Source organism: Rhinoraja longicauda, chromosome 5, assembly GCF_053455715.1.
Source record: "Rhinoraja longicauda isolate Sanriku21f chromosome 5, sRhiLon1.1, whole genome shotgun sequence".
Classification (NCBI taxonomy): Eukaryota; Metazoa; Chordata; class Chondrichthyes; order Rajiformes; family Arhynchobatidae; genus Rhinoraja; species Rhinoraja longicauda.
This window is the reverse complement of record NC_135957.1, coordinates 60,201,508-60,338,832: the sequence shown is the minus strand read 5'-3', so window position 1 is coordinate 60,338,832 and position 137,325 is coordinate 60,201,508. Positions and strand designations below refer to the sequence as shown.

Genomic DNA, 137,325 nt, shown 5'->3' with positions numbered 1-137,325 from the left:
ACTTACATTAGTCAAAAAGTAGACTTTGGCTTCCATCACCCACAACTAAAGAACAGCATGTCATATCATCAGATCATCTCAGGGCAGCACAGTGGCGCAACGGTAGAGTTGCTGCCTTACAGCACCAGAGATGTGGTTTTGAACCTGACTATAGGATATGTCTGCACGGAGTTTGTACATTCTCCCCATGACCCATGTGGGTTTTGGCCGGGATCTCCGGTTTCCTCCCACACTCCAAGGACGTACAGGTTTGTAGGCTAATTGGCCTGATATAATTGTAAAATGTCCCTAATTCCACCAGGTGGCACCGTAATGGCAGCCTCGCCTACAGTCTGTCTGTCTTTTTCGTCTTTTTTTTGTTATTTTTGGTGTGCTTAGAAAGTATAAGTTCTCTGGTTTGCTTTATGTGGGGGTGGGCGGGAGGTTTGGGGGAAACTTTTTTCAATCTCTTATCTTGCCGAAGCTGCGATTGTTTTCCGGATCATATCTCCGATCGCTCTGCGGCCTAACATCGTGGAGCTGGAGGCCTTGCTCGGGACTGACTTTGAGCCCCACCGTGGGCCGTTGACTTACCATCGGAGCCGATTCCTTGCTTGGGATCGACGCTCTAACCGTGGCCTGCAGACTTTAACATCAAGGAGCTCGCAGTCTCGGGTAGAGACCGATGTAGGGAAGCTTCAAAGCCGCATGAGGTTTGACAAGCCCCGACCCGGGGTAGATCGCCCGACGTGGGGGAGCAGAGTTTCCCCCCCCCCCCCCTCACAGATGCAGGAGCTTGATCGCCCTGATGAGGAAGGCCCGCCGCCGGCCACGGGTGTCAAGATCGGCCCGTTAATGGAAGGTTAGAGGCCCCCAACTGCAAGAGGACAAAGAAGGGAGAGATTGAACTTTTTTTCACCTTCCATCACAGAGGAATGCGGAGGAGTCACTGTGGTGGACGTTCATATTAAAATGTATTTTGTGTGTTCTGTTGCTGTTTGTTGGTATGACTGTAAGGCAAATGAAATTCCTCGTATGTTGCAAAACAGACTTGGCTAATAAAGTATGATTATGATTATTGGTGTGTGTAGGATAGTGTTAATGTGGTCAGCGTGGATTCGGTGGGCTGAAGGGCCTGTTTCCACATTGTTTCTCTTAACTAAGCTAAACCAAAAAAAATCTCACATATAGATGCTTCCATGACCTGATAAGTAAGCAAGTTGTTTTCTTGATCCATGCTGTTCTGCAGCTTTCCTTTGGAGATGTTTGCAGCAGTTTAATGTGAATCAGCTGTTGATTTTCCATCTCTATTTATCTGCCACATGTATATCTTGCAGAGCTATGAAAAGATCATCAAACTTTTGCAGCAGATTATTCCACAACTTCTTTCTTGGTGATTATGGTTCAGTGAGAGAAAAGTCCTAGTATAATGTTTAAAATGCTCTGTTCATTATTGTTACACAATAGCCACGATAAGTACACATAATGATGGACATGCAATTTATTTTAGCTATTTAAATATCTATCAAAACTACTTTAAGTTAATACATAGATGAATTGTTTATGGTAATTCTACATGTAAACAGTGAGAATTCTGTGTAAGATATTTTAAATATCCATATAAATATGAATCTCTTTACACTATGTAAATTGCAGTCTTGTGTATTATTATACAATATTTCTATATAAATATAATAATTGATCATAATGGGTGAACTAAAGCAAATGTGTAATTTGCTTTTCCTTCTGAATCTTATAGCAACTCAGAACTGATATCCAAACATGGATAGCTCAATTGTTTCATATCACATTTGTGAGTTTTATTAATTATTTTTGAGTTCAATCCTTTATGATAACAAAAAAAATATTTAAATATCCCATGAATATCCCACTGAAACATTGAAATTGTAAATTATTTTAAATGTATTGCACATTATGGTCTCAATAAAGCCTAATTCGAATTTAATCGGAACAAGTGTGAGATGTTTCACTTTGAGAGATCGAATGTATGGGGAAAGTATAAAGTGAAAGGCAAGATCCTTAACAGCATTAATGTACAGAGGATCCGAGTCCATAACTCCTTGAAAATGGCAAAGAAAGTAAATACAGTGCTAAAAAGGAAACCTGGAATGCTTGCATTTATTGGTCCAGGCATTGTATAAGAGACAGGAAGTCATGATGCAGCCTTTTAAGACTTTGGTTAGGCTGTACTTGGAATATTCCATGCAATTTCGGTCATCCCCATTACAGGAAGGATGGGGAGGCTTGGAGGTGGTGCAGAAGAGGTTTGCAAGAATCCTGCCTGGATTAGTGGGTATTAGCTATAAGGAGAGTGTAGGGGGGAGGGGGGACTGCTGATGTTGGTTTAAACCAAAGGTAGACACAAAATGCTGGAGTAACTCAGCAGGTCAGGCAGCATCTCTCGAGAGAAGGAATGGGTGACGTTTCAGATTTGAAGAAGGTTCTCAACCCGAAACGTCACGCATACCTTCTCTCCAGAGATGCTGCCTGTCCCGCTGAGTTATTCCAGCATTTTGTGCCTATCTTAGCTATAAGGATAGGTTGGGCAAACTTGGCTTGTTTTCTCAGGAGCCTCGAAGGTTGAGGGAAAATCTGAGAGAAGTATGAGAGACATAGATAGGGTAGATAGTCAGAATCTTTTTCCCAGACAAGGATGGATATGCAGGGAATGGAGGGGTATGGATCATGTGCAGGCGGGTCAGGTGAGAGTAGCTTGGTATCATATAACCATATAACCATATAACAATTACAGCACGGAAACAGGCCCGTTCAGCCCTACCAGTCCACGCCGACCACTTTCTCTGACCTAGTCTCATCTACCTGCTCTCAGACCATAACCCTCCAATCCCCTCCCATCCATATACCTATCCAATTTACTCTTAAATAATAAAATCGAGCCTGCCTCCACCACTTCCACCGGAAGCTCATTCCATACAGCCACCACCCTCTGAGTAAAGAAGTTACCCCTCATGTTACCCCTAAACTTTTGTCCCTTAATTCTGAAGTTATGTCCCCTTGTTGGAATCTTCCCCACTCTCACAGGGAAAAGCCTACCCACGTCAACTCTGTCCGTCCCTCTCAAAAATTTTAAAACCTCTATCAAGTCCCCCCTCAACCTTCTACGCTCCAAAGAATAAAGACCCAACCTGTTCAACCTCTCTCTGTAGCTTAAGTGCTGAAACCCAGGCAACATTCTAGTAAATCTCCTCTGTACCCTCTCCATTTTGTCGACATCCTTCCTATAATTTGGCGACCAGAACTGCACACCATACTCCAGATTCGGCCTCACCAATGCCCTGTACAATTTTAACATTACATCCCAACTTCTATATTTGATGCTCTGATTTATAAAGGCAAGCATACCAAACGCCTTCTTCACCACCCTATCCACATGAGATTCCACCTTCAGGGAACAATGCACAGTTATTCCCAGATCCCTCTGTTCCACTGCATTCCTCAATTCCCTACCATTTACCCTGTTCGTCCTATTTGGGATGTGGGCTGAAGGACCTGTTCTTGTGTTGTAATTTTCTATCTATTTTTTGCATGACTTAGGGACTTCCTTGTATGTGGCATCCTTGCGCTGGAATTGTCCAATTAAAAGAATATGCCAAAGAATCATCCTGAATTGCATTTACAGAGACACTTTGATCAATTTCTGTATTGATTTCATTTAAACGTCCATTTACTGCATAATATCTTGTGACAGAACAATGTATTATCCCAGTTCTTCATTGTCCGACTACATATTCAATTGTCATTTGAATTACTACTGAAACTGCTTGTATTATTCGTGGATCTCAATGCTGTTAAAATGTAAGCATTCTTTTAGCAGGCACAACTTCTGGCTGTTCTATAGTGGTAAGTGAGTGGTGAGTGAAGGCCATTGAAGCAATTGGCAGTGGCTGGATTTGTCTTACCAGAACTCCTTAGAGTTGATGTTACACTCTTCGACTTTGCCATGGATCTCTGATCGTGAACTGTAGTCTGAGGTTTAGGTGAGTGGTCAAGATGGGATAAAATGATTATGTAATGGGAAAATGTAAAATTGTCCTTTTCGACAAGAATCTTTAAAAAAAATGAAGCGCATTATCCAAATGGTGAGAGATTGTGTAGGTCTGAAGTGCAGAGGGAACCAGATGCTGGATTGCATAATTCACAAAAGGCTCAATATACAATAGACAATAGACAATAGGTGCAGGAGGAGGCCATTCGGCCCTTCGAGCCAGCACCGCCATTCAATGTGATCATGGCTGATCATTCTCAATCAGTACCCCGTTCCTGCCTTCTCCCCATACCCCCTGACTCCGCTATCCTTAAGAGCTCTATCCAGCTCTCTCTTGAATGCATTCAGAGAATTGGCCTCCACTGCCTTCTGAGGCAGAGAATTCCACAGATTCACAACTCTCTGACTGAAAAAGTTTTTCCTCATCTCAGTTCTAAATGGCCTACCCCTTATTCTTAAACTGTGGCCCCTTGTTCTGGACTCCCCCAACATTGGGAACATGTTTCCTGCCTCTAACGTGTCCAACCCCTTAATAATCTTATACGTTTCGATAAGATCTCCTCTCATCCTTCTAAATTCCAGTGTATACAAGCCTAGTCGCTCCAGTCTTTCAACATATGATAGTCCCGCCATTCCGGGAATTAACCTAGTAAACCTACGCTGCACACCCTCAATAGCAAGAATATCCTTCCTCAAATTTGGAGACCAAAACTGCACACAGTACTCCAGGTGCGGTCTCACTAGGGCCCTGTACAACTGCAGAAGGACCTCTTTGCTCCTATATTCAACTCCTCTTGTTATGAAGGCCAACATTCCATTGGCTTTCTTCACTGCCTGCTGTACCTGCATGCTTCCTTTCAGTGACTGATGCACTAGGACACCCAGATCTCGTTGTACGTCCCCTGTTCCTAACTTGACATCATTCAGATAATACTCTGCCTTCCTATTCTTACCACCAAAGTGGATAACCTCACACTTATCCACATTAAACTGCATCTGCCATGCATCCGCCCACTCACACAACCTGTCCAAGTCACCCTGCAACCTCATAGCATCTTCCTCACAGTTCACACTACCACCCAGCTTTGTATCTGCAAATTTGCTAATGTGCAGTGGAGCAAATACAGATGCTTCCCAAGTTATGTATGAGTTACATTCCACGGACCCTTTCTATGACTCAATGACCCTTGCTTAAGTCAGATGTTATGCAAGTCGGAAATGGACGTGCTATCACACGCACGTAAATTTACTATTCGCACTGTGTAGTACCAGTGGGAGACCACATGGGAGCTCTGACAGGGAGCCCACGATGCAGCTCCATCACAGAGACCATGTGGGAGGTCTGACTCAGAGACCACGTGGGAGCTCTAACATGGAGACCACGTGGGAGCTCCAGCATGGAGACCATGTGGGAGCTCTGACGCAAAGACCATGTTAGAGCTCTGACATGGAGACCATGTAAGAGCATCCACATGAACAGCTCACTCACTGGCTTGCAGAAAGAACCGCATGCACAGTAGAGCACTGCGACCGAAACTACTGAGATACGCAGTGGGCTTAAAGGATTGTTTACAGAAATAAAGCAGTGGCCTTAAAGGATTGCTTAAATAAATGCAAGCTAATGTAAGTCGCCCCTTACATAAATTGGGGAGTGTGTGAATAGGGCAAAGAAAGCTAAAGTTATATTATTGTTTATTGCTAGCAGAAATAAATACTTTTGTATGGACATTATGCTTGTTATATAGGACATTGGAGAGCTCACATCAGGGCTAACATATAGTGAATTATATCCTTACATATAGAATATTATGGTTACCTCTGGTTTCTTTATAGTATCTTCATCAGGGCATCTTTTACACTAACTATTCCCTTTTAAGAAAAGATTTACCCATATGCCAAGTGCATCCAGTCCAGTCTTGAAGTACATTGATCTTTTATGGTCCAATATTTGATCATATTGTGCGCTCACGATATAAATTCTCCATCAATGTCCAGTATTTTGTCTTCTTTAACAATAGGTACACATTCAGTTAATATACAATACTGCTCACTCTAGACATTAAACTTTAGAGATAACTCGTGAAAGCAGGCCTTTCGGCCCACCATATCTGTGCCGACCAGCAATGTGGGAGGACACCATAGCATGCGGAGAAAACACACGCGGTCACAGGGAGAACGTACAAACTCCTTACATACAGCACCCATAGAGGATCAAACCTGGATCTCTGGCGCTGTCGAAATACTGATTGAGGACCTTGCCCATTTGGCGCTGTAAGGTGGCAACTCTACCGCTGCACCATTGTGCTGCCTCAACCTCTTACCTTTAACATATGTGCTCTCAATATCACCAGTCAGTGCAGCCATGTGCCTCTATCAACATCTGATACTAACATGGCTAAACACTGTTTATACAATTGATACAGTGATGTCAATACAGCTGTTCTTTCCTCGATGGCTTGGTATGGTACACATTTGCAGCAATATATAAAGAGACCTTAGCCAAATAAGATTCAGTGCAAGTGGTCACTGGAAAGCCTTGTGAAAATATTAGACTTTATGCTCTGAACTCCCTTAAAATTTGCCAAGCAAAAGTCATCAATGTCCTTCAGTCAATCTGAAAGACAAACCACAATACACACTACCAACGTGTAATTCCTTCTCAAATGTGTAACGGCATATGCACATTGATGAGGGAGGGACCTGCTGTGGCCAGCAATACTTCATGGCCTGGCTTTTGTAGCCTGTTATAGCATGCGACCCTTGCCACAATCTATGGGTATTCAAGTCAATGCCAAGAGACTCCAGCTTAGTCCAGATTTACCTCTCGGCATCTTCACTGGCTTTGCGAAGGTCATAGGTAGATTTCTTGTACCGCCCGGGATCGTTTGATTTGAATGCTGCAAACTTGGACTTCACCTGGCAGGCAAACGTAAGGAAGCTTGGCTGACGAGAGAAATTAAAGCAATGGTCAAGAATAAGAAGGACGCATGGCACAGGTCTCGGCAGCTGGGATCACGTATATCCCTGGAAGAGTTTCGAAAACTAAGGAGCAAAATAAAAAAGGAAATCAGAAGGCAAATAGGGACAAGGAGATCGCTCTGGCAGATAGCATTAAGGGCAGATATGTGTAGTTGTGAAAAATTGCAGCAGGATCTTGATCGATTGGCCAAATGGGCTAAGGAACGGTTGATGGTATTTAATACAGAGAAATGTGGGATGTTGCATTTTGGGAAGTCTAACATGGGCAGGACCTACACAGTGAATGGTGGGCCTCTGGGGAGTGTTGTAGAGTAGAGGGATCTAGGAGTGCAGGTGCATGGTTCCTTGAAGGTGGAGTCGCAGGTAGATAGGGTGGTCAAAAAGACATTTGGCACATTGGCTGTCATTAGTCAGAGTATTGAGTATAGAAGTTGGGAGGTCATGCTGCACTTGTAAAACACATTGGTGAGGCCGCATTTAAGTATTGTGTTTAGTTCTGGGCACGATGTTATAGGAAAGATGTTGTCAAGCTGGAAAGTGTTCAGGGAAGATTTACAAGGATGTTGCAGGACCAGAGGGTCTGAGCTATAGGCAGAGGTTGAGTGGGCTGGGACTCTATTCCTTGGAGTGCAGGAGGATGAGGGGTGATCTTATTGGGGTATATAAAATCATGAAAGGGATAGATAGGGTAGATGCACAGAGTCTCTTGCCCAGTGTAGATGAATTGAGGACCAGAGGACAAAGGTTTAAGGTATTGGGGAAAAGATTTAATAGGAATCTGAGGGTATCTTTTTCACACAAAGGATGGTAGGTTATATAGAACAAGTTGCCAGAGGAGGTAGTTGAGGCAGGAATTATCCCCACATTTAAGAAACAGTTAGACAGGTACATGGATAGGACAGGTTTGGAGGGATATGGACTAAACGCAGGCAGGTGGGACTAATGTAGCTGGGACATGTTGGCCGGTGTAGGCATGTTGGGCCAAAGTTTTCACACTGTATCACTCTATGACTCCATGACCTGAAGTTGTTTTCATGCTTCACCTATTGTTTCTTGTTGGGGAACGTTGGGGAAACAAGTGGTTGGCATTCCTCTACACACTTGCTAATAGACAATAGACAATAGACAATAGGTGCAGGAGTAGGCCATTCAGCCCTTCGAGCCAGCACCGCCATTCAATGCGATCATGGCTGATCACTATCAATCAGTACCCCGTTCCTGCCTTCTCCACATACCCCCTCACTCCGCTATCCTTAAGAGCTCTATCCAGCTCTCTCTTGAAAGCATCCAACGAACTGGCCTCCACTGCCTTCTGAGGCAGAGAATTCCACACCTTCACCACCCTCTGACTGAAAAAGTTCTTCCTCATCTCCGTTCTAAATGGCCTACCCCTTATTCTCAAACTGTGGCCCCTTGTTCTGGACTCCCCCAACATTGGGAACATGTTATCTGCCTCTAATGTGTCCAATCCCCTAATTATCTTATATGTTTCAATAAGATCCCCCCTCATCCTGCTAATGGGGTCTGTGACAGCAGTGGCATTCTCATTTAGGTAGCCATAGACTCCACTGATTCAAAGCAGTCACAAAGAATTTCATATGTTTGGCTTTAACGTGTATTTTGTCTAGTGCCATGATTGATTTCCAGTTTATTAATTAAACGTGTCAAATATGCTGACTGATTTATTGCATAGCATCTACAATAACTTGTTAATAATATACATTGCAAGGCACTCCTTGTTCTGCTCTAATTACCAATTGGCTCCAACCCAAGCTTTGAGGTAGGGTGGGGACTTCCTTCAGAAGAATAATATTTGAGCAGTTCCTCCACATTTCCAGTACAAGAACTCGGGAACTCACTGATTATCGAGAAACAAACCTTAAGGTCCTTAGTTTACTGACAAAGATATGGCGCCCACATAAGTGGGGAAAACACAGTCCAAAATGGGGGGGTTATCCACTGCAGTAGATAAACTACACATTGCTTAAGGTGCACCGTGCAGGGAAACCAAAGTTCTTTAAGTGGATCTAAATCTAACTCTAACTGGGTCTAAAACCAAATAATAGGGGGGAGGGGGGGTTTCAACAACGCGGAAGTGTATGTGTGCAGTTCATGGGAAAGAGAGTGCAGGAAAGGTCACGTGTAAACTAATATGGCAGGGTGATGGCAACCAATGCAGGGAGACAGAGCAACGTAAAATGAGGGCAGAAGCAAAAGGTAGAAGGGAGAAAAGAAAAACAAACCAGAAAGCTTTGTGCCTTAATGTGAGGAGCATCTGTAATAAAGTGGATGAATTGAATGTGCAGTTAGTTGTTAATGGATATGATATATTTGGGATTATGAAGACATGGCTCCAGGGTGACCAAGGCTGAGAACTCAATGTGCAGGGGTATTCAATATTCAGGAAAGATAGACAGAAAGGAAGAGGAGGTGGGGTGGCATTGCTGGTTAAAGAAGGAGATTCGTGCAATAGTAAGGAGAGACATTAGCTTGGATGCTGTAGAATCTGTAAGGGTAGAACTGCAAAATAGCCAAGGGCAGAAAACACTTGCTGGAGTAGTGTACAGACCACCAACAGCAGTAGTAAAATCGGGGAAAGCATCAACAGGAAATTAGAGAAGCATGTGGCAGGGGTACAGCAGTTATCATGGGTAACTTTAATCTGCATTTAGAATGGGCTAACCAAATTGGTAACACTGATAAGGAGGATTTCCTGGAGTGTATCCGGGATGGTTTTCAAAGCCAATATGTTGAAGAACCAACTAGAGGGCACGCCATCTTAGACTGAGTATTGTGGAATAGGAAGGATGAGTTAGCAATCTTGTAGCGCAAAGCCTCTTGGGCAACTGTGACCATAATATGTGGAGATGGAAAGTGACACAGGCAATTCAGAGAACAGGGTCCTGAACTTAAAGAAAGGTAACTTTGATGGTATGAGACGGAATTGGCTAGGATAGACTGCGAATGATACTTAAAGGGATGACGGTGGATATTCAATGGCAAAGATTTAATGATCGCATGGATGAATTACAATAATTGTTCATCCCTGTCTGGCGTATAAAATAAAACAGGGAAGGAGGCTCAACCGTGGCTAATGAGGGAAATTAGGGATAGTGTTAAATCCAAGGAAGAGGCATATAAATTGGCCAGACAAAGCAGCAAGCTGGAGGGCTGGAAGAAATTTAGAATTCAACAAAGGAGGACAAAGGAGTTAATTAAAAGGGGGAAAATAGAGCATGAAAGAAAGCTGGCAGGGAATATAAAAAGTGACTGCCAAAGCTTCTTTAGATATGTAAAGAGGAAAAGATTAGTGAAGACAAATGTAGGCCCCTTATAATCTGAGACAGTGAATTTATAATGGGAAACAAGGAAATCACAGAACAGTTAAACGAGTACTTTGGTTCTGTCTTCATTATGGAACACACAATTTCCCGGAAATACTATAGGACCAAGGATCTAGTGGGAGGGAGGAACAGAAGGGAATCCACATTAGTCAGGAAATGGTGTTAGGTAAACTGTTGGGACTGAAGGCAGATAAATTACCAAGGCCTGATGGTCAGCATCCAGAGTACTCAAGGAGGTGGTCCTAGAAATTGTGGATGCTTTGGTGATCATTTTCCAATGTTCTATAGACTCTGGATCAGTTCCTGTGGACTGGAGGGTAGCTAATGCAACCCCATGTTTTAAGACGGAAAGAGAGAGAAAACAGCGAATTAGAGACCAGTTAGCTTTATATCGGTAGTGGGGAAGTTGCTTGAATCAAATATTAAAGGTGTAATAGCAGCGCATTTGGAAAGCAGTGACAGGATCGGTCAAAGTCAGCATGGATTTATAAAAAGAAAATCATGCTTGACTAATCTTCTGGAATTTTTTGAGGATGTAACAAGTAGAATGGATAACGGAGAGCCAGTGGATGTGGTGTATCTGAACTTTCAAAAAACCTTTGACAGGGTCCCACACAAGAGATAAGTGTGCAAAATTAGAGCACATGGCATTGGGGGTAGGGTATTGACGGATAGAGAACTGATTGGCAGACAGGAAGCAAAGAGCAGGAATTAACGGGTCCTTTTCAGAACGGAAAAGAGAGGAAAGGAGGGGAGGGGCAAACAGAGGAGGGGGAGGATAGGGGGTGTAGAAGTGTGGAAAGTACAAATTGTGGAATGGCCTGAGGAGTTAAGGGGGAAGTGGTGCGGGGTCAGAAAGAAGGGTGTCAAAGGGACAAAGAGAACACATGGAGAAAGGGAGAGGGATCAAGGGAAGATAGGGAAGGAAAAAAAGGAATGGAAATGGTAGATCTAGGAAGGGGAACAGGTAGAGTGAGATGGTACAGGGGGTGGTAATGAGTGAGGTTAAGGGAGTGGGGGCCAAAAGTAGGAAAGGCAGCGTGGAGTGGGAAAAGGAGGGATGAAGGAAAGGGCAAAGTGGGGAATGGGAAGGTATAAAAGAGAAAAGCTTGGACAGTGGGAGGTGTAGATGGGAGTGGAGTGGGATCAAGAAGAGGACAGCAGGGAGGATTTAGAGAAGGGGGGCGAATGGGGAAAGGGAGTAATGGGAAGGAGGAATGGAGTTGAGGATGGAGCAAAATAGATAGTAGATAAATGGGAAGGAGTAGGAAATATATTTTTGGTGGAGTAAGGAGGTAAAAGGAGAGTGTGAGTGGTGGCCATGTTTACAGATTTACGGAGTTTCTTTTTTAAAGTCAGTCTTTTACCCAGAGTAGGGGAATTAAGACCCAGGGGGCATAGGCTCAAGGTGAGAGGGAAATGATTTAATAATAATCTGAGGGACAACGTTTTCACACAGATTGTAGTGGGTATATGGAATGAGCTGCCAAGGGAGGTAGTTGAGGCAGAAACTATAAACAGCATTTAAAAGACATTTTACAGGTATATGGATTGGAAAGGTTTAGAGGAATATGTGCCAAATGCGGGCAGGTGTGACTAGTGTGTAGAAAGGAAATGCAGATGCTGGTTTAAACCGAAGAGAGCCACAAAATGCTGGAGTAACTCAACGGGACAGGCAGCATCTCTGGAGAGAAGGAATCGAGAGTCTTCTGGGTCGAGATCCTTCTTCAGACAGGTGTAACTAGTGTAGATTAGATACCTTGGTCGGCATGGGCAAGGTGTGTCGAAGGGTCTGTTTCCTTGCTGTATGACTCTATGACTCGATGATTGTTTTTCTTCAGGGTGAGTGCTGAGCTAATTTCTGCTTTAAATGGAGAAACATTTTATCCTATTTGTCTTTTCCAACGTGATGCACCAAACACTTCCAGTTGAAAGCAAGCATGTTGACAGGCATCCCATCCATCTTTTAATGTCTAAGGAGGCCAAGTAGTGCTAGAGAAATAGACTCTCATTAGGCATGTGACGAGGTGGTGCAGCGGTAGAGTTGGTGCCATTCAGCGCCAGAGACCCAGGTTCAATTCTGACTACGGGTGCTGTCTGTACGGAGTTTGTCCGTTCTCCCCGTGGCCGCGTGGGTTTTTTCCTGGTGCAGAGGTTTCTTCCCACACTCCAAGACGTACAGGTTTGTAAGTTAATTGTAAATTGTCCCTAGTGTGTTGGATAGTGTTAATGTACGGGGTGATCGCTGGGTAATCTGATGAAGGGTCTCCAACCTGAACCATTAACTCTGTGGCTCTTTCCACAGATGTGGCTTGACATGCTGAGTATTTCCAGCATGTAGATGCAAGGAACTGCAGATGCTGGTTTACAAAGAAAAACACAAAGTGCTGGAGTAACTCAGTGCATCAGGCAGCACCTCTGGATGTAATGGATAGGTGATGTTTCAGGTCAGGAAAGGCCCCAACTCATAACATCACTCATCCATCTCCTCCAGAGATGCTGCCTGACCCGTTGAGTTAGTCCAGAATTTGGTGTATTTTCAGCATTTTCTCTTTTTGTTTTAGATTTCCAGCATTTGCAGTTTTTAAAAATAATCTGGAATGTATTCTTCCTGTAAATGAGAAAAATGAGACAATTGTCAGAACACATTCATTATATACTTGAGTGAAGGGGAAATGTTTCCACCATTATAAACCTTGGGAGTCAAGGAGAGTGAGGAGTCTTTGAAGTTTGCTCCAGCTCACATTGTTTGCATTGTATGTTGCCGGCTGTGCCAGTCATGATTTCCCCGTCCAGAAAGATCTGAAAATGGAATCACATCAGAGGATCCAACTGCTGTGAAGGGCGTGGCAGGCTATAGGTGAAGTAAATGGGCCTGGCACACTCAAGGAATAGCTGGACAAACATAGTGGGAAGAAGCACACAGAGGAACATGCAGGTAAAAACAGATGAAGAAAGATGGGAGCGGGCTCAAAAGGATTATAATGGTGAAATGGTCTGATAAAACCAATGATCTGTTTCTACGCCATATATCCTATGTAATCCTTCATAAGGAGGTTTGCATGCAGTTTCGTTGTCAAACAACTTTGATATTCCCCAATTTTCTATTTCTTGGCAAATGACAACAATTGCATGCTCTAGCATAAAATTGCTTCAAACCAGGGATTCTGCACGACAGAGAAAAATCCTTATAGCAATTAAAGGTTGTGGTTTATCTCTAAGACATCAGTAATGCTTTTATCACTAAATGTTATGCCATCACAAATGTTAATCAGCATTTAATTTAACATAATTAATGGGGGGGGGGTTGAAGTTAATTTACTTTGCTGCTAATTGAAGTTCCAGTTAAGGATTGGAAAAAATGGTTCTTGGTAGGAAATCAATATATTTGTTACAAGCATGCTAACGATATTCATTGTTTAATCATTATGTTGAATATGCAACACCAAATACTATTATCGTTCCAAAAATCAAGTAACTAAATTCATTATTTTTGTTAAATGCATGCTCTTTGTCATTATCCAAATCTGGACTGAACTGTCTCATTTTTTGAGGTAACTCTGTTTAGACAAAGGATGAATCTGATCATAGGTCTAAATTAATAACGATTCAGTGAGTTAAAATATTACCAATTATTGTAATAAAGGAATTACTAAACAAGGTGTTGAAAATAAATTAGCATTAAAGAGCTGTCCATTAACTGGGGATTTCGCATTGATTTAGATTGATGTTGATTTGATACCATGAATCAACTGTAATTCATTTCTATATTAATATCCCAATGGTGGTACGTTTGGGTGCTCTCCCCCACCCAACCACCACTCCACCCCACCACCACTCCACCCCACCATCATCCATTCCACAGAGCTATTCTCACGCTTGATTATGTAGAATATAAATGAATATAAATGATAGAGAATGAGGCCATTCAACCCATCCCAATTATACACCTCCTTGGACCTTTGCCTTTCCTTATCTAAGGTGGCACAGCAGTAGAGTTGTGCCTTAAAGCACCAGAGACCCGGGTTCGATCATGACTATGGGTGTTGTCTGTACAGAGTTTGTACGTTCTCCCAGTGACAAAGTGGGTTTTCCCCAGTTGCTCCGGTTTCCTCGCACACTCTAAAGAGATATAGATTTGTTGGTCAATTGGCTGTGGTAAAAATTGTAAATTGGTCCCTTGTGTGTGGGATAGTGCTGGTGTATGGGGCAAGTGTCACTGTTCGACATGAACTTGGTGGACTGAGGAGCTTGTTTCCTGGCTGTGTCTCTAAACTAAATTAAACTACATCTGTCTGCTGCCTTCATTTTCACAGCCCCTTAAGTGTTTCTGCATATATATTTCAATCACTTGCTAAGGTAGCAAATTCCACATTCTCATTATTTCTTGGGTAAAGATAGATTATTGTTACTCAGCTCCTAGTGTAGTGGTTCCCTGTCCCTTATGAATAAAAGTACTCTTAGTTCTCACTTCACAAAACATGCGTATTACCTCATAAATGCCTGATGATTTAAATGGGTGAGGACCTCTATCAGCTCGATGGCAAGGGCAATTAGTGTGCCGAATATATTGCTAACTAACTTTCGAAGTCATCCCGTCCCATATTCTGCCTGCCTCACACTATTTAATTACTGTTCAGTTAACTAGCTATATGTTTTTACTGCACTATCAGAATGAAAAAATGTATCAAAAAAATGTAACCTGCAATTGTAGACAAAACTGTTAAAAATTGATATATACTTTGATAAAGTTGTAGTTGTATAGATACTTGGATCTCACTAAACAACATATAATAGTGTCCTATTTATCGGTGAGACCAAGCGCAGGCTCGGGGATCAGTTCACTGAACACCTCTGCTCAGGCTACCTAAGCCTAGCTGATCTCCCGGTTGCTCAACACTTTAACTTCCCCTCCCATTCCCACACTGACCTTTCTGTCCTGGGCCTTCTCCATTGTCAGAGTGATACCCAGCGCAAATCGGAGGAACAGCACCTCATATTTCGTTTGGGCAGCTTACGCCCCAGTGGAATGAACATTGACCTCAAGTAACCCTTGCTTTCCCCCTCTCTCTATCCCTCCCCTTCCCAGTTCTCTGACCAGTCTTACTGCCTCCGACTACATTTTATCTCTGTTTGCTTTGTTGTTACCTTCTCCCAGCTAACAATGATCTATTCTCCAATTTCCTTGATCTCCATTCCTTTTGTCCCATTTTCACATCTTACACTTGCGTATCTATGTATCTCCCTCTCCCCTGACATCAGTCTAAAGAAGGGTCTTGACCCGAAACATCACCCATTCCTTCTCTCCAGAGATGCTGCCTGTCCCGCTGAGTTACTCCAGCATTTTGAATCTGTCTTCAATATATAATAGTCTTCAGACAGCCAAATAATAATACAAAAATGACTTCAGTATCAAAGCAAAGCAGATGTCTGTTAAAAATCCAATGCTCAGCTTGTTTTTTTAAAATTTTCACTGCAGATTTACATAAAGTATTTGTGGTCAATGATCTTAATTTTTAAAAAACCATTCTCAGTCTGGAACTTTAGCCATGTTCTATTTTTTTTAAAAATATTTTACTTTTATCAACTTATGTCTCAGATAACAATATTTTATCTCAAATAACAGAATCCAAAAGATTTCAGATACTTATTTATTCAAATATGTAACCATATTGGCACCCAATTTAATAAATCTGTGGAGGAAGTTTTAATCAAAAAGTTTTAATGCCACTGTGGATTCTTACATTCCATGCCATACAAAGCAAACATTGTTATTCAGAGGTCATATGATATTGGTGGGGATGGATACGATGTGGCATAATAATTTGACTAAGTCTTTGAAACGACTGAATCTCATGACTTTGTACCTAATTAACATAATAAAACATGAAAAGAAAAGGTAAGGATTATCTTAAAACATGCCAGCACTCCAACGTAAATAAGACTATTTGCGATTAGTATTTGGGAGTTATGTAATTTGATATCAGGATCTGATAACACTATGTGGAAATACCCAATCTCCCAACAATAATTTATTATAATAAACCTCTGTTTATTTGCTTCAAAACAAGACGATTCATATTATAATGAACAATGTACACCAACTTTATTTGTGATCTGTGCGTGGCGAAAACATCACAGATTTCTATAGAGGAATTATCAGACAAAAACAAAAACTCAGCTTGAGAAGATAAATTGGTAGTTGGCTAAACAGGGGCTTGGGAGACAAAGTTTTCAGAGAGAGCAAAATTCAAAGGCAAGGTGGATGAAGGCAGGTGCTCAATCGAGGGCTGAAGGAAGCGGTTTGCGCAAGAAACTGGAGACGTTAGGAGAGTATTTAGAAATATTATTGCCGGAGGATGTTACAGAATTTGGGAGTGGCAAGTCCAGGAAGGGAGTTAATCAAAAACAAGAGAAGTTTAAGTTAAAATTATCACGATGCCAGAAATCTACATATGGCAGGATTGGAAATTGAAGTTGGGATCAGATAAAAGAGGATAAAATGTTGGTTGGTCAGCGTTTGAATTGTTGGGAAGGGATGTTTCAGACCCCCTGCAGCTGATAAGCTGTCAGATGATTGAGCATGATGCAGCGGAGGAGAACCAGGGCAGAATTTGGGCTGTAGAGGATAGATTGGAAGTTTTTAGTTTAGTTTAGTTTATTGTCACGTGTACCGAGGCACAGTTTTTGTTGCGTGCTAACCAGTCAGCAGAAAGAATATACATGTTTACAATTGACCGATCCACAGTATAAGGATACATGATAAAAGGAATAATAGCATTTAGTGCAAGGTAAAGTCCAATTAAAGATAGTCCGAGGGTCTCCAGTGAGGTAGAAGGTAGCCCAGGACTGCGCTCTAGCTGTTGATAGGATAGTTCAGGTGCCTGTTAACAGCTTGGAAGAAACTGTCTCTGAATCAGGATGCGTGCGTTTTCACACTTCTACACCTCTCTTGGTGGGTCAAGTGGATCCTGAGGCAGTAATCTTGCCTGAACTGTGACATTAGCTGAAGCTGGTGCAACGAGGGAGGTAAGAATAAACTCACCAATAAAGACATGAAGTGTATGACAAGGGGAAAAGTAAATAATTACAGTCCTATCAGGTATTAACTTGAGCGAAATGCAGCTGAGTCAAGTTTGTTGGGCAAGTAGTCTGACCTCAGAGGCTTCGATGATAGGCCTAATTTTTCATACTCATTTTTTAAAAGGAAAATCCTATGGTTGGAGTCATCCTAGTTCTGATTAGATAGGTGGTTACCAACAAACGCATGGGCTATAGACAATAGACAATGGACAATAGACAATAGGTGCAGGAGTAGGCCATTCAGCCCTTCGAGCCAGCACCGCCATTCAATGCGATCATGGCTGATCACTCTCAATCAGTACCCCGTTCCTGCCTTCTCCCCATACCCCCTCACTCCGCTATCCTTAAGAGCTCTATCCAGCTCTCTCTTGAACGCCTCCAATGAACTGGCCTCCACTGCCTTCTGAGGCAGAGAATTCCACACCTTCACCACTCTCTGACTGAAAAAGTTCTTCCTCATCTCCGTTCTAAATGGCCTACCCCTTATTCTTAAACTGTGGCCCCTTGTTCTGGACTCCCCCAACATTGGGAACATGTTTCCTGCCTCTAATGTGTCCAATCCCCTAATTATCTTATATGTTTCAATAAGATCCCCCCTCATCCTTCTAAATTCCAGTGTATACAAGCCTAATTGCTCCAGCCTTTCAACATACGACAGTCCCACCATTCCGGGAATTAACCTAGTGAACCTACGCTGCATGCCCTCAATAGCAAGAATATCCTTCCTCAAATTTGGAGACCAAAACTGCACACAGTACTCCAGGTGCGGTCTCACCAGTGCCCGGTACAACTGTAGAAGGACCTCTTTGCTCCTATACTCAACTCCTCTTGTTATGAAGGCCAACATTCCATTGGCTACTTAAGTTGTGTACTGCTTAAAAATGTTATACGGAGTTTTGGACATCGAGGGCATTATGACATTTTGGCTTTGTGTCACCTGTAGATGGGCAAGAATCAGATCCCAGAATCCAATGGATCTGTTCTTGGTCCTCCAAAATATTCCAAATGGAATTTAAACTGGAGGTGGCAGACTTAAGCAAGAAGTGCTTCTTGGAGAAGAGCTGCCTTAAATTTAGTTGCGTCTGGTTGAATAACTACTTCAGGGTGAAGACTATTCCATGCTTTAATTGTGCGAGGGAAGAATGAATTGCTATACACATCTGTCTTGATAGCTGGTATCTCAAATTGAATCGAATGCCCTCATCTACTGATAGGTTTGGGTTTGGTGTAGATGTGGTAATCTATGTCGAGCTGTTCAACATGAAATTGGTCTCCAACATTGTGTACATTTCCAACATTGCGTGGAACTAACTGATTTGTGCTGCAACCTCAATATCTGGAATTCCAGCAACTTTAAAGATACAAACCATTGAATATCATTGCCAACAATGACTGCAACCAATCCATCACTGCCTGATGATTTCTTGCAATTTTGTGAGGGGTCCTCCTTCCTGCTGAATGTGATCATTTGCATTGAGTTAGGAGATGACATAAATGCTGACATGAATGCACACTGATTGGTGCCATTAATATGTGATGTGGTTCAGAGCTGACGTTTGCAGTGAATAGATTTTAAAAAATGAATCACCAACATTTAATCCAATATTAACCACAGTGACAGATGGAATTATAGATGGAAACAGACAATCAATGAATAGAATTGGATTCATAATCTTCATGGCATCCCAAATAGAATAGTACAATTATAAATTAAACCGTGGGTGCCAGGTGAGGCTCGGACAAAGTCAAGCTTTCTGCTCCCAAAGGCAGCACTAACAGGAAATGCTGGAGGGATATCACTGGTCAGGCAGTATTTGCAGAAAGATCCCCAAGAGAAAGGAGATGAAAGTAACGTTAACTAGATTTCTCTTACGCTTGTTTATGCCTGACATGTTGAGTGTCTCCAGCAGTTTCTGTTTCAGATTTCCAGCAATGTCAGATATTTTTGATTCCCAGTTGCATTTTTGAGTTTGGTTTACTGCTTCTTTGATGGTGACCCACAGGTGCGTGCAGAATGGTGCAGGAGAGGACTAACAGAAGAGCTGTGATCACAGGTTAGAAGCAGCCCTCAGGCAGAATATAAAGCCATGACTAGCACACCTCTACGTTCCACAAGAAGATGTTAAAGAACAGGTTAAGCTCAAAATGTCTCAGTAAAACCTGGGGAGAAAATACCCAACACTGATAAATAGACCTTAGACAATAGACAATAGGTGCAGGAGGAGGCCATTCGGCCCTTCGAGCCAGCACTACCATTCAATGTGATCATGGCTGATCATTCTCAATCATTACCCCGTTCCTGCCTTCTCCCCATACCCCCTGACTCCGCTATCCTTAAGAGCTCTATCCAGCTCTCTCTTGAATGCATTCAGAGAATTGGCCCTCCACTGCCTTCTGAGGCAGAGAATTCCACAGATTTACAACTCTCTGACTGAAAAAGTTTTTCCTCATCTCTGTTCTAAATGGCCTACCCCTTATTCTTAAACTGTGGCCCCTGGTTCTGGACTCCCCCGACATTGGGAACATGTTTCCTGCCTCAAACGTGTCAAACCCCTTAATAATCTTATATGTTTCAATAAGATCCCCTCTCATCCTTCTAAATTGCAATGTATACAAGCCTAGTCGCTCCAGTCTTTCAACATACGACAGTCCCGCCATTCCGAGAATTAACCTAGTAAACCTATGCTGCACTCCCTCAATAGCAAGAATATCCTTCCTCAAATTTGGAGACCAAAACTGCACACAGTACTCCAGGAGCGGTCTCACTAGGGCCCTGTACAACTGCAGAAGGACCTCTTTGCTCCTATCCTCTTTGCTCCATTACTTTTGATCTCCTTTCCCTCTCCCCTGATTCTCAGGCTGAAGAAAGGTCTCAACCCGAACCGTCACCTATTCCTTTTCTCCAGAGAGGCTGCCTGACCCCCTGAATTACTCCAACCTTTTGTGCCTTTCCAAGGTTTGGAGAGATATGGGCCAAACATGGGCAGTGTAGATGGGGCAGCTTGATCGGCATGGGAAAGTTGGGCCAAAGGTCCTGTTTTTGTGCTATATGACTCTGACTGAAAAAGCTGCAGATTGCAGGAATATGAAAATAAACAAGAAAATGATGGAAATACTCTGCAGCCTCTGTGAAAAAAATTGAGTGTTTCTCTTTGCACAAATGTTGCCTCAACTGTTGATCATTTTCTGGGTTTTTTCAACAAATGATGTGAGAATAATTTTATTCACATAAAGAAACAGGTAGAGAGCACATTTAATCTTTTGATTTAAAGAAGGAATACTTGATAGTCCCATATTCATTCAATTTAATTCTCCGTTCACAAGGCCATGAACACAAATCTATTGAGTGAGACTTGAATTTGTGACCTGACTCACTAGTAAAGACTACCCCTGGGCTAAGACTGGAGTCCATGAATCTTTGAAAGTGTACTTTTGTACATGAAGAAGATTATTGGCTAAAAAAGCCCAGTAATATCAAGAAAAAAGACAAGATAAGCAAACACGAGGTTGGAGATTTAAAAAAAAAATGTTAATAATTTGCCGTAGAGAAACTAAGCAAAATTTTCTTAGAAACTAAGAAACTTCCTTTGAGAAGGCACAACATATATGACAAATAGCAAAGGCGTCTGTTTCAGGGAAACACATGAACAAAGTCAGAATAAACATCAAGGCCGGGAAATGTAAGGACAATGTGTCCACGAAGGAATGTAAAATGATTGGCAAGTTCTTAGATAATTGACAATGTAAGTGCAAATATTTGGAAACCATTCCACGCAGGGCCTATAAAGAAATCAAATAAGTGATTGTGTGACTGCAGAATTTTACACATCATTTGTTAGCTGTCTTTTCAAAAATGTGCTTTCTGTTCATTTTTTGAAGTCTTCAATTTAAAGGACAATGCATTGGGAAATGAAACACATCTGATCTCATATACGTTAGTTCCCTGTAGAGAACTCCTCCCTCCAACCGCTCTTAAACATTCATGCTGACTTAGAAAGGAATGTTGTCTCTGCTTGTGGTTGAGGCACATTATTGGGATTGTGTACATGAAACCTTACTCTTCATTAAACAAGTCTCTACATGAGCTTATAACCCAGAATGTTCACCTTTGACAAGCGTAAAATACATTTACAACATACATCTCCTCCGAGTTTACTGGGACCCATGCTGATTGTGCAGTCTTGATCCTCCTAGCTCAAATGAGTTTAAAAATTGTTTCTTACAACAATCTGTCTGAGCCTGAAATCTTCCACAATCCTCTTAATGTTTGCCCAAACTCCACTTTTGCATCTCTGTTTTAAACTAGGGAAACAGCATTTATAATCCTTCCCTAATGCAAACAATATTAAATAATCCCATTTTTTAGTTTCCACTAGCACGTCTTTCTAGTCAGCTTCCTGTCGGACACCCGCTAAGAAGTGATAAGAAAACTACATTTGCTGCATTCCTTTCCTCCAGCTATCAGAACTTCTATTTCTTTAAAAGTTCTATTAACATCGTCAAATGTAACGTGGCATTCTCAGTTTACTGCTCCTCAAGCCAATCTTTGCCATCCCGGGGTCCGAAGAAAGTTCCTGACCCGAAACGGTACCTATCCTTTTTCTCCGGAGATGCTGCCTGACCCGCTGAGTTACACTGGCACTTTGTGTCTATCTTTGCTAACCCTTACTTTGCTAATTTGACATCAGATTCTGCATGCCAAGTGGACAGTTTTGAACCCAAAGAACAAGTGAGCTGGTACACAAACAATTAAGAGTCTCTGATTGGAATTAAGGTAGGTTGATAGGGGTTTTTCGGGTGAGGGAAATGCAGGGAAGTAAGTCCCCTAAAGTTTTTAAAGAGGCTCGACATCTCCATTTTTCTCTTTCTTTTTCATTTTTGAGTAATGTTAGCTAAGGGGATCAGGAATCTCAAAAGTCAAAGGAGATGAGGAGGAACATATTCTGGTGCAGACGAGAGGTATGAAAAGGTACAGAACAAATCAGAAACAACACAGATGGCCAAGGAGCCTACAATGGTCCATTGTTGGCTGTGAAGGAGGTGATAACGAGAGGATACGAACAGGGAAACTAGCAGAATAACTAGGGTGGGGGAGGGACAGAGAGAGAGAGAATACAAGGGTTACTTGAAATTAGAGAAATATTTATGTTCAGGCCGCCTTGGCCTATGCGATCTCCCGGTTGCAAAACATTTTAATTTCCCTTCCCATACGAACCACCTGAGCCTCCTCCACTGTCAGAATGAGACCACACGCAAATTGGATATTTTGCATATTTTGCTTGGGCAGCTTACAACCCAGCAGTATGAATATTGATTTCTCCAATTTCAAGTAGCCCTTGCATTCCCTCTCTCCCCGTCACTTCCCCACCCTAGTCGGCCTGCTAGTTTCACTGTGGGTGTTAGAGGAATAGATGGGGTAATGCACAGAGTCTTTTACCCAAAGTAGGGGAATCAAGAACCAAGGGACATAGATTTAAAGTGAAGGAGGGACATTCTTCATAGGAAATTGAGGGGCAACCTTTTTTTATACAAAGGGTGGTAGGTATATGAAATGACCTGCCAGAGGAGGTAGTTGAAGCAAGTGCTATCACAACATTTAAAAAGCATTTGGATGGGTACCTGGATAGGATAGGTTTAGAGGGGTATGGGCCAAATGCAGTATGGGCCAAATGCAGGCAGGTAGGACGGGTATAGATGGAGCATGTCGGTGTGAGGACGTTGGGCAGAAGGGCCTGATCCACACTGTATGACTCTATGACCCTACATGCTTTTGAGGCATGGACTACCCACTGCAGGCATGTCAGCACACTCTAAAGATACCATCAATGCTGGCTCTGCAAAATTATCCAAATCTATTGTCAACAAATGTGCCAAGATAGGTAACACCACCCTTTCCAGACTAATATACTCAGCAGTGAGGCCCTCGTTGCACACATTTAGTTGCATTTGACAGGCCATGTGCTCTATTTCACACTCTGTCACAGTAAGAGATTACTAGGTGGGCGGAGGAAAAGATTAAAAAATATGCTAAAATCCTCCAACAGCTCTGCCCAAGACCACAAGAAATTGCAGAGTTGTAGATGAGGCCCAGTCCATTACACAGCCCAGACTTCCCACCACTGACTCCATCTACATTTCATGCCGCCTCGGAAAAGCAGCCAACATAATCAAAAACATCACACTCTGGCCATTCCTTCATTTCCTTGATCCCATGTAGAAGAAGGTAGGGAGGGGGAGGGGAGGGGAGAAGGGAGGGGAAGGAGGGGGGGGGAGGGGGAGGAGGGAGGGGGAAGGGGGAGGGGGAAGGGGAGGGGGGAGGGGAGGGGGAGGGGGGAGGGGGGAGGGGGAGGGGGGGGAGGGGGGAGGGGGAGGGGGAGGGGGAGGGGGAGGGGGGAGGAGAGGGTGCTGCACCAATGCAGGAGTGTTGGGCTCAATGGGTCCACTTGGTCTAGTGTATATATATATATTTATATACATACTTGATTAAAAGTAAAATAGAACAGATTCCTTTAAAACACATTGCACTGTTGTAATTTAATTCAACATACAAAGAAATAAAGAAAAGTAAATTAAAAAATCTTGAAAACGTGCACCACCAGACTCGGGAACAGATTCTCTTTGTGTGTTATCAGGCTTCTGAATGGTACTTCCATAAGATTGGGTAATGTCCAATTCACCTCTACCCCATCGCTGATATTGGATTTTGCCTATGGAACTGATGAGCTACAATGTTGAGAACTATATTCTGCAATCTGTATCTTCCCCTTTGCTCTAACTGCTGTATTGTTTCAACTCAAATAAACCGAGTTTGATTTGACTGCTTTTATGAATAGTATTATCTAATCTGATTGGATAGTATGCACACCAAAGCTTTTCACAGTACCTCGGTACGCTTGATAATAATAAACCTAAACCTAGATCTAAATTGACTTAAATTATTAAAGATGCTAACAAAATGCCTGTTCTTGGTGTTTTTGATCAGAGAAAAGCCACTGCGTTGCTGAAAACAAAAATAAATTGCAGTCAAAAAATATATGGAAGGGGTGACTAAAGTGTTGGGAGAATACATGACTGATCTATTAGTGAAAGATTACAACTGACCGCAGATGTGCTCCTGTGGTAAACCAACATTTCAGGGTGAAACATCGCGGTCAGAAGCTGTAACCACCTATCTACACTTTGAAGCAAGACAAAGACTTAACAGCACCACCATGTGATGAAATTCATTTTTTCAAGTCTATGCTGCAGTTTTAATATCATCTACAGTCGGGAACCTTTAATATTGCTGTCAAGATAAATAATTAATTGCAGGGATTTTAAAGCACATAAGAAAATTTAAACAAAAGGTCTTCAAACAGAAACATTAAATGTGCTTCCCTTTCTACAATTGCCACCTGATTTGCTGCATTTCCAGCATTTTTTGGTTTAAATAACCCTGATAAGATTTTGCCATATTTTTTTCCATTTTGCCCCGACAACCATCAGGCTGTAGCGACCATAGAGAGTGGTCCTAGGCGTCGAACCCTCAGATTGGCCAGCAGGGTCACGTGTGGGTGCGACCGTAGGGATTGGTCCAGGGAGTGAGACCGCTGATTGGACAGCGTCGTCACGTGTGGTTTTGGCGCCCAAAGCAGTCAGTTGAGAGACTCCATCGAAGTGAACAGTTAGTTTTAATGGTTGTCTGCAATCTCGTTATGTAAACTTTGTGATCGAATATTGCTGTCGCAATAAACTTCTTCAACAAAGAACGAGCCTCCAGACTCGCCATATTGGTGACCCCGACGTGATCCAGCCGATCACCTACCATGAGTGAACACGACGCCTCGTTTTTGGCTTCTATGCCCGGCGCACCGGAGCTAAGCGCGGTCAGCGTTCACCTTCCGTCGTTTTGGGCACATCAACCACAATCTTGGTTTGTCCATACCGAAGCCCAGTTTCACTTAAGAAACATCTCGGCAGACGCGACAAAATACTACTACCTCGTCAGCGCTCTACCGCCGGAGACGTCAACCCTCCCACAGAAGACAAGTACGAGGCCATGAAGGCACTGTTATTACGAACCTTCGGGTTCAGCAGGCATGACCGAGCTAATAGGCTTATGCACCTACCGGATCTCGGGGATCAGCTGCCGTCCGTTCTCATGGCTGAAATGTTAGCGCTAGCAGGTGAACACACGGAGTGCCTCATGTTCGAGCAGGCATTCCGAGAGAAGCTTCCCGAAGATGTCAAACTCATGCTCACGGATTGTTCTTTTAAGGACCCTGTGGCATATGCAGAAAAAGCTGATGCGCTCATGGCGTCCAAATCAAAAAGAAGCAGTTCGATCAACAAGGTCTCGACATCAGCGGCCGCGCCACAGCGGCATCAAGATTGCGCCGCGTCTCTCGCCAATTCTCCAAAAGCCCACCAAAAGGATCCGCACAAGCGCGGCTGGTGCTATTACCATCTACGATGGGGTGGAGAATCCCGCAACTGCCGCTCACCTTGTACCTTCTCGGGAAATACCTCGGCCGATCGTACATAGAGGCGGTTGGTATTGGCCACAACCGACGTCTCTACTTCCGAGATCGATTCACGGACACAGAATTTTTGGTTGACACGGGAGCCATAGTCAGTATCGTACCGCCGACCGGCCTCGAGACCAGATCGGGTAAGACAGGTCCTACCCTCATTGCGGTTAACGGCAGCCCCATCCGCACGTATGGTACGCGGACAATGTCCCTGACTTTAGGCATGGCCTAAATGGCCATTCATTATCGCGGATGTCAGCCAAGCGATCCTAGGCGCAGATTTCCTCTGGGCCTTTTCACTAGTCCCCGATGTCCGCGGTAACGACCTTCGACCATCCGCCAGCAGTGATGAGCCCGCCGCTCCGCCGGCCGCCATCCCTCCCTGCCCGACTGTCCAGGCCGTCGTCGCGGCCCCCGACCCATATGCTGAGGTCCTGGCGGAGTTTCCAGAGCTGCTCGTCCAACGCTTCGACGCCCCTTCGGCCAGGCACGGCGTGGTCCACCACATCCACACCGAGGGCCCCCCTGTTTTCGCTCGGGCCAGGAGGTTACCGCCTGACAAGCTGGTGGTGGCGTGGGCAGAATTCAGAAAGATGGAAGAAATGGGCATTGTCCGTCAGTCCGACAGCCCGTGGGCCTCGCCGTTGCATATGGTCTCCAAAGCATCTGGGGGGTGGAGACCATGCAGCGATTACCAGCGACTCAATGCCGATCGCTACTGATCGCCGACGGCTGATCGCTACCCCATACCGCACCTGCAGGACTTCTCGTCTGGGCTGGCAGGTGCGGTGGTGTTCTCCAAGATCGATTTGGTGTGGGGCTACCACCAGATCCCTGTGCGTCCGGAAGACATACCAAAAACTGCCACGATCACTCCGTTCGGGTTGTTCGAATGGTTGCGCATGCCTTTCGGTTTAAAGAACGCGGCACAGGCTTTCCAGCGACTCATGGACCGTATTGGTCGGGATTTGCCTTTTGTGTTCATTTATTTAGATGATATCCTGGTCGCCAGCCCCTCAGTGCAGGAACACCGGGCCCACTTGCGGACGGTATTCCAGCGGCTCCAAGACCATGGGCTCATCATCCAACCCTCCAAGTGTCAATTTGGCCTCCCTTCTCTCGATTTCTTAGGGCACAGAATCACCCCTGCCGGCGCCACTCCTTTGCCCGAGAAGGTGGAGGCTATCCGGGCATTCCCGCGGCCCACCACAGTGACGGGTCTGCAAGTTCGTGAGCATGGTGAACTTCTACCATAGGTTCGTCCCGGCAGCAGCATGGGTCATGCGCCCGCTCTTCCAGTGCCTCGCGGGTAAACCTGTAGAGTTGGTATGGTCCTCGGACGCGGAGTCGGCCTTTACAGCTGCTAAGGCGGCTTTGGCAGACGCCACCATGCTGGTCCACCCGAGCCCCTCTGCCCCCACGGCCCTGACGGTTGATGCGTCTGACGTGGCGGTGGGAGGGGTTTTGGAACAACAGGTCGGTGGCCTTTGGCAGCCCTTGGCGTTTTTCAGCCGGCAACTGAGTTCGGCTGAGCTGAAATATAGCGCCTTTGACCGAGAGCTTCTGGCTCTCTATTTAGCTGTCCGTCACTTCAGGTATTTCCTTGAGGGCCGCCCGTTTGTGGCCTTTACGGACCATAAACCGGTGACTTTTGCTTTTTCCAAATTGTCCGACCCATGGTCGGCCCACCAGCAGCGGCACCTGACTGCCATCTCTGAGTTTACCACCGATGTCCGTCATGTCGCTGGTAAGCTTAATGCCGTTGCTGACGCCCTGTCTCGGCCTGCTGTTTCCCCCATTTCAGCGGTGGCCTGCGAGGTGGATCCCCAGGAGCTTGCGGAGGCACAGCTCCTGGCGGACACCGTCTCGGCATACCAGTCCGCCACTTCAGGGTTGAAGTTGGCTCAGGTGGCCTGCGGGCCGGCGGGTACAAAAGTCTGGTGTGATGTTTCCCTCCCCTGTCTTAGGCCGGTGGTGCCGCCCTCCCTTCAGCGCCGGGTATTTGATGCTATTCACGGGTTGGCGCACCCGTCCATCCGCTCCACCTCTGCCTTAGTAGCCGCTCGGTTTGTGTTGCATGGCCTGCGAAAGCACATAGCTGCTTGGGCCCGTTCCTGCATTCCCTGCCAGACCGCAAAAGTCCAACGCCATGTCCAGCCCCCAGTACAAGAGTTTGCGGTCCCGGCGGTCCGCTTTTTCCATATTCACGTGGATTTGGTTGGACCTTTACCTTCCTCCCAGGGCTACACCCATCTGCTCACGGTAGTGGACCGGTTCACCCGGTGGCCGGAGGCTTTCCCATTGTCCGATACCTCCGCTGCCTCTTGTGCCAGGACCCTGGCCCTCCATTGGGTGGCCCGTTTCGGAGTTCCGTCTGTTATCACCACCGACAGGGGGCCACAGTTCACCTCTACCCTCTGGGCCATGCTAGCGGAGCTGTACGGCTCCCGGTTGCAACACACCACGGCTTACCACCCTCAGGCTAATGGGCTCGTGGAGAGGTTCCACCGACAGCTCAAAGCGGCACTCAGTGCGAGGCTGGAGGGCCCAGACTGGGTAGACCAACTTCCCTGGGTCCTTTTGGGCATCCGAACCGCTCCTAAGCAGGATCTCGGTGCGTCGTCCGCGGAACTAGTATATGGCTCGCCACTTCGAGTACCCGGAGATTTGCTGCCGGAGTCCTCTGGTCAGCTGCCTTCAGTTCCGTCGGTGTTAGCATCACTCCGGGCACGCGTGGGTTCCCTGGCTCCGGTTCCGACTTCGCGTCATGGGTGTCTCATGGTGCATGAACCACCTGCCTTGAAGGACTGTGAGTTTGTATTTCTGCGTAGAGATGCCCATCGTTCCCCGTTGCAGAGGGTCTATGAAGGGCCATTCCAGGTTTTGCGTAAAGGGACGGTTACCTTCACCTTAGACGTGGGCGGCAGGAGTGAGCTCGTCTCGGTGTCCAGGCTTAAACCTGCGCATTTGGATCCGGACAGCCCTGTCCTGGTCGGTCAACTGCCTCGTCGAGGCCGTCCTCCTGCTGTTCCACCCGGTCCAGGACCCCCCGCTCCTGCAGTTCCACCCGGTCCAGGACCCCCCGCTCCTGTGGTTCCGGCTGCCCCTCTCCTTACTCGTTCTGGGCGCCAAATCCGGCTCCCTGCTAGGTTCCGTACCTCGGGTTCTGGGGGGGGTCATGTAGCGACCACAGAGAGTGGTCCTAGGCGTCGAACCCTCAGATTGGCCAGCAGGGTCACATGTGGGTGCGACCGTAGGGATTGGTCCAGGGAGTGAGACCGCTGATTGGACAGCGTCGTCACGTGTGGTTTTGGCGCCTAAAGCAGTCAGTTGAGAGACTCCATCGAAGTGAACAGTTAGTTTTAATGGTTGTCTGCAATCTCGTTATGTAAACTTTGTGATCGAATATTGCTGTCGCAATAAACTTCTTCAACAAAGAACGAGCCTCCAGACTCGCCATAAGGCTATTAAATACTACAAACTCCGAATAAGCTCCAAACTACATAGACTTGGAAACGTTGTTTTTCTCTTCACACTATTATAGTTTTTATATATATCTATCTATATACTAAAACTCTAATTTGTTTGTTTGTTCCTGAACTCAAGCCAAAACGGTACACGATAGTGCGACAATTTTAGGCCCACCTTATTCACCTTCGTTGACGTTCACGTTTCATTGAAATTAATGTTATATTTTTAAAGTCATTCACATTTTAAAGTTTAAATCTATTTCCTAGGGAGGGATGGGGGAGGGAGGGAGGGGGTGGAGGAAGGGGAAGGAGGAGGGGGAGGAGGGAGGAAAAGGGGGGTTGAGGGGGTTGGAGTAGGGGGGAGGTGGAGGGGAGGGGGTGGGAAGGGGGGTGTGGAGGGAGGGGAGGGGAGAAGGGAGGGGAGAAGGGAGGGGAAGGAGGGGAGGGAGGGGGAGGGGGGAGGGGGAGGTATGGGGGAGGGGGAGGAGGGAGGTGGGGGAGGTGGAGGGGAGGGGGAGGGGGGAGGAGAGGGTGCTGCACCAATGCAGGAGTGTTGGGCTCAATGGGTCCACTTGGTCTAGTATATATATATATATATATATATATATATATATATATATATATATATATATATACATACTTGATTAAAAGTAAAATAGAACAGATTCCTTTAAAACACATTGCACTGTTGTAATTTAATTCAACATACAAAGAAATAAAGAAAAGTAAATTAAAAAATAGCTTTATTCATGTTAGTTATCATTTAAAAAAATGTCAGCAACTCCATTCCAAGGAAAGGGTTCATTATCTGTGTGACAGTCTTGGCTGGCATAGACCTAAGGTGCATTTTGATTCAGACTTGTACATGGATAGGAAAGGTTTCAAGAAGCATGGGCAGGTGGGACTAGTGTAGATGGGCACCTTGGTGGGCATGAGCAAGCTGGGCCAAAGGGTCTCTTTCCATTCTCTCTGACTCTATGGTTATGACTCTACACTCACCCAGCTCAGTCCAACTAGACCAGTTACAAGTTCACAAGTTATAGTAGGTAGAATTAGGCAATTCGGCCCATCGAGTCCACTCCGCCATTCAATCATGGCTGATCTCTGCCTCCTAATCCCATTTTCCTGCCTTCTCCCCATAACCATTGACACCCGTTCTAAACAAAAATATGTCTATCTCTGCCTTAAAAATATCCACTGACTTGGCCTCCACAGCCCTCTGTTGCAATGAGTTCCACAGAATAACTACCCTCTGACTAAAGAAGTTCCCCCTCACCTCCTTTCTGAAAGAGTCACCTGACCCAGCAATATATCTGACCTCCAGGGCACAGAATCAAATGTCAAAGACACACTGACCAGGGGAACAGACACGTCCACCCCATTTGCTAAATTCTGGGCCAGGTTTCAAACATTAAAATGGATATGTTCTAATTCAGATTACTACCAATTCCCCTGGATATTAGTATTTGAAATTCCATCATAGCATCTGATAAATATTAGGTTAATTGGTTACTTTCATTTCAAGAGTGTTTAATTGTCACATAACATGGAACAATGAAATTCTTGCAGCAGCATAACAGGTCTGTAAACTTATTCTCATGCAGTAGATAGCATATAATAAACAATTTAAAAAATCAAAAAATCCATTTAAAAAAGCCTGAAGTCAGTGCAACTAAAATCTACGTTTATGACTGATAATAGAATGCAGCAATTACCTCCATATAAATGGTTAAAGCAAATGTATGATTATTGTATTTATTAGGCTTTAGTAAATGAGACTTTGTGTTTTTTCTCTGGTTTTACATTACTTCCAAGTTTCCAGAGCAAGAAGCATGAACACATAAAGTTAAAAGCAATGATTTCTGCATTCTATTTGGACCGTGAAATGACACTGGAGATACTGTATGAATGCTTAATGCTTTTGAATAACGACTCATTACTTATTTTCAAAAAAAGATCATAAGATTTTATTTGAAATGAGTTAAAACCTTGATTAAATCAGCAGCAACATAATATCTTACTATGTTGCAATGATGTGTTGGTTTCAATTTTGCAGAATTCTCCAGATTCAGGAAAGGTTTCATTGGATAAAAGAGAAGCAAATCTAATTCCTCTATTGAAAAGGTAAGGCAGACAGAAAGCAGGAAACTATGGGGCCAGTTAACTTAACACCGTAACATATGCTGTGGATAAAGTGGAGCTGATGGATGTACTGTGTATAGGTTTAGGAACCAGAGGTATTTGATAGGGTGAAACATCAAAGGCTATTGTAGAAAATAATAGCTCATGATGTAGGAAATAAAATATTGATGTGGATAAGTAATTGGAAGACTAACAGGAAACAGAGGACAAGCATAACTAGGTATTTTGCTGGATGGCAAGATATATAATGTGTGGTGTGCCAAATGGATTAATGATGAAGCCGCAGTTTTTTTTAATGTACATTAGTGGCTAGGGTGAAGGCACTGGAGGTATAGTTGCTAAATTTGCTGATGACGCAAAGATAGATAGGAAAGTCAGTTGTGAGAAGAACAAAAGGCAGTGACAACGGATAGAGATAGGTTTAGTGCATGGGTAAAGATCCATAAAATGCAGTATAATATGAAATTATATAATGTGAAATTGTCAATTCTGGCAGGGAAGATAAAATAAAACGTCCATCTAAATAGTTGGAGACTGCGCAGCCGTGAGATGAAGAGTACAGTTCTGAGATATAGTTTGCATAATCTGCAACACTTGAGAATTCATTCAAGAATTTATTCACTCAAGTACTGTTGTGTACCATTTATCAAATGCCATCTGGGGAACCTTCACTGCAGTCCCTTTATTACAATGAGTACCCTTTATTCAAGAGTGAAACCAGATCTACGCACATTATTCTGGATATAGTCTCACCAGAGCCTTTCATAATTGTAGCAGGGCATCTTGACTCAAATCCTCTTGCAATAATGGCCAACATAGCATTTCCCTTGTTCATTTCTTGCTATATCTGCATGTTATTTTACAAACAAGGACAGCCAGGTTCCTCTGAATATCTTTCATCCTCTCTATTCACCCTAATCTTTCCTCAAAAGTGAATGATTTCACATTATATTCCATCAGATATGCCCTTGCCCATCCAATAATCCAACTGCAGCCTCTTTGCAACCTCCTCACTTTCCATGCTGACTCCCAGTTTTGTAGCATCAACAATTGTCAATTGAATTGAATTGAATTGAAACTTTATTTTCACATATGACAAGTCACAGTGAAATTCTTTGCTTGCATATCCATGGTATGCAATAGTCGCCACATGTAGGGCGCTGACAAGGTTACAAAGTATCTCGTGCCAGGTCCACCCTTGTTCTCGTCCCCTCCCCCTTCCTCACAATGGTTCCCCCCACGTCAGGTCCTCCTGTGTTCTCCTCCCCCCATAATGGGCCCTCCTTTGCTCCCACAAGGCTCCGCCGCCCAGCTTCTCAGCGGCATCCTGGGACGCACGGCCTACTGGAGAGGCATTACATTCCCTCATGCAAATCATCGATACAGATTGAGGACATTTGGGCCCCAGTAACAATCCCTCCTGTACCTCCCTGTCATGGCCTCCCAACCTGAAAATTACGCCGTTTAGTTTAGATTAGTTTAGTTTTAGAGATACAGGGCAGAAACGGGCACTTCAGCCCACCGAGTCTGCCCCAACCGGCGATCCCTGCACATTCACACTATCCTGCACACACTAGGGACAATTTACACATACACCAAGCTAATTAACCTACATACCTGTACGTCTTTGGAGTGTGGGAGGAAACCGAAGATCTTGGAGAAAACCCATGCGGTCATGTACAATCGCCATATCAACAGCACCCGTAGTCGGGATCGAACCCTGGTCTCCGATGCTGCCTGCGCCACCGTGCCACTGCTAATTCTTCCTATTCTGCCTATTAACCAATCCTCACACTACACCCAAATGTTAATCCCAGTCTCATTTACTCTAATTTATAATGTAATAAAAAGGAACTGTAAATGCTGGTTTATCCTAAAGACAGACACAAAATGCTGGACTAACTCAGCGTGTCAGGCAGCATCTCTGGAGGAAATGGATGTGACTTTTCGGGTTGGCACCCTTCTTCGGATTGATTGTAGGGAGGGGGAAATGGAAGCAAGAAAAGACCGGGACAAATAAGGGCTGGAAACAGATGGCATCAGCCAGGGTTTTTTTTTGATAGGATGCCTACTGGCTAGAAATGGTGTAATCCCAAGACAGAACTGTGGAACTAGCTAACCTACTATTAGTGGAGGGAAGGAGACAGGGGGAGGGTAGAGGGGGGAGGGGGGAGGGAGGGGAGGGGGAGGGGGGGGGGAGGGGAGGGGGAGGGGGGGGGAGGGGAGGGGGATGGGGGGGGAGGGGAGGGGGGAGGGGAGTGTTTGTAGAAGTTATCTAAAATGAGAGAATTCAACAGTCATACCACTGGTTATAAGCTATCCAAGCAAAATATGAGCTGTTGTCCCTCCAATTTGCATGTGCCCTCACTCTGACAATAGAGGAGGCTCAGGACAGAAAGGCCAGTATCCGAATGGGAAGGGGAGTTAAAATGGTTGGAAACCGAGAGATCCTGTAGGCCTTGGCAGACCGAGAGCAAGTGTTCAGCAAGACGGTCGCCTAGTCTACACTTGGGCTTGCCAATATACGGAAGGCCACCTCAGGAACACCGAATGCAGTAGATGAGGTTAGAGGCAGTGCATCCCGTCAGCGTCTGCATTCAACACATAATCCTCCAACATTTCCGTCACCTCCAACATAATCCCCGCCACTAATTGCATCTTCCCATCTCCACCCCTTTTCGCCTTCCACAGAGACCGTTCCCTCTACAACTCCTTGGTTCACTCATCCCTTCCCAACCAAACCACCCCCTCCCCAGGTACATTCCCCTGCAACCGAAGGAGGTGCAACACCTATCTGTATACCTCCTCCCTCGACTCCATCCAGGGACCCCGACAGTCCTTCCAGGTGAGACAGGGGTTCACATGCACCTCCTCCAACTTTATTTGGGTTTTCGGGATTTATCTTCATTCAATCTAAGCATTTTCTTTTTAACTACTGCAAACATCTTGGGTTCCTCATTCACTCTGGACCCACAAAATATACCCCAGGTAGTCATTGTGTTTCTGTTAAATCAGATACAACATATTAGTTTAACTCCCTGCCATTTTCTTGCTCCCCAATACAATTTCTCCTGACTCAGTTGGTAAAATACCCACTTTAACATTATCTTATCTTTTCCTCTTTATATATCTACAATGGTTACAGATTGCCTTTTATCATGTTTCCTGCGAGACATTTCTCATATTCTTCTTTTCCGTACATTGTCGAAGGATAGGGGCAACAGGTACATGGCAAAAAATACCCACAGCTTCCTCCCCATTGTCCACACCATTCGATCTTGGATATATACCATTCTTTCATCGTCACTGGATTTAAACCACAGAATGCTTTACCTAGCAACACACAAGGCAGTTCAAGCAGGCAAAGACACTATTACCTTCTCAGGGGGATTTAAGGATGGGCAACACTTGCTTCCACACCCATAGGCAGCATGGTGGCGCAGCGGTAGAGTTGCTGCCTGACAGCGCCAGCGACCTGGCTCTATCCTGACTATGGGTGCTGTCTAAACAGAGTTTGTATGTTTTTCCCCATGACCTGGGTGAGTTTTACCATGGATGCTCCAGTTTCCTCCCACGCTCTAAAGACGGACAGGTTTGTAGGATGATTGGCATGGTAAAATTGTAAATTGTCCCTTAGATACTGTTAGTGTGTGGGGATCGCTGGTCGGCATTGACTTGGTAGTCCGAAATTTCCACGCTGTATCTCTGTAACTCCAAACTAAACTGCCCAAAAATAAATGAACCTGATCTGATAAGGGGACTTGAGGTAAAGGAGCCATTAGGAGGCAGTGACCACAATGTGATAAGTTTTACTCTACAAATTGAGAAGGAGAAGGGAAAATCGGAAGTGTCAGTATTACAGTATAGCAAAGAGGATTACAGAGGTATGAGGCAGGAGCTGGCCAGAATTGACTGGAAGGAGGTCCTAGCAGGGAGGACGGTGGAACAGTAATGGCAGGTATTCCTGGGAATAATGCAGAAGTTGCAGGATCAATTTATCCCAAAGAGGAGGAAAGATTCTAAGGGGAGTAAGAGGCACCCGTGGCTGACAAGGGAAGTCAAGGACAGTATAAAAATAAAAGAAGTATAACATAGCAAAGAAGAGTGGGAAGCGTGAGGATTAGGACTCTTTTAAAGAGCAACAGAAGATAACTAAAAAGGCAATACGGGGAGAAAAGATGAGGTGCGAGGGTAAACTAACCAATAATATAAAGGAGGATAGTAACAGCTTTTTTAGGTATGTGAAGAGGAAAAAAATAGTCAAGACAAATGTGGGTCCCTTGAAGAAAGAAGCAGGGGAATTTATTACGAGGAACAAGGAAATGGCTGACGAGTTGAACCGGTACTTTGGATCTGTCTTCACTAAGGAAGATACAAACAATCTCCCAGATGTTCTAGTGGCCAGAGATCCTAGGGTGACAGAGGAACTGGAGGAAATCCACATTAGGCAGGAAAAAGTTTTGGGTAGACTGATGGGACTGAAGGCTGATAAATCCCCAGGGCCGGATGGTCTGCATCCCAGGGTACTTAAGGAGGTGGCGCTAGAAATTGTGGATGCATTGGTAATCATTTTCTAATGTTCTATAGATTCAGGGTCAGTTCCTGTGGATTGGAGGGTAGCTAATGTATCCCACTTTTTAAGAAAGGAGGTAGAGAGAAAACGGGAAATTAAAGACCAGTTAGTCTGACATCAGTGGTGAGGAAGATGCTGGAGTCAATTATAAAAGACAAAATTGCAGAGCATTTGGATAGCAGTAACAGGATCGTTCCAAAATTAGAGCGCATTTTCGAATCGTTCCAAAATTAGAGCGCATGGTATTGGAGGTAGGGTACTGACATGGATAGAAAATTGGTTGACAGACAGAAAGCAAAGAGTGGGGATAAATGGGTCCCTTTCAGAATGGCAGGCAGTAACTAGTGGGGTACCGCAAGGTTCGGTGCTGCTACCGCAGCTATTTACAATATACATCAATGACTTGGATGAAGGGATTAAAAGTACCATTAGCAAATTTGCAGATGATACAAAGCTGGGTGGCAGTGTGAACTGTGAGGAAGATGCTATGAGGTTGCAGGGTGACTTGGACAGGTTGTGTGAGTGGGCGGAGGCATGGCAGATGCAGTCTAATGTGGGTAAGTGTGAGGTTATCCACTTTGGTGGTAAGAATAGGAAGGCAGAGTATTATCTGAATGGTGTCAAGTTAGGAAAAGGGGATGTACAACGAGATCTGCGTGTCCTAGTGCATCAGTCACTGAAAGGAAGCATGCAGGTACAGCAGGAAAGCCAATGGAATGTTGGCCTTCATAACAAGAGGAGTTGAGTATAGGAGCAAAGAGGTCCTTCTGCAGTTGTACAGGGCCCTAGTGAGACCGCACCTTGAGTACTGTGTGCAGTTTTGGTCTCCAAATTTGAAGAAGGATATTCTTGCTATTGAGGGTGTGCAGCGTAGGTTTACTAGGTTAATTCCCGGAATGGCGGGTTTGTCATATGTTGAAAGACTGGAGCGACTAGGCTTGTATTCGCTGGAATTTAGATGAGAGGGGATCTTATCGAAACGTATAAGATTATTAAGGGGTTGGACACATTAGAGGCAAGAAACATGTTCTCATTGTTGGGGGAGTCCAGAACCAGGGGCCACAGTTTACGAATAAAGGGTAGGACACTTAGAACGGAGATGAGGAAAAACTTTTTCAGTCAGAGTTGTGAATCTGTGGAATTCTCTGCCTCAGAAGGCAGTGGAGGCCAATTCTCTGAATGCATTCAAGAGAGAGCTAGATAGAGCTCTTAAGGATAGCAGAGTCAGGGGGTATGGGGAGAAGGCAGGAACAGGGTACTGATTGAGATTGATCAGCCATGATCACATTGAATGATGGTGCTGGCTCGAAGGGCTAAATGGCTTCCTCCTGCACCTATTGTCTATTGTCTGTAAATTCACAGAAGATTAAACCAACTTCATAAAAAGTAACAAAATGTTAAAACCTGCCACAATGAGTTGACTTCTCATTTAAAACAATATTGAGTTATCACTCATTACTGACTGACTTACTAAACTTAAAATTTGGATCAACACCAAGAGTTGGTACATGAATAAAGTAATTTTAGGTAACATGTTTAGGTCACTTGTTTATAAGTGAGCATCTTGAGATCAAATTTCCACCACATTGTTTCAAAGGAAGCAGGCATTTTAAATAAACAAGATATATTTTGTTCTACATTTGACTTGTTCAAACTTTTATGTTCATTTTCCAAGAGTGTTGCATATAACTCCCCCTGCTGTTCTAAGCTTTCTACTTCAGTGACATACTGAGAACGCAGACTTTCCACTTAATATATTCTGAATGCACATATCAGAATTTCTGGAGTAGTTAGAGTTTTCCAGAGTAGCCTACAGATTTCAATTGCATGCAGTGTCTAGTTGGGAGTAGAGGACAGGGCAGTGCAGATCCCGTGGGAGATGGCAGAAATTTTGGAGGATTATGTGTTGCATGCGATGGCTGATGGGGTGGAAGGTAAAGACTGATGGGAGAGGGTTTCTCTAAAGAATGAGGACATCGCAGATATAATCCTTTACAACTTGGCAGGATTATCAACAAACTTCACAAAAACTGTTTTTCTGGCTGTACCCATATAATTTCTAAAATTGGCTGTTCTGTTCCTGCATCACAGTTGTGCTGTCACTTTAGTGCATACTTCATTGGCTTTCGAGCAACCTGATAACTTGGGCAGTAGCCCTCAGATTGAATGGATAGCCAGGCACCTTGGTTCTGCAGTTAGGTAAAAGACATTTTGGTCGCTGCCTCCAGGGCACCCTTCAGGTTCATTTGCTTCATTTGTGCACTAAGGAAACTGACTGCAGTATTCATAGTGGACTGAAGGTACCCGCTTCTGTGCTGTTTGACTCAGTGACTCAATATCTACAATGTAAGCACAGTTGAGAAGTAGCATCACCAAATAGAATTTGTTGATCAAATTACCTGTCAAATTTATAAACTTACTCTGAGGTATATTTGACATATTTTTTACTTTCATGTGCCACCTGGAACCTTAGTTCAATGAAAAATATAAGTGCGCTATTTTTTAATAAAAGAGTTTGTGTTTGAGTCTTTGCCAGCAGATGGCACCATTGCAAAGAAGGAAGGAAGAATAACTGATCCTGTTTACATGATGCTCAGATTTTTATAGTCTGATTTTGTGCTTGTTTGCGGGCAAAAATGTGCCGGTATGCATATAACAGTTCATGCAACACTATTAGCTGCTGTATATTAATCTAGTTTTTGTTTAGAGGTACTGTCGCAAAATAAGCACTGATAAGGAAAAACTTTTTCATTCAAGAGAGTTGTGAATCTGTAGAATTCTCTGCCTCAGTATGCAGTGGAGGCCGAATTTCTGGATGCTTTCAAGAGAGTTAGATAAAGCTCTTAATGATATGGGGGTATGGGGAGAGGGCAGGAACGGGGTACTGATTGTGAATGATCAGCCGTGATCACATTGAATGGCGGTGCTGGCTCGAAGGGCCGAATGGCCTACACATGCACCTATTGTCTATTCCATCTAATGTAATCCTTAGAGTTCAAGAGCATTCAATTTTAATTCACATTGAAGTTGTGAAGCAAAGGGGCCACAGTTTAAGAATAAGGGGTAGGCCATTTAAAACTGAGATGAGGAAAAACTTTTTCAGTCAGAGAGTTGTGAATCTGTGGAATTCTCTGCCTCAGAAGGCAGTGGAGGCCAATTCTCTGAATGCATTCAAGAGAGAGCTAGATAGAGCTCTTAAGGATAGCGGAGTCAGGGGGTATGGGGAAAAGGCAGGAACGGGGTACTGATTGAGAATGATCAGCCATGAGCACATTGAATGGCGATGCTGGCTCGAAGGGCCGAATGGCCTCCTCCTGCACCTATTGTCTATTGTCTAACACCATTCAATGATTTTCTAACACGCAGTGGAGTAAATCTCCCAATTAGTTGTACTGGTATCACCAATGGGATTTCGAGCACAAGTAAAGTCATACAGCACAGAATCAGGCCTTTCTGCCCAACTCATCCATCGTCAATAAAATGCCCGTCTAAGCTAGACCCATACCCCTCTAAACCTTTATTGTACCTATGTGTCATGTACAAATTCATAGCCTTTCTATCCAAATCACTTGACATGGACTTTAGGGCCTGAGCTGTAGGGAGAGGTTGGACAGGTTCAGGAGTTATTCATTTGAGCATAGCGGGCTGAGGAGTGATATATAAAATCATGAAGGGAATAAAAAAGGTATATGGACATCTTTTTCTCAGGATAGGTGAATCAAGAATGAGAAGGCATAGTGAGAGGGAACAAATTTAATAGGAACCTATGGGCAAATCCTTTCACACAGGTGGTGGGTATATGGAACGAGCTGCCAGATGAAGTAGTTGAGGGAGATAAATATGAGGCATATTTAAAATACATTTGTTCGGGTACATATTTAGGAATGGTTGAGAGCAATATGAACCAGGTGCGGGCAAAAGGGAAAAATGGGAAAGTTGGATTGAAAGGCCTGTTTCTGTGCTGTGTAAAACCTTTCCCTGTACATTTCCTTTAAACTTTGCCCCTCTCGTCTTAAAGCTGTGCCCTTTAGTCTTTAACATTTTCATCCTGGGCAAAGAGTTCTGACTGTCTACCCCAACCATGCCTTTCATAATTTCATATACTTCCCCTCAACCTCCAGCATTCTAGAGAAACCAATCCAGGTTTGTCCAACTTCACCTTGTAGCTAATACTACCTAATCAAGGCAGCATGTTAGCAACTTTGTCACCCAAGGTATTTATTCACAAAATGCTGGAGTAACTCAGCAGGTCAGGCAGCATCTCGGGAGAGAAGGAATGGGTGACGTTTCGGGTCGAGACCCTTCTTCAGACTGAAGAAGAGGAATCAGAGCTGCCAAGGAAAGGTACTCTGAGAAGTTGAGGAGCAAGCTCTCAGCTAATGACTCTTCTTCTGTTTGGAAGGGCTTGCAAGAAATCATAAGCTTCAAGAGGAAAACCTCAGCTTCTCAGAGTACCTTTCCTTGGCAGCTCTGATTCCACTTCTTCAGTCTGAAGAAGGGTCTCGACCCGAAACGTCACCCATTCCTTTTCTCCCGAGATACTGCCTGACCTGCTGAGTTACTCCAGCATTTTGTGAATAAATACCTTCGATTTGTACCAGCATCTGCAGTTATTTTCCTATACAACTTTGTCACCCAAATCATTGTTATAGATGACAAACAATGGAGAACCCAGCATCGATCCCAATGGCACACCACTGGACACTGGCCTCCAATCTGAATAATAACCCTTCACTTTCACTCTCTGACTCTTTCTGCCAGAGAATGTTGTATCTAGCAAGCTCACCCTGGATCCCATGCAATCTAATCTTCCAGACTAACCTGCCATACAGGACTTAATCAAAGGTCTTGCTAAAGTCCTCTGTGAACAACATCAACTGCTCTGCCCTCATCCATAATGAAGATTGTAATGATTAGAGCCAGGATTTTGCCATGTGCCATAAGTGGCTTTTCATGCCTTTTTTGATGATTTCAGCAAGATAATGCCTTTTTCACGATCAAGTGCCAAAATCAGCCTTTTTTTGCCGTGTTAACGTAATTACTAAGAACATTTCACAACCGGGGCGAAACTGGGGGCGCCACCGTCGGTCGGTCATTCGTGGGAAGTGGACAAGGCCCCAGTCTTTTGCACTCAAGATGCAAGTGGATGTTAAGTGGTGATTGGGGAGGGGTGGGTGGGGAAGGGTCCAGTCTTTTCAAACTGGAGTCAGGCTGTGAGAAGTTGTGAAGTGTTGGTTGGGGAGGGGAGGAGGGGGTACCAGGGTTAAGTTTCTGTTTATCGAACCTGCAGCAGAACTCATTCAGGTCGTTGGTCAGCTGACGATTGTCCAAGGTTTTCCTCTTGAAGCTTATGATTTCTTGCAAGCCCTTCCAAACTGAAGAAGAGTCATTAGCTGAGAGCTTGCTCCTCAACCTCTCAGAGTACCTTTTCTTGGCAGCTCTGATTCCTCTTCTCAGCTTGTACTTGGCCTGCCTGTAGAGGTCTGCATCCCCGCTCCTGTAGGATCTGCAATCGTCAAAATGCCTAAAGTCAAGTCAACGCCTTGTAAAAAAACTGAACGATTTGGTGAGAATGTACGGGAGTGATATATTTTTCTACAGACAACTGTATGCTGTTTTGCAAAGCATGTGAGAAGCAGTGAATCATGAGAAGAAATATTTCGTCTCCCAGCATGTACAGACAGCTAAACACAAATCGGCGGCAGAGAAACTGAAGGCGGGAAATATGCAAGCTTGTCTCCTCATTACATTTACTGCTGGCTCCAGTCGCAAATCTGAGTTTTCGAGCGATCTATGCAAGGCATTCATTGATGCTGGAATTCCACTGTGGAAATTGGAAAACAAATCTCTCAGAGGTTTTTTAGAGAAATACACAGAGGAACACATACCGAGCGAGTCATCATTACGGAAAAATTATGTTGACAGCAACTTCAACAATGTTGTGCTGAAAATTAGAGATGAAATTGCATGCAACAAACTATGGATCTCAATAGAAGAGTTCACCGATGCTGTGGGGAGATGTGTTGCCAATGTGGTCATCGGTACACTGGAGGCAGGTCAACCATCAAAGGAGTATTTGCTGACATCGGAAGTTGGAGAAGTCAAACAGCTCAACTATTGCTCAGTTGTTTAAATCTTCACTTGCTGCACTTTGGCCAGAAGATATAAAACACGAGAATGTTCTTCTGTTTGTGACTGATGCAGCTCCGTACATGAAAAAAGCTGCTCATGCTCTTAAAGTTTTATTCCCCAAAATGTTGCATTTGACATGCTTTTCTAACTCTGCCGATGCATCCTTCCAAGCTTTTGTATCCTATGCCTCACAGGAAAGGGGAGAAGGGGGAATGGACGTGGTGTATGTGATCTTTGATTATGTTGGCTGCTTTCCCGAGGCAGCGTGAAGCATAGATGGAGTTGGTGGTGGGGTGGCTGGTTTGTGTGATGGACCCATAACTTTTTGCAATTTCTTGTGATCTTGGCCACACCTTTTACCAAACCGAGTTGTGATGTATTCTGAAGTATACTTTCTACAGTGCATACATGGAAACTGGTAAGTGTCATTGGAGTCATGCCAAATGTCCTTAATAATCTGAGGAAGTAGAGGCATTGGTGTGCTTTCTTAGCTATAGTGGCAATATGATCAACAGGACAAATTACACTCAGGAACTTGAAGATCTCAACCCTCTCCACTTCAGCACCATTGATGCTGGGGCATGTACACCACCTTGTTTTCTTAAGTCAACGACTCACTCCTTTGCCTTGCTGACATTGATGGAGGGATCTTGGTCTGGGTTAAGATGAGAGGATGTATGTTTAAAGGACAAGTGCAAGACATTTTGTTTTACACAAAGATTCACAAGCTGCATTGTCATAGCAGACTTGCATGGAACTTGGCTGCAGTTGAAATGTTTGCACTGTCTGTGCCTGCGTTGCAGTGCCTGTCATTCAAGACTAAAGTTTTTTATTCTGCTCAAATGAAAGCCTCCTCAAAAATGCAACTTTTCGTACAGAAGAAGCCATTTTTTTATCAATTTGATGCCCCTAAGACTATCCTTGATCAGACTTTCCTGGCTTTATCTTGCACTAAACGTTATTCCCTTATGTATCTATACACAATAAATGGCTTGATTGTAATCAGGTATTGTCTTTCTGTTGACTGGTTAGCACACAACAAAAGCTTTTCACTGTACCTCGGTACACGTGACAATAAACTAAACTGACCTGTACTGTTCAGTACATCTACCGCTTCATAACATTACTGATTGAGTGTCATTCTGCATACTGTACTAGGAAACGATCTTAGGAAAAAATATTTATCATTGCACTGGTTCTAAATTAGATTTGCACTGATGAAGAACAGTGATTGATTACTCACTATCACTGCACGTTTTCCAATCAGCAGCGGGGACATCTTGCAGATCTATTCTGGAGAGTGATAGCTTGAGAGCGGGCTGCGTGATTGGCAGTTTAAGATCTGTTTACATAAATGGGTCCAATTGATCGGCGCAGGGAACATTGTCCGAGCTGAGGAACAGTGAGGATGATTCGCGCCGTGTTAGGTCAGATGAAAACAAGTTGTGCACCGCGCAGGCTGTACGGGACTAAACCGAGAGATAGGCGGTCTCCCATCGCCAAAACGGCAGGCGGTCCACTCAAGGCTTTCGCATTTGATTTTCGGATCATGACCGAGAGAGGAGTTCGCACAGGTAAATATAGTTTAATTTCTACCCTGCTGAGGGTCTGCACATGATCCAATCTGCTTCACTCACTTGAACCATTTCTTAAGGTTCATTTGATTTGTTGCATAAATTCCCACTTCGTTTCAAATGGTGCAACACTCCCACCCCCCACCACCCCCCCCCCCCCCCCCCCCCCCACACCCCACCACCACCACCACCAAATTTCAAACGTTTCAGGATATTTCACTTGATATCTCCGAAGTTCTCTTGTTTGTCAACTAATACAATCTGTTTTTATATACATTCATTCCTCCAGTTTTACCCCGATTTGAAATTGGGTAAAACTTCAATTTCTGCAGAGCTTTTATGCAGAGCAGTGGAGTTGGGAGTATCTGAGATATAGCTTGAATAAAGTACCCAGAGAGTCATTTATACTCACCCGACACTTTTATAGACCGATCTGCGGTTAATTCAAAGATGTGGTTTACTTGGACGGTCCTATTTGAGGGTTTTTTATAAACATTAAATATTCACTGACATATGAGATTTTTTTCGTCCACCAACCACAAATAAACACAGTACAATACTTTTTTTAGATTTTCTAATCTTGCTTCGCTTCGTAGTCACACAGTATGAAATAACTAACTAATTTAAGGCATTTTATAACATAAATTGGAGCTTTAACTTTAAAATAGATAACAATAGACAATGCTGCATTTGGCAAATTACAACATCTGCTCCCGAGATGATGCTTTCCACTCTCGGACATCCAATATATCCTCTTTCTTCAGTGAACGTGGTCCTCCTCCTCCCCTCCTCCTCTCCTGCAGTTGTGGTGGAGCCCTCATCAGTGTCTCTGTGTCCCGCAGTTCTGTACTTGCTCACCCCTCCCCCTCCACCCCACCTCCCCCTCCACTTCCCCCACCTCCCCCCTCCCCCCCCCCCCCCCCACAAACAGAACAAAGATGGTTTCCCTGGCCCTCCCCTGTCACCCCACCAGCCTCCATATCCAACACCTCATTCTCCACCATTTCCTCCACCTTCAACGTGATTCCACCACCAGTCACATCTTCCTGTTCCCACCACTTTCTGGAGAGACCGCTCCCTCCGCAGCAAAACTAAAGCAATTGGTACAAACATATGAACGTTTCAACTGCAAGTAATAACCCCACCAACCTCTTTTTTTTTTCTGGGCCCTCCGCCCTGGTGCGTTACCATTTCTCCCACCATCTCCCAAACTCCCCATCCACCCACGGTCGTACTGCTCCTTTTCTCTCCTTCATATAGCCATCTCCCATCCCCATTTCAATTTTATTCCCCTCTTTCTCCTCTCTGTCCCCTTCCACCCACATCCTCCTTTCATTCCTTCTCCAATACCCTGTTGTCTCCTTTTCACTTCACATCTTTATTGCTTATTCCACTCATTTGTCAATCAAATACCCCTTCCTCTCTATCCACCTCTATCCTTGCCTGGCTTTGTCCTGCACCCATCTCTTTGCCAACATCTCCCCTTACTCCAATCAGTCTGAAGAACGGACCCAACCTGAAACGTTGTTTGTCCATTCCCTCTCCAGATGCTGGCTGACCCCTGAAGCTCCTCCAGCACTTTGATCTGCTCAAGATTCCAGCCATTTGACAATAGACAATAGGTGCAGGAGGAGGCCATTCGGCCCTTTGAGCCAGCACCGCCATTCAATGTGATCATGGCTGATCATTCTCAATCAGTACCCCGTTCCTGCCTTCTCCCCATACCCCCTGCAGTTTCTTATGTCACCAAAATTATTACGTTCTCTTAGAGAGTGCTGTCAACACAGTGAAATATCCCAAAGTGCATCACATGACTTTATCAGAGTTTCTGGTGCTGGGTCTAACAAGAATACATTAGCACAGTGAGTAAAACCATGGACAAAAGATGGGCATAAGAAATGGCAAATGGTAGAAAAGATGGAGAGATGGGGAAGCTCAAGGAGAGAATTCCAGAGCTTCATTCCAGAGCTTTTGTGGGTGGCACAGTGGCGCAGCAGTAGAGTTGCTGCCTTATAACGACAGAGACCTGGGTTCGATCCTGACTACGGGCGCTGTCTGTATGGAGCTTGTATGTGCTCCCTGTGACCACATGTGTTTTCTCCGGGTGCTCTGGTTTCCTCCCACACTCCAAAGATGTACAGGTTTATAGGTTAATTGACTTTGGTAAACATTGTAAATTGTCCCAAGTGTAAAGGGTAGTGCAAGTGTATGGGTGATCGCTGGGCAGTGCAGATTCGGTGGGCCGAAGGGCCTGTTTCTGGCACTGTATCTCTAAAGTCTAAAGCTTAAGGAATAAAAACTATTAAGAATGATTTGCAATGCTTAGAAAACAAACAAAGAATTAAAAAAAAATTTAAATACAAAGAACGGGACAGTGCAGAAACAGGTCCTTCAGCCCACCATGTCAGAGTCGACCATGATGCCAATTTAAACTACTCCCATCTGCCTGCATGCCTCTATTCCCTTTCAGTTCAACTGCCTGTTTAAATGCCTTCTAAACATTGCTGTCACATCTGCTTCTACCATGTTCCCTGCGCGCTCCGTACCTAACACTCGCATATCTTTGTTTAACCTTTTCCCTCTGACTTCACACCTACATCACCCAGCATTTGACATTACCACCTTTGAAAAAAGATTCTGAGCATCAACCCTACCTATAATTTTATAAACTTCTATCAGGTCTTTGCCTTGAAGTGGGGGGCATTGGCAGACTCGGGCTTATCCTGACGGCTCAGTCTTTACCATGAAGAAAGGGCACTGGCTGTCACAGCCTTGTCCTGGCAGCTCAGCCTTGACTTTGAAGAGGAGCCACAGGTGATCTTGGGTTTGTCCCGAAGGCTCAGTCTTTGCCTCTGTGTGTGGGCACAGTCCCTTGTTGTCTGTGGGCAGGTTAGGAGGCCTCGGGCATGCCCTGGCCTTGGCCTCGAGGGAGGAGCTGGCTGATTAGGTCTTGTCCCAGCAGCTTAGTCTTCCTCCAAGACTGCTAGGGGGGGACACAGCTAGTAGGTAGGCATCCCAATCTCTTGCCTGCCCTTCTTTTTATTTTTTCTTCCTTTCTTCCCTTCTTTCTCTCCTGCTTTCTTGCCCCTTTGTTTTTTCCCTTCTCCTCTGGCTGGAATTGCCTTGGTTTTAAGCAGGGGACTGTTGAGGTGCTGCTGGGCCAATCTAATGACAGCTAATTGGAGGCAGCTGTGCCTCCTTTCCCTGTGGCCTCTGCTCACTTCAGGACGCAGGGTGCCGATGCTTTCCGCCAGACAAAGTCCTACAAAGTGGCTTCCTGACCCTTGTATTCAATGCCCCGACCAATGAAGGCAAGTATACCATATGCCTTCTTTATCACTCAATCTACTTGTATTGTCACTTTCAGGGAAGTCACATCGACTGCATGGCTTCAAATCCTTCCATTGCATGTTAGAATTTTACATTTACCATTTTAAAAAACTCAGATGCTTGGGTGGTGCCCAGAAGCTTACATTTCACGGCATTAAATAGATGGTTCCATATTTTTCCTTTAAGTTAGATCTTGCCTCAGATTATGAGTCTGCTGCCACAGATATGACTGTTGATGTTGTGGCCTGTAAATACTGTGACCATAAACATGCTGCGAGAACTCCAGACCAGAGGGTCAATAACTTTTCCAGTCGAGTCAAGTTGAGTTTATTTTTATGTGCACAAGTATAGTGAGGTACAGATACAATGAAAACGTGCAACAGCAACACAGGAATGTTGACTCAGCTAATTCACAGAACATAAAATATACAACAGTGAATATAAAAACTATGCAAAGCAAGACATACTTGTAACAATTGCATTCGAAACAAGCCCAAGCAGTGCAAGAGTGATCCTTTGCTGAGGCAGGATTAGGATTTTCAAGTATCTGATGGCTGTAGGAAAGTATCTTTTCCTGAACTTGGCAGTGTGGCAGGTTTCTATACCTGCTGCCCGGCAATAGCAGCAATAAGAGGGCATCGGTGGGATGGTGAGGATCCTTGATGAAAAATGTCACCTCCTTGAAGTAGTGTCTCGTGTAGATACCTTCGATGGTGGGGAGTACTGTCTCAATGATGGGCTGGGTCCACCAAACTCTGCAGTCTTTAGCATTCTTGTGCGTTGGAATTGCCACGCGAGCCCATGATGCAACTAATCAGGATGCTTTCTACAGTGCATTGTGAAAAGGCAGGAAGAAAAGACACTGCTGTCCACAATGGAGGAGTAGTAAGGACCACAAGCCTACTCTAACAAACTTTTACAGATGCATTGTAGTGACATAACTCTATACAATACATTTTGATTATACCACGCAGAGGAGATATAATGCAATTGTATTTATTACTTGAGTCATTTTATTTTCACAATGCAAAATATCACATTTATCTTTTTTTGTTGTTGTTCTAATCCAGAAGTTCGTGGAACCCAGAAAGTTCCAGGATACAAACCCACAAAATTTGACAGAACGATTCTTCTGTGGTCTGGGCGTTTCAAGAATGAGAAAGACATTCCTGCAATAGTTTCGTATGTTCTATTTCAATGGTTATAGTTTTGAATGTTGAAACTGAATTTCTACCAATATTTTTTTCACAATTAACAATGCCACGAAAGAAACAAAACTGAAATATGATAGACACAAAATGCTGGAGTAACTCAGCAGGACAGGCAGCATCTCTGGAGAGAAGGAATGGGTGCTGTTTCGGGTCGAGACCCTTCTTCAGACTAGTCAGGGGAAAGGGAAACTAGATATATAGACAGTGATGGAGAGATATAGAACAAATGAATGAAAGATGTGCAAAAAATTAATGATGATAAAGGAAACAGGACATTGTTAGCTATGGGGTAGGTCACAGGGGGTGCAGCAAGAGGATGTTGCATAACTCTCATCGGAGAGAGAACTTCTTCAAAGTAAGCATACCTTGAGGAGATTTCACAGTGGAACAGGCAAAATGTGTAGGAAGGAACTTCAGATGCCTACTTTGAAGAAGTTCTCCTCTCCCTCCGATGAGAGTCTGGAAAACCTCATGGTATGCCTAATTTGAAGAAGTTCTCCTCTCGCCGACGAGAAAGCAGCACAGTGGCGTAGTGATAGAACTACTGCTTTACAACATCAGAGCCCCAGGTTCGATCTTGACTATGGGTGCTTGTCGGTACAGAGTTTGTACGTTCTCCTTGTGACCTGCATGTGTTTTCTGAGTTCTTCAGGTTCCTCCCGCACTTCAAAGACGTACAGGTTTGTAGATTAAATGGCTTGGTATAAATGTAAATTGCCCGCAGTGTGTAATATAGTGTAAGTGTGCGCAGATTGCTGGTTGGTATGGTCTCTGTAGGCCGAAGGGCCTGTTTCCACACTGTATAAACTAAACTTTATCTGGTAACATAAGTGACCATTTAAGGTTCATGGGTTGTTGGGGGATGGAGAGGGCAGTAATTGGCTCTCAGTACATCCATCTTCTCTTTATATAAAATGTTCTTAATTAATTTATTGTTAAAATGTGCATGCAACTGACCAATGTAATAGCAATCTTCTGGGCTGACTGAGCAGGAACGATATGTTACCAATTACAGTCCAAAGTGTGACACTTCTGCCATTTGGTGAAGTGTTGCAGCAAAATCATTTTTCCCCCATCTATTAGAGTTCTACTTGGTTATTAAGTCGCACACCTCTGTACCCAAGGAGCCACAACCAGTCTAAACCCAGCCTGAGCCTGGGGCTTATTATTTTTTTTAATCCTTTGAGACCCAACCGATTTGGTATCTGAAGCCCATCCCAGTTTGGGTAACCAAGGCATAGTGCACACCCACTTAGTGTTGTATGGGAGGCCCTGACAGATAAATTCAACTATAATATAGTAGTGCATTTACTTTTTAAGTGGTGCATTTAAAAAAATGTTTAGAGCGTCAGCACATTTATTTATAAAGACCCTGAACAAAACACAAAGTGCTGGAGGAAGTCGGTGGGAAAGTCTGAATGGGCAGTCTGATGCTGCCTGACCCACTGACCCTCCAGCACTTTGTGTTTTGCTCAAGATCCCAGCATCTTAAATTTTATGTGTATGCTCTTTATAAAGACTGTCTGGCTTGATCTGACCCAATGATAAGCTAATTTTTTTCAAAGATCATCTGTCCTGAACCCATTTGACTCCAGTCAGGCACTCAGCTCCTCACTGCATCCACCTGAGGTCAATAGTCTATAAATAAGAAGGATTCTCCTCTGGAGTATGGTGATACTACTGATCTAAGAATACACAAATTATGAAGGTGTATCTGTCAGGAAGGCAGAAGTGGTACTCGAACCTGGTACGTTCCATCCAAATTCTGAGCCAATAACATTTTGAATTGTGAGATCACTATTCAAATAGACCAGACAACTTTATTATTTCACATCTTGCAACAAAATCAATTTTTATTTATGTCTTTAGTAAATAAGTAAAATGAATGGAACATTGAACTTTGTGGCTGGCAAGTAAACTAAATGTATTAGTTGGAAGGTATCACAAAATGGTGGAGTAACTCAGCAGGTCAGGCAGCATCTTGGAGAGAAGGAATGGGTGATGTTTCGGGTTGAGACCCTTCAGACTGAAGGAGTCTGAAGAAAGGTCTCGACCCGAAACGTCACCCATTCCTTCTCTCCAAGATGCTGCCTGACCTGCTGAGTTACTCCACCATTTTGTGATGCCTTCGATTTGTACCAGCATCTGCAGTTATTTTCCTATACAGATTAGAATGGAAGTAGATATATTAGTTACACTGGGTTAAAAGTTTACTCGAATCACAGTAGTGCATAGTTGTGGTCTTGATTTGTTGGCTGCATGACCCTGTACAGAAATGTTATTTATGTGACAGATGTTGCAATGGAATCGTGCTGTACTTTCTATCAGTGTACTACTGTTGATATTTTCCACTGGACATGAGCAGTTACTGCCAAAACTAAGAACTTTTAATTGTATAATGCATGTTTCCATTTCCCAGGGCAATGATGAGAGTGAGCAGATCAGTGGGATTAGTTTTGGGTTGCTTTATCGAAGATCCGGCAGAGACACAAGGAATCCCATGTCCTCTTTCTGCGGTGTAGAAGTCCATGACTCTAGATTTCAAACCATTAGCTTGGGTATTACCAATGTCTTTTAAAAATACTTCAAAGCTTTTCTCACCCTTTAGTTTGGCTACCACAACGAGCATGGATGTCATTAACTAGCCTCTCGTTTCTTTCAGTGGTATTTGTTGAGAAAAAAATGAGTCGGAATAGATTTTCTTCAATCCATATATTCAGGAAGAATTGGAAATAAGTTTTAATGTTAATATTTATGTTTACTTCACAAGTCCTTCAGTCTGAAGAAGGGTCGCAACCCGAAACATGATAAACCTACTCTAACATTTAAAAATTGTAATGTGAAATCCAATGCAACACAAAATGCTCTAAAAAGGCAATTTTATTTTTATGTACTGCACCTCCCATGATAAAATCTTTTATTTTAAGAAATTTTAGTGTGGATATTCAAAACTTGTTATTTAGATGTGGATTTGATTCATATTTGTAAAGATTTATGAGTGGATTCAGATGAACTGTCTAACCTGTAAATTAGTAATGGCATTCAATTCTAAATATCTAAAGTCTAAAGTTTAAAGTAAAGTCTAAAGTAAAATTGAAGTTTCACAGGTAGACACAAAATGCTGGAGTAACTCAGCGGGTTAGACAGCATCTCAGGAGAGAAGGAATGGGTGACGTTTTGGGTCGAGACCCTTCTTCAGACTGAAGTTTCACACATTGAGATGGGTTGATTTCAGTACAAAGTGAGGATAGATTCCTGAAATTTTCAGAGATTTAAAACTTGGAATCAGAATTAACAAATGGAGAAAATACATTTAAAATTCTGTAGTGCCCAACAAAGATAATGGGAAGATAGACACAAAATGCTGGGGTACAGTGCCCTCCATAATGTTTAGGACAAAGATCCATCATTTATTTATTTGTCTCTGTACTCCACAATTTGAGATTTATAATAGAAAAAAAATCACATGTGGTTAAAGTGCACATTGTCAGTTTTTTATAAAGGCCATTTTTATACATTTTGGTTTCACCACGTAGAAATTACAGCAGTGTTTATACATAGTCCCCCAATTTCAGGGCACCATAATGTTTGGGACACAGCAATGTCATGTAAATGAAAATAGTCATGTTTAGTATTTTGTTGCATATCCTTTGCAGGCAATGACTGCTTGAAGTCTGCGATTCATGGACATCAGTTGCTGGGTGTCTTCTCTGGTGATGCTCTGCCAGGCTTGTATTGTGGCGATCTTTAGCTTATACTTGTTTTGGGGGTTAGTCCCCTTCAGTTTTCTCTTCAGCATATAAAAGGCATGCTCAATTGGGTTCAGACTGGGTGATTGACTTGACCGCTCAAGAATTCACCATTTTTTAGCTTTGAAAACTCCTTTAGCAGTATGTTTGGGATCATTGTCTTGTTGTAGAATGAACCGACAGCCAATGAGTTTTGAGGCATTTGTTTGAACTGGAGCAGATGGGATGTGTCTATACACTTCAGAATTACCTATGCTACTACCATCAGCAGTTGTCTCATCAATGAAGATAAGTGAGCCAGTCCTTCAGCAGCCATACATGCCCAGGCCATAACACCCCCACCACTGTGTTTCACAGATGAGGTGGTATGCTTTGGATCTTGAGCAGTTCCTTCTCTCCCCAATATTTTGCTCTTGCCATCACTCTGATATAATTTAATCTTCGTCTCATCTGTCCACAAGACCTTTATCCAGAACTGTGGGTGCTCTTTTAAGTATTTCTTGGCAAACTGTAACCTGGCCATCCTATTTTTGCGGCTACACTGCATCTTGCAGTGTAGCCTCTGTATTTCTGTTCATTAAGTCTTCTGTGGGCAGTGGTCATTGACAAATCAACATCTGACTCCTGAAGAGTGTCTCTGATCTGTCGGACAGGTGTTTGGGGATTTTTCTATTATAGAGAGAATTCTTCTGTCATCAGCTGTAGAGGTCTTCCTTGGCCTGCCAGTCCCTTTGTGAGTAGTAAGCTCACCAGTGCTCTTTCTTCTTAATGATGTTCCAAACAGTTGATTTTGGTAAGCCCGTTTGGCTAATGTCTCTAGAAGTTTTATTCTTGTTTCACAGTCTGATAATGGCTTCTTTGATTTTCATTGGCACAACTTTGGTCCTCATGTTGATAAACAGCACTAAAAGTTTCCAAAGGTGATGGAAAGACTAGGTGCTGAGAGCTCTCTTGTACCTGCATTAAGAAGGCAATTAAACACACCTGAGCAATTACAAAGACCTGTGAAGCCATGTCTCCCAAACATTATGGTGCCCTGAAATGGAGGGACCATGTATAAACACAGCTGTAATTTCTACATCGTGAAACCAAAATGTATAAAAATGGCCTTTCATAAAATCTATTAATGTGCACTTTAACCACATGTGATTTTTTTTCTATTACAAATCTCAAATTGTGGAGCACAGAGGTAAATAAATAAATGATGGGTCTTTGTCCCAAACATTATGGAGGGCACTGTAACTCAGCGGGACAGGCAGCATCTCTGGAGAGAAGGAATGGGTGACGTTTCAGACTCCACTTCAGACTCTGAAGAAAGATCTTGATCCGAAACATCACCCAGAAGCTGGCTTCTCCTGACCTGTCTGCCAATGATGGGTATCAGTGCAGCACATGACGGATGGAGAGTTGTCACAAGGGATACACCTTGAATATTTGGCCAGGTGGGTCAAGGGATCAAGAGAGAGCAATATAGGTTGTTAGTAGAATGGTGCCTTGGTGATCAGTACATTCGCAGAAGAGCAATGGCTGTTGATGCACTGGGGGGGGAGGGGGGGGGGGTTGGAGAAGAAATGGTGAGCTGAACAAACAGAATGGAAAACAGCTTGGAGACCCTATTCCCAAGTGATCGGCTGGGTGGGAGGATGGAAAGCTGTCTTGATGGCTCCTCTGGAGCCTACTGGAGATGGGCAGTTCATTGCGAGATACGCTAAAAGGATTGATTTAGTACCCTCATAGATGTATTGTTCTTGTCCAGGTGTATTGTGGAGTCTCTCTTTAGGATCTTCATGAATCTTGTGCCTACTCTCCTCTGGACGCAAAATAAGAAGAGCTTTTAGAGTAACTTGGGTGATTTCTAAGTCTTATTTCCAAGACATAGGAGAGGAATGTGTCTCTTCTGGTTCATCGGAAAATGTGGAACAAATGGCATAGGATCCTGACAGGCCTAGGTCTTCCTATTTTCTACTTTCCGTACCACAAATCTTCTGGTTTCCCATGTTGCTTTCAATTGATATTTCAGTTTTCCTGTGTATTTTGGTAGCTGATATGGTTGTTGGAATAAAAAGGAAGATAAACCAGCATCTTTCAAGATAGGAAGCCTGGCATCATTTATGATCCCCACCCCCTAGTGTTGTTGTATTCAATACAATGGGAGCACTTCTGTAATAACGGCATTATGGCATGAGTGGGGTATATTTAAGGCGCAGATTGACAGATTCTTGATTAGTAAGGGTGTCTGGGGTTATGGGAAGAAGGCAGGAGAATGGGTTGAAAGGGAAAGATAAACGAGCTATGATTGAATGGTGGAGTAGACTTGATGGTCCAAATTGCCCAATTCTGCTCCTACAACATAAAAATTGGACTCCCTATAATCAGGACAGAGAGAAGAGGAAAATGTGTGTCCCCCTTCTACAGCTCCTCCCCTTCTGTAGCTCTACTGGAAAGAACTTGTAAGTATATGCTGTGAGGTCTGAGAACAACACAGCAAATACCTATTGGTGCTTTGTACAATTGTACACTAGCATCAAGATACTTGCAGTGATAATTCTCCTTCCTTGCTTTCACCTCTTTAATATATTGATTCTAAAACAAATCATATGGAAAGTATATTTTAAAGATGGATATATAACTTTTTTGTTAAAAATCTCGGCTAAACCTCTTCAAACTCTTCTTGGAACAATCTATTATTGATTATCCTGGCTTATCCTTTCATACTTATAAATATATTGAACAAATCTATCTGTATTCTTGTCAGTTTAAGAAAAGCTGACACAAATGTCACGGCTCTGCAGGAATTATCTGAAGAGGATAAATTGTCCAAAATTAGAATGACTCCATAGTTTACTAATGTCAAATATTTCTTTCCCACACAGTCTCTGTGATCAGAGATATCAAGGGGCCAATGACAAAAACTGCTGACTACCAATTATTTGAGTCATGGAAATATTTTCTTGGTGCTGTCTTTTGTGCCCATGGGAAACTAAGTTCTTACTTCCCTTGTTCTCTTCAGACAAACAAACACTGGGAAATAAGTAAAAGCAGAAAATGCTGGAAATACTTAGAGAATACTGGAGAGAGAAACAGAGTTAAACATTTCAAGTTTAAGGATTTCTCATTAGAAACTGATACTGATCCAATACTGAGTGGTTCTATTTTGGATTTTTGTACTTCCAGTGTTTTAATTAGCCAAATATTGGGAATAATTCGGTTTTTCCATTAAAGATTAATCCAGATCTCGTGTAGCAAAATCCAGACTATTGGGAATGCTGGGATACAGCTTCCGTGCTGCAGGTGCGAGCCTGAACAATTGGGAAGTTTGGGTTTCATTTACATTTTTATTAGCAAGTTGCCAGTGTAGTTGGAGTACTAAATGGCAGTTCAATATTGGGATTCAGAATACCTCAATGCTCACACTCTGTGCAATTGCTGTTGAAATGATCCTACCATTTTCAGTTCTTCATATTTTTCAAGAGTGGGTACTAAAGGGACAACATTTTTTTGCTGTAATGTCCAGGAGACTCGGCTGCAACAGTGCTTGCTTTCCTTCCAATTGATTAAGAGCTGAACCTGTTGCAAGGATGCAATCAATGCAGCACCTTATCCAAAGGTATTTTCCTCCTGACAATGGATGCTTCATGAAGAAAGTGCATTCTTGTTTCTGCCAGGTGTTTCCAGCCAGAAACTTTATTAAAGTAATATAACTGTAAACCTGGTTAAAAATAATTCACAACGACTGAAATATAATGATTAAGGCTGAAATAGCTCTATTTACAAATAGAATGATTGGACATTCAAAGCACAGAAAAAAGAAACTCGTAATACAATTTACTTTTTGAACCAGTCCACAAAGTAGGGGGAGTTCAAAATTAATTTCTCTCTTTAATAACCTGAAATAATTTTGAACAATTATTTACAGACTTTCCTACAAGCTATGTTAAAGTCAAATTGATATTCATGTGAAGAAACATAGAAAATAGGTGCAGGAGGCGGCCATTCAGCCCGTCGAGCCAGCACCGCCATTCATTGTGATCATGGTTCATCGTCTCCAATCAATAACCCGTGCCTGTCTTCTCCCCATATCCCTCGATTCCACTAGCCCCTAGAGCTCTATCTAACTCTCCCTTAAATCCATCCAGTGACTTGGCTTCCACTGCCCTCTGTGGCAGAGAATTCCACAAATTCACAGCTCTCTGGGTGAAAAAGTTTTTTCTCACCTTAGTTTTAAATGGCCTCCCCTTTATTCTAAGACTGTCTCCTGGTTCTGGACTCGCCCAACATTGGGAACCTTTTTCCTGCATCTAGCTTGTCCAGTCCTTTTATAATTTTATATGTTTCTATAAGATCCCCTCTCATCCTTCTAAACTCCAGTGAATACAAGCCTAGTCTTTTCAATCTTTCCTCGTATGACAGTCCCGCCATCCCAGGGATCAATCTCGTGAACCCACGCTGCACTACCTCAATTACAAGGATGTCCTTCCTCAAATTAGGAGACCAAAACTGTACACAATACTCCAGATGTAGTCTTACCAGGGCCCTATACAACTACAGAAGAACCTCTTTACTCCTGTAGTGAAATCCTCTTGTTATGAAGGCCAACATTCCATTCGCTTTCTTCACTGCCTGCTGTATCTGCACGCCAACTTTCAGTGACTGGTGTACAAGGACACCCAGGTCTCACTGTACCTCCTCCTTACCTAACCTAACTCCATTGAGAAAATAATCTGCCTCCTTGTTTTTGCCGCCAAAGTGGATAACCTCACATTTATGCGAGGTTATGAGAACTGTAATGTTTATGAGAAATTTTCAGTTTTAAAGGGGGACTTTATTTTTTTACTGCTGTTGTTTGTTTGAAGTGCTTAGAAAATTATCATTGGCAATATTAATGAAAAAATGTTCAATGCATATACTTGACATTTCTTTATAATATAGTTTAGGTACTAAAATTAACCGATTAGAGTTAAATGGGTGAGTCCCATTAAATGGCGATGAAGAATATAATGTGTTAGTATGTTGTTTCGTCACTAATCATGTACAGTAATTTCCCAGCACAAAGTATATAGGAAGAAGTAACATGTATAGAAAAGAAAAAAAAAAATCCAATAATCTTGTCGTTTCTGTCCATAGTTATGAAATAGATTCTATCAGATTAAGTAGTCTTTACATTACAAAATACGTAGTGAAAAACTTATTTCTTAATGGTGATGATACTTTAGTGGGAGTGATGGTTCAGACCCACCAATAAAATCACAGATAAACCAAATTCTAGAATTGCTATTATGCCTCCCAAATCCTTGACCTGTACCACATGAAGGACAAGGACAGAAGGTGCATAGGAACACCACTACTTGTGGATTCCCCTCAAAGTCATGTACCATGCTGATTTGAAATTGGGTCACTTGTCCTTCATTGTCAATGGGTCTACATCTTGAAACCCCCTCTCCAACAGAATTGTCGGAACATATTTTCTGCAAGAATTGAAGTTTCGTTCAAAAAGATTCTCAATGGCAATTATGTATGGGTGATAGATGCAGGCTTTGCCAGTGATATCCAGATTTAGGAGAAATTGTCACATTGGTACTGAATAAGAACAAAAACTAACTTGGCCTTCCTGTTGATGGCTTATGCGTCAGCTGGTTCTCAGAAAACAAGCGTTGCTGTTATGGCCTCAAGACATGAATGATCAAATTGCAAGGAAGACTGCTGGATGCCTGGAATCACTTATGGAACTTTATGAACAAACATTTGGTGTCGAACAGCTTAAAAAAAAAACCGTAAAAGCATAAACAAACAGAAAAGGTCCTGGGAAAGCTAAAATAAACTGAAGGGGGTGGGTGAACACTACTTAAATGTTATATAGCTGGACTGTTCTTAAAATGTGAATGACATTTTAAACTCAATTGTTAAGGTTACTTCTGTATATCAGGTCAGTTAAAGATCAGTATGTTCAAAGCATATTGTCTACAATGTTCCTCACAATATAAATTAATAATATTGGCTCCAGCTCATTGAAATGATTGATATGAGGAAGTTTCTAAGCCCATGATCTATGTGACATGTAATCCCTGCCATAGGCAAGCAGTTGTCTTCTGGACTCTGTTCTACAGTTACCATGCATTATAACTACAATTTTTTTTTCAACTAATGAGAGCCTGTGAATTGACAGAATTACCTTTATTAAACAAAGCCTACCCTCTTTAAAAAGCACTAATATCCCTTCAGTAAATCAACTTTTCTAAAATAAATCCTTCCTGCCAAAGCTATCTACTACAAAATGCAATTTCAAAGGTTTATCGCTTTGATGTAATTTTTCTTAAAAGCATTTTGAGGTGATAATTGGTGGATCCTGCATTACGCCAGAATTGCTGGCTGGTTAATAGAAATTTTTTATTCATTTAAATTGAATTGAAAAGAGAAAAATTGAATTAGTTATACAAAAAGATAGAAATTGCTGTCTGGTACTTTCCTCGCAATAAGTAACACAAAGCCACCTGTCAAAACAAATTGTGTACAGATGAAACATATAAGGTATTCTCAATAGTGTAATGTTTATTCTCAAGTAGTTGACCACCATTTAATGTTCTGATCTGTATACATTGTTCTGTTTTGAATGCATTGCTCCAAAAATTAATTTGATCCAAGGGTAATTGCAAGTGTCCATTTGAAACCTTTGCCACTAACTGTGGGAGGTTCACTCTTTAGTAGTTTACTGCTGAGAGTAAGCACTATTCTGTCTACCAGAGATGTATGCAGACAAAAGAGACGTAGTGTGTAGGAAGGAACTGCAGATGCTGGTTTAAACTGAAGATAGATACAAAATGCCTGGAGTAAATCAACGGGACAGGCATCATCTCTGGAGAGAAGGAATGGGTGATGTTTCTGGTTGAGACCCTTCTTCAGATTTAAGTTTGTTTGGTAATTCTAATTAGATATGTTCCTGAAGGTTTGATTTTCTATTTATTAATATTTTTTTATTAACCTCTATTACTATCAAGGTTTGATATTAATCATACAAGATTAGATCAGGAGGTATTACATCATGTGCCACATGTCCATATGTGAGTGTAATTTCCTTATAAAGATTAGCTCCTTAATCCATTTGGGGTTAGGTTTGCATGGAGGCAAAGGAAATATGCAGCACAAAATCCTCACGAGCAAGTTAGGAGCTCTGCTATAGAGATTTATCTTCCATGTTGGAAGACGAGCTATGCCAGGAATATAAAGGGTACGAGAGATGTTGTACAAGGCCAACTATTCAAATTGACTAAGGCATTGTATGAATAGGCTGGATAGTTGGGAAAGTACTTTTGGTGCCCAGGTCTTAGTCACAAACTCTTACATTCTGCCACAATCCCTGTTTATAAATGGCATTTGTGTGCTATGATACCTACCCATGGTTGCTGAGGTGGCTGCTGTGATAAGTGAAATGACTCTCTTTGAATAGGATTTGGGCCATATGTAAACCAATCTGATGTCTTTGCTTAGATTTGCTGAAAGATTACAAGGGAACCAGGTCTTCACATGTGGAGAGATTGGGAAAGTTGGGATTGTTCTTGCAGCAAAATTGATATTTTAATTCGGCCTTTAATTGAAGTGTTTAAAATCATGATTGCCTTTGATAGTGTAATTAAACAGAAACTTTCCGGTAGGGAGTAGGGCAATGTACTCGGAGAAGAAGGAATTACAGAATCTGGTCAAAGAATCAGAAACAAGATGAGGAGATATATTTTGCCTGGTAAGTTGTGTGCATTGCCAGAAATCAAAGTGGAAATAGGTGGTTTGATGCAGCTGGGGGTTTTCCAGGAATACCTCCTGATTATCAGGAAATTGTTGATATTTCAATGCATTAGGACAACAAATCTGGTATTTCCATGCGAGCCATTGAGTTATAGTCATACAGCATGGAAACAAGCCCTTGGCCCAACTTGCCTCCACCGACTAACATATAAACCTGCTTGCGTTTGGCCCATGTCCCTCCAACTGAGTGATTTAGACTTGCAGTTTTTCTCCATTAAAATAAATGGCTGCAAGAAACTGAACAAGTGTTATACTTTTTTGCAAATGATCCGGTTAATCGTACCCTGCTTTTAACCTTTTTAATATTCTTTATTTTTAATAGTTCACTAATATTAATAGCCCATGAATATTTATCATAAATATTCAAACCTTTCAACCAGTGGCCAGGCTAGGAAGCCCATCAGGTTTTATGCTACTTGTCTCAGAAGGTGCTGTGTTCTACCCAATTCCCCTTTTCCTTGCCATCACTTCCCACATAATAAAGTTTATATTGCACAAGACTTTACTGTCACGCAAGGTCTTCCTATCAGCATGTTCCATGTTCATTTATTTCAATGGAGGAAAAACTCTGCAAGTCTAAATCACTTGCATGGAAATCCCAGACGTTGACCTAATATATTGAAATATCAACAATTTCATTATGTGCCTTTGATTATACATTTTGGTACAGGGAACCAGTGAGTACAGAAGGTACAACAGATTGCAAATTTATTTCAAAAACAAATTAGATAAAAGCTTGCAATACTATTGGGAAAAGAACAAATTAGATATATCTTTCAAACAGCCAGATTAAACTAAACTGTTTCCTTCAGTGCTGCATTTTATGATTCCAAAAATATGAATATGTTCTGAAGAACATTTTAAAATAAGATTTCATATTTTTCCATCACTGTAAAACTCGAGTTCAGAGATTTCTATAAACTAAATAGAACCTCATGTAGCCTTATCACTGTCATTTTTCTGTGTCATAACATTCTGTACTTTATTCAAACCAGTCAAGATCATCCCATTTCAACTTGGGTCCATGCTCTGTGTTTTTGTTTCCATTAGATCACTATATCTGTTGAACTAAGATCGAAGTAAGGGAATTGGAAGCTCTGGGTCAAGACTTTGGGTTCACATCTGTGTTTATAATTAAAATTTCCTTTGAGAGCTTTTGCAAGATTCACATGTTGTTTATTAAAACTTTACATGTGCAGTAACTGTTGGAGGCCACTACGGTTATTAGAATTGATGTCAATTTCCAAACTGCCCTATGATTTTCAAATAGGCTCCCTTGTTCATTCAGACTTATTTCAGATACACCAGGTCTTAATGGAACCATTGAGCAATAGAGATTAACAAGACTGGCAGTGATGATGGTACAGAGAATCTGAATTCATGCACCAATGACATGCATATATTTCAACTCAGCAAGTCTCGTCGTACAACACTTTGGAGAATCTTAACTGAGAGGTGCAGAAATCAAAGAAGGCACTAATAATAACAAAGTATATAAACTGGAACAGTTTCTTCCCAGCTGTTATCAGGCAATTGAATCATCCAACCAAAACTAGAGAGCAGTCCTGAACTACTATCTACCTCATTGGTGACCCTCCATTCTATCTTTGATCAGACTTTACTGGCTTTACCTTGCACTAAATATTATTCACTTATGTACCTATACAATGTAAATGGCTCGATTGCAATCATGTATTGCTTTTCACTGTACCTCAGCACACATGACAATAAACTAACCTGAACTGAATTGCATTTAAATGAAGTATAGAAAGCAAAATTAAGATTGCAAAACATGGAATTAAGGGAGAACATTTAAAAAATCAGGGAGTTATTTTTAAAACAGAAAAATAGATGCAGGAGTAGACCATTTGGCCCTTTGAGCCATCTGATCATGGCTGACCATCTAAAATCAAACATTACAAACTTTTTTTGGACAGCAATTTGGTTTGTGGGAATTATGACATTGTACATTTAAATGTATAAATCCCAATTTCTTCAGCCATTCTAAGTTAGAACTAATGGGCATGCAGCAAATTTATTCACTGAAATAACAAAACCATTATTCTCAGCAAAAAGTGCGATATCATGCCCTGTTTAGGAATGCATCTCTAAAAGCAAGTTGATTTCATTCAAACAGTCCAGGAACTCAGTGGGCAGACAGCTTCTCTAGAGAACATGGATAGGTGATGTTTCGAGTCGGGACATGTCTTCAGTGATCAGAGATAGAAACATAGAAAATAGGTGTAGGAGTAGGCCATTCGGCCCTTCGAGCCTGCACGCCATTCAATATGATCATGGCTGATCATCCAACTCAGTATCCCGTACCTGCCTTCTCTCCATACCCCCTGATCCCTTTAGCCACAAGGGCCACATCTAACTCCCTCTTAAATATAGCCAATGAACTGGCCTCAACTACCTTCTGTGGCAGAGAATTCCACAGATTCACCACTCTGTGTGAAAAAAAACTTTCTCATCTCGGTCCTAAAAGACTTCCCCCTTATCCTTAAACTCTGACCCCTTGTTATGGACTTCCCAAACATCGGGAACAATCTTCCTGCATCTAGCCTGTCCAACCCCTTAAGAATTTTGTAAGTTTCTATAAGATCCCCCCTCAATCTTCTAAATTCCAGCGAGTACAAACCGAGTCTATCCAGTCTTTCTTCATATGAAAGTCCTGCCATCCCAGGAATCAATCTGGTGAACCTTCTCTGTACTCCCTCTATGGCAAGAATGTCTTTCCTCAGATTAGGAGACCAAAACTGTACGCAATACTCCAGGTGTGGTCTCACCAATGCCCTGTACAACTGCAGCAGAACCTCCCTGCTCCTATACTCAAATCCCCTCGCTATGAATGCCAACATACCATTCGCTTTCTGACCCATTGAGCGACGCCAGCACTTTGTGTCCTATTTTTGTAAGCCACTTCGTTTCTTTAAAAACACTGCTGTCAGGTTTTTTATTGCAGACACGATGCTAATGACTCAGTGCTATAACCTTCATTGCCTTTTCACAGATTGCCAAATTGCTTAGAGCATGGAAGGAGACCGTTCAGTCCATCAAGTTTATACTGGTTTCATGCAAGGACACTTCTACTAGACCAACTCCCTATGCTCTCCTCCCCACTGTTCTGAAAATATATTTCCTTTTAGATGGTTTAAGCTCTTTTGTTAACACTAAACTGACCCTATCTGCACTATTACCAAGAAGTTAATTACCATTTAACATGCCAAATTATAACTGCTCATTGTGTAAACAGTATTCCTCCTCGCACTTTTGTTTCTTCATCTTAATTACTTTCTTATTCAGATGCAAAAAGCCATCTTCATTCTGTCGCCTGGCTCTTATTCTACAAGGGTTATATTTAAATTCCTGTCATTTTCCCCATACATTTATGTCAGTTCCACCAAGACAAGCCCAGCTTCCTCAATCTAACTGCAAGTATGATTTCCCATTTCTACAATTATTTTAAAGAATATCTTCCGTGCCATCTCAAGCTTCCTCAAGTGTGGTGCTCAGGGGTGGATGCATTCCTCGAGTTGTGAATGCACCGATATTTTACAAAGGTAGTGCAAATAGCCACTCAAACAACCTGGAATAAGAAGAGGTTAACTTAGGACTTTTTAATAAATTAAAGCATATACACTGCTCCATTATCAACTCTGGGCAGACTTTGAATCATGTTTTGAATCCATTTGGGCTTAATAGCTCAGCTGTATGGTATACTGTATGCTATCTGTTGTCCCCACAGGAAACTACATATGCCACCCTTGCATGACAATGGGTGACAGATCCCTCGTTTCGCAATTGCAACACGAGCAAGTTTACATGTTGTCACACTTTGACAGGACCTGCAGTTTCTCATTGAATTATTGAGCGTTTGTGACTATTATGCTTCCGGTTTAATTGAGGAGGGGTTCAGGCTTCTGGTCTAACAGTGAAGGAAGGATAATGCAGATGATCCTCAGGAAGGTATTGCCAAAGGAAGGAAAGCCATTAAAATAATTGCAAGTTGATGCAGTGTGATTCAATTGAGTGTACTGTAACATTCACATTTATGGTTTCTTTAAAGATTTGAAATGCTGAATGCATCAAGAAATAGGGCTCGAGTAAAGACTTGCTACATCATGATTGGTTTGACCATTTTGGCCTCTTTTGCTATGATTGCATCTGGAAAACAGGTATGAGAATCTTTGCACACAAAATTATGCATGATATTGTTGAAAACTTTGCCATGAAAATGTAGTGCTATGCCAAATTTCCCCATATTATCCTCCCACCATTTGAACTAACTTTTGCTTTTACTTTTTTTTTTTTTAAATTCACTATGCATCCTTCAACTAAGTTGGGTCACATTCCTGGATTTTAATAGTATATTAGGCACATCCTTAATCAGAATCATCCTTGGATCTACTCTCTCCTGTTCATTGAATATTATTTTTAGTTCTTGTTCAAGGTGCAAAATGCTTTCATTTTTCACATACGCTAAACACCTACAGAAGTTCCTTCCTCCGCACTACTTCATGTAAGGAAGCTTTTAATCTCCATTGCATTCATTCTGGCATTGGCAGCTCTTTAACAGTGATAACGCAATATCCTGTGAGGGGAAATTGCACTGTAACTCCCAACATTCTTCCAATTCCTCCTGCTCTATTTGAGGAACTGCCTCCCCTCAGAAAGAATTCCCCACTAACCTCTTGAGCTTCTAGAGCATTTCAACTATAAGTGTCAAAACTATAAGATGATAGAAGGTAGCAGCCCCCAATAAGGATGTCATCAGGTGGTGGCCAAGACAGGGTAGTTTCAATTTACATATACACTATATTATGCAAAGATGAAAAGGACACAAAGTTATGGAATAATTCAGCAGGTCAGGCAGCATCTCAGGCAAACGTGGCTAGGTGACATTTCTGCTCGAGACCCTTCTTCTGACTCTCCTGCTGTGTTACTCTAGCAGTGTCTTTTTGGGTATTAACCAGCATCTGTAATTTTTTGCTCCTATGAACAAAATTGTTGGTTTGCTCATCTGATATTCTTTGCACCTCTCAGGCTGCTGAACAGCATGAATCACTGGCCAGCTGGAATAGAGCCAAAAAGGCAAGATGGAAAGAAGAGGCTATGCGTGAGGAGGAAGCTGCAGTGGCCATCTCTGCTGTTAAATCCCGATAACCTTGTCAAAAGAAACTACAACCAAATACAGGTTGAAGTTCTCTCTCAATTGCACATAAGGTAGCAAAAATGATTAACATGTCTTTTAACTTTATAACCCAGATCTACATCTCCACTCAAATTACATGTTCCTCATGCACAATTCCTAATCCACAGGGGCCCATTATTTTTAATTTGGTATTTTGTCATTTTTTCCTTCCACACATGGCATTAAATGTTTTCATTATCTACACTCAACATTTGTAAAGCTTTAAGAACTCCATAAATGTAACTGTTTGTAAACACGGCAATAGAACAGCAATTTCTACTAGTTGAAATTACATTAATCATGTTTTACTTTAGAATTAAAATGCCTTATAATAGTAATATCAAATGCAAAAAAAGTTTTCATTGTATGAGAATGAATTGATTCAAACTTTATTTTACAACTAGAGCACAACCAATGATGAAAACAAATCGCCATTTGTATTAATGAGCCATCAGCTCATCAGTAGGAGACTGCTATACAATGAGTCTTTGAGATGTTACATTTGATGCTTCATCTGATGGAATAAAAGATCCCCTGGTTCCACTTAGAGCAAGGATTTCCCAGTGTTCTAATTAACATTCCTTCCCAAACCATCTAAACAGATTAGTCATTTTTTTGTTCGGGAGACAAGGAAAAAATAATTTAATATTATATCTATTGAGACACTATAGGCATACTGCACAAATGCAAATTCTTATAGAATCAGAACCAATTTAATTTTGTCTATAAAAAAAAATGGAATAGGAGAATTATTGCTTCCATTACAAGTCAGAAAATAAGTAACCTTTCTTGTGCAAGAAAGCTTTAGGTTTTTCCGAGCCAAAAAAAAAAAAAAGACTTCAGTTCCTTCTTTTGGTGCTTTGGTCACAAATTGTTTAAAAGCAGACCGCCCAACATTTGATTTTACCAATTCATAATTTAGATGTCCAAAATTCATTTTACATACAAATTCATAATTTGGCATGTAATGCAACTTTTCAGCAAAAAAAATATGCACACTAAATGCGCATATGTGTTGCACTACATTCATGTGTGAAAAACTATTATTTCCAACAGTCTGTAGTTTTTGGACTACATGTACAATGTCAGGCCCATCATGGGTATATTCTGCTATTTATAGAAAGGTCATTGAACAGAGATACTTTTTGCAACACAAAAAATTGGTTTGTTTTTTCTACTTTGTTTTTTCCTTACACAACCCAATTCTCGGTATTGAATAAAAGAACAATGGTCATAAAATGTATGACGAAGTTATGAAGAAAGAGTTGGTATATGCGACTCAACTAAGCATATGGAAGGATTTCATAGCGCGAGTCTGGGACCGTGCTCACAAGAATCGCAATACAACGCATCGATATTGACCATCCAAAAACAGACGGTAATTTCAATCACTCCTATACCATCTGGCACAACGTTTCTCAACCTTTTTACCCTTGCGGAACCTTTGAAATAATTTTCATGTCTCAGGGACTCCATACATAAAAATTCATCACACGGCTCCTGTCCACTAAAGGCCGTTTCACACTGGCGCCATATAGATGTCGCTAAATATATTCCCTATGATTATTATACTTCTCAGGCATGCGAGTGAGGTCGAAAGAGGAAGAGCCGAGCGCTTGTGCGAGGCGTACAGCGGGGGTCAAAAAATTGGAACATTTACACACAAAATTACCAGTTTCAAGCCACGTTTAGTGCATTTCAAAGTAAAAACAGAGAGTACAAAATATTGTGAATATGTCACTGTATACTAGTAACATTTATTATTTTAATTAATTTAGTTATATAATCTTGCAATTATATTTAACATTTACTCATTGCAGTTCCACCACTGATTATCTGGCACTCTTGGTTCCAGAGCTTTGCTGGTTTATCCAGTTGGCCAAGGGAATCAGCTATGGGGATAGATGTGCTGGCTCCAGCTGGGCTGGAGTTCCAGAGCCCCGGCCGCAGGTTGCAAATTTAACCCACCGATCGGCCGTGGAAGTCCCAATGAGGTCGAGATTGGCTGCCTTGCCAAGGTGGCGCATTTTCGGGGAGACTTCCAGGGCGGGGGTATTTCTCGCGGAACCCCTAGCGACCGAATTGGCAAATTACAATTACTGACTGTTTTGCAGAAAAATACGAGGTGAAACCGGAATGACGGAAATGAAATAAGAAAGCGTAAACTTTCCGCCAAATTTGGAAGGGTGTAAAAGATTAAACCACAGACACAACACATAAAATCAGACACACTTAACAATTACTACTCAAAGTATGAAGTTAAACAGCAAATCAAAGTCATGTGAATGGATTTTATTTTCACTTTCCAGATATTTTCAAATCCAATACACTTCAATGCAACTGAATAATCAATTAGCTTGTGTATGCTTGCAAGATATTCACTAGAAAACTATTCCCCAGTCCAAAAGTGGAAGGAAAAAATGCAACATTCTTTGCACATATACAAAATGCACAAAACAGATTGGAGATCTTTTGCAACTTGACGGTATTTTTATTTAACTTTGTTCCAACACAAATTCAAATTAAAGGAGAATGGGGAGGGTGGAATAAGAGGAAAGGGATTTCAGGACTGTTGATTCCAAGGCTGTTGCCAGCAACAGGAGTAATAGTAATTCCAAATGAAAGAAAATAGATCCAAAATGATGAATATACTTATGTCAAATTGTACAAGCTCTGGACATTGTAAAAAAATATATACACACAAAAACATTAGCTTTAATGAAGATATGTCAATTTAGAGCACAGATTTTTCAAATCTTTAGAAACTTCTGATTTATGCAACTATTGCTGGTAAAGATGTATTGTAATTATTGTTTAATAAATGAAGCTCTTAAATATTTATGCTGATACATCTAGCACAGTATTAGTTTTCAGGTTCACATTATTTTGTATATAACACAACATACATACTGCAAGATGCAGCAAGGTAGCTAATACAAAGTTTAACTCAAAATGAGGCATTGAGTTGGACATGTGGCTAATGTAGCAAACAAAAGCAACAACACAATGCCAAAATTTCTTTTGTCTTTTGCCAAATCAGCATTTGTATTGTGACTTCTCAATTCTATAGCAGGGATACCGACTGGGAAACCAAGCAAAACACTCATTTGCATGGGAACTTTTGAGGCAAGAGGAGACAAAATAGAAAGTATCCCTTTATAGAATTTTTATATACAGTTTTATCCCAGTCAGATAAGTTTATCGTAAACTATCAACTTAAGGGGACATTTTTTTTTAACATAATACTGTTAGAGATTTTAAGCTATTTGGTCATGTTAAATGCTGTGCAAATGAAATATTGAGTAATCTTTCAAAAGTAGTGAAGACTGTAATCAACTTTATGCATGGAGCACTGGTGATCTGTTACGAAACTGAAACAACCATGCATAAAACAGTATGTGGAAATGTTTCCTATCCTGCAATTTTGTATTGCTGTTCCATAGGTTTTAAGAGTTCTAGCTGAATTCAAGCTTTCAGCTATAACTGCTATTTAAAACAAAAATCCCCATAACCTATGAATGGCATGTAGTACAGATGACACTTTTCATTGAAAGGCATCAGCTGTAGTGGAAAAAAACCCAAATAAATTGCTAATTATAACTATGTATTTTAGTAACGGAGCAAGGAGTATTTTAAAGTTTTTCCAAATATCTGTTTCTTTACATACACACTTGCCACTGTACATCAGTTACATTTAATTAATGCAAATTTGGCATGTTTTATACTTTCCACCAACACAGATTAGCAATCTGTTCCCTTTCACTTTAGAATTACTGTTGGCAACATTTGTGAATGACCAGAAACACATGGGTTCCTTTAAAATAGCAAAAGAGGGCATTGAACATCATGTTAACCATTATCACCAATAATTTTTAGCCATTACTTCCCATTTTCATTTTAACGTTGTACAACAGTAAAATTAACTAAATTCTGACGCAGTAAAAATACATGAGAATTACTAAATCAACTAAGTTATGAACTTCAAGATTTAACCAAAATGTATTATCTGTTGAATTTTTAAACAACAGTTGCCCATTTTAAACAATGGATTTTAGGAGAGAAGTAACATGAAAGTAGTGATGTTTGCATATTAACACTGAATCTGCAAGAGCAAAATTCAAAACTTTCTTTACAAAATAAATCAAAATCACTGTACAACATTCTTCACACCAAAGGTTGTCCTTTGCAGGCCCTAAAGATCTGATAGAAAGAAATTTTTAATGCTGCTGCAACACCCAAGAAATAACATCTGAAACTGTGGCTGTGATTTTAAATTGCAGAATACAAATGAAAGATTCAAGGATCACTTTTGCCACCATTTTTCGTTCTTTAATGTCAATATGGTGACTTGACCTTAGATTTTTAATCAGCATTTTAAAACTTTAGGTACCTATTAACCATTTTAGTGATGAAAGTTACTCTGTACTATTTTGTACATAAGTTCATTAAATGAACTATGGCATTTACAGAAATATCACCCCAAGGGACCATCAGTAGTCGTGCTAGTGAAGAAAAATAAATGCATTATTAAATCAGTAATCAGCACTTATGCATTATTAAATCAGTAATCAGAACTTATTTGACTTCAAAATTCTTCTGTCAATGCTTAATTAATAAACAAATTTTACTAAGTGGAAAATGATTACACCTCCCTTCAGTTTAATCTATTTTTTTCCTGGGAGGAAAGAGGATAGAAGATGCAAAGGAGTGGATGGGAGGGAGAAGAGGAGCAAATCTTACATTTAGCTTTTAATCAGGTATTCCTCATTGGATGAACCTATTAGGGAATTCTAAACATAACTAATGAAATTATCAACATGATGTATAGTCAGCAGTGCTACAATTTCAAGTCTCCTGTTCAGAGTGCAATTTGTTTTTAGAAAGTTATAAATAAATTTACAGGTTTTCATATTGAAATATAGACTAGCAAATGCTGACAATTACTGTTTTCATTCACATTAACTTGTACTGTTAACAAATATTTGAAATCAATAACTTTTAAACAATTGTGTCCTAATTTAAAGAGGTAGATTTATCAGCAGGGGTGTACCTTTAAACTCATTAGAGACACTAGTGTTGAAAGTTGCCTTAATAGGTTAAATTTGCTCAACCAGGTATTTTTAAAATGTAAATTAGAGCATACACTTTTAGGACTTTAGAAAGAATTTTGGTCAAATAGTTTTAGACTTAAATTCCATTATTCAACACAAAGGAAACCACACCCTGTAACAGTATTTTGAGGCTCTAGAAACAAAGAATAAATAAGTATTCTGCTTAAATTAGGGCTGTAAACAGTTAAATGAAATAGTACTATTTGATGGCTGTAATTTCAGCTTAAATATTGATGTATCTGCTAGACCAAACTTTTTCTTTTGAGCAATTCAGATACATAATTCAGATCTATGACTCAAGATACCTAAATGAACATTAAATATGCAACATAAAAATCAACAGCCGCAGTTTAAATTACATCTTAAACTGCAAATAGAAAAGTGCATAAGCTGTCTCACATTTTTGCTCTTTCAAAAATGTTCCTAATTTTAAATTCAACTACACCAGCTTTTTAATTTTGGCTCTGAGGATTTGTAGTTATGAATATGGTGCAATGGTGGTATCATAGACAATTTCACCAATCATGCATTTACAACTGGAAACCTTCCATTGGGGCCTCTTGTTGTTGGAAGATGAATTGTTGTTGATTCTCATCCACCTGTGGTGCAATGGTCGAGTCCTCCTCCTCTATCCCAAAATAATGTTCAATCAAGTCAAAGGCCTTCTGATAAATCTCCTGATTTTCATGACTTTGAAGAAATTCAATTTTGTCCAGACCTGAAATTAAAGAATGCAATGTCACATACAAATGGCACTATGTTTCAAATTAATTTACACAATATTCATGGGCCAGATCTCAATGGCTGCTGCCACTGTCTTTAAACAGTGAGTATTGAGATTCAGAAGGCCATATCTTTGCCTGGATAATTCTCAGCATTATTTTAAAATAAATTCTTAAATCCTCTCCCAGATTAGATTAAGGACAGTTTATTGTCGCATGTACCAATTAAGGAACAGCAAAATTCGAATTACCATACAGCCATACTAAAAAAAGCAACAAGACACACAACTACATAAAAGTCAACATAAACATCCACCACAGTGGATTCCCCACGTTTCTCACGGAGATGGAAGGCAATAAAGTCTAATCGTCTTCCTCTTTATTCTCCCGCCGCGGGGCGGCCGAAGCTCCTGCGGCTTGGAGTTCCCGAATTCGGTCTCAAACCAGAGACCGCGAGCTCCACAATGTTAAAATCCGCAGGCTCCCGTGATTGGAGCCCCAAAGTCGATCCCCGACAGGAATCGCAGGAGTTCTTGAAGTTGATCTCCAGCAAAGGCCGCCAACTACTCAATGTTAGGCTGCAGTGCGGACAGAGATACGATACGGAAAAAAAACCGCATCTCTGTCGAGGTAAGAGATTAGAAAAAGTTTCCCCCCCATCTCTCCCCCCTCCCACATAAAACAAGCTAAAGACTAAAAACATACATTTAACACATTATGTTAATAACACATTTAACACAGCTAAAACATTATAACCACCGAAAGGTGAAGTGAATAACATTGGTCATCTTGTTACAATGGCACCTGTCAAGGGGTGGGATAAATTAGGCAGCAAGTGAACAGTCAGTTCTTGAAGTTGATGTGTTGGATACAGGAGAAATGGGCAGGAGTAAAGACCTGGGCCAAATTGTTATGGCCAGACGACTGGTTCAGAGCATCTCTGAAACGGCAAGGCTTGTGGGGTACTCCCGGTCAGCAGTGGCGAGTACCTACCAACAGTGGTCCGAGGAGGGACAAACCACAAACCGGGGACAGTGTGTTAGGTGCCCAAGGCTCATCGATGCGCGAAGGCAATGATGGCTATCCCGTCTGGTCCGAACAAACCGTGGGAAGACGACAAGCCGGTGGAGGGAGTGTGATGCTCTGGGCAACGTTCTGCTGGGAAACACTGGGTCCGGCCATTCATGTGGACGTCAATTTGACACGTGTCACCTACCTAAACATCGTTGCAGACCAGGTACACCCCTTCATGCCAATGGTATTCCCTGATGGCAGTGGCCTCTTTCAGCAGGATAATGCGCCATGCCACATTGTTCAGGAATGGTTTGAGGAACATGAAGTGTTCACGGTGTTGCCCTGGCCTCCAAATTCTCCAGATCTCAATCCGATTGAGCATCTGTGGGATGTGCTGGATCGACACGTCCGATCCACGGCGGCTCCACCGCGTAACTTACAGGACTTAAAGGATCTGCTGCTAATGTTTTGGTGCCAGATACCACAGAACACCTTCAGGGGTCTTGTAGAGTCCATGCCTCGGCGGGTCAGCGCTGTTTTGGCAGCACACGGAGGACCAACAGCATATTAGGCAGGGGGTCATAATGTTTTGGCTGATTGGTGTACATACAAACAAAGGAGGAAGGGACAGACTGGCACCACCTGATGGATGTTAGACAATGTATCTGATTTGATAATAAGATTTGATGCAGGATTTGAAATTGCACCAATTTCAATGTATAAAGGGAAAAGGATTAGGAGACAAAAGGGAAAGCAAGTCCTTCATAGGTATTTAGAGTAAATAATTAAACATTTGTTAAAACAACTTCAATTTTAACAGCCTTTAAGCATCAGATATTTAGAATTATAAAATCAGGTACAAAGCTTTGCCAATAGTTAACTGTTAAAAGAACTCTGGACAGCGAGAACAGAGACTGCACAACTGGATTCTGATGCACACCACAATGCAATCGGCCCATTAGATCTAAACCAGGAACATACCGCACTGCAGACAATTATTTGAGCAAGAGCAGACTGGATCAGCAAAAAATTGGCCTTATGGAAAGCAAGAAACCTGGGTGATATTGCATCATTATTTGCCAGGTAAATCAGATTCAGGACTTAGTTAATATACCCAATTCAGAAAGTAATGTTTAAAAATATATCAAACTAGGAAAGACCACAGGAACACCCAAATCTGTTTGTGGTTTATATCCAACATTATCAAAGGACAAAAAACATTATCAGTCTGAAGAAGGGTCTCAACCCGAAACGTCACCCATTCCATCTCTCCAGAGATGCTGTCTGTCCCGCTGAGCTACTCCAGCATTGTGTGTCTATTATCAAAAGACTGTTTCTTTAAAGAGAGACAGATAGTTATTTACTCTCTTCTACAAACACTTTCCTTACCATAGGCTTCCTCAATAAGGGCACAGTATGGATTGATACCAGTTCCATTCTGCTTGGCCTCTTGTTCTCCTAACCGTAGAATATTTTCTAGTCCATTCAAAGCAACCTGGACAATTTTGGAGTCCATGACTGTAAGTAAGTCGCACAAAGGTTTGATGCAGCCCAATTCTACCAAATACCTTTAAAGGAAAATAAAGCTTCCAGTCAATAAACATTTCAGAAATCATGTAAACAAATCTAAATATTTTCAAACTGCTCATGGTAAGATTAAAATAGCCAAGAGCCAGCAGAATTAGTTTTAGCAAATATCCTAGGACTTATTGCCAGATCAACAATAAGAATTATCTACTTTTACTGCCAAATCTATTAAAAAAAGACACTGATCTATGTTTCCTTCTATTTATGCCACAAGAGTAGCTGCACTTCCAAGGTGCTTTATTGGCTGTAAAGTACTCTATTGGCATAAGAGCTTTAAGATATGGCAAAGTTGTGAGGCATGCTACATACATTCAAATATCATTCCTTAAAATCCAATGCTAAGTAATTCAATTGTCTGTTAATGTAACATTGGGTCTCCTCCCCGTCCCCACAAAGTTCCAAATTTTAGGCTAATAAACATTTAACCACGCATAACAAACATTCAACAATACTTTTTGGTAATGATTTGAAGTTCAGGTCTGAAAAACACTAAAAGGTTATCTTAGTTCATTCATTTTTTGCCGAGAACATGGACAAAGACATCTTTTAATTAACAAGATTAAGGAATGCTTAGTTTTTGAGCATTTTATTTGATGTAAAATTTGAACAGCATCAATTTCAGCTTGGCACTATGTAAACACTTGTGGATTACATTATCAAAAATTACTGACTAAACAATAACTTGATCTATTGATCTACATTTTGCAGTCAGTAACCAGTTGAAAACACAATGTACTCCCAAGATTAAAGTTCTATAAAACACTCTCCATTCTCAATGGTACAACCAAATCCAACACTGTGGCCCCAAAAAAATCCTAAATGGTGGCAACGTAAAAATAAACAAAAAAGTGTTTGAAAAATTAAATCTTAATTAATTCAGAAATATGTACATCATATAAAATGTACGTTGACCTGTTGTGGCAATTACTTCTCACTCAAATCAATGCCATTACTCATGTAGTCAGATCCAACCTACCACAGATTCAACAAACCCTTCGGTTTAATTGCCAGGGTATGTAATAAATTCAGGCTCTGCTATTGGTGTCAAGGAGGTTCCAACAGAAATATTGTTGGCAAAATTTAAGAAAATACTCAAGATATTTTGGATTTCCATATACAACTTGTAGTATTCTAATGCACGGGGAAACACGGGGAAACAAAATGCTGCCACCTTAATGTTCAAAGACCATTTCTTTCACCTTTGAGGAAGTGAACCAAGCACAAAAATCTCAGAAGAAATCGTGCCTCATCTTTTTCTTAAGTGGGTAACGCCTTAATATTAAACAGCGCCCCTTAAGATTTAGATTCACCCACAAGTGTAACTATCCTCAAATGGCACCCTGTCCCGCAGGCACATGTGCTTCAATCAACTTACTTCCTTCTAAATTCCACACGTACAAACCTACATATCCATCCTTTCCATACAAGACTGAGCATTCCAGGAATATGCCCCGTAAACCTTTTTTGAATTGCTTTGCAATGCATTAACATCCTTCTTTAGGGCCAATATTGCACACAAATGTGGATTACCAATGTCCTATAAGTTAAGTAGTATCTCCCTACATTGTAACGAATTCACTCACAATTACAATAATAATTACCTTCTCCACTTGCAGGTTAGGTTTTTTTTGTGAAATACTGTGACCCATCCTTAATTAATTAAAATTTAAGATTGTTGAAAACATTAGGGACGCAGTGGTGCTGGTTTCCATATAGCTGGCAAGCTCCTCTTTTGTCTCTACATATGCGTCTTCCATCAACGTCATCTTGTTTGGTCGTCCCGGGTTCAGTCTTCCATGGGTGGGTTCCCACAGCACAACCTTGTTTGCTGGTATTTCTGGATGGCGGTGGCAATGACCAGCGAGCCTCATCCTTCTCGACCTGATCTTCTCGGTCAGAGGTGGAATCTCCCCATAGAGCTGGGCTTTGGTGGCGTGGTCCCTCCAACTGACATTTTGAACTTTGAGCATTCGGATGTAGAAACCATCGAGAGACTTGGACAATGCTCGAGTGAGTCCATGCCTCACACCCGTTCAATAATATTGTCTCTAGTTACATGGAATAATCTCAGTTTGAGACCATTAGATATCCAAGACCCTTACACCCATCTGCATCTCACCAATTAGGCATCCTTTATTTTTTCATACCAAAATGGACAATTCCACATTCTCATATTACACTATTTGCCAATCTATGCCCAATTAACCTATTAGATCCACGGTAGCTTCTTGTGCCTTTCCGAACTTATTTTGCTTCTCATCTCAGCAGATTCAGCAACCATACCTCTGTTCTCCCATCCACATTAATGTGAAATCTTCTACATCTTGAGCTTTCATTTTCTGCAATAACCTTTGACATGGCACTTTATTCAATGTTTTCTGAAATCCTGGCATTAGTTGGACTCCAAGTTTGACTCTGCACAATTTAGTTTCTAGACATTGTATGACAGATAGTAAATATACAAAGTTTCCAGTCACTTAAACTAAAAACACAAATGTTGGGAAATGAACATCATATTTCTGGTTTATAATTTACCTGATCTGTTCTGGAGTCCCACCAGATGTTGCATTTGTGATAGCCCAAGCAGCCTCCTTCCTAGTGCGGAATTCAGCCTTTTGAAGAACATCAATTAACACTGGGAAAATATTTGCATCTATTACTGCCTGTTAAATACGAGACAGAATACAAATATCAAAACAGGGCTTATTGCATGACCAGTTATCAACAAAAGTCTGTAAAAAAAAAATTTGATGGTCTCATCACTTCTTAAGGCTATGCTGTATAATTACAAATAATTTTCATTCAAATCCAGAAGTTTCCAGGATACATGCATGGTTCATTTTTAGCATTCTCTGGAAATAATTGCGCCACAAGTCTGTTGGGTACAGGCTGATAGACATCTGCCAAGGCCTTTCAACCTCGCGTTCATAAACTTAATTTTCTCAATTCCTTAATTGGTTAGCAATGGCAACCAACTGGCATCCCGCAATTGTGTTTTTCCACCAATTTAAGTGGTTTATTTTAAGTCGCTGTATCTGAATTAGTTTCATACTTGTGAAATGTATTGGTCATCACATTTTGTAAAACTGTGCCATCTAAAGTTTCTTTTGACACCATTTAAATACTTAATTTACTTTGAACAGTGCAATTTATCATATCATATATATACAGCCGGAAACAGGCCCTTTCGGCCCACCAAGTCCGTGCCGCCCAGCGATCCCCGTACATTAACACTATCCTACACCCACTAGGGACAATTTTTACATTTACCCAGCCAATTAACCTACATACCTGTACGTCTTTGGAGTGTGGGAGGAAACCGAAGATCTCGGAGAAAACCCACGCAGGTCACGGGGAGAACGTACAAACTCCTTACAGTGCAGCACCCGTAGTCAGGATCGAACCTGAGTCTCCGGCGCTGCATTCGCTGTAAAGCAGCAACTCTACCGCTGCGCTACCGTGCCGCCCATTAGCCGTGACGATGCTGGGAGTTAACTTGGCATTCGAAAAGCTGAATACTGCACCCATAAGCATGAAAACTGTGGTTGTTAATTCAGAGCAGTAGTAAGTGCTGAACAACATTTTTTTGCAAGGCATTAAACCACATCACATTGGGGTCCGAAGAGGTGGGGGAACTCTAATGTCCAGGCAAATACTTAGCTTTCATTCAACACTACAAAACAAATGTTGGCAATGTTAGTGTTTGCTGTGTGGCCACATTTTCCAATTCTTCTTCAAAAATTAATTTACCACCAAAAGCGCAGTGGGGCATTCTAAGCCCATAAAAAGCTGTTGTAATCCAAGTCCTTCTTGGTCATCTTTCTGAACTTCCTTTCAAGTAACCATTTACCATGAAAAAGCCAAACTTAAAAAAAATATGCATAATGCTACCATCCTTCATGGACACTTGCGTGTGGATTGCATTTGGTTCCTATCATTAAACTAAAAGGAATGGATCATATTACATTGTGGTAGAATAAAAGGAGTTGGCCAATCTAACCCAAATCCATTCCAGTCACAATATAAAACAACCTTCAAATGATATTTTGTTGTTGGGCTTTAAGAGTTCTAAATTAAGGAAACGTATTAACAGATTTTACATCGTGCAATAACGTGGAAGTACAGTACCTGGATTTGTGCTCGGTTTCCTGCAGTAATGTTTGAAACTGTCCAGCAAGCTTCCTTTCTTATTGATTCTTTAGGGCTGCTTAACAAATGAAGTAGGCAGGGCAATGCAGAGCAGTTCAAAATTACCTAAGGAAAAATTAAAACACCTGTAAAGCATGCAAATAAAACTATCCTGAGCCCATCAACTCAAAGTTTAGAAAGAAACAAGTACAAAAATAGTTACTTAGTCTCCCATGTATTAAGCTCACACGACAGATTCTGTTTCTCATTTGTATTTACCATAGAGGTTTTGGAAGCTAAGGAATTATGGGAAATGAATATGATGCCTTGGTAAATATCCAGATTACAAGAGGTGGGGCATATTAAGGTGGTTACATTTCCTGGGCTCGATTCTAGGATACAGTGGGAAGCCACAGAACAAATGGAAGGTATACTTTCATCATTAGCCAGAAGCAAGGTACTAGGAGATTAGAAGATGGTCGGGAGCTACAGACTGGTGAACACATCAATGGTGGGAAAGTTGGAGGAGGGGATTCTGAGGGACAGGATTTGGAAAAGCAAGGACTGATTAGGGATAGGTACATGGATAGAAAAGGTTTAGCGGGTTGTGGGCCAAACACAGCCAAAAATTGTACTGGCACAAATAGACATCTTGGTCAACATGGACGAGTTGGAGCAAATGCTGTATATAACACTAAAAATCACTTGTTTGTTATTCTTTGGTATCTTGTCCTACCTCTCTCACTAGCTTTAAAAAAAATCAACTGCCCCAACACTGCTCAATATGTCTGATCCTCAACTGTAATTAATTATACCATCTACAATGATTTGTATCAACCAAGTATCTTTCAGAATGCGAATTGAATTAGTAACACATTAAGAATTGTAAATATGGCACAATTCCTCTAAAAGCATTCATTTCTATAGACAATAGGTGCAGGAGTAGGCCATTCGAGCCAGCACCGCCATTTAATGTGATCATGGCTGACCATTCTCAATCAGTACCCCGTTCCTGCCTTCTCCCCATACCCCCTGACTCCACTATCCTTAAGAGCTCTATCTAGCTCTCTCTTGAATGCATTCAGAGAATTGGCCTCCACTGCCTTCCGAGGCAGAGAATTCCAGATTCACAACTCTAACTGAAAAAGTTTTTCCTCATCTCCATTCTAAATGGCCTACCCCTTATTCTTAAACCGTGGCCCCTTGTTCTGGACTCCCCCAACATTAGGAACATGTTTCCTGCGCTAACGTGTCCAACCCCTTAATAATCTTATACGTTTCGATAAGATCCCCTCTCATCCTTCTAAATTCCAGTGTACACATGCCTGGTCGCTCCAGTCTTTCAACATATGACAGTCCCGCCATTCCGGGAATTAACCTAGTAAACCTACGCCGCACGCCCTCAATAGCAAGAATATCCTTCCTCAAATTTGGAGACCAAAACTGCACAGTACTCCAGGTGCGGTCTCACTAGGGCCCTGTACAACTGCAGAAGGACCTCTTTGCTCCTATACTCAACTCCTCTTGTTATGAAGGCCAACATTCCACTGGCTTTCTTCACTGCTGTACCTGCATGCTTCCTTTCAGTGACTGCACTTCTACTTTCAGCAATACACGTTACAGAATTAACTGCAGGAGGCTGTCCTTGCGGGACTTGTATTTACCTTTTGTTACCAGCAGCAAAATAATTTGCAATTAAAATAAGATTAATGTAGTTTTTTTGGGGATGCACAGAAATAGTTAATCCTCTCCATATAATGCCCTCTTAAAACATTTCAACTGAGGCAACATAATAGGTATTGACAGATCATTTGAAGAAAAAAATGATTTCCCACGATACAAAAGGGAAAACTGACAGCATTTATTGTCAACCCTAATTACCCATCAATTGAGGCAGTTCAAGAGCACACAAACCAAATCAGGCAAGATGACAGATTTTCTTCCCTGAAGAGCATAAAGTGAACCAGGTGGGAAGTTTTTTTTTGTCCGCAAGAACTTTAATTACAGATTTAATTAATAAAATTTCCATAGTTGCCACGTTGTTCTTACTGAGATGTATAAAACAATGAACAAAGTGAGCATTCAGTCTGCTTCCCAAGGTAAAGGATTCTAAAACTAGAAGAGACTGGATCAAGGTGAGAGGGGAGAGATTTAAGAGGGACCTCTTTTTCAACTCGAAAGGTAGTCCATATCTGGAAATGAGCTGCCAGATAATAATAATAATAATAATAATAATATTCATTTATTGTCATTGCAACGAGTACAACGAAATTAAAAAATAGCCAATCCTGACGGTGCGTACAAACATATATGCAATAAATGCAAAAACAAATAAATACATAAATACAATTAAATACAATTATATTAAGTACAAGATTTTTTAATGGTGTTGCCTAGTGCAACGGTAGTGTTCAGTTCTCGTATGGCCCTGGGGTAAAAACTGTTCTTAAGTCTGTTTGTTCGGGATTTGATCGACCTGAAACGTCGACCAGAGGGCAGATGAACAAACAGACGGTGGCCGGGGTGGGATGGATCTTTTATTATTTTGCCTGCTCTACTGAGGCAGCGTAGGCTGAACAGGTGCTCCAGGGAGGGCAGTGAGCAGCCGATGATCTTCTGGGCCGTCGTGATGACCCTCTGAAGGGCCTTCCTGTCCTTTTCTGAGCAGCTGGCATACCATGTGGTTATACAGTATGCCAGCACACTCTCGATGGAGCAGCGATAGAAGGACAACATGAGCTTCTCCTGCAGGTTGGTTTTCCTGAGGATCCTCAGGAAGTGGAGTCTCTGCTGTGCCTTCTTTACTGTGGTGATGGTGTTGGTAGACCAGGTAAGATCCTCTGCGATGTGCGTACCCAGGAACCTGAAAGCTGGTACCCTTTCCACACAGACCCCATTGATGTAGAGTGGGTCGTAATCTCCACTGGTTTTTCTAAAGTCAATTATAAGTTCCTTTGTTTTGGAGGAGTTCAGGACCAGATTGTTCACTGAACACCATGCTGCCAGCCTTTGGATTTCATCCCTATAGGCTGTCTCATCTCCTTCTGAGATGAGTCCAACCACAGTCGTGTCATCCGCAAACTTGATGATGGTGTTGGTGGGATGGGTGGGGGCGCAGTCGTGAGTGTAGAGGGAGTAAGGGATGGGGCTCAACACACAGCCCTGTGGTGAGCCGGTGCTCAGTGTAATGGTGGAGGAGAGGTGAGGGCCTATTTTGACAGTCTGGGGGCGGTTGGTCAGGAAGTCCTTGATCCATTGGCAGATGGTTTGGGAAAATCCAAGGTCGGAAAGTTTGGTGACCAGTCTGCTCGGGATGACCGTGTTAAAGGCAGAGCTGAAGTCGAGGAAGAGCATCCTCACATAGCTCCCCTGGTGTTCAAGGTGGGTCAGTGCAGTGTGAAGAGCAGTGTCGATGGCATCCCCTGTAGACCTATTTGCTCTGTAGGCAAACTGGTGTGGGTCGAAGGTGGGTGGGAGGCTGGCTTTGATGTGCTGCAGGACCAGTCTCTCGAAGCACTTTGTGATGACCGGTGTGAGTGCTACCGGACGGTAGTCGTTAAGACCGCTGATGACAGACTTTTTCGGCAGTGGGATGATTATGGCGGACTTCAGGCAGGGAGGGATGGTGGATTTTAAAAGGGACAGGTTGAAGATTTTTGTGAAGACCTCAGATAATTGGTCTGCACATTCCCTCAGCACTCTGCCCGTCACACCATCGGGGCCTGCAGCTTTCCTGGGATTCACTGCTCTGAGCACGCGCTTAACATCATACTCCTGCACAGTGAAGGTGTTGCTGTCAGGTGCTGGAGAGGGTGTTATGTCTGCCACTGTAGCTTTCACCTCGAAACGAGCAAAGAAACAGTTAAGTTCCTCTGCCAGCGAGGCGTCGCCGTCGGCAGTAGTGCGGTTGCTGGTCTTGTAGTTGGTGATGTGCTGGATGCCTTGCCATACCCGCCGTGGGTCATTGTTGGAAAAGTGGTTCTCAATCTTCCTCTTGTAGGACGCTTTGTAGCCATAGAGGCGGATATAATAACTGTCAAAGTACCTGTATACACAAGTATATGGATAGGAGGGCAGTGGGCCAAATATAGGCAAATGGGACTAACCCAATGTGCCAAATTGGTCAGTGTGGACAAGTTGAGTCAAAGAACCCAATTCCATGCTGTATGACTCATCTCTCATCAACATGACCTGCCACTTTAAAGCCTGTGTAATGTGTATCCAGATGTTTCTCAACATACTTTAAAAAGCTTTAGCTTTTACTGTTTCTCTTTGAACAACTGGCATAAAGATAAAAAATAACGATCCAATACATACAATGTCCAAAGGATAGATCACATACGCACCTGTGTCTGGATGTCATCTCCAGTAACTATGTTTCCTACAGCTCTCAGTGCAGGTGACACCACCTTATAATCGTTATGCCTATTAAAGAACAGGACAAATCTGCATAACATTCATCTCCACACATAAAAGCAAAGTTAGTTAAAAAGCATTCAGCAAGAGTATTTGCTTAAATAAATGTGACTATTGTAATTAAGACTAAATAAAATCATATGGATAACACAATGAACTTCGAAGATCGAGGACATAGGTTTACGGTGAAGGGGAAAAGATTTAACAGGAATCCGAGGGGTAACTATTTCACACAAAGGGTGGCGGGTGTACGAAACAAGCTGCCAGAAGAGGTAAACATAAAGAATAGTTGCAGGAGTAGGCCATTCAGCCCTTCGAGCAAGTCACCTTGCAGCCTCAGCATCCTCCTCATAGCTCACCCTGCCACCCAGCTTTGTGTCATCTGCAAACTTGGAGATGTTACATTTAATTCCTTTGTCTAAATTGTTAATATATATTGTAAATAACTGGGGTCCCAGCACCGAGTCTTGTGGCACCCCACTAATCATTGCCTGCCATTGTGAAAAGGGCCCATTAATTCCTGCTCTTTGCTTTGTCTGCCAACCAGCTCTCTATCCATGTCAATACCCTACCCCCAATACAATGTGCTCTAATTTTGCACACTAATGTCATGTGGGACCTTGTCAAAGGCTTTTTGAAAGTCCAGGTACACCACATCCACTGGCTCTCCATTACCCATTCTACTTGTTACATCCTCAAAAGATTTCCCCTTCATAAATCCATGCTTACTTTGACAGATCCTGTCACTGCTTTTTAAATGCAGTGCCATTACATCTTTAATAATCAACAAGCATCTTCCCCACTACCAATGTCAGGCTAACTGGTCCAGAATTCAGTTTTCTCTCTCCCTCCTTTCTTAAAAAGTGAGGTTACATTGGCTACCCTCCCGTCCACAGAAACAGATCCAGATTCTATAGAACTTTGAAAAATGATTACCAATGCGTCCACAATTTCTAGGGCCACCTCTGAGGTAGTTAAGACAGGGACCATCCGAGCATTTAAGAAACAGTTAATACAAGTACATGGATAGGACAGGTTTGAAGGGATATGGACCAAATGTGGGCAGGTGGGACTAGTGTAGCTGGGACATGTTGGTGGGCAAGTTGGGCCGAAGGGTCTGTTTCCACGCCATATCACTCTTTGACTCCATAACTTATCAAACAATACAATGATTTACATCAGATCAAAGGTACTTTAGGCTTAGGTTGATAGTATTTATGACAGAAAGCAATTTCATGAGATTACAAATTCACAATTAACTACTTAATTCAAGAATTCAATTTGACAAGTTGGAGATTATATGCAGGGAATGGAAACAGCACATTCTACAATTCAACTGTCAGTGGCACCCACAAGTCTTTAATAAGAGTACAATTTTTGCTAGAAAAAAGTGAACGAGAAAGTAAAGGCAGCATCAACTGGCTAACAAGGGAAATTAGGGATAGTATCAAAACAAAAGATGAAGCGTACAAATTAGCAAGAAAAAGCAGCCTACCAGAGGACTGGGAGAAATTCAGAGTCCAGCAGACGAGGACAAAGGGCTTAATTAGGAAAGGGAAAATAGATTATGAAAGAAAACTGGCAGGGAACATAAAAACTGACTGCAAAAGCTTTTATAGATATGTGAAGAGAAAAAGATTAGTTAAAACAAATGTAGGTCCCTTGCAGTCAGAAACAGGTGAATTGATCATGGGGAACAAGGACATGGCAGACCAATTGAATAACTACTTTGGTTCTGTCTTCACTAAGGAAGACATAAATAATCTGCCGGAAATAGCAGGGGACCGGGGGTCAAATGAAATGGAGGAACTGAGTGAATGTTGGCCTTCGTAACAAGAGGAGTTGAGTATAGGAGCAAAGAGGTCCTTCTACAGTTGTACCGGGCCCTGGTGAGACCGCACCTGGAGTACTGTGTGCAGTTTAGGTCTCCAAATTTGAGGAAGGATATTCTTGCTATGGAGGGCATGCAGCGTAGGTTCACTAGGTTAATTCCCGGAATGGCGGGACTGTCGTATGTTGAAAGGCTGGAGCGATTGGGCTTGTATACACTGGAATTTAGAAGGATGAGGGGGGATCTTATTGAAACATATAAGATCATTAGGGGATTGGACACATTAGAGGCAGATAACATGTTCCCAATGTTGGGGGAGTCCAGAACAAGGGGCCACAGTTTAAGAATAAGGGGTAGGCCATTTAGAACGGAGATGAGGAAGAACTTTTTCAGTCAGAGGGTGGTGAAGGTGTGGAATTCTCTGCCTCAGAAGGCAGTGGAGGCCAGTTCGTTGGATGCTTTCAAGAGAGAGCTGGATAGAGCTCTTAAGGATAGCGGAGTTAGGGGGTATGGGGAGAAGGCAGGAACGGGGTACTGATTGAGAGTGATCAGCCATGATCGCATTGAATGGCGGTGCTGGCTCGAAGGGCTGAATGGCCTACTCCTGCACCTATTGTCTATTGTCTATTGAAATCTAGGTTAGTCGGGAAGTGGTGTTAGGTAAATTGAATGGATTAAAGGCCGATAAATCCCCAGGGCCAGATAGGCTGCATCCCAGAGTGCTTAAGGAGGTAGCCCCAGAAATAGTGGATGCATTAGTGATAATTTTTCAAAACTCTTTGGATTCTGGAGTAGTTCCTGAGGATTGGAGGGTAGCTAATGTAACCCCACTTTTCAAAAAGGGAGGGAGAGAGAAAACGGGGAATTACAGACCAGTTAGTCTAACATCGGTAGTGGGGAAAATGCTAGTCAGTTATTAAAGATGGGATAGCAGCACATTTGGAAAGTGGTGAAATCATTGGACAAAGTCAGCATGGATTTATGAAAGGTAAATCATGTCTGACGAAACTTATAGAATTTTTCGAGGATGTAACTAGTAGAGTGGATAAGGGAGAACCAGTGGATGTGTTATATCTGGACTGCCAGAAGGCTTTCGACAAGGTCCCACATGAGATTAGTATGCAAACTTAAAGCACACGGTATTGTGGGTTCAGTATTGATGTGGATAGAGAACTGGCTGGCAGACAGGAAGCAAAGAGTAGGAATAAACGGGTCCTTTTCAGAATGGCAAGCAGTGACTAGTGGGGTACCGCAAGGCTCAGTGCTGGGACCCCAGCTATTTACAATATATATTAATGATTTGGACGAAGGAATTGAATGCAACATCTCCAAGTTTGCGGATGACACGAAGCTGGGGGGCAGTGTTAGCTGTGAGGAGGATGCTAGGAGGCTGCAACGTGACTTGGATAGGTTAGGTGAATGGGCAAAGGCATGGTAGATGCAGTATAATGTGGATAAATGTGACGTTATCCACTTTGGTGGCAAGAACAGGAAAGCAGACTATTATCTGAATGGTGGCCGATTAGGAGAAGGGGAGATGCAACGAGACCTGGGTGTCGTGGTACACCAATCATTGAAAGTAGGCATGCAGGTGCAGCGAAGAAAGCGAATGGTATGTTGGCATTCATAGCGAGGGGATTTGAGTATAAGAGCAGGGAGGTTCTGCTGCAGTTGTACAGGGCATTGGTGAGACCACACCTGGAGTATTGCGTACAGTTTTGGTCTCCTAATCTGAGGAAAGACATTCTTGCCATAGAGGGAGTACAGAGAAGGTTCACCAGATTGATTCCTGGGATGGCAGGACTTTCATATGAAGAAAGACTGGATAGACTCAGCTTGTACTCGCTGGAATTTAGAAGATTGAGGGGGGATCTTACAGAAACTTACAAAATTCTTAAGGGGTTGGACAGGCTAGATGCAGGAAGATTGTTCCGGATATTGGGGAAGTCCAGAACAAGGGGTCACAGTTTAAGGATAAGGGGGAAGTCTTTTAGGACCGAGATGAGATTTTTTTTGTTTCACACAGAGTGGTGAATCTGTGGAATTCTCTGCCAGAAGGTAGTTGAGGCCAGTTCATTGGCTATATTTAAGAGGGAGTTAGATGTGGCCCTTGTGGTTAAAGGGATCAGGGGGTATGGAGAGAAGGCAGGTACGGGATACTGAGTTGGATGATCAGCCATGATCATATTGAATGGCGGTGCAGGCTCGAAGGGCCGAATGGCCTACTCCTGCACCTATTTTCTATGTTTCTATGAACAAAGATGGTTTGTTAAAGAATGTACAGTTGCTTACATCAAAAGTTCCACTAATCGCCTACAAACTCCTGAATCAATGACTATTTGTATTTTCTCATTGGGTCCATCAGAAAGATAAGAAAGGGCCCAGCAGGCATCAGCCAAAACATCAGGATCACTGCTGAACAACAGTCTTGATAATACGTTTAAACAGGGTGATACCTAAAAGAGGGAAATACAAATGGTCAGAGAGAAATATACTGATTAATCCACAAAAACAGAATAGTTTTACATGTGCTTTAAGACTATTGTAGAAATTGAGATTCTTTTGACCAATTTGGATCCTACAGTCCCATTAATTGAATTGACAATAGGATGAAGGTATATGAACTTCCAGGAAAGATTAATTTTGGAGAATGTGCCATCTTGAACTTTAAAATATCATCAGAAATGTACAGGCAGTCCTCGGGTTATTCCAAAGTTCCATTCTCAAAATCGGATTTCTCTGTAATTTGTGTTCTTTAGCTGCCGAAATCATTTTGCCTTACACATACACATGTTATAATCATTCATTTCAATGACTACTCAGCCAAACTGTCAATTAAACTAATGATATAATGATCTTGAAAAATGTTTTTAAATTGTATAGGAGAATTTACATAAAGCCACATTTCCATAATCCTAGGAGCTTCGGCACAGTAACCAAGAGTTTTCAGTGAGACATTTCAGGAAATGCTGTACTGTTCTCCAAAGATAAAGTTGACCAATCCTCAATGGTGAAGATCTACATGTAGTTTTGGGGCCACACGGTGCAGCACAACCATTAAATGTTGAGAATTTTAAACTCAACTCCATTAAATAAAAAGATAAAACATTATTCTCAGTGTTGATGAAAGTTCCTGGGCTTGAGGCATTAACCGTTTCTCTTTCTATGATTCTGCTGAGTTTTTCCAGCATTTTCAATTTTTAGTGAGGATTTTCAACATTTGTGGTTTGGAAGATTGAGATATCTTTTTTTTTTTAAATTACATGCAACCCTCTCAAATAAACAGTTGGCATAGATAGTCAGGCAGATTATTCTTATCACAAAATAAGTGATAGAAAAAAGCCCCAACTTCACTAGACTCCAAATTCAGAGTATAATCTTTCCAAATACTTTGTACACCTGAGTAATTCTGGGACATCTGCCTAAACATCTATATATCTCTATCTATCTATATATATTATATATCTATATACTAAAACTCAGATCTTGTGAATATATATCTACCTACCTACCTATCACTGATTTCGGCTGATTACGGCAAAACGGTAAGCCGTAGCGCCACAATTTTTGCACCTCCTTAATCACACCGCTGGACGCTTGCCGAAAATGATTTTTTTCTCAGAGGTTTTAGTTTTTTTTTTTAAATTCCAGCCGTTTTTTCCATGGCCTTCAGCGTGTGACGTCAAAATGCCCATGTGACAAGAGCTCGTGCAACCCCCCTCCTACTAATTTATTGAAGGCTTTCAGCGTGGTGCGTCTGTGCGTATGGGCTCACCTCTGAGTATGTGGGTTGCGCCCATGAAAAATTTGCCAAATCTTCTCTGCCAATGCCAAACAGCTTATTCTGCTGTTCCTATTGACTCTTGTTTTGAGCTTCTGGTACCCCCAGGTGCTGACAATCAGGTGCCTGATTGGCACCTGATTGGCAGCATCTGTGAGCATGGGCCCTGCTACAGTGGTCAGTAGGTGTCTGCTCCAAGAATCGGCATGCCACGTTTGACTGATCTGGATAGGGCCCGTGCGATAGGGCAACTTCAAGCTGGTGTTCCGCAAAACCAAGTTGCGGCATTATTTGGAGTGAGCCCTAGCACCATCTCCAAAGTGAAGGCCAAGTTCCATATAACGGGGGATGTCAGAGACAGGCCGCGAAGTGGGCGTCCCAAGAAGACGACACCCGAAGATTTGCAGTCAAGGTTTGCAGGACGATATAGCCGACGGCTCTCTGCCCAGACAATTCGGAACAGACTGCACGCAGCCGATCTCCGGTATCATAGGGCTGCCAGGAGGCCTGCCATGACTGCCCTTCACCGTCAGGCCCGTTTGCGCTGGTGTCGGCAACACGTGCACTGGAACCTGAACATGTGGAGGAACGTTATGTTCAGCGATGAGTCCAGATTCTGCCTACGGCAGTTGGATCATAGGGTCAAAGTGTGGAGAAGACGCGGAGAACGCTATGCTGATTGCTTAATGACTTAGATGAAGGGATTAAAAGTACCATTAGCAAATTTGCAGATGATACTAAGCTGGGGGGGTAGTGTGAATTGTGAGGAAGATGCAATAAGGCTGCAGGGTGACTTGGACAGGTTGTGTGAGTGGGCGGATACATGGCAGATGCTGTTTAAAGTAGATAAGTGTGAGGTTATTCACTTTGGAAGGAAGAATAGAAAGGCAGATTATTATCTGAATGGTGTCAAGTTAGGAAGAGGGGATGTTCAACGAGATCTGGGTGTCCTGGTGCTCAGTCACTGAAAGGAAGCATGCAGGTACAGCAGGCAGTGAAGAAAGCCAATGGAATGTTGGCCTTCATAACAAGAGGAGTTGAGTATAGGAGCAAAGAGGTCCTTCTACATTTGTACCGGGCCCTGGTGAGACCGCACCTGGAGTACTGTGTGCAGTTTTGGTCTCCAAATTTGAGGAAGGATATTCTTGCTATTGAGGGCGTGCAGCGTAGGTTCACTAGGTTAATTCCCGGAATGGCGGGACTGTCGTATGTTGAAAGGCTGGAGCAATTAGGCTTGTATACACTGGAATTTAGAAGGATGAGGGGGGATCTTATTGAAACATATAAGATAATTAGGGGATTGGACACATTAGAGGCAGGATACATGTTCCCAATGTTGGGGGAGTCCAGAACAAGGGGCCACAGTTTAAGAATAAGGGGTAGGCCATTTAGAACGGAGATGAGGAAGAACTTTTTCAGTCAGAGAGTGGTGAAGGTGTGGAATTCTCTGCCTCAGAAGGCAGTGGAGGCCAGTTCGTTGGATGCTTTCAAGAGAGAGCTGGATAGAGCTCTTAAGGATAGCGGAGTGAGGGGGTATGGGGAGAAGGCAGGAACGGGGTACTGATTGTGAGTGATCAGCCATGATCGCATTGAATGGCGGTGCTGGCTCGAAGGGCTGAATGGCCTACTCCTGCACCTATTGTCTATTGCACCGATAGAGTAACATCTTTTGGTGGAGGCAGTATGATGGTGTGGGGCGGCATCTCCCTCACTGGAAAAACGAGGCTTGTCATCATTGGAGGCAATCTCAATGCGGAGAGATATCGAGATGAGATTCTACAACCAGTGGCAATCCCATATCTCCAGTCTGGGACCGAACTCTATCCTCCAAGATGACAATGCTCGCCGCCACAGAGCAGGGTTTCTCAGAGACTACCTCCAGAATTTGGGAGTGGAGAGGATGGAATGGCCTGCCAGCAGTCCTGACCTCAACCCCATTGAACACTTGTGGGATCAGCTTGGGCGTGCTGTTCGTGCCAGAGTGACCAACACAACCACGTTGGCTGACTTGCGACAAATGCTGGTTGAAGAATGGGATGCCATCCCACAACAGTGTGTGACCAGGCTGGTGACCAGCATGAGGAGGAGGTGCCAGGCTGTTGTGGCTGTGTATGGTTCTTCCACACGCTACTGAGGCTCCTGTTTATTAAATGAATAAATTGTTAAATTGCCAATATGTCTTGTTTCTTCAGACTTCAATCATCCAATCCACCAAATAACACCGAACAAGAGTCAATGGCAGAATAAGCTGTTTGGCATTGGCAGAGAAGATTTGGCAGATTTTTCATGGGCGCAACCCACATACTCAGCTCTGCTGCTCATCCCACAAATGCATGTTCCTTACAAATGTGGGACCATTTAAAAGGGAAATAAACAGGTATAAGATTTATTGCCAAGAAGCATTGTTACAACAAAGAAATAATCTACCAAACACAAATGTCCTTACTTTTTGTGCTATGTTTATATATATCCGTACCTATCTGTGATTTTGGCAAAACGGTAAATCGTAGCACCACAATTTTTGCACCACCTTAATCACCACTCTCGCCGCCAGTGCAGATAACAATTTCATTTCAATCAGTCTTATGTTTTTTAAGTTAGAGGTTTTAAAGTTGAAAAATCTCCTTTCTAAAGACATTTTCCCAAGAGCTGCCTCTCTCTTCACTCGCACAAACAAGATGGACGCCATTAGTGGAGCCGTCCGCTCGCAATCATGGGCTCCCCTCTCCTCTCGCTTCTCTCTCCCCTCTCCCCTACAACCGCCGTAAGTAATCCCAGCTCGGCTAGGCCACAGCCGCCGCAGCGCTGCCCGTCTCCAGTAGTAACTGGCTTTCGCCGCTAACGGCTCCACGGAGGGGAGTGGGGGGTAAGTGGGTGGAGGGGAGGATGGGGGTAGGAGGGGGGTGGAGGTAGGAGGGGGGTGAGGGTGGGGACAGGAGAGAGTGGGGGAAGCAGGGAGTGGGGGAGGAGAGAGGGGGGCTGGTGGGGAAAGGGGGGGTGGTGGAGAGTAAGAGTGGGGCTGGGGAGGAGAAAATGGGGGGGTGGGGGGGAAGAGAGAGTGGGTGAAAGGAGGGAGGTGGGGGACGTCGGGGAGGAGAGGGTGGAGGAAGAGTGGCAGTGGGGAGGAGGGAATAGTGGGGGAAAGTGGGGGTGGGGAGGAGAAGATTGGGATGGGGAGGAGAGTGCAGTGTGGGCAGGAAGAGTGGGGAGGGGGGATTGGGGTGGAGACAGGGCTGGGGGAGTGGGAGCAGGTGAGGCGCAAGTGGGGGTGCGTAGGGGGGGATGGAGTGGGTCAGTGGGGGGGGGGGGGGGAGAGATAAGGGGAATTGAGTGGGGGGTGGAGGGTGCTACACCAATATAGGAGAGGCTTTGGGTCCAGGGCTCCTCAGTCACACCCTCCCCTTCCCTGTCCCCCCTCTACGAGGAATGGCCCAACGATGCCACTTGGTCTAGTGGAAATCTACAAGTTGGTGTCAGTTACGTGGAAACACACTAGTATATCTATGGATAAATTCTAGGCCATTGTTTACTTATATATATATATATATATTATAATAAAGGCACAAAATATACCTTTTCAAAATCTGGAGGTGGATTCTTGCCCCTGCACAAGTTTGACAAAGCCCACACAGCATTTCTTGTTGTAGTAAGTCGATTGGACTTGGTTAACAACCTGCAAGGAAAAAAATATTTTGCATAAACAGAAGAAGAAAAATAATTCAATTTTGTTCGAGCCACAGGAATAACTATACTTTGCTCAAAATGGCTTCAATATCAACCATTTGAGAAGTTTCAATCAGTAAGTTACATTGAATGTCAAATGAAATTATGTACTACGATAAAGATTTATAAATATTCGAATGTTTGAACGTTTATGCATAGCTGCACAACAACTAAAACTAAGTTGTGATGAAAACTAAAATTCAAGTCTCTTTCCACACAAATCTACAGGAAGGTTGCTCTATTAATATGTCAGCATCAATGTGGTTCTGTGGGATCTCAAGTAAAGGAAGAAAAGGAAACTATGATCAATTCAGCCTTGCATGTTCCTTTTTCCCCAGCAACCGCAGGAGATGCAACACCTGTCCCTTTACCCCCCCCCCCCCTTGACTCCATCCAAGGATCCAAACAGTATTTTCAGATGAGGTAGAGGTTCACTTGCACGTCCTCCAACCTCATCTACTGTATCTGCTGTTCCAGGTGTCAACGTCTGTACCAAGTGCAGGCTCGGCCATCGTTTCACTGAATACTCCGCTCAGTCTGCCTTAACCCCCGGTTGCTCAGCACTTTAACTCGCCCTCCCATTCACAATCTGACCTTTCTGTCCTAGGCCTCCTCCATTGTCAAGAGTGACACCCAGCGCAAATTGGAGGAACCCCACCTTATACTTCGCTTGGGTAGCTTACACCCCAGCAGTATGAACATTGACTTCTCTAACTTCAAATAGCCCTTGCTTTCCCCCTCTCCATCCCCTCACCCTTCCAAGTTCTCCCACTAGTCTTACTGTCTCCGACTACATTCTATCTGTCGCGCCCACTCCCCTAACATCAGTCCGAAGAAAGGTCTAGACCTGAAACGTCACCCTTGCCTTCTCTCCAGAGATGCTGCCTGTCCTGCTGAGTTAATCCAGCATTGTGTCTACCTTGCATGTTCCTCATTGTGTTAAGCAGCCTATCCTCACACTAAAACACTGCTGCAAATGGCCAGCTTCTTGATACTCCAAATTTATAAAATGTGACATTTGTCACAACTGGTATAGTTAGAATATTTAATAAAAAGTAACAATGCACAAGAAAGTGTTTGCTGTATCATTGCCAATGTGCATTCACTCAATTTCATTCCCCTGGATACATTGCAACAATTCAGGACTACATTATCAACGCTATCGCCCATCTCCATTTTGACCTCCACTATGAAACGACAAAAGCAGTAACAGAACTTCAGTACCCCGTTTCTTCTCAAATCATCTTAAGCAATATGAACAAATAACTCGTGTATACTTTTGATAATTGATTGCTATAAACTTACTGTAAAAGGGGTGGAAGAATGCCACAGTTCAACACAAAATTGCGGCATTCAGCATTGTCACCTGCAATGTTACCCAATGCCCAGACTGCCTATGAGACAATACAAAAATGCCCACATAAGTTACATTTTCAGTGATTAAAATGTTACAAGCAATGATAATTTCTAATTAAATTGCTTTGTGATTTTCTTTTTAAATATGCTAGATTAAAATCATAGACATGCAATAAAGGTTATTTTGGAACAATCTTAAAGCTTGTGCATGGTGTTATTATTGTGGGCACTATTAGAAGGATTAACAGACAAAACAGTTTGTTATCAGTGTTTTTTCAAGTACATTTACTACTATAAAAATCATAATTTCTAATTTAAAAGCAAAATATTAATGTACAATAAAACAAAATGTAATCAATATCCACGATATTATTTTCCAACAAAATCGTTCACTGCTTTAATTCTGAACAGCAGAAAATGCCCAAACCTTCAATTCCCTATCTGCACTTATGTTCAAACTAAGGTAACCAAAACCATGTTAATTTTCTGTTTATCTAGACTTTCAGAAAGCCTTTGATAAGGTCCCGCACGGGAGATTGGTGACTAAAATTAGAGCACATGGTATTGGGGGTAGGGTGTTGACATGGATAGAAAATTGGTTGGCAGACAGGAAGCAAAGAGTAGGAGTAAACGGATCCTTTTCAGAATGGCAGGCAGTGGCGAGTGGAGTGCCGCAAGGCTCGGTGTTGGGGCCGCAACTGTTTACCATATATATTAATGATTTGGAAGAGGGAATTAGAAGCAACACTAGCAGGTTTGTGGATGACACAAAGCTGGGTAGCAGTGTAAACCGTGCAGAGGATGTTAGGAGGTTGCAGGGTGACCTGGACAGGTTGAGTGAGTGGGCAGATGCAGTATAATATAGATAAATGTGAGGTTATCCACTTTGGCGGCAAAAACAAGGAGGCAGATTATTATCTCAATGGTGTTAGGTTAGGCAAGGGGGGAGGTGCAGCGAGACCTGGGTGTCCTTGTACACCAGTCACTGAAAGTTGGCGTGCAGGTACAGCAGGCAGTGAAGAAAGCTAATGGAATGTTGGCCTTCATAACAAGAAGATTTCAGTACAGGAGTAAAGAGGTTCTTCTGCAGTTGTATAGGGCCCTGGTAAGACCACATCTGGAGTATTGTGTACAGTTTTGGTCCCCTAATTTGAGGAAGGACATGCTTGTAATTGAGGCAGTGCAGCGTAGGTTCACGAGATTGATCCCTGGGATGGCAGGACTGTCATATGAGGAAAGATTGAAAAGACTAGGCTTGTATTCACTGGAGTTTAGAAGGATGAGAGGAGATCTTATAGAAACATATAAAATTATAAAAGGACTGGACAAGCTAGACGCAGGAAAAAGGTTCCCAATGTGGGGCGAGTCCAGAACCAGGGGCCACAGTCTTAGAATAAAGGGGAGGCCATTTAAAACTGAGGTGAGAAAAAACTTTTTCACCCAGAGTTGTGAATTTGTGGAATTCTCTGCAACAGAGGGCAGTGAAAGCCAAGTCACTGGATGGATTTAAGAGAGAGTTAGATAGAGTTCTAGGGGCTAGTGGAATCAAGGGATATGGGGAGAAGGCAGGCACGGGTTATTGATTGGGGACGATCAGCCATGATCACAATGAATGGCGGTGCTGGCTCAAAGGGCCGAATGGCCTCCTCCTGCACCTATTTTTCATGTTTAACATTTTAGTATAATCTTGTTCTCTCCATAGGACAATGGGCATTAAAAAACTATAGAAATATCGGGGGGAAAATGCACGTCTTTAAAACAAAAAGGAATACCTGCTCCTGCACATCTTCATATTCGGAATTAAGCAGCTGAATAAAGATCGGTACAGCATCAGCTTGTATAACAACTTTAGTATGGAGAAACGTTCCAGAGGCGATGTTTGTTAAAGCCCATGCAGCCTCAAACTGGAAATGTAAAATAGCACAGGTTAATAATTAATAGAAAGTGTATTTTTTTCTGTTATATGAACATTAAGGTACAAGCTTTAGTTCACTTTTCTACATATTACATTTTATGGTGTTCAGGACAAGATGAAACATTTCCTTTGAATTATTTACAACAAAGGCAATTTTTCATTGCAAATGTTAGAATATGAAATAACCTGCGAGTGAAAACTCAATACATTTCTAAAGAATACTAAGAATACTGGAATTTTTAAAATCTAATTCTATGTTTTGGGTTGAACAGCTCATATGAAATTTAAAAACGAGAGAAAAAAATCAGGTCAGTGCAAAGCACAAAGAGACTTGCAACCAAATTCAGGAATGGAAATGTATGCATTCTATGACAAAATCTAAGTCGATCCTTGTAAAATAAATGCACTCTTGCAACAAACCCAGTAGTTCCATGGAACATGTCAAGACATTGTTGTAAAGGCAGTATTTTACATTTCAAAATATACTCACTTGTAGGGTAAAATTCTCATTCCGTTTCAAAAACTCCACAAGTCTTGGCACAATACCAGGTGTATTTATAACTTCATCTATGGGAGGATTGGGTTCTAAAAGGCAAAATTGTGAAATCTCAGAAATTACAATCCTACAATTGCACCTTTCCACAATTATACCATTTTATGACAAACAGATCAGAAAAACGGCAAATAAAATATTTGTGTATATTTGCAAAAGAATAAACCTATTTAATACGTTAAGCAAAGTACCTTGAATTATAAAATGTATACAATTACAACATAGGATTTTTCTATACCTTAACAGGCAAGCCTGTTAAAGGAAGATTGATAAATGGATTTGTCAGACAGCCAAATCTTGAAAAATGTAAAAACATTAAACAAACAATCCAAAGTCCAAAATGCATTAGGATTCCATTGCTACATTTAGGATTAGAAATTAACTTTGCATAATGCTTTTAATGTGTAAATATTAAAACGCAAATGGACATGCATGTGAAAAAAGATCCGAATGTAGAGTTGTGAGAGGAAGGAACTAGAAAAGAAAAACGGTTTTCCTCGTCAAAGAGCAAACCATCAGAATAAACCTATGCTGAGGGTCTATCCATAATGGTTGCTTTCTAGCATCATCTAGTGGCTAGAATACAAGAACCTGTACTCTAAATGGAGAATAGTACTGAGGCAGGTAATCTCATCAGCATTAAGTCAATAACACTCATCCCAGATCTCATAACAATGGTTCATTTGTTGATACTCCCTGTGCAAATACTCAAAATTCCCATATTATGTGTATCACTCAAAAAAAAAACCAAGATAAGCAGATCAAGCATGCCATGCACAAAAAAAGCCTGAAATACTTTTTTTGTGAAAACATTGAACACATTAAAACATAAATTGTCAGAGATTAGAAGATTTACCTTAAAAATAACCATTCCCTTCCATTCACTCCTTCAATACCATAATCCCAATGAAGCTCATCTCCACACTCCTGGACATAGGCATCAGCAACCACTTCCCCCCCCCCCCTCCCCCCCCAAACTGAATCATAGTTCTTGACACAAGACCACAACCGGCAAGGACAAGCTTCAAATCACACCCTCCACAAAAATTCTCAGCACAGTGCTCTACAATAATGTGTTCTCAGCCCTGACTACACTCACGACTTTAACACCAAATTCTGCTCTACTCCATTTATATGTTTGCAGATGACATTTTAGTGGGATGGAACTTGGACCAAAAGATGGTGTCATGAGTCTGAAGGGTTTTGACCCGAAATATCACCTATTCCTTCTCTCCAGAGATGCTGCCTGTCCTGCTGAGTTACTCCAACTCTTTGTGTTGATCTTTGGTGTCATGAAAACCACCTCTTGCGCTCCAGGCCTTTCTCAGACAATCAAATAAGTTTGGCATGTCTCCAATGATTATTACCAACGTCTAGTGGCATCATGGAAAGCATCCCGCCACAGGATGCATCACAGCTTGGTTGGGTAACAGACCTGCCCGAGACAGCAAGACATTTTAGAGAGTTTTGGTTGTAGCCTAGTCCATCACACCAACAGGCTGCTTCTTCCGTGCTGTTATCAGACTATGGAACATCTCCTGAGCTGTGACATGCTGCATGACACATGCACTGTAAAGTATCTTGCAGAGGCCAACGATATGGCACTAAAATTTGGTCACTAATGGCAAACAGTTGTGTGATGACACAAAATAATAATAGTTCCTTCATACACATTAAGATCAACTCAATATACAAGTATTCAAGATATTGTTCTCTGCCAAAATGGACAGTTCCAAATTTTCCCCATAAATATGCGGATCATGTCTTTGCCTACTCCCTTCACCTATTTATATCCCTTTGTAGCTACCATAGGTCATTTGATCAATTTACTTTCCAATCTTTGTCTAGAACCACATCCAAATTATTTACATGAATTTTAACAAGTCGATGCCCCCAGCATTGATCCCTGTAGCACATCACACATATTTTGCCAAACAGAAAAGACAGTATCGATATCAATGTCATCATCTACGCTATAAAAGTAAATGGTGGATTTGGCTCATTCTAATCATGCCAGGGGGCCTCCTGAGCTGGGAGATTTGTAATAGTTTAGTAGACATTTCCAAAGGCTAGTATCAATTACATGTGCCTCCCACAAAATCCAGACCATATACTGATTTTCCCACAACCCAATACACCAACAGATTCTTACCCTTTGAAAGCAATTTCCGAAACTTCTGCGTGGCAGCAAGCTGCTGATCAGGATCATCTGAAAATATCATCTGTACCATTTCAGCTGTGATTACACTTTCCTATGAGAGCATAGGAGGATTAATACTTTTAGTGCAAAATTACATCAAAGACATCAAATCATTCTAATTCCTTTCACTTACCCCTGGCATTGATACCACAGTTGAACTTATATCAGGATCCTGAATGGGGCTTTCAAACATGACTTCATCATCTCCAGGAACAGCCACATTTCTGCGTTTGAACAACTAGAATATTAACAGGAAAAGCAAACTATTAGGTGAAAAAAGTAGCTGAGCCTCTGCATTAAGTATTTTCAAAGCTTTCTTCCTTGCGCACCTGCTCTTCCCTTTTCTGTTTTCGTAACTGAATTCCCTCTTCCTCTCGTCGTCTTCGCATTTCTTGAGTGTTTAATGCTTTGTTCTTGTAGCTTCTCATTCTGTAATTGTCTTTTACTGGGCTTGCCATGTCTGTAATGAAATATCCCCCCAATTAACAAATAACATTCAACACCACACCTGTGGCAAAGGAAGAAAACCAGACCCCCCCCCCCCCCCCCCCCCACACGGAGACAAATCTACTTTGAGTTTAGCTCAACAATGTCCATTGAAATACAAATATCAAATTCATGTGTTCATGACCTGAAGCTTCATTGCACATTTTGGGTATTTAAAAAAAATCATTTCCATTATGCTTAATAAAAATAATCCACACAAGGTAGGCACGGTAGCGCAGCGGTAGAGTTGCTGCTTTACAGCGAATGCAGCGCCGGAGACTCAGGTTCGATCCTGACTACGGGTGCTGCACTGTAAGGAGTTTGTACGTTCTCCCCGTGGGTTTTCTCCGAGATCTTCGGTTTCCTCCCACACTCCAAAGACATACAGGTATGTAGGTTAATTGGCTGGGTAAATGTAAAAATTGTCCCTAGTGGGTGTAGGATAGTGTTAATGTACGGGGATCACTGGGCGGCACGGACTTGGAGGTCCGAAAAGGCCTGTTTCCGGCTGTATATATATGATATGATATGATAAGGTAGACTTAATTGTTTGCCTAACATTTTTCATGTAACTGAACTTTTTTTTGCATAATAGTTCAATAATACTTAAGTGGACAATGAATTTGTTGGTTACTTTCAGGAAGTAAGATTTCCACCTAGATTCATACAGCTCTCAAATGTTTTAAACTTTAGTTAGACTTTAGTTCCGGGGAGCCGTACGTGTGTCACGAGTGTCCCGAGGAGACGTGCGTGTGGCGGGAGTGTCCCAAAAAGCCGCGCGAGCTTGATTCACCCGTCGAACAACTGCGCCGCCACCGCCCAGAACGGCGACCGAAGACCGGAATACGCCCCAGTAGGCCCGACTCACCCCATAGGCCTCCCAAGGGACTGTGGTGAAGCTGGGCGGCGAGGCCTGTCTGGGTCGAAGGAGCCTCGGCGGTGGCGGCGATGGGAGCTTCGGCAGTGGCAGCCTCAGCAGCAGCCTCGCGGTCAATGAGTGCGAGGGGCATGGGGGGACACCATGAAGAACAATGGGGACCCGACGTGGGGGACCGCTGTTGGGGCAGTGGGAGAACAAAGGGGGACCCAGTGTGGGGTCACTTTAGTTTTAGAATCCTCTACCCAGGGGATAAGTCTGTGTTTGTTTGTTTGGTCATTTGTTACGGTGCAGGCGCTGTGCACATGAGTCACTTGTTTTTTTCTTTTTGTTTTCACTTTTAATTTAAAATTTGTGTACCTAGTGTGTTATGACTGTCGGCAGACCAATTTCCCTCTGGGGATGAGTAAAGTTTTTAAATTATTATTATTTTTTTTTAATTCATTCAGCAAACAGGGTTTTAACCTTGAGAATTTGTGAAAACACTTATTTATTTCAAATACTTTTGTAAAAGCAAGTGTTATTTTGGGAAGTACAAGTATTTACCCAAACCTTGTTTTTAAAGCAAAATTGTGAAAAGTGAAAACCATCGAAAATAAGGAACTGTGTGAGGTGATGCAACGTTCACATAGATCAAATTTTAAGATAGAAAGGATAACGCATCCATGGTACTATTCAAGTACTTCTTCACAATGGATGAGTGGAAGAGATACTTCAGATGATCCCGTTTTAAAAGAACACAAGCTTCAGGAAAGGCTTTTTGTACAAAGCAGATAAGTTACCAGGTCCAGATAGACTGCAGCCTACCAGGTCAAAGAAAGCAGAAGTTTAAACTGGAGGCATGAGCTTTCATTTGAAATGTTCTCTTGTTATGAGCATGGTGCCAGAGGAAAACAGCAAATCATATATCCATATTCATAAAAATGTGAAGGCACTAATAGACCAAGCTCCTAAAACGTTTAATAGCCGAGGGAGCTTTTACAGATGAAAATTTGTATAACAATCAGATGTATTCATGGAAAACTGACAAAGATGCATTAAAGGCAAATGTTGAACTCAACTGGGTTTTTTTCTGATGTTAGTGTGTTAATAAGAGCTTTGCCGATGAATGATATACAAGTACTTAATCTTTTGATAAAATGTCACAAAATAGACCAAACAAAGTTGAAGGTCATGGAATAGAGGCAGTAGGAGCATGGACAAAAAAAAAAGTTCTTATAGAAAATGGATTAAAAGGCATTTTATCGGTCATCTCACTGGTCACACAACTTCACTATACACAGAGCACAAGATCCCTTTATGATGTCCACCTTAAGGAAACCTCTTCAAAATACATCAAGGACAGTATTTTAATATTGCCCGTACCCACTTTCCTTAATTTATCAATAACAAGATTTAATAAAACGAGGTCTGTGCATACATTTCCATGTGCAAGTTCTGCCTCAAATTTGCCAGTTATCTGCTTCATCCCAAATAGCAATTGCATGCAGTGTCCAGAGTGTGAACTTTAAGATCAAGACAATGGTTAAGAATTAAATATATAAACACAGGTACAGTAGGAAGTGCATGTGTTGCAGCGAGCTTCACTTTTATCAAGCTGGGATGATGTCTAAAAAATTAAATAAATGAAGCTGCAAATATAACTTTAGGACTTTCGAAAAGTAAAAATAAAACAAAAATAGATCCATCAGCCCTTTAAGCCGGCTACATCATTCAATATCATTGATATTGCACACAGTATTGAGGGTTATATTCCATTATGGATTTAGAATATCCTGACAGACAATAGCAAAAATAAGTGGGAACATGCGCCACCGGAAACCAGTGCCCAGGCTTCAGCTGTTCACAAAATACTTCAATGAATTTGATGGGGACATCAAGCATAATCCATTTGCTGATGATGCAAAGATGGATGTCAGTGCTTGATTTGTGTAGGATGCAGAGATGTTTATGTATACAAGCAAGTTAATGTGCACGGTTGAAGAATTAGCACGCAAAAACCTTGAGATCATCAAATGTTGGTAGGGGGGAAAAAAAGACAAAAGTTTAAATAGTGACGGGCTGATAGCATGCTTTTTTCACCCAGAGGTATAAAATTTGAATTTTTTTCTCTCCAAATGGATTGTGGCGGGTTGCAGCCAAGGAGCCTATTTTTCGGCATAGGTTTAAGGTTAGGGTGTAAGATTTTTTATAAAGGGGCCCCAAGGGACAATTTCTACCCCTACACAGAGGGTGGTGTGCATATGGAACAAGCTTCAAGAGGAAGTGGCAGAGGTAGGTACAATCATGTATTTTAAATGTCACATGGATAGAAAAGGATTGCTGTAGTGTTGAATTTCTCTCAAAAAAATGACAAGTGAACCAAAGAGATGCACAGGGAGCAATCTCCAGCGAAAGGGGGAATGGGAAGACGTGACTGGTGGTGGGATCCCTTGAGTTGGCGGAAATGTTGAAGAATTATGCTTTGAATGCAGAGGCAGATGATGTGAAAGATGAGGTCTTTCCTTATTCCGTCTGCCGGGCGAAGGACCCATCTATAACAGTAAGGAGGGGACCATTACCACAGAAAGAGGACATCCTAGATGTCCTTGAGAGGAAAGTCCCATCTTCAGAGCATCTCTTATATAGGTTGGAAGGGACTGGACAAGGGTGGATAGGATGGAATCAAGGCATTTGGAAATTAGTTCTGTTGAGTGAGACCATGCAAAAACAATGGGTCTGTCAGAACAGTCCTGCTTGTGGATTTTGGGAAGGTGATAGAAGTGGGCTGGAGATCAACTGGAGGATGGGAATTGCAGTTGATGAAATGGGCGACAGTCTGGGAGATAATGGCCTGGTGTTCATCTGTTACGTCATGGCCAAGGTGCGAGGTTCCCTGACAAATGGCCTGCCAGACTGCAACGGCACCTCCCTGGGCTTAATAATTGTTGCTCAGTGAGCAGTGCATTCATGGGGAAAACTGTAAGTTTAGCGACTTCATCAACACGAGCAGGTTTGGCCAAAGGGCGCAATTCCATGCTGTACAACTCTATGACTATGAGCAATGGATATGGGGTAATTGCAGGAAAGTGCCAAGACAAAAGATCAGCCAAAATCTTAATGAATGGCAAAGCAGGCACAGTGGGCTGAAAGTTTCTTTAGATCATCTTAATGCTGCGTGTTAAACATCTGTTCTTAAAACCATAAATTATACGGAAGGTCTAGTAGCATAAAAATAATCTTCAGTCAATCATTCATTAGCCTAGCTTCTGTTCGTAATGCTCAGTGTTTCATCACTTTTCACATTCTCTGTTAATGATCTCGATGATGGAATTGATGGCTTTGTAGCCATGTTTGCAGATGATACGAAGATAGGTGGAAGAGCAAGTAGTATTGGAGCTGCGGAAAGCCTTGGGGTGGGTAAAGTGGCAGATGGAATATAGTGCAGAAAAGTGTAGTCATGCACTTCGGTACAAGAAATAAAGGCATAGACCATTTTCTAGCTAGGAAGAGGATTCAGAAACCTAAGGTACAAAGGGACAGGAGTGTTGGTGTATGATTACCAAAAGGTTAATTTGTAGGTTAAGTCATTCGTAAAGGCTACAAATGTTCGTATTCATTTCGAGACAACTAGAATATGAAATATGAATGTAACGTTGAGGCTTTAAGTCACTGGTCAAGCCACATTTGGAATATTGTGAACAGTTTTGTGCCCCATATCCAAGGATGAATGTGCTGGCATTGGAGGGTCCAAAGGAGGTTTACAAGAATGATTGGATTAACATACGAGTATTTGATAGCTCGGGGCCAATACTAGCTGGAGTTTAGAAGGATGAGGGAGGGATGTCATTGAAAGCTATTGCATAATGAAAGGCCTAGACTGGGATGTGGAGGGGATGTTTCCAGTAGTGGGAGAGTCAAGGACCAGAGAACCAGATATACCTTTAGAATGGGGATGAGGCAGAATTCTTTTAGCCAGAGAAGGCTGTGGAGGCCGTCATTGGATATTTTTAAAGTAGATTGACAGTTTCTTGATGAATTAAGGGCATCAAAGGTTCCAGCAGAAAGGCAGGAGAATGGGGCAGGGAGGGAAAAATACATCAGCCTTGATCAAATGGTGGAGCAGACTCAATCAGTCGAATGGGTCTAATTCTGCTTCAATGCCTTATTCTTTTATTAATATGCATCTTCCTTTAAAAATTACAATCCAAGCCACTTGTAAGCCACAAGTTTACACAGATTTCTAGTTCTTTCCATTATCAGCATTTCCACTTTTTAGTTGATGACAAGTTTTAACACGTTCCTATTCAAAACACTTTCTGGGCTTAATTCTATCAATAATAACGACTTAATATCACCCAGACCATATTTCTAATTTACCGTTGCATTTTCGAACTTTACCTGTGGGCCTGCGTGAAAGGCGACAACTGAATAACATAGACGACAATCTGTGCAAAATAAAACTTGGGACTGTAGGAGTATTCGACCTCAGAAGGGAAAAGGAAACAGATGGTCACCGCCAAGACCATTCCAAGCCCAGGCCAGGGTGGCGAGTTATCAGAGCTGACAGGAGGCCTCTCACTCAGCAACGACCACACCCACAGCTCCAACTCCAGCCTTCCTCCTCGAACAACCATTTATTTACCCGCCGCTTGATCACCTGCGCCTCTCCCCGCGCAACAAAGTCCAAACCGGGGCAGGAAAGTCATAGATGGTCCACTACACACACAAAGTCACCCAAGTCTGCGCAGTTCCAGCACCGACCAGAGCCCACCACCAAACCCAGGGCCAGGCACAGAGGAATGGGGCGGACACGGGGAGAGGATCCCCCACCGCCCAGATACATTCCCCGAGAGAGACACAAAATGCTGGAGTAACTCGGCGGGACAGGCAGCATCGCCAGAGAATCATTCTCCCCAGAGATGCTGCCTGGTCCCGCTGAGTTACTCCAGCATTTCGTGTCCATTTCGAGGCCTACCGCACTCGGCCGCGCTCCTTCACGCTTTTCGATGCAGGGACGGGAGACGCGAGTGGAGGGTAATGGAGCGGGCTGCGATAAAAGCGGCGGTAAGTGCAGCAGGGAGCGGTGCCCCACCTGAAGTGAGCAGCGCTCGGCTGTCGGCGACCACTGTCGGCGGCGGCACGGCGGGTGGACAAAATGGCGCACACGGCAGCGGCGGTTATCCTCACTCTCCCATCAGCCTCCTCACTCTCCCATCAGCCTCTTCACTCTCCCATCAGCCTCTTCACTCTCCCATCAGCCACCTCGCAGCCGCCCACTCTACGCCTGCGCACCCTCCTCGGCGTAATTTCCTCCCCCTTAATAAGCAAACAAAACTATTCCCCTCTGCTTAAATACCACTGGGAACAGCGCAACTGTAACTAACCCAATCCGAGTTATCACATACCGCATTGTCCCGATCGTTATAATGAAATAATTCAGATTTAAAAGGAAATATCGGAAACTATTGGTGTTTTTTGGAGGGGATTTCTTTGGTTGTGCCACCTCTGTGAATAAGGTCTATCTTCAGACAGGGTGGCGAATGTGCGCATGCGCGCATGCGCGTTGGGAAATGGGTCGGAGTATCCGGACGGGATTAAACAGAACACCGGAAGCGATGGGTGACAGTGAGATTGAATAGACTGTGTTGTTCAAGGCTTAGTGTGGCGTTCCCGGTCCCCGCAATCATTAATTCTGGAGGTGACGGTGGATCAAAGCTGCAGGTCAAAATCACTGAGCTCATGAATCTTCTGTTGTGATAGTGAGGTGGCAGTTACTAATTGTGAGTTATTTCTCTTTTGGTTTTCCTCTTCCACCTCGCCCCACTTTCTGCGATAAACTTTCCATGGTTATCTTTCATCTTGAAATTGTAAATTCGGACGGAGAAACAATAAGAGCTCTAACAAAATAGCAATCCAACTTTTGTAAATTAAGAAAAAACAAGAATGATGGGGACAAGCAGCATTTCAGACATACATTTCAGATAGGAGATCTGTTAGAAGGAGAAAGCAGTTCTTTTCTAGTCGCAGAAAGGATGGATAAGTGCAAAGGAAAAAATAACGGAGTGTTTGGATAGATTACTTGTTTTGCCTTGAGTGAAGGAGGCTGAAAGATAACCTTGAAAGGTCTTTCATTAAAAGTTTTGTACCCACTCAATAATCTTGAGCCTGAAATAGTTGTTTTCATTTCAAAGTAAGATTGATGATGTTGCTTGTAGTTTTCATCAGGAATTAGAATCGTAACTGCATTTCCTGTTATTATTAACGTTCATAGAATGGAATGAACAATAAGAAATGCCAATGCTCCTGAAAACAGATCCAGATTATACCATTAGATTGTCAGTTCAGCAGTTAATGCCATGCCACATTCTTAATAGTTATTTAACAACACAATTGTAATGTTTTGTGGGCTTTTCTGACAGTCAAATGTCCTTTGAGTGTTATGTGAATGGCTTGTTAATTTCAAAATATGCATTGTGTTATATTAACAAGATTATGTGTTTTACCATTAGCTTCCAGCAATCCTGGAGAAAACAAATACATTGTTAGTGTTTCTCAAGACAATCCACCAAAAGTCAGACTACACCACAAGGTAAACTCTCATTAGGACCAAATTGGGTTAGCCTGTGAGATGTTTATCAACATTTAGGAAGGAAGTGCTGATGCTGGTTTATACTGAAGATAGATAGAAAATGCTGGAGTTACTCAGCGGGTCAGGCAGCATCTCTGAAGGAAGGAAAAGGCAACATTTCTGGTCTGAATTCTGACCTGAAATGTTGTTTTCTTGTTTCTGTAATGCTGCCTGATCTGCTGAGTTATTCCAGCATTTTATCCTAAGGTCATAAGGAATAGGAGTTGAATTAGGCCATTCTGCCCATTGTCTACTCTGCCATTCAATCATGGCTGATCTATCTCTCCCTCCTAACCCCATTTTCCTGCCTTCTCCCCATAACCTCTGACACCTGTACTAATCATGAATCTATCTATCTCTGCCTTCAAATTATCCACTGCCTTGGCCTTCACAGCCTTCTCTGGCAAATAATTCCACAGATTCACCACCCTCTGACAAAAGAAATTTCTCCTCATTTCCTTCTGAAAAGAACATCCTTTAATTCTGAGGAAACATCCTCTCCACATCCACTCTATCCAAGCCTTTCACTATTCTAGATGATTCAATGAGGTCCCCCCTCATTCTTCTAAACACCAGCGAGTACAGGCCCAGTGCTGACAAACACTCATCACAGGTTAACCTACTCATTCCTGGGATCATTCTTGTAAACCTTCTTTGGACTCACTCCAGAGCCAGCACATCCTTCCTCAGATATGGTTCCCAAAATGGCTCACAATATTGTAAATGTGGCCTTCCCAGCGCCTTATTCAGTCACAACATTACACCCCTGTTTTTTAATGCAAGCATTGAGTTGTATATTTGTATATATAGCATAGAGTTTACTTTCTTTACTACTGATGCAACCTGCAGATTAACTTTTTGGGAATCCTGCGACCACACTCCCAAGTCACTTTGCACCTACGATTTCTGGATTCTCACCCCATTTAGAAAATAGTCTATGCTTTTATTCCTACTACCAAAATGTGTGACTCCACACGTTGCTGCACAATATTACGTCTGCCACTTCTCTGCCCACTCTCCCAACCTGTCCAAGTCCTTGTGCAGAGTCCCAGTTTTCTCCACACTACCTGTCCCTCCACCTATTTTCGTATCATCCGCAAACTTTGTCACAAAGCCATCAATCTTAGATATTTATTAATGTTACTTACTGTGAATGTTTAAGAAGAAACAGGAATGGCCCTCAGCAAAAATTCTGCCATGCAAAAAAAAGCAGTCTTGCCCTCAATTCTACATTCTTATATACTCTCCTACTCTATGACTGTGCACTTAGCTTGCAGGCATTAGGCATAGGGAATTCCAAAGTGTTACAACTTTCGGGGGAAATATTTTCTCCGTAGCTCTATTTTAAATGGCTGATCCCTTCATCACAGGAATCAAGCTAGTGAAATGTCTCTTCACTGCAATGCAAGTATATAATTCCTTAAAGATGGGGATCAAAACTGTATACAATATTTCAGGTGTAGCCTCACTAGCATCCTAAACATAGCACAAAAAGTAAGGAAATTTGTGTTTGGTAGATTATTTCATTGTTGTAACAATGCTTCTTGGCAATAAATCTTATACCGTTGGAAAGCCTGTTTATTTCCCTTTTAAATGGTGCCACATTTGTAAGGAACATGCATTTGTGGGATGAGCAGCAGAGTTGAGTATATGGGTTGCGCCCATGAAAAATTTGCCAAATCTCTGCCAATGCCAAACATTGACTCTTGTTTTGAGCTTCTGGTACCCCCAGGTGCTGACAATCAGGTGCCTGTGAGCATGGGCCCTGCTACAGTGGTCAGTAGGTGTCTGCTCCAAGAATCGGCATGCCACGTTTGACTGATCTGGATAGGGCCCGTGCGATAGGGCAACTTCAAGCTGGTGTTCCACAAAACCAAGTTGCGGCATTATTTGGAGTGAGCCCTAGTACCATCTCCAAAGTGAAGGCCAAGTTCCATATAACGGGGGATGTCAGAGACAGGCCGCGAAGTGGGCGTCCCAAGAAGACGATACCCGAAGAAGACCGTTTCCTCACCCTGTCAGCACTTAGGAACCGTAGGCTGTCTTCTACAGATTTGCAGTCAAGGTTTGCAGGACGATATAGCCGACGGCTCTCTGCCCAGACAATTCGGAACAGACTGCACGCAGCCGATCTCCGATCTCATAGGGCTGCCAGGAGGCCTGCCAGGACTGCCCTTCACCGTCAGGCCCGTTTGCGCTGGTGTCGGCAACACGTGCACTGGAACCTGAACATGTGGAGGAAGGTTATGTTCAGCGATGAGTCCAGATTCTGCCTACGGCAGTTGGATCATAGGGTCAAAGTGTGGAGAAGACGCGGAGAATGCTATGTTGATTGCTGCACCGATAGAGTAACATCTTTTGGTGGAGGCAGTGTGATGGTGTGGGGCGGCATCTCCCTCACTGGAAAAACGAGGCTTGTCACCATTGGAGGCAATCTCAATGCAGAGAGATATCGAGATGAGATTCTGCAACCAGTGGCATTCCCATATCTCCACAGTCTGGGACCGAACTCTATCCTCCAAGATGACAATGCTCGCCCCCACAGAGTAGGGTTTCTCAGAGACTACCTCCAGAATTTGGGAGTGGAGAGGATGGAATGGCCTGCCAGCAATCCTGACCTCAACCCCATTGAACACTTGTGGGATCAGCTTGGGCGTGCTGTTCGTGCCAGAGTGACCAACACAACCACGTTGGCTGACTTGCGACAAATGCTGGTTGAAGAATGGGATGCCATCCCACAACAGTGTGTGACCAGGCTGGTGACCAGCATGAGGAGGAGGTGCCAGGCTGTTGTGGCTGTGTATGGTTCTTCCACACGCTACTGAGGCTCCTGTTTATTAAATGAATAAATTGTTAAATTGCCAATATGTCTTGTTTCTTCAGACTTCAATCATCCAATCCACCAAACAACACCGAACAAGAGTCAATGGCAGAATAAGCTGTTTGGCATTGGCAGAGAAGATTTGGCAGATTTTTCATGGGTGCAACCCACATACTCAGCTCTGCTGCTCATCCCACAAATGCATGTTCCTTACAAATGTGGCACCATTTAAAAGGGAAATAAACAGGCTTTCCAACGGTATAAGATTTATTGCCAAGAAGCATTGTTACAACAAAGAAATAATCTACCAAACACAAATCTCCTTACTTTTTGTGCTATGTTTATAATGATGAATCAAAACATACTGCTTTTATACTCCACATCCCATGGTGTAAAAGCTAATATTCCATAGGTCTAAATTAGTTGTTGTATCTATAAGCCTACCACTTATTTTGCACACGAGAGGCTGAGATCTCCTTGTATTACAACATTTTGTAATCTCCATAACATATTTTATGTCACACAAATGCTGGTCAGGGTATTGTTGTTTGGCATGCTGTGGCCAGGCATTCGGAACACACATAGGCTGCTGCTTTCTTCTTTGTGGGAAGTCTCTCTGGTTCGAGGATGGGATACTGGCACTCTGATTTGTGGATTTTGAGATTGCTAAAGAGGTTTAAATGGGAACTACAGACTTTTCCACAAATGGAACAGGTGTTAATTGACAGGGCAACTGGATGGGGAGTTTATAAATTAGTCTGTTCCTTATTCAGTTCATTTAGAACGTATGTGTGCCCCCAGTGCATGGCGTTGGCATGCTGAATGGTACTTTTCCATTTTGTGCGGGGAAGGGCCAAAGATTCCCAAGAGTCAGGGGAGATGTAGCTTTTCTTCTTTGAACACATCCTAGAACCTTCTCTGTCTACCTGATAATCCCTTCTCTTGACAGAGCTCTGAAAAGAGTGTCTGTTGTCTTGCATGTAAACCACAGGATATAGATACTACAAATATTGTTAATGTTGCAGGGTTTAGCTTTATTATTTTCATTATGTAAATCTTCGGGATTTGCACCATTATTATCACAGGATATGTCATATTAACAAACTAATAGTTTAGGCGGTTTACAGATATGCCAATGTCATGATTTATTTTTTCCCCTTCATTTAGTTGTGAAAGGACAGATCAAAGATCCAACATGTTCATCTGTGACATTTGTGGACAAAGTGGCCTATCAGAACCAGACATGAAGAGACACATTTTGTTTGCACATGAAGAAAGTGAAAATAGTTGTCCAATTTGCACTTTATCTGGAATCAGCTACGATGAATTGATGTTCCACATGGAGACTACACACGGTGAAGTGGAAGCACAAGATGATGGAAAGATGATCTCTTCTATTGACAAAGAAAAGGATTCTGATTCTGATTCTTTATTTCGATGTAATGAGTCTCCAGAACAGAAAGAGTTTGAGGTGACTAAGAGTGAAGGGGCAAAACCAGAAGAGTTTCACAAGTCTTGCTCTGCATCACCTTCTGACAATGAGAGATTCTTTAAACAACGCTACAGGAAGCATGAATCTAGAAGATTAATACCATCAGAAAATGTCAACGGGAAATTTTCAGGATCAATTTGGGTTCAACCTGTACCAAAACCATCTAATAAGAACAATGAAGAATCAAAAGATGGCAAACATTGTGGCAATTCTGAAGAATCTGTCAACTTTGGTGCCCCTGAATGCCCTTTTTGTGGCCTAATAGGAAACTCAGGAGGAGATCTAAATGAACATGTTAAAATCAAGCATATAGCAATGCTGGAAACCTCTCAAAAAGGTATCATCTATTTGTGTTGTAAAATTAATAATCTGTCATGAGCAAATAAAATGCCAAATTACTCTGCCATTCAATCATGGCTGCTATCTTTCCCTCTCAACCGCATTCTTCTGCCTTCTCCCCATACTCCTGACACATTTACTAATCAATAATTTGTCAACCCACACCCTAAAAATACCCAATGATGGCCTCTACAGCCGTCTGTGCCAATAGGTAGCAAAAACAATGTGAAATTAATGTAGAAACCTCTGGTCTCTTGAGTGAAAGCTCGTCTCATTATTCCAGAGGAAATTATTGATCTATTATTTTTTTGAGTAATCCGTGCTGATTTTATATTAACTGTGCTATACAGTGCCCTCCATAATGTTTGGACCAAAGACCCATCATTTATTTATTTGCCTCTGTACTCCACAATTTGAGATTTGTAATAGAAAAAAATCACATGTGGTTGAAGCGCACATTGTCAGATTTTAATATAGGCCATTTTTATACATTTTGATTTCACCATGTAGAAATTAAAGCAGTGTTTATACATAGTCCGCTATGTATAAAACTTCAGATGCTGGAAATCTGAAATAAAAACAGAAAATGCAGAGATATGAGGCAAGTCAGTTGGCCTCTGGTAAAAATAGTTGACATTTTAGGCAATGAACTTCCTCAGATCTGATGAAGATGTACTGTCATAAAACATTACCTTTGTTTCTATTTTCAAGATGTTGATTGATCTGCTCAACAACCCTACATTCTCTTTTTTTAATCAATTAAACTATATATTTTTTACCTTGTATTTGACAGGATATGCAGAGCAGAGACTGTATATGTGTCCCATGTGCAAACTGGTATTTGAAAATTGGCATATACTGCAGGAACATGTTGAACTGCACTTAACTGAGAGTAGAGCTGAAGGTAACGCATTGCGAAAAGTTGTTATTTGATCGTTTTCTTTAATAATAGCTTCTGTTATGCTCCAGCACTGTCACCCCTGGAGCCTGTAATGGACTTAATTTTGAGCTCTCTCTACCTGGCCTATTGTTCCCTTCTATCTATTTAAATGTGGTTTGCTTTCCACTTGTATGAGGGTGAAACCCAACTCCAGATTTCTTCTACTTCGTTTAGCTCAGCAGTGATTTCTGTGACGTCTGACATCTTGGCACCAATTTGGAATGTGCCAATGTTTTCTTCAACTAACCTAAGGTGGACGGGCACCTTTCTTTCCCCTTGGCCATAAACTCTTTCCTTTGTCAGCAAATCTTGCCAGAGTTACCAAGTGTTTTCTCAGTCACCGAGCCAGCATCATATCTTGGAGAGCTGGTGCCTTGATTAACCCAGAGCTGAACTTCCACACATCTCAAATACAGCTCTTTTCGATTTCTGCTTCATTGGACCTATCTCACTCCCTTGCGGCTAACTACTATATCTTCTCATCATTTATTCAATAAGACAACTTTCTGTTCGGAGGCAGAAAGGTCAGGAACCATAACTTATTTTAACCGTTTGACTAATTGCCGATGTTTAGATGTTTTTCAAACTGCCATCCTTTCAGATCAGTCGCTTGGCCTCTTGTAAGGAGCAGAACATGTAAAGGAAAATTTAATTGGAAGATAAATTTAGATTATGGTAAGATGTGAGATCAGGATAAAGCATTATGAATAACTTTAAATAATGGAATCTATAATAAGCAATTAATAATTATCCAATAGAAAGGATGTTAAAAAAAAATCTAGAATGTGAAAGCACATCTGAAAACTTTGTGCTGTATGCATACTATTGTATGTACCTTTTGTGTGCTGCTGGCTGTGTGTCTCATCCATTTATTTATCTCTAGAACATGTGTTGGCTGATCATCAGTTTGCCCAAGAACTACAGGAAAAGGAGAATAGACAAAGCAGGTCACATGAAACACAGAGAGAGCAGGAGGAGTTTCAAAAACTTCAGGTATTTACAGAGAACCCCTTTTTATCAATGTTCAATTTGTTGACAACATCTGAAATTCCTCAGATCTATATGATGGAACTGTGCCCGTATAATTATTTCAATGTTTCTCTAATCTACTCTCTTACATCCAATATTACAGCATTTTACAAAGCCCCCATCCATTTGAATTTTGTGTTAGTAAATAAGAATCGTATATCGCAACATTTTTTATTTTTTTTCTCAAGCACCAGGTCCTTTGTAAATTGGTGGAGCTGGTAGCACAAGGTATCTTTAAAAGCACGGCTGTCATAATGAATCCATGTTCAAAATATTCCAAAAAAAACCACGATCAGAGATATATCAACCATTTAGGGTATTATTTACTTTATTTACACCCAATATCCTCTTGAAAAACCAGAGGAAAACACTCTTCATTACCAGCTATTCAATCCCATTCTATAGATCAATCTCATTCAGAGAAAAATAATATTAAAAAATTGAATGATACTCACAGCTTTTCCTCTTTTAAATAGATTGCAGTTAGCTGTATCTGGTCCAATAAAATCCAGCATTTAATCTAACGTATGGCCTAAGCACCCTTTATAATTGTAGATTTTTGAATAGGGTGTTCTGTATATACATTTCTAGCATATACATGTAGTTGTTAATGGCTTAAACATCTTATTTTGGTATTATGTAATTGCTCCTCTACATTTTCACTGGCAGTGTGGTGTCCTCTTAACAAATTAGAATCTGCCATAATTGTCTTTCTGAGTACATTTCTATTCAGAAAGCAACTTTCCTTACATTTAGTGTGTAGGAAAGAACTGCAGATGCTGGTTTAAACTAACGATAGACACAAAATGCTGGAGTAATTCAGCGGGACAGGCAGCTTCTCTAGAGAAAAGGAATAAGTGATGTTTCGGGTCGAGACCCTTCTTGGTCTGAAGAAGGGTCTCGACCCGAAACCCGTTCCTTCTCTTCAGTTATGCTGCCTGTCCTGCTGAGTTACTCCAGCATTTTGTGTCTGTTTACCTTACATTTATTTCTCAATGTCTTGAGACATTTTTCCCTATGTTATAATATATTGTGTTTTTAGGTTGGGAGGAAATACCTCTTCAATAAGCGAGTTCGGTATCTCGACTGAGCATGCGCCGGTCATAGGTCGCAAGGGCTAAATATTCTCTCCGGCTGATTTGCTGCGTGAATACAGACCTGCGTTTCATCCGTATCTTCCAGTTTTGCTTCGTAGAGGTAAGAAAATACTGCTTTAAAAAATATTAATTAGGTGTATTTATAACTAATTTGTACAAGACTACGATGATTTTGTCGGTTTTAGTGCTTTATGCTTCGGGTGCCGCTCCGTCAGGTATATACCCGTCTGTCCCGGGGACTACTCTCATGGCAGCGCTGGCTGTGAGGATTGAGCCTGTCGGGTGCCGCTCCGTCAGGTTACAGGCATTGCAATCGGAAATGCGCAGCAGTGGTATGATCAAGGGAGCAAGACCCAGACAACCGGCTACAGGGAGCCAGCGCCTGCGAACATAGCCTCTGCTGGCACCGCCATCCCCGGGAGCGGCGTAGGGGTAAAGAGGAGTGAGGTTTGTGTGGAATGAGGGTGAGTTTGTGCAGTGCCCGTGTCTACTCTGGGCGACGGCACAAATGACATTGCAGGTTACAGAGCTCCCTCCCACCCCAGGCAATGAAGCACCAAGAGTGAGGATTTTTTAACGTGTAGGAGGGAGTTGTAGACGCTGGCTTACACCGAAGATAGACACAAAATGCTGGAGTAACTCAGCGGGACAGGCAGCATCTCTGGAGAGAAGGAATGGCTGACGTTTCAGGTCGAGACCCTTCCTGTAGGGTCTCGACCTGAAACGTCAGCCATTCCTTCTCTCCAGAGATGCTGCCTGTCCCGGTAAGTTAATCCAGCATTTTGTATCTTCCGGGTGATATTATAGGGAGGGTTTGATCAGACAAACTGCTCCGCTGGATGCTGACCTCTGCAGCTGTCTAATCACTGCACGAACAGCAGCTTCAAGTTTATAGTGGTCATCCATTGAAATTCCAGACTGTAGCCACCACCCGCACAAAGCAGCTATTCATTCATTCAAACGTTTACTTTTCTTTTGCATCGCCGACAATCCAAGAACGATTGAGAAAACCAAGTATAACTCATGGTTTGGGAAGTGCGACATATTCCCGCTTAAGGAGCAGCTCCGATACAAGTTACAATGCAAAAGAAATTCGTAACGATCTCGCTCGCTCACCGAAGCATAAAGCAATAAAACCTACAAAATCATTGTAGTCTTGTACAAATTAACCATAAATACACCTAATTAATATTTTTTAAAGCAGTATTTTCTTACCTCTACGAAGCAAAACTGGAAAATACGGATGAAACGCAGGTCTGTATACACGCAGCAGATCAGCCGGCGAGAATATTTAGCCCCTGCGACCTATGACCGGAGCATGCTCAGTCGAGATACCAAACTCGCTTATTACCAATTTGCAACACCTTGTAGGATGAGTTTAGTACTGAACAGGTAACTTTGGCAATGTACGTTCTTCCTGACTTTCAGTCCTTCAGCAAAATGGAACATATGGAAGGAAACTTCTAAGACACAGCGTTACATTGTAATATACCGACAACGGAACAATAAAGTTCTTATTGGCGGTATTATTTGACATAGAAGGAGGCCATTCAGCCAATTAAGTTTATGCAAGTTTGCAGAGAAACCCATTGACCCCACTAGAATTTTAAAGTTATTCAGAAGTTAATTATAATTTAAAGTGGATTTTTTTTCCTTCCCTCCAGAAGCAGTATGGATTAGATAATTGCGGTGGATATAAAAAACAGGCACTGCAAAATATGGATAGAGCTGTTTGGCGAGGTCACATGATTCCTGCGGAGTACCATCGAAGAAAAGCAGAAGTAATGGAAGCGTTAGCAAAGGGAGAAGATGATGGCAGAACTAGGACATTAGGTATGAATGGTTCAGCTTTTTGTTTTAAAACCTAAGCAGAATTTTTGTGGTAACTTTGTAAAGCTGCTGCCATAATCAAGTATGTAGGAAGAACTACCTTCGATTTAAACCAGCATCTGCAGTTCTTTCCTACACAAGGAACTGCAGATGCTGGTTTAAACTGAAGATAGACACAAAATGCTGGAGTAACTCAGCGGGAGAGCTAGCATCTCTGGAGAGAAGGAATGAGTGATATTTTGGGTCGAGACTTCTTCAGACTCAATGGGTGACGTTTCGGATCAAGACCCTTCTTCAGACTGAAGAAGGGTCTCGACCCGAAACGTCACCCATTCCTTCTCTCCAGAGTTGCTGCCTGTCCTGCTGAGTTACTCCAGCTTTCTGTGTCTATTTTCACCATAATAAAGTAGGTTAGTTTCTAAAGCACCACATGACTTCTCGGAATAAGGAGAAAGGTTTTTTTTGTCCTAGTGCTGATATCACTATTGGGACTGACTCTGGTATCTCCATGGCATGGCAGTCCCAGTTCCCAGAGCTGGTGTGAGTTTAAGTTGTGGCAGCATATTCTACCCTGCAGACTGAGCTGAGAGCTTTCTCTGCTCTACCGCACTCAACATTTCAGAGAATTCCTGTGTGGCATGTCTTCCCACTAAGACTGAACCAGCTAAACGCTGCTGTCCTGTGCAAATGAATGGTGGAAGTCAGCTGGTGGGAGAAAAATATGTAGTCAGTATTTTATCATTTAAGTTCATTCAATTTTAGTGTGAGAATGTTTCTCACTTTCAATGTTAAATTAGTATTTTCAATTCTTTTAAATGTTTATCTTATTGTGACTGAATATTTGTGTATCATAGCTATCATTGGCCCATTGATGGGTTTGATAACTTTTGACAGTCTGCGGATGGGGAAGAAGTGTTTGAGATGGAGGCTTGCAGTTATCAAAATGGTTCTGTGATCAATGGGCGACTTGTGTTGCAATAGTGTCTGTCACCAGTGGGCTGCCTGTACCAAGACAGTCTGTCACCAGTGGCCTGTCTGCTGAGACAGTCTGTCACCAGTGGCCTGTCTGCTGAGACAGTCTGTCACCAGTGGCCTGTCTGCTGAGACAGTCTGTCACCAGTGGCCTGTCTGCTGAGACAGTCTGTCACCAGTGGCCTGTCTGCTGAGACAGTCTGTCACCACAGGCCTGTCTGCTGAGACAGTCTGTCACCACTGGCTTGTCTGCTGAGGCAGTCTGTCACCACTGGCCTGTCTGCTGGGACAGTCTGTCAACACGGGCTACCTCTGGTGAGGCAATCTGTCAACACGGGCTGCCTCTGGTGAGGCAATCTGTCACCAGTGGGCTGAGGCTGTCTGCCACCAGTGGGCTGAGACTGTCTGCCACCAGTGGGCTGAGACTGTCTGTCACCAGTGGGCTGAGACTGTCTGTCACCAGTGGGCTGAGGCTGTCTGTGCCGAGGCTGTCTGCCACCAGTGGGCTGTCTGTGGTGAGATGGTCTCTGTGCTGCACTCCAGCACACTGAATTGCAAGGAACTGGATACTCAGTGGAAGATAACATTGGATTTGCTTCAGAACAAATAGTAGTCTAAAATGGGCAGGTAGCCTGCAATTTACTTGCAATGGAACTTTTGCCCCAAGATATTTCAAAGTTTTACATGCTTATTAAAACCAAAACCAAAACATACTCGTTTTGACTAGACCAATGCCTGATGGAAGCTGCACATTTCTATGGGGTTGTGTATTGATAACAGGACAGCTAGTTTTCCATCAATGCCCCAATACCTTATTATGGTGAATGAAAATAGACATTGGACAGTAAACCAATGATTATTCTTGTATAAAATGGTCCAAAGAATTCTTTTACATCCATATGTAAAATCATACGATCTCCGTTTAACACAGTCATTCTGAAGGATGATGCATCCTAAGAGTATGGCACCCTTTGAGCATAACAGTGGAGTATCAACATAGTGCTTAATTCTACACTTGTTTCTGTAGAGAAAATTAAACCCACAAGCATCTCATTAAGAGGCAAGAATACCACTTGAACCTCAGTTAAATCCTATTATCTTAAATCCTATTAGAATCAGGATGAGAATTTCCATCGCTTTAACTGCATATATTATATTTATTTTACCATTGGTTTGAATTTGCTTAAAATTTCCCATAATTGCAACTAAAAAATTGTTTTACAAGGTGCTTTGCTGAATTTCAAGTCAACACGGAGTTCAAAATCTCTTTAAAAATCATATGAACTTGTATTTTAAAAAAATAATCCTGTCAGATATTGCAATTGAGCTCCATTCCTTTATATTTACTGAAATGTATTCATGTTTTACAGGTCTAATGAGAGCACTAAATGAGTATTATCAGAGAAGTGGCGCAGATGTGAAGCATGTATATTTGTGTGCAGAAACAGATCACTATCATGCCTCTGTAGGGGACGTAGGCTGGGGATGTGGATACCGAAACTTTCAAATGCTTCTATCCTCACTGATGAAGATGGAACAGTATAAGGATGTTTTACAAGGTACAGATTTCAATACATAAAAGCATTAATGTTCGTAACGTGTTGTGAGCAGGTAGCAAGAAATAATATTTTTTTGCAAAGCTTTTTGCTTTTACTTTGGCAATCAACGCTTTTATTGCATATATATAATGCATTTTTTCACACTGAATAGGTTGCTTTAATATATAGTCACTGGTGCATTTTGCACAAATCTATCATGAGATGAATGACTACGTAATAATAAGATGGAATACAGGAAGGACATTGAGAGCTTGGCAGCATGGTGTCAAGACAACAACCTTTTCCTCAATGTCAATAAGACGAAGGAGCTAGTTAATGTCTTCAGAAATCAAGGTGATGTGCATGCCCCAATCAGCATCAATGGTACAAAGTGGAAATGGTCAAGAACTTCAAGTCACTAGGTATTAATATCACCAATGATTTTTCCTGGACATATCACATTGAAGCCACGGTCAAGAAAACACACCAATGCCTCTGCTTCCTCAGAAGACTAAGTGGGTTCAGCATGTTTCCAACCAACAACTCTTACCAGCCTCTACACACACACACACACACACACACACACGCGCACACACACACACACACACACACACACACACACACACACACACACACACACACACACACACACACACACCATAGAGTCCATCCTTATACTTGGTTTGGCAAATGCTCTGCCCAGGTCTGCAAGAAATTTCATAGTTGTGGTTGCAACCCAGTCTATTACACAAAACAGCATCCCCCACCCCACATCAATTCCATCTACGCTTCACAAGCGACCAACATAATCAAGGATCGTTTAAAATCTGGTCATTCCCACTTCTCCCCTATCTCATTGGGCAAAAGATTCAAGGAAGGCTTTTTTCCCTGCTGTTGTCAGACTCTTGAATTGTATCCCCTTGTACTAACGGTGAAGTGCCGATCTCCCAATCAGCTTCATTGTGGCCTTTAGATGTTTTTTTTGGTATATCTGCACTTTCTCTGTTGCTGTCACGCTTTAATCCTGTACACGATAGTCAAGTGTGTTTAATTGCTCTATGTATTGGCAAAAAATATATATATTATTCTATGTTCAGCACTCTTGTATTTTCCTTGGCCCTACCTGTTGTATTTGTGTATGGCTTGATTGTACTTGTGTACAATATGATTTGACTAGATAGCTTTTCACTATTGGTTTTTCACTGTGTCTTGGTACAGGTGACACTTAAAAAAAGACCAATCCTAAAACCAATATATTTTTATGTCAATGCCTAGGGCAAGTCACCAAGAAAATATTAATGGACTTCGAAGAGACTTTCACTCAATTAACATCAAAGTAGATTATGAGCTCAAGTTCTGGAATGGTTTCTAAACTTGTCTTTGGGGTCTGGAATCTAAGTTTATTTTTAAAGCATTCATACCAATGCAAAAAATAATAGTAATTTTTGTTGTAACCTTTGGATATCAATTTTTGACCACCATATACACCATATACAGTGATTGAAATATAATTTGTGTGTTTTATATTTTTCTTTCGGATGAATAATTGCAAAGACTTTACGTTTTTTTCCTTTAGATCTTGTAATTCCATGCATTCCGAAAATTCAAATCATGATCGAGGAAGCATGGAAGACTGGCTTTGATCCACAAGGTGCTGCTTCTTTTGAAAACAAATTAAAGGGCACTCGCGCTTGGATTGGGGCAACGGAAATCTATTCTTTATTGACCTTTCTAAGAATAAAGTAAGTATGTTGACTAACAAAAAAAACAGTTGTTTGGAAATCAAAACAAAAATGATGCTGTTATTTTCTGATATGTATTATAACAGAACAATTAACAAAGAACATTGAATCCCCAAATGAATTAAGCTGCGTATAAGTTCTTGGATTTCACTGATGTTTCTAAAATTTGTTGAAGAAGTTGATGATTACAGCTAATAAAATAATATTTGATAAATGCTCATTTTTGGGGACAAAAATATTTTTTGGATCTAGTGCCCCTATTATGTAATCCTAATACCTTAAATAGACATGTATCAGATGCAAAGTAAAGTTATTTCTGTTCTGCTTGATATTTTGACACTTTTAAGGATGAAAATCTGTTATGACAGTCTGAATTTGTCATAATCAATTATAAATATATTGATAAATTAGGTCGTTTTGGATTTGCACAATGGAACTTGGGTTTGAGTTGGATAGGCTTCTGGGAGCCAAAATTCTTAAAGCCAAAATCTATGCCTAAGTTATTCTCTTCTTCTGCGGGACAGGAAAACACTATTAAAGACAATGCATTTCACTTACTAACACCATGTCCATCAACCTAATTATTCATTCACTCCACTATCAGTTTACAGTGGCTTGAGTTCTTCTTCAACACTGCTTCAAATAACACCTCCCAAAATCATGACCTCTGCAACAGAAAAGGACACACATTAGCTGTTTCTTCCCCTCCAAGTCAGGCACCATCTCTCCACCAAGTCAGGAATTTAACACAGCTCCATCATATTGTCGTGCTATCATTGTTAGGAGTATCTTTGCCAGAAGGGCCTCTGCTCTTCAAGGAGCTCACTCACCACCACCTTTTCTAGACCAAATTAGGATGAGCAATGCTATCTCAAATGCAAGTAAATCCTTTTATTAAGAACCTCCAATAATTTGGATAGGATGGGTTTTGGCAGATATGGGCCACACACAGGCAGGTGGGACTAGTGTAAATAGGATTTGTGGGCAAGTTGGGCCAAAGGGCCTGTTTCCACTCTAAGACTGACTGATTTCGCTTCCACTGATATAAAGGAAATTTGAATAGAAAAATCGATGCCAATAGAGAACATAAGACTGTGTTTGCTGCTTTATATCTGTATCTACCAAACAAATCGCTACTCCTAATTGTGTTTGGATAATTTTAAATGTATAATTTTGGTTTCTGTAGATGTCAAATTGTTGATTTTCGCCAGCCCACTGGGCCATCTGGCACACATCCTCGTTTGTTTGAGCGTATAAGACAATATTATTCCTCAGGCAGTAATGCTGCGTTACGATTACAACCCAAGGTCATTTGGACAAACAAACCACCAATCTATCTTCAGCACCAAGGTAAATAAAAGAAAGCTTGCTATACCTTTTTTCCGTCGTGATTCTTGCACCTGAAATGACAAAGTCAGTATTTTGTCATCTTGTGCAAATGTTTGTGGATTAGAGCTTAAAATAATAACAGGTAAATAGGCTCCAGAATTGAGCATTGACATGAACAAAAATTGTGCATGTCGAATTGTAGCACTAGAGAAAGAATAAGAAGATTCTTACAGTGCACTGGTCTATAAGTGTAAATTATCTTTGAAGAGCGTGTCCATCAAAGCATACGTTGGAAATTGCAGGTACAGTTAGCCATGTGGGATAATTACATTGTGCCAATAAAAAAGATCTGACTTAACGTAGAGCAGGATTCGGTACTAAGTATCTATGGGTACAAAGTTTTCAGGAAAAGCTAGTAAGGAGAAATAACGGGATAGAGATTGGGTGGGAGAAGGAGTGGTGAGGGGTGAGTTGCAAAAAACAGACTGCTGAAGAAACTCACCAGGTCAGACAGAATCGGTGGAGGACAATGGGCAGTAAATATTTCAGGTTGAGATCCTTCATCTGGACTGAATGAGGTGAGGGAGTGGGCCTAGATTTGGTAAGTGATGGGTGGATCCAGGTGAGAAGGGATGCATTAGTGGATGAAGAAAGAGGGAGTGGACAGGGGTGCAGAAAGCAACAGAGTCTGGGACGTGAATCGTGGAGGTAACTGGATGACAGAAAGGAAGATAGAGTATGGGACCAAATGTGAGAGGTGGGGTGAGTAGATGAGAGCTTTGAGCAGACCTGATGGGAGGAGTGTGTGGGTGAAGGATGGAGAGAGTGGTGAAACTGAGAGAGAAGGATGGAGTCCTTATAAGAGGGCGGTCCATATTATGGCCGAGGAGATGCTGGAGCTGTGGGAGTTGGTGGGTTTGTCGTAAATGACATTTGATAGTTTGCGGGCTGAGATGGAGACATTTTTTTTTTAAAGTTCAGAGGTGTCATGGATGGTCCAAGTGAATTTGAGGGCAGGGTGGAAATTAGTGGCAAAGTTAATGAAATGGGCAACTTTTGCATGGGTGCAGGAGGCAGCACCAATACATTTGTCAATGTGGCAGAGTAGGAGGCGTAGTCTAGCTGTGGGAGTTGGTGGGTGTGTATTAAATGTCAGTGGATAATTTATCTTGAGATGAAGACGAACCTCGTGAGTGGTGTGGATAGCTGACCGTACAGATTGAAGGCATTTGCAATATTGCGGAGACAAGATATCCTTCAGCAGTCATGAACAAAATTTATTGGATTACACTTACATTTTCACGGTTCCTTTGCTCCACTAGGATTATTCTATGGACGACCCCCCAGTAGAAAAGATATGGAGGAGCAAATTTATGTGGACATTGCAGTGAAGTACAAAAGCCACAGAACAGTGATAATGAGGGACTTGAACTATCTTAATACAGAATGGGAGAGGAATACAAGGTGAACGACAGGGAGAAACGTTTGAAATATGTTTGGAGAAGTTTGTCAGCTAATGGATTTCTTGCTTAATAAGGATAGAAGCATTGGTTGACTTGGTTAAAGCACTCAGGAAAGGAACATTTGGGGAACAATGATCAAAGTATCAAAAGGTTTTGGAATAACTATGGAAAAAGAGAACAGATCACTGATAGAAAGGATTAATTTGATAAGTATCAAATTCAGCAGGATGTGAACAGAAATGTGAACAGAAATATAAACAGTTAAAATGAAATTGAAGATTGGCAGACAAAAACTATTTGTTGTTTCCTTCGAAGAGAATTTGTTGTATAAATCTGGTACATTTCTACGAGGGGGAGACAGCTAATGCAATTAAAACTAAGAGTTACCTGGATGACTGGAGAGATAGGTGTCGGTAATAAAATTGCATGTGACAAGTATCGTACTGTTAACAACTGAGCTGCCCGGAATATAAAAGGTTGAGAGGGGGGGTCAAGAGTGTCGAATTGCCATATGTCAAGTTTATTTGTCACATACACGATGTGCAGTGAAATGAAAGTGGCAATGCCTGCGGATTGTGCGCAAAAAAGAATTACAGTTACAGCATATAAATAAAGTTAATATAGTGTAGACAAAATTTAGTCCCTGGAGTTATAAAAGTTGACAGTCCTGATGGCCTGTGGGAAGAAACTCCGTCTCATCCTCTCCGTTTTCACAGCGTGACAGCGGAGGCGCTTGCCTGACCGTAGCATCTGGAACAGTCCGTTACTGGGGTGATCTTACTTGCTCTGGATCTGCACCTCCTGATGTATAGGTCCTGCAGGGGGGCGAGTGTAGTTCCCATGGTGCATTCTGCCAAACGCACTACTCTCTGCAGGGCCATCCTGTCCTGGGCAATGAACAATAAACAATAAAGAAATATGAGAAAAGACTGGCAGCAAGTATTAAAAAATAATTCATGTCTTCTGTAGGCAAAGTGGCAAGTGGTAAAATGAAAATGATTGGAAAGACATCTACTTGTTCAGGCAATAGGCATGGTTGAACACTTGCTATTGGTCTTTACTGAGGAAGTTGATGATGTTGGTGTCTCAGCAAAGGAAAATAAAGTTGAAATATGGATGAGCTGAAAATGACACGGGAACTATTGGAAAGGCTGACTTATCCAGAGGTTAATAAACTACACAAAAAGCCACAAAGTCCTGGAATAACTCGGCAGCTCAGGACCAGATTTTTTAATCTACCTTAATATGCCTTGGAAAGCCTAGCACCTCCTCGGTCGTAATATGAACTGTCCTCAAGACACCTCCATTAACTGTCCCAGTTTTCTTGTCTGTCTTCATGGTCGAAACAGAGGCAAAGTGCATCTGGAAGACTATGCCCAATTCCTGCACCTCCACAATCATTTAAGAAGATAACTGCAGATGCTGGTACAAATCGAAGGTATTTATTCACAAAATGCTGGAGTAACTCAGCAGGTCAGGCAGCATCTCGGGAGAGAAGGAATGGGTGATGTTTCGGGTCGAGACCCTTCTTCAGACTGATGTCAGGGGGGCGGGACAAAGGAAGGATATAGGTGGAGACAGGAAGATAGAGGGAGATCTGGGAAGGAGGAGGGGACGGGAGGGACAGAGGAACTATCTAAAGTTGGAGGTCGATGTTCATACCACTGGGCTACAAACTGCCCAGGCGAAATATGAGGTGCTGTTCCTCCAATTTCCGGTGGGCCTCACTATGGCACTGGAGGAGGCCCATGACAGAAAGGTCAGACTGGGAATGGGACTATAACTCCACAATAGTTATCTGGCACTGCTGGAAGGTGGCGCTGTTGCTCCGTTCAAGGAGGGAAGGAAGGTAGAAACCTAGGTGCAGGAGTAGGTCATTCGGTCCTTCGAGCCAGCACCGCCTTCAATATGATCATGGCTGATCATCTAAAATCAGTACCCTGTTCCTGCTTTTTCCCCATATTCCTTAATTCCTTTAGCCCTAAGAGCTAAATCTAATTATCTCTTGAAAACAAGGTATAGACAGGAAGAATTTAAATAAACAAGTTAAATGATTTTATAAGGTGTCTCTGTGGTTGCAGTTGACTAATGAGTAATCTGGAGGAAAGCCAAGTGTTTCAGTTGCTAAATTGTTGTGTATTTATCTAAAAGTTGGGAAGATTCAAACATCTCTTTTCATTGCTACTTATATGGGTCTTTAAGGTTTTTTGAAGCCAACTGTCATAATGATGGCGTACAGAGGCAAATAAATAAATGATGGGTCTTTGTTCCAAACGTTATGGAGGGCACTGTAGCTTTAGTTCAATGGGGTGTGTCACTGATATGTTTTCAGTATAGACTTCTCAATTGCAGTTATTGCTAATACTATAAAAGCATTTGACGCTGAGTACAATTCGTAAGATAATTCATATTTTCAGAGAGTAGTTTTATAACATTTATTTGGGTATTGTGACACCTGGAGCCTGCTATATTTTTGGGTGCATTTGGACAATGCTACAGTATGTCATAAAATATGGATAATATCGCTCCCTATATATGATGCGAGGCTTAGAAGTAATCAGGAAATATTCCCATTGCATTAAAAGGTTAAGTATTGGATTTTCTAAAGAAAGTTGAATGAAGAGGCCAATTGGGCATTTTTTTTGTTGCACATTTTTAAAACAATTTAACTAGTATTTAATATCTTCAAAAAGGTAAATTTTACACTCATGTAGTTTATACGTTCTAGGAGCAGAATAAGGCCACTTAGCCCATTGTCTCCTCCGCCATTCAATCATGGCTGATCTATCTTTCCCTCTTAACCCCATTCTCTTGTCTTCGCCCCTTAACCCCCAACACCCTTACTAAACAAAGATCTATCAATCTTCACATTAAATATGTCCATTGACTATGTCCACAGCTGTCCACGGCAATGAATTCCTCAGATTCACCACCCTCTGACGAAACCCAAACACCACTCATTGGAAGTGTTTGTTTATTGTTTGACTTGTTGGGCGAATATGTCCTATCTTTGAAATAATTTATTAATTTTTGCAACAATAGGTCACAGTCGGACTATTGTAGGCGTTGAGGAAAGGAACAACGGAACACTTTGCCTTTTGATTTTTGATCCCGGCAATCAAGAAATGCAGAAACTTTTATGCAGTGATATGACAGGGGTGAATCTTAAAATGATTCGTCGATTTATTGGAAGTATGAAGCATAGGCAATATCAAATCGTGGCAATAAATGGTTTTCTAACGGCGGAAGAGAAAAATGTAAGTTACCTTTGAATGTGTGTGTTTTATGCAAGATGTTAAAATTTTATTAGAACTATTTTTGTCGCATAGCTTTCTAATTTACTTTAGTTAACTGGTTAATGTTGACATCTTGGTCCAAACTTCAAAGCCTTCAAAGAACACTGCCTACATGATCCTTGTGCCATGGTCACCTTTCCAATGTTGATTGTTGTCAGGCATCCAATCTGGACAGTGAAGCAACAGTGATGACATCAAGTTGGCTGAGTGGCCAGTCATTTTGAAGAATTTTGCAAATGCAAAATTAAAATTGCATATGTTATTTAAAGTTTGAAACATTTTACAGAGTAGGAAATTATAATCAAAACATTTATATGGAGATCAAAGTTGGATATATTGCAATGTGGTATTCCGAAATAACAAAACCCGGACCGCAGCTCTCAAATGTGGCTCAGTTTGTGACTGTGCAATGCGTATAATTTATGTATTAGAATATGAAATCTTATACTCTACCATAAAAATTATGTATATTTCCCATTTATATACTGCTATCGTAGACACTAGTCTAAATCTGATTAGAATTATTTGAACATCACTATGATATATTCATAATATGATATAATCATATGATATAACCTTAGATTACCACACTCTGGGGTGGTAGCAGTCCCTGCTGTAAGCACAATATTAAGCACAAAAAAACAAAAAATTAAGTACACAGCAACAAAAAAAAGTGCAAACAAGATTGCAGATCTTTTAGGTGGCGTAAAAAATATATATTTTGCCTAGCAATGAAGCCTAAAGCGTCTGTGCATGAAGCAGTTCTAAAATTTCAAAGATTAAAAGTGAAAGGTGAAATTGACTTGTTTTCTAACACATAAAAAAGGCCCTTCAAATTGGCCCCTCAAGCATTGAATCCAACATTACCAAACTTGTGTCTCTGAGAAATATCCATGCATCAGAATGAGACCCAGGTAATGAATTGCATGTGATAAATAAGTTGGCTCAATGTAGCTTTTATTTCTGAAGGTTGTGCGGGAGAAAGCTGCAGAACTGTACTCTCCGAGGAGGAACAAGTTATTGTTATTGTAGGCTGGGAAAAAATGAATATCAAATAGGTTTCAAGGTCAGTTTATTGTCACATGTACCAATTAATGTACAGTGAAAATCAAATTACCATACAGTCATACTAAAAAAAAAAGCAACAAGACACACAACTACATAAAAATTAACATAAACATTCACCACAGCGGATTCCCCACATTCCTCACTGTCATGGAAGGCAATAAGTTTAAACCTCTTCCTCTTTATTCTCCTGCGGTCGGGGCAGTGAACCATCCGCAGTCGGGGCGATCGAAGCCCCCTTGTAGCTTGGAGCTCCCAAAGTTGGTCTCTGACCAGAGACCGCAAACTCCACGATGTTAAAGTCCGCAGGCTCCTGCGGTTGGAGCTCAGAGGTCGATCCCTGGCAAAGGGATTGCAGGCTCCATGATGATAAGTTCGCAGGCTCCCGTGGTGGAGCTCCCGAAGTCGGTCTCCAGCAAAGGCCACCAACTCCTCGATGTTAGGCCACAGTGCAGACAGAGATAGGATATGGAAAAAAATGCGTCTCCGTCGAGGTAAGAGATTAGATAAAGTTTCCCCCAACTCCCCCCCACCCCCCACGTAAAACAAGCTAAAGAATGCTAAAACATACATTTAAACACGTACAAACAAACAAAAGAAGGAAGGGACAGGCGGACTGTTGGCGAGGCAGCCATTGCCAGCGCCACCCGGTGAATATCACCTGATCTATCAAAGATTTTCGTATGTTGCTGTTTGGAAATATATCACTCTAAATGTTAATATATTTCCACAAATCAAAAGGTCTAAATATAGGTATCTATTCTTAATATAATTAGAATGTAATAGTAAATTCTGAAATTAAATCTGAAGTACAAGGGCAGAGAGCCTAAACATTGATACACGTTTACACCTTAAATTCAGTCTTCAATAAAGAGGTGTTAACGTGTAAATTCTCCCTCAATGTTAGCAAGACGAAGGAGCTAGTTATGAGAAGTGAGGTGGTGTACATGTCCTAATTATCATCCATGGTGCTGAGGTGGAGATGGTCGAGCTTCACATTCCTAGGCATGAATATCACCAATAATTTGTCCGAGAAACATAGAAACATGGAAAATAGGTGCAGGAGGAGGCCATTTGGCCCTTTGAGTCAGCACCACCATTCATTGTGATCATGGCTGATCATCCACAACCTGTGCCTGCCTTCTCCCTAGATCCCTTGATTCCACTAACCCCTAGAGCTCTATCTAACTCTTTTTTTAATTCATCCAGTGAATTGACCTCCACCGCCTTCTGTGGCAAAGAATTCCACAAATTCATAACTCTCTGGGTGAAAAAGTTTATTTCTCACCTCAGTATCAAATGGCCTCCCCTTTATTCTTAGACTGTGGCCCCTGGTTCTGGACTTCCCCCAACATCGGGAACATTTTTCCTGCATCTAGCTTGTCCAGTCCTTTCATAATTTTATACGTCTCTATCAGATCCCCTCTCATTCTTCTAAACTCCAGTGAATATAAGCCCAGTCTTTCCAATCTTTCCTCGTATGACAGTCCCGGGGATCAACCTCGTGAACCTATGCTACGATGCCTCAATAGCAAGGACGTCCTTCCTCAAATTAGGAGACTAAAACTGCACATAATACTCCAGATGTGGTCTCACCAGAGCCCTATACAACTGCAGAAGGACCTCTTTACTCCTATACTCAAATCCTCTCATTATGAAGGCCAATATGCCATTAGCTTTCTTCATTGCCACCAGTACTTTGAGTGACTGGTGTACGAGGACACCCAGGTCTCGTTGCACTTCCTAATCTGACACCATTGAGATAATAATCTGCCTCCTTGTTTTTGCTGCCAAAGTGGATAACCTCACATTTGCCTGCATCGTGCTTCATCTGCCACGCATCTGCCCACTCACTCAACCTGTCAGGTCACCCTGCAACCTCCTAACATCCTCTTCGCAGTTCACACTGCCACCCAACTTTGTGTCATCTGGAAACGTGCTAGTGTTACTTCTAATTCCAGGTCCTGAACCAATAACATTGAAGCTATATCCATTTAAAAAAAGACCCAAGCCTCAACTTCCTCAGAAGAGGTTCGAAGGAGGTTTGTCCATCCTCATTGACTCCATTTATACCACATTGCCTCAGGAATGCAGTCAACATAATCAAAGACCTTTCCTACCCTGGTCATTCCTTCTCCCTGCATCCATTAGGGAGAAGCTTAAAGTGCGCACCACCAGACTCTGAAACTGCTTCTTCCCCTCTGTTATCAGGCTTGTGAATGGATATTTCATATGCTACAGATGAATTCCCGATCTTTTGCCCATGTACTTTTTAAAATCTGCACTTTCAATGCTGCTGTAACACTGCATTCGCTCTCTGATTATTTTTCTCTTTGTACTATCTGCTGTGCTTGTGCATAGCTTGATTGCGCTCGGGTATAGCATGACTTGACTGGAGAGCATGAAAACACAACTTTTTACTGTTTCTCAGTAAATGTTGCAATAATAAATCAATAAACCAATATATTTTTAATGATTTTAAAGCTCTGATCAATGCGTCTATGTGCTGGGTCTTCCCTTTGGATTCGCTGACTCGCCATTTTGCTTTAAGTTCCCTTCATAAAACTGTTCTCTGCAACACCCATCTTAAAGGCACCTGCCTTGCCTTCCAAGCTTCCTGCCTGCTGTCTAACGGGAACTGCTTTGCCAAAGCTTCATGTAGAACATGGGAAATAGATGTAAAGCAGTTTATAAATTGATAATTATTTAATGTTTGCTATATCTATTTGTTTCCTTTACAGGCTCGTAAGGATGCATCTTCAACGTTGACAGCAGAAAATGTGCCATAGTGGAACCCTCTGCACCTGAATTCAAGATGCAGAATATATTTCAGGTCGAAGTTGATTACATATCCTTTTACTTGAATTATGTCCATGAATCTTTCTTTTATCTCTGAACTGCATAATGATGCTTTTAATGAGAAATAATATTTCTTAATTTTTGCATTTCTTCTAGCTTTGGGAATGCTAGATGGGAAATTGGGTTACAACTGCCTTTAACTGGTATCACATATGCTGATGAACATGTATGGACATTAATAATAATTTCACAAGTGTGGCTCCACATTCTACCTATTTATTGCTCTAATCTTGGTCCTGCCTTGTTCCCAAATGGAAATGCAAACATTTCATTCAGTGTTCCCGTGTGTAGATACAAGTAAGAAATGAGGTGAGAGAAAATTGTTTCAAAGAAATGAATAAACGGGCAATATCCTTATTTCCCGTATGGATTTGATGCATGATTTTATCTTTTTTCTCCCCCCCACCCCCCCCCCCCTCCCCACCCCCATTTTCTAGTGCAGATTATTGCTAATAAACCTACTTGAAAGTATTTTTCAAAAGTTGAATGTTGATTTTTATTATTGGTTACACCTGTACAATGTATAAATAAACATTTTGGATTACTTCAACTTGGGATTACTATGCTTTTCATGATCTGCTAGTCATCTTTGTATTTCACCTCTCACTCTTCTAAATTCCAGCGATATCTTTCTTGGGCAAATCCTTGATATCAAGGAGGAGGTATAACCCACAACTTTGCTGATGATCTCCTGCCTGATTAGCATTTGGTGTTTTTTGTTGTGTTTTATTGCATTGGATAGGTAACCAGAAAGTTTCCATGTTGTTGCTGGGTGTCATTTGCTTGACATCACTGACATTAAAAGAAGTTCAAGCCATTCACTGGAACATGTTGGGAATTCTACATTTAACCTCCTGGGACTTCAGAGAAATTTGCAGCAATTTGGTAGTGCCTTCCTTCCCTCTGAGCATAAAATCTCATATCCATCCATCTATTCCCTTCCAATTGGCCCAACAAATCCTTCTGGTCTGTTATAAGGACCTGGAATAAGTTTGAACAGGAACAGGAACAGGAATAGTGTAGTGTATGGAGTACATGATCTTATTCCTATGTACAGAGTTCATGATCTTTACTGGAAAGTAAACAAGGCAGACTATTAGCTGTTTCTTTAGTTATAAGGTCATAAGTAATGGGTGCAAAATTAGTGTTTAGTGTTTGGACAGCTCATATTGAGTATTTGCTGGACACTGATTCACGATGAGTAGTGTTTCTAGGTCAGTTGTTAGAATGAGTGCTTTATGTAAACCTTCCATTAATTGCTTTAGTATTGGCTTATTTACCTTCCATTTAAAATAATAAAAAAACACTTAATATTGCAAAATCTTATTTTTAAATGCAGCAATATGCAAATCTAATAGGTCTAATCTTAAAGGGTGTGGAGAAGAATAATTTATTTCAGGTCTTAATCTTGTTATCAATGCACTGCCTTTTGTTTGATAATATTTTACTCAAATTCATGTTCTCTTGGGCTATCTCCAACTTTTTTTGATTAATCTTTAAACCTCAGTTCAATAACCTTAAGAACCTTCAGTTGGCCTTTCTCAGTTCAAATTTTAAAACTTCTGAGGACAGTGACCAAGTGCGGTGGGGACTGTGCTGCTGGAGACGTCAATACCTCCAATTATTGGTTGTGAAGCTGAAGATGTTTGATGCATGGTTTGAAGCAAGTCAATGTACATGTCCCTATTGTCTTGCATTTGGCCAATGCAAACAGGAATGCCTCATGGTGGGCGGCACGGTAGCGCAGCGGTAGAGTTGCTGCTTTACAGCGAATGCAGCGCCGGAGACTCAGGTTCGATCCTGACTACGGGTGCTGCACTGTAAGGAGTTTGTACGTTCTCCCCGTGACCTGCGTGGGTTTTCTCCGAGATCTTCGGTTTCCTCCCACACTCCAAAGACGTACAGGTATGTGGGTTAATTGGCTGGGTAAATGTTAAAAAAAAAAAAATTGTCCCTAGTGGGTGTAGGATAGTGTTAATGTACGGGGATCGCTGGGCGGCACGGACTTGGTGGGCCGAAAAGGCCTGTTTCCGGCTGATATATATGATATGTTATGATGTGGTCATGTCAGTTTGTAACCCATGTCTCTTGAGCAACCCCTTCCTGTGACCCACTAACCAGCTCTTTTCAGACCGCGGTGCTTATTCTTGCAACAATGCTTTTCATTTCACAATTGATAACCGCTTGTCTACAATTTGGAGCTGTTCATGAAGACGGGTTCTTATCTGTGTTAATAGGTACTACATCTTCAAACTAATGTACCATACCATTTATGCCCAGACAGAAATCTCTCCTAGTGAGGACAAAGTCCAAGTGGAGGATAGGGAATGGGTGCATAGTTAAATAGGACTTTAAAGGCCCTTTATTAAGCATTCCCTGCACCCCCCCCCCCCCCCCCCCGCAATCTGAGGGGTAACTGTTTCACACAAAGAGTGGTGGTTGTATGGAACGAGCTGCCAGAGGAGGTAGTTGAGGCAAGAACCATTGCAACATTTAAGAAGCAATTAGACAAGTACATGGTTAGGACAGGTTTAGAGGGATATGGACTAAACAGGCAAGTAGGACTAGTGTATATGGGGCATGTTGGATGGTGTGGGCAAATTGGGCCAAGGGGCCTGTTTCCACACTATATGACTCCATAACTGCAATAACTGTTTGCTCCAGGTGTTTAACCATATCCTCAAAGAGATCGTCCTGCATAAGTTGCATTCACTGGATGATTCCATCCACCTTGTTGCAGCTATACTTTCAGGCATGGTCCATTCTTGCCATATCCATGTTGTTGAAGGTGCCTATGCAGAAGATAGTTAAATGCCGTGAATGACATTGTCACTATCTCCTTCCCTGTTGGCACATTACGCTATACACTTATACACTGCATTGCTATCTGACACTCTTGCCTTTAGAGTGAGGGAAGTGGAAAAATAAAGACAGTCTGTGTCGCGGCAGATAGAAAGACTGCACCTGGAGGGGATAAGAGGCTGAACTGAGGGATCTAGAGGGATCAGGAACTCTTGATGCAGAAGAAAGGGTCTACAGTCATAAGATGAAGAAGACTCCTAATCATCTGCAAATAAAAATAAATAAAAATGATTGTAAGTGCTGGAACTTTGAAATAAAAACAAAAGAGTTAGAGCTCAGGGCTAGAGGAATCAATGGGGTACTGATTGTGGATGATCAGCCATAATCACATTGAATGGCGGTGCTGGCTCAAAGGGCCGAATGGCCTACTCCTGCACCGATTGTCAATGTATCTCCTCTGTATGATGTGAAAAAACTCGATAGGTCAGGCAGCATCTGGGGAAGGAGAATAGGTTAAAAGTTCAGTTCTGCTATCCACCATCTGATTGCAAGGAACACTTTGAAGACTGCGTCTTGCAACTTGCAAAGTAACTCATTCAAAGCCATAGTTTACTTCGCAAATAACTAGAGATTGCAAAGACAATCTAGGCATCACTGCAGCTCATTAGGTGACATTATTATAAATGCGTGCATTTTCAAATCGGTCTTTGAATTACTGACAAATAGGTAGCCAGTCTATACAGATCAAGGTCAATGTACTGGAAATTGGCAAATTGTCGTGAGAACAGAAAGCATTGTATTTTCTGATAACTATGTCTATGACTTGAAATCACACTTCAATTATTCAACTTCCTCACTGGAAGGCATCATCTGCCTAATATTGAATCAATGGTTTCCATTAGCAACAGGGTTAAGGGCCTGTCCCAGTTACGCGATTTTTAAGGTGACTGCCGGCGACTGTCAAAGTCGTAGCAGATCGTCGAAATTTTCTTTTACCCTACGACAATGACCATGATAATGCCGAGTCAGGTCGATACAAGTTTCTTTTTTTGTGAAACTAGCCCCAGGCTAAGAGATTACACCGTCTTTCGAAACATCGCAAAATTCTCACACTTACCTAACCGTCAAACTGTCGCCTCCAATCTACCTGTCAAATGTCCTGACGGTAAATAAATTGGTTAAACAAAACTATCTTCTGGTATCTTCAAATGCCTTTACTTAATTAAATATTACGTGCTTCTAAATGCATCTGCGACAACCTAGCAAACCTGGGGATAGCATGTGACAGCGCATGCAATAAGCTACGATACCTGGCGACAAGCCAGCTGTCGCCGACAAATTTCTAGCAGGTAAACTTTCCGCGACGCGCTGAAATCTGCTACGATTCATTGAAGACTCCTCACGATCATGCCCGCGACACCCCGGCGAATGTTCGGCGACAGCCTAGTCGCCGGCAGTCGCCTTAAAATCGCTTAACTGGGACAGGCCCTTTAACTGTTTATCTTGAAGACTGCTCCAGCTGACTTTGTTACATAGTAGTAATTGTTTCTTTCCCTATTAGCATAATGCTCACTGTCCTTGATCTGAGTCAACTTGCAATTATACACATACTCATCTATGCAGGCCAATTTGACTGCTTAACAGTTTCCATTATCAGCAAGATAAAATGGAGAAAACAAAAAGAACATGCACAAACAAAGAAAATAGTATTCCAAGTTAAAACAAAATCTAAGAGGCACTGACAGAATCAGTTGAGAGACTTACTTAGCGTCCTTTTCTTTCTCCTTTGCCTACATATTCTTTTGTAAAAAATTGTTTGTCTGACTTGGCAAGTAATATATTTATGAAATGATTAAAAATCAGGGAGCATAGAATAGAGGAGATTGGCAAAAGAACCAGAAGTGTTATGAGGAAAAACGTTTTATATCCAGCAAGCATTTCGGGTCTGGAATGCATAGCCAAGGGTGTTAATGGAAGCTGATTTAAATATAGCATTAAGAAGAGAGCTGAATAAATATCTGAAGTGAAGGAATTTACAGGATTGTAGGAAAAGGACAGGAGAGTGCGATTACCTTGATTGGTCTTGTACACAGTCAGTATGGACACATTAGACCAAATAGCCCCTTTTCCCATTGCAACCTTTTTGTGATTCTCGCAGTACTTTGCAATACTCATGCGTGAAAAGCATTCTTTAATAGCAAATGTTCGAAGTTACACCTAAGAAGTGAATAGAAAATTATTACTGAATAGTTAAATAGGATCAAAAGTTTCAAGCAAAAATCGGCAGTGCTTCCCTTGCCCTGCAAAAATGCTCTCTGAAGGATATAACCTCAGACAAGTCTGTCCTTATCTGCATTGCTGCCTCATTTACTTCATGCATTGTACACCTAATTGTATGCCTTTTATTTACAAAGTTGCTATCTTTGGAATGTTGTTGTCTCTCTTTTAAAGCTTAAGATAGTTGTGGGTCGTCTAGTGGGTCTGTCTTTTAGGCTGCAGAATGAGAAGGGCAATGAAAAGGGCTGGAGTAAGAAGGAGACATTAGTTGGCAGCAGCATGGTATTGCATAGCTGATGACAACAGTGAATTTGAGCTCACACTTCTATCTCAATCCTTATGAGGTACAATGTATCAGGAACATTTTGCTTCACTAAGATAGGGATCACCGAGTTACATCAAAACTCTCGAACATGGTGTGATCAGCAAAGACTGAAGCTATCAAGGTCATCAGGGCTGCCATTTTTAAATGAGAGGAAGCAGATGGTATAAAACGCAGTACAGTGACTGGATATCTTGAAGAGAAACAGAGGAGGGAGGCAATTTGTGTGCTGAGGGTGTACGTAGGGGTTATGGGGAGAAGGCAGGAGAATAAGGTTAAGAGGGAGAGATAGATCAGCCCTGATTGAATGGCGGAGTAGACTTGATGGGCCGAATGGCCTGATTCTGCTCCTATCACTTATGAACATATGGCAGCGGAGAGCAGACCCCAGGAGAACATTCTTACCTTTGACAATTCTGGTAGATTAATTAGCTGTTTTTCCTGTCTGATGGATTTTCTCCACACCCTCACCAATGAACTAACAATTTCTCTCCAGTACACATCTTGTACAAGTGCTTTCAGAGGTTCCCTAAGAATCTGGGCATTCTCCCATTATCCCCTGCACCCGTTTTAAATATTCAGGATATCTCTGTGCACATTTGCAGCCAGAGTGCATTGTCTCTTTGAAAAGCATAAGCTGCCTTCAGTGGCAATGATGAGTATTAACTACTGCACCACCAGCATATACCAACCAATCTCCACCTTCTCCAACTGTAATGAACCGGATTTGAGAAGGGAACTCAAGGTAAAAGAGCTATAAGGAGGCAGTGATCAATTTGAGAGGGAGAAGGGAAAATCAGAAGTGTCAGTATTACAGTTGAACAAAGGGGAGTATGGAGGCATGAGGGAGGAGCTGGCCAGAGTTGACTGGAAAGAGACCCTAGCAGAGAAGACGGTGGGACAGCAATGGCAGGTATTTCTGGGAATAATACAGATGGTGCAGTATCTGTTCATCCCAAGGAGGAGGAAAGATTCAAAGGGGAGTAAAAGGCAACAGTGGCTGACAAGGGAAGTCAAGTACAGTGTAAAAATAAGAGAAGTATAACATAGCAAAGATGAGTGGGAGGCCAGAGCATTGGGACTCTTATAAAGACCAACAGAAGATAACTAAAAAGGTAATACGGAGAGAAAAAATGAGGTACGAAGGTAAGCGTGCCATGAATATAAAGGAGGATAGTAAAAGCTTCTTTAGGTATGTGAAGAGGAAAAAAATAGTTAAGGCAAATGTGGGTTCCTTGAAGACAGAAGCAGGTGAATTTATCATGGGGAACAAGGAAATGGCAGATGAGTTGAACAGGTACTTTGGATCTGTCTTCACTAAGGAAGACACAAACAATCTCCCAGATGTTTTAGTGGCCAGAGATCCTAGGGTGACGGAGGAACTGAAGGAAATTCACATTAGGCAGGAAATGGTGTTGGATAGACTGATGGGACTGAAGGCTGATAAATCCCCAAGGCCTAATGGTCTGCATCCCAGGGTACTTAAGGAGGGGCTCAGGAAATCATGGACGCATTGGTGATCATTTTCCAATGTTTTATAGATTCAGGATCAGTTCCTGTGGATTGGAGGGTAGCTAATGTTATCCCACTTTATAAGAAAGGAGGGAGAGAGAAAACAGGAAATTATAGACCAATTAGTCTGACATCGGTGGTGAGGAAGATGCTGGAGTCAATTATAAAAGAATAAATTGCGGAACATTTGAATGGCAGTAACAGGATCGTTCTGAGTCAGCATGGATTTACGATGGGGAAATCATGCTTGACTAATCTTCTGGAAATTTTTAAGGATGTAACTAGGAAAATGGACAGGGGAGAGCCAGTGGATGTAGTGCACCTGGACTTTCAGAAGGTATCACAAAATGCTGGAGTAACTCAGCAGGTCAGGCAGCATCTCAGGAGAGAAGGAATGGGTGACGTTTCGGGTCGAGACCCTTCTTCAGACTTTCCCTACTTTCAGAAAGCCTTCGACAAGGTCCCACATAGGAGATTAGTGGGCAAAATTAGAGCACATGGTATTGAGGGTAGGGTACTGACATGGATAGAAAATTGGTTGGCAGACAGGAAACAAAGAGTAGGAATAAATGGGTCCTATTCAGAATGGCAGGCTGTGACTAATGGGGTACCGCAAGGCTCGGTGCTGGGACCGCAGCTATTTACAATATACATTAGTGACTTGGATGAAGGGATTAAAAGTAACGTTAATAAATTTGCAGATGACACAAAGCTGGGTGGCAATGTGAACTGTGAGGAAGATGCTATGAGGTTGCAGAGTGACTTGGACAGGTTGTGTGAGTGGGCAGATGCAGTTTAATGTAGATAAATGTGAGGTTATCCACTTTGGTGGTAAGAACAGGAAGGCAGATTATTATCTGAATGGTGTCAAGTTAAGAAAAGGGGAAGTACAACGAGATCTGGGTGTCTTAATTCATCAGCCACTGAAAGGAACCATACGGGTACAGCAGGCAGTGAAGAAAGCCAATGGAATGTTGGCTTTCATAATGAGAGGAGTTGAGTGTAGGAGCAAAGAGGTTCTTCTGCAGTTGTACAGGGCCCTAGTGAGACCACCCCTGGAGTATTGTGTGCAGTTTTGTTCTCCAAACTTGAGGACATTCTTGCTATTGAGGGAGCGCAGCGTAGGTTCATGAGGTTAATTCCCGGAATGGCGGGACTGTCGTACGTTGAAGGACTGGAGCGACTGGGCTTGTATACTC

General features: G+C 42.0%; 3 protein-coding genes across 6 annotated transcripts; 2 read left to right on the top strand and 1 right to left on the bottom strand.

Moving 5' to 3' along the window:
• Positions 1-43,647: 43,647 nt before the first annotated feature.
• On the top strand, positions 43,648-65,411 carry LOC144593928 (protein FAM162B-like). Its single transcript, XM_078400062.1, has 4 exons — positions 43,648-43,813; positions 48,214-48,325; positions 63,967-64,075; positions 64,944-65,411. The coding sequence occupies exons 1-4, from the start codon at positions 43,648-43,650 to the stop codon at positions 65,061-65,063; spliced, it is 507 nt and encodes a 168-aa protein (XP_078256188.1). The 3' UTR covers positions 65,064-65,411.
• Positions 65,412-68,836: 3,425 nt separating this feature from the next.
• kpna5 (karyopherin alpha 5 (importin alpha 6)) lies at positions 68,837-103,987 on the bottom strand. Its single transcript, XM_078399637.1, has 14 exons — positions 103,866-103,987; positions 97,758-97,888; positions 97,562-97,666; positions 97,381-97,480; positions 95,166-95,260; positions 94,533-94,664; positions 92,710-92,798; positions 91,255-91,354; positions 86,193-86,356; positions 82,000-82,078; positions 77,654-77,779; positions 76,061-76,188; positions 73,328-73,506; positions 68,837-70,920 (listed from the first exon to the last, which is right to left on the bottom strand). The coding sequence occupies exons 2-14, from the start codon at positions 97,884-97,886 to the stop codon at positions 70,733-70,735; spliced, it is 1,614 nt and encodes a 537-aa protein (XP_078255763.1). The 5' UTR covers positions 97,887-97,888; positions 103,866-103,987; the 3' UTR covers positions 68,837-70,732.
• On the top strand, positions 103,769-129,722 carry zufsp (zinc finger containing ubiquitin peptidase 1). 4 transcript variants are annotated; one of them, XM_078399630.1, is made up of 12 exons: positions 103,769-103,837; positions 105,283-105,362; positions 109,390-110,051; positions 110,847-110,957; positions 111,877-111,986; positions 114,784-114,952; positions 117,292-117,480; positions 119,036-119,201; positions 120,388-120,551; positions 125,036-125,250; positions 129,096-129,187; positions 129,310-129,722. In XM_078399630.1, the coding sequence occupies exons 1-11, from the start codon at positions 103,811-103,813 to the stop codon at positions 129,141-129,143; spliced, it is 1,941 nt and encodes a 646-aa protein (XP_078255756.1). In that variant the 5' UTR covers positions 103,769-103,810; the 3' UTR covers positions 129,144-129,187; positions 129,310-129,722. The 4 variants fall into 4 exon arrangements, with proteins under 4 accessions (XP_078255756.1, XP_078255755.1, XP_078255757.1 ...); XM_078399629.1 differs by having other exon boundaries at positions 129,096-129,722; XM_078399631.1 differs by lacking the exon at positions 103,769-103,837 and adding an exon at positions 104,393-104,553 and having other exon boundaries at positions 129,096-129,722.
• The last annotated feature ends 7,603 nt before the right edge of the window (positions 129,723-137,325 follow it).

Coding starts and splice junctions, on each gene's coding strand:
- kpna5 (XM_078399637.1), bottom strand. CDS start 97,886: ATGGCAAGCCCAGTAAAAGACAATTACAGAATGAGAAGCTACAAGAAC. Junction 94,665..95,165: donor ATGAGAATTTTACCCTACAA/GTGAGTATATTT, acceptor TTACATTTCCAG/TTTGAGGCTGCATGGGCTTT. Junction 73,507..76,060: donor GGGACTCCAGAACAGATCAG/GTAAATTATAAA, acceptor TTTCCTTTAAAG/GTATTTGGTAGAATTGGGCT.
- LOC144593928 (XM_078400062.1), top strand. CDS start 43,648: ATGATTCGCGCCGTGTTAGGTCAGATGAAAACAAGTTGTGCACCGCGC. Junction 48,326..63,966: donor GACATTCCTGCAATAGTTTC/GTATGTTCTATT, acceptor GTTTCTTTAAAG/ATTTGAAATGCTGAATGCAT. Junction 64,076..64,943: donor TGATTGCATCTGGAAAACAG/GTATGAGAATCT, acceptor TGCACCTCTCAG/GCTGCTGAACAGCATGAATC.
- zufsp (XM_078399630.1), top strand. CDS start 103,811: ATGGAGCGGGCTGCGATAAAAGCGGCG. Junction 110,052..110,846: donor GCTGGAAACCTCTCAAAAAG/GTATCATCTATT, acceptor TGTATTTGACAG/GATATGCAGAGCAGAGACTG. Junction 111,987..114,783: donor AGGAGTTTCAAAAACTTCAG/GTATTTACAGAG, acceptor CCTTCCCTCCAG/AAGCAGTATGGATTAGATAA.